This window comes from Sceloporus occidentalis, unplaced genomic scaffold (assembly GCF_023333645.1).
Source record: "Sceloporus occidentalis isolate IW3139 unplaced genomic scaffold, rSceOcc1.0.p SCAF_248, whole genome shotgun sequence".
NCBI classification, from domain to species: Eukaryota; Metazoa; Chordata; class Lepidosauria; order Squamata; family Phrynosomatidae; genus Sceloporus; species Sceloporus occidentalis.
The window spans coordinates 627,018-755,129 of record NW_028317228.1 but is presented as its reverse complement, the minus strand read 5'-3'; the positions used below and the strand labels follow the sequence as shown (position 1 = coordinate 755,129).

The 128,112-nt window shown below is 39.6% G+C and overlaps 3 protein-coding genes across 3 annotated transcripts; 2 read left to right on the top strand and 1 right to left on the bottom strand.

The window, feature by feature from the left end:
- The first annotated feature begins 24,919 nt into the window (after positions 1-24,919).
- LOC149276084 (DNA polymerase kappa-like) lies at positions 24,920-39,293 on the top strand. The gene is made up of 12 exons (XM_089503936.1): positions 24,920-25,057; positions 26,012-26,131; positions 30,235-30,387; positions 30,470-30,601; positions 32,002-32,167; positions 32,747-32,992; positions 33,741-33,865; positions 34,412-34,578; positions 35,050-35,082; positions 35,377-35,473; positions 36,680-36,851; positions 38,323-39,293. Exons 1-12 carry the CDS (start codon positions 24,920-24,922, stop codon positions 39,291-39,293), a joined length of 2,520 nt encoding a protein of 839 aa, XP_089360062.1.
- Positions 39,294-60,291: 20,998 nt separating this feature from the next.
- LOC149276083 (ankyrin repeat and death domain-containing protein 1B-like) lies at positions 60,292-82,458 on the top strand. Its single transcript, XM_089503935.1, has 14 exons — positions 60,292-60,454; positions 64,691-64,794; positions 65,226-65,324; positions 67,146-67,244; positions 67,958-68,062; positions 70,241-70,339; positions 70,727-70,825; positions 72,486-72,584; positions 73,118-73,216; positions 77,641-77,739; positions 78,894-78,992; positions 79,964-80,048; positions 80,352-80,564; positions 82,307-82,458. The coding sequence occupies exons 1-14, from the start codon at positions 60,292-60,294 to the stop codon at positions 82,456-82,458; spliced, it is 1,614 nt and encodes a 537-aa protein (XP_089360061.1).
- Positions 82,459-87,838: 5,380 nt separating this feature from the next.
- LOC149276082 (centrosomal protein POC5-like) lies at positions 87,839-103,153 on the bottom strand. Its single transcript, XM_089503934.1, has 12 exons — positions 103,070-103,153; positions 101,894-102,038; positions 101,099-101,262; positions 98,798-99,022; positions 96,768-96,944; positions 95,545-95,649; positions 94,743-94,922; positions 91,898-92,060; positions 89,821-89,939; positions 89,131-89,244; positions 88,266-88,442; positions 87,839-87,976 (listed from the first exon to the last, which is right to left on the bottom strand). The coding sequence occupies exons 1-12, from the start codon at positions 103,151-103,153 to the stop codon at positions 87,839-87,841; spliced, it is 1,791 nt and encodes a 596-aa protein (XP_089360060.1).
- Positions 103,154-128,112: the final 24,959 nt, after the last annotated feature.

The window sequence follows — 128,112 nt, the reverse complement described above, 5'->3', positions numbered from 1 at the left end:
TAAGAGCTGTCTTGTTGCACAAGGAGGCCATCCTGACTCCTGAGAGTTAACGTTTCCCTGCTCAAATACCACCATACCATGGAATAATTTGAGTTTTGTTCGGGCGATTCCAGTTGAAGTGCTGCTTCTCTGGGTCTCCGGTTCATCATTTAGAAACTCCAATTTGTTGGAGCGCTGTTGCAGCACTCCTCACTTCTCTTCCAGCCACAGCGTCAGTGGCGTAACTACAGCTGTGACAGGGCCCATGCCTCTAGGGAGCCCGGTGCGACCCCTTGTACCGATTCAAAATAGTCAGGAAAGGGCCCTTCCAACCTGGACTGCAACGGTCCAGGTTGGGAGGGCCCTTTCCAAACAATTTTGAACCAGCTGAGGTAGGAACATCTTAGGGTCATGTTACGTCATATGACCCCACGGTAAAGTGAGGTGAGATGGAGTGATTGTTTATGAGCTTGTGTAAGTTGTATGTATGTGTTTACATACATTGTGTGTGCCAGAGTGTATGTTAGAAGACAGGGCAAAGAAAGCACAGACAACTTATTTGGGGGGCAACGATGGCACAGACAAGCTGTTTGAGGGTTAGAATGGCACTGATTAGCTGCTTCGGGCAAAGGTGGCACTGTGGGACATGTTGCTTGGTGAAGTTGGGGGCCCTGTAGTTTCTACACAGCGGTTTCCTGCATGTGTGGCTACCCTGCACACAATGTCAAGGGGACCGTCCAAACACATCAGCGGGACCACCCACTGACATCAGCGGATGTTTACCACATACAGTATGATAAGGAGTCAGGGTACTTGTCTAGTACACTGATGGTGAACCTATGGCACACCAAAGCCTCTGTTGTGGCACATGCCAGGTTGCCAACTGGCTGGGTAATTTTTTAAATCAGCCCAAAATGAAGGGAGCGCTAACTCTGTTCATACAGACTTTTGTTTCAGAGGTATGGTTGTGAAGCGTGCAAGCAGTTGGGAAAATGATGTCATATCTTAAGCTTCAGTACAGATGCCGCACGTACTGTGATGGAGCACTGATTCAGAGCTTGTGCTCCCGCCACAAGAACTAAAAATGGTAAGAGGTGGAGAGAAAGGAGAGATAAAGAGAAAGATATAGAGGGGTGATTATGAGGAGAGAAGGGGAGAGATTGAGAAAGCAAGAGAGGGAGAGAGAGTGGTAGCAGCAGCAATTTTTTTTTCTTATACTGATGGAACTTCATCTTTAACCCCTAAGGACCAGTGACGTGCTTGGCATGTCATGAGGTTAAACGAGCTTAGAATGCGACCAGCAATCAAACAGTGTGTTGCTGCAATACCTCAACATTGAGGCATTCAGGATCACACAAAAAACATTGGGGCCCCTTGCGATCACTCTACTACTGAAAGATGCTATGACTTTAAATATGGCAGCGGCCTTCCGCTGGAAGGAGCATTTAGGAAGCGATCAATTCGTTCTATTGCTTAGCTTGTGTTGTTTAAATGCCTCAATAAACATTTTTTCCAGCAGCAAGGCACAGCCATATTTAAAAGACACAATTGCAAGAGCTTTAGAAGCAGTCAATGATTGCTTTCGTCGCTCAGGGAGCATTGCTGCATCAGCAACATCCAATCGGGAACGTCCAGTGATGCTCTTCGGCATATTCATTGCCATTGAGTACTGGATTGGCAGTGATCTTGCACAGCAGCACTGTGTTTGCTGTCGGTAAATTTTTAGGTTTTTTTTTTAATGTGATTTATTTTTAATTAATCGATTATTAAATTATTACATTTTTTATTAAATGCTTTCTATTATATATATGTGTGTATAATATAGTATTTATATGTATATGTGGTATATATATATATATATTATGCATATGTTAAAAAATAATAATACAATTATTTAAATAAAAAAATCAGTATTTTTTTAAATTCAAATCAATTAAATAACTAATTTCAGGTGCACATTTCAGTTTTTCAACTTGGCATTTTGACATTTTGTTATCCTGTGCCCATGTCATATTTGGGATTACTTTGCAGTCGGCCAGACGTCAAAATTCCAAATTGAAAAAAGTGTCCTTCCCAAACCTGACAAACCTATACATGGGTGGTATCACTATACTAATACTGTTGCTGAACATGTATTTGTTACATCTAAACTCTTAGTAAATGTATACCTTAATTCCAATCTATGTGTAAAACCACCAAACATTTTACCTCTTTCGCAAAGTTTGGAAAAAGATTGGTGGTAAAATGGCTGGATGAAAATTATAGTTTAATACCCTGGGTTGTCGTTGTCTAGTTTTGAAAAATATTTACTGTACATGTGGAGGATTCAGGGATATCACTGTTAAAATGTCAATAATTAAAAAAAAAAAAATATTTTGAAATAGCAATATGCCTAATATTTGTCCTGACTTTAGAAATACTCAAGACAAATATTAAAAAATTTTTAGCAGGTTTTTTCATTTTTTTCGGAAGAGTAAAATATTTTTTAAATAAAAGTCGGAAAATCATGGTTTTTTATTTTTTACTTACATTTTATTATTATTTTTATAGTAAATTAGATGATATGATCAAAATAATGGTATCTAAAGGTATATGAAAAAACACTTATTGCCCTGAAAAAAACCCCATATAATTTGTGTGGATACACTAAACGAGAAAGAAAATTACAGCTAAACACCAGCATCACAAACAGCCATTGTCACGAAGGGTACAAAAATAAAAAAAACTGCGCGGTCCCAAACCGGGACACCGTATTTCACTAGAAACAATAAATCGTTTTTTTTAATTTTTACATGTAGAAGTCATATTGTGAATTTACCCCCCAAGAGATCAGTAGGCTTCAGGACCCCCAGTGAGTCACATGATTTGCTGGCGCCAGAGCCCACTTGTGCTTCAAATATTATTTAATTTTTACATGACAGCCCCTTCTGCTTCCCTCTCAGTGAGCTACCAACCCAAAGTGAAAGGGTTAAAGTTACTAATTAAAGGCATTAAATTAAGCATGTATGCAAATTGCTGTTCTAGAAAATTACTGAGTAATATAGCCTTTTGATAAGCCCTAAAACACCATTCAACACGTCACGGAGCGTAGAGGACTGGTATTTCCCTTAACAAAGATGGCGGCACTGTGCCGGGGCTGGCTTGAGTTTCCTGTGTTTTTTCCAGGAAACGGGTTATATTCATATATTTTGAATGGAGGGGGAGGGAAAGCGAAAGTGAGAGAATTGTGGAACTGGCGATCGCCTATCTGATGGTGACTGGTAGGTGATTATAGTTAATGTGAAACGTAATCTGAGTAAATTCAAGTCCAATCTGGGCAAACCTCAGCAGCCCAAACTATATATAAGTATTAAATATATTAAATGCATGCAAATATATTACACGGGTCTCTCTCTCCGCTGATTGTGTTTTCTGTGGTAAATGGGAATAATGTGGGTCGTAGACAGTCCTTACTATGGGCATTAATCACTTTATGATGGGGTTGCCGAGTGTATGTTTTCTCATAATAGTTTGAAGCAAAGGTTTATGTGTTTGTGGATGAGCTGAGTGTGCTGTGTCCAGACATGTTTCTGTATTGTGCTGTAGCACAGTTGTGTCTGTGCGCCTGGACCATGGATGGTGCCAGCAGTCCACCAAAAGAACGTTCCCAGTTCCAGAAGTCTAGTCCCTGTGTCTAAATGTAAAAATAGAATGTGGGTGCGTCGGGTGACACTTCTCATCTGGGGTGCTATGCGGTCAATGAGCGGCCCTGGTTAACATGTTTGCTCATCTACATTTATTGCCGATTCAAATGTGATCTTGATCTGTTTAGCGATTTGTATTTGTGTTGGGGTTTTTGGGTTGTTTAGTGCGATTCTCAAACACTCCCATGTTTTTTAGCCTTCAGACTACAAAAATGTATTCTACTTACAGGGAAGTTTAGCATTTACAATGTTCCTGGAATCTTTGATGCTATATATATAATAATGTGAATTAAACAAAGCAAGAATTCAGCGCATACCCAGTGAATTATTCAGAAAAACCTGCACGTCACCGAAAATCATGACGATTATGACAATTGACGTGCCAGGACCGGCACGTCTTTAAACGGGTGAAAAAATCGATCCATGATCGATTTTTTTCACTCAAACGGTGTTGCTCTAATGCCTCGACATCGAGGCATTGAGCAACACCAAAAAAAACATTCCCGGCCCCCCCCGATCGCTCCTAGGAGCAAATAAAAAAACATGTTTGAAAGACTGCACGTCTTTCAAACATGGCGGCGCCCGCCGCCGAAAAACGGGTTTAGGAAGCGATCGCGAGTCGCTTCCTTTGCTTAGCTGGTGTTGCTAAGATGCCTCAGTATCGAGGCATCTTTGCAACACCTGTTTAGCAAAGGAAGCGACTCGCGATCGCTTCCTAAATGCTCAACTTACCTTCCCGGTGCCGGCGTCTTCGAAACACATGCGGTGTTTCAAGATGGCGGCGCCCATCAAGCCGGGGGCGGAGCCTGCTGTCATCATCGGGGGGGGTGTTGCTGGATGTCATGGACATCCAGTGAATAACACCCCTAGTGGTCAGATCACTCATAAGAGTGATCATGATTTGATAAATCAAAGGCAATGTTTTCTAAACATTGCCTTTGATCAGTATTGGATCTGCCTCCCTCCTTCACTTGCTTCTAGTGAGGGAGAGAGACAGATCAGTGTGTTTTTAGGTATTCTCAATAATATATATATATATATATTAATCCAAAGGCTCTTATAAGAGCCACCCATTTAATATTAACCCCTTCATTGCCATTGATCACTGCATAAACAGTGATCTTGCATAGTGGCAATTGTTTTTGGGGTTCTTTTTTTTTACATTTTTTTTTACTTTTTTTTTTTGTACTTTTTTTTAAGGGTTTTTTAAAATTTTTTTATTAGAGCCATTAACCCTTTCCTTCCCCACTATTTTTGCTGCAATTGTTGCCATGCAGCGGTATACGGCTGAGGAGGCATGTTCCAAATTTGGCCCTTTTGCCCCCAAACAATCTGACAAACCCATGCATGTGGGGTATCAATGTACTCAGGAGATGTTGCTGAACACATATCGGGGTGTTGTGTGACAGCAACAACATACCAGGAGCTGTAATTTTACACCTGAAGTACAAAGTATGTTTAAAAAACAGCAAAAACAATTACTATCACAAACTTTGACAAGGGTTGGTGGTAGGATTAGTGCATGGAAAGGGTTAAACTATCAGCATCTAAAATACCCTGGGGTGTCTAGTTTTCAAAAATATATGGTTTGGTGGGGTAAATTTAATTTGCTGGCTTCAAAGATGCCCCAAATACCACATGGAGACAGAATTACCAGATTCAGAGAAAAATGGTTTTGAAATAGCAAAACGCTACTTGTACTTATTGCCCCATAACGTGTAGAAGAAAGCAAAAAAACATAAAAACATTGGGTATTTCTAAACTCGGGACAAATAGTAGAATCTATTTAGCAGGTTTTTTCAGTAGTTTTTTATGATGAATAAAAGATTTTTCAAATAAAAGTGAGAAATTTTTTATTTTTTTCAATTTTTCGTCATATTTTATTATTTTTATTATAGAAAATTACATCATATATAAAAAATTATGGTGTCTGAAGAAAGCCCTTCTTGTCCTGAAAAAAACAATATATAACTTGTGTGGGTTTAGTAAATGGGTTAAGAGAAAATTACAGCTAAACACAAACACCGCAGAAACGATAAAACAGCCATTGTCACGAAGGGTACAAAAAATAGAATCAGCCTTTGTCACGAAGGGGTTAGTGCGATTCTCAAACACTCCCATGTTTTTTAGCCTTCAGACTACAAAAATGTATTCTACTTACAGGGAAGTTTAGCATTTACAATGTTCCTGGAATCTTTGATGCTATATATATAATAATGTGAATTAAACAAAGCAAGAATTCAGCGCATACCCAGTGAATTATTCAGAAAAACCTGTCTAAGGTATAAATATTGTGGATTTCGTCACACTATACGGCCATGTGTTTCTTAGGAGTCCAGCAGCCCCTCGTTAATGGTTTCCAATAGAAGGCTTTACATTGGATGAGAGTCTCTTTGGGTTGAAATGCAGTCCCACTGATTCAGCCCCTTGGTAACCAATATAGCCAAGAAAAGTTAGATAGGACTCGCCAGAGCTGGGGTACTGCGACGTAGTGGTGGGCTAAACAATATATAGCCATATAGTGTGACTGAGCCCCCAATACGTTTTTTGAATGATATTCGCTGGGTATGCACTGATTTCATACTTTGTTTTGTGGATTTATTGGTCATTATTTATTCTAGCACCAGCCCGGGAATATGAATTTTTATGCTTTTTTAGGTTGTGCGTGCCTCTCTTTTTTTAAATTAGCCTTGAAGAAAAGTTGGTTTTATTTTTTCTTGTATATTGGGCTGAAATAACACATCTAAAACACATACTAATGGATAACACCATTTGACCGCCATGGATTTTTCTGTTATTTATTAATTAAAGCCATAATTAATTCCCAGATACACATCTAATCTCCACGTCTGGCCACTTTGGGACATTAAGTATATGCCACCACCTTTTGAGGTTTATAATTTTCCTTCAATAGTACCACAATTATTATCATGTGGTTGTGAGGGTATGAGGGTGGGTGATCTAATATGCTTTTGACCAGTTTTGGGAGGGTATGGGCCAATACTTGCCACCCCTGGGGCAAACAATAATATAATTTAGGATCAAGATAAATAGAGCAGCATTTTTTGAGTTGTATGTAAAATACTCAAAAATATAGGTTGTTGTAATATTTATGTATTTAATACATTAAGCTCCCAAAGGCAGTATTACCAGGGACCAGTGAATTAAATTGCATGGGTCTATGTAATCCTACCTTTTGTCACTAAATCAAATAGAACAAATAAAAAAAGAAGTTTTATCCAGGTTGAAGATTTTTTTTCTCCGAACTTCTATTAGTATCCATTGCGTTCGGTTACGTGTTAGACTGATCTTGAATTGGTGATAAACCATTGATTAAAAAAGTGAACCCCTTTGTTGAGTTCTAATGATTTTATGGCACTCTATCAATGGTATTGGATTCATACATATTAAATAATGCTTTTCCAGTAAAAGTTTTATTTTATTCCTCTACTTATGCAAATAATCATGTTTTCTTTTTTTGGTCTTTATTGTGGAAGACCAGGTTCTACAGCAAAATAAAAATGCTTTTTCATATTAAATACAGCGCTGTAGGTAGTAAAATAGTGTATTCACCATTGTAATGGTATACTTTGGTGACTACTCATCAAACACCACATTGGACCGATTCTTTGTGGCGATGCTAATGAAGTCCTCTTTATCTAATGAAGTCTTTTCCTCCATAGACTTTCATGAGCCAGAGAGTCCATTTGGGTAATTAAGACTGATGTATAACATTATCTACCAAAAGCAGCAGCAGGAGGAGGAGTCAGGGAATTTGTCTCGTGAATTGGACTTACATAACCAATGTAGAACACAAACATGTACCTGTCTTAAACATTATATTATATGAAAAATAGATTTTTAGTTTTAAAACAAACCTTTTAAAAATAAAAAAATCTAAAGTGACACTAGTAACATAGTAATTTATTTTTAAAACAAAACCTAATCCATCAAGTTCAACCCTTCAACGTATTCTTCCAGCTTTTGATCCAAAAGAAGGCAAAAAAACCAAACAAATTAAGCGATTTTTGAGATGTTGCACAAGGGAAATAAAGATAAAAAACTTTGGTGGAAATTCCCCTTTAAATATTGTTTTGATGCTTTTGACATGAGCCTATAGTGCGAGCGATATATAGTGTAACAGAGTGAGGGAAGATGGACAGAAGGCAGAGAGACCTAAACTGGTTAATAAGGCATGTCCGTTGAGTGCTTCTACTTTCCAGTCTCCAATCTCTGCTTATATGGAAAAGATGGTTTTGAGAGCAAAATAGTTTTACTTCTTTTATTTACTTGTTACGTCACCCTGTGTCTAGATCTGATCAGGAGTAGTAGTAGGTGAGAATGCATAGAAAATGCCTTAGCTCACATTTCGATGTCATTGGTATAATGTATGGCATCAATGCTGCGATTGGTGTTGCCTGAAAACCTATTACAATGTAGTCCCAGCATGCAATGCTATATCACAACGTCCAGGGCTGCACCCCAGGCAATGCTATGTGTGCATGTCTGCCGTAGGAGACGGGATGAATATGAACGAGAGCGAAGGAGAAGAAAAAAAGCTAAAATGTTTCGGCACGTCATAAGTCAGCTATACGTATAATAGTGTTCTTTTTATTACACAGATAGGAGCCCACATGAACCCCCGCGTTGACTAGCTCAGCATAAGAAAACTATCACTTCCTACATATTGCACAATGCAGCCCCGTATGACGTGAGGACCTCCTAGGTGTGGGTTGATTGACATTTTATCTACTGCAGCATGGAACTAATGGCTTAGAGTAGGAGTAAGAAAACCTATATATTAGCATGGTGGAGAAAAAAAATCAACATTGTTATATTGAATAAAGAATCAAGCTGTGCACATGTGATTCTATTCACTTTGTGATGATTCAGTGCTAGCAAAAGACTAGTCTGTTCTGAAGCATTCTTTAGAAGACTAGTCTTAGAACTCAGAGGGAATCTGGTTATAACTACAGCGAGTCAAAGCCAGGATTATTCTAATACATTAAGCACCCCGTCTGTTACGAAACTGAAATTGCAATAGCGCAGGTTCTTGATGCAATTATAATGACGTTAGTGAGTCGGTTAGGCGTGGGAGATTGAGTCATTATTGAGCCTATAAAAATGGCATATTGGGGGATGTTTAAAATTGTTTATTGGGAATTATAAAGCTGCACCTCTAATATCTGTTTATGCGTCCAAGTGGGTGAAAATTTGTGGCATCATGGTTAATTAGAAATCATTTAGCTCATAGAAATTAGGATAATGTTTTAATAAACTATTATAACTACTGTTATTTGCAGGTCTGTTGGTTGCCATTGTAGGCAATCATGTGATAGTTGGGTGTCATGCGAACACCGCCACAGGTTGATTATGGCAGTGCTAAAGATGTCCTACTTATTTTATAATGTCCTAATACATTTAACTTTTAATTAAGAAGGTCTGACTCGGTGATTAACCCCTTAGGGGAACACGATTTCCCTCTGACTCATTTAGAGCAAATTATATTTCATTTTCTAGGAGAATCGGGGTGTTCATTTGAGACCACAGTCAAACATATACATTAATCTGGTTACGGTCAGTCACTCGCTGCTTCTACAGAGGGTAATGTGATTTTTGCTTAGATTGGTGCAAGGGTCCTTAACTAGATTTTTTTTTTTTTTTTTTTTTTTTTTTTTTTTTTCTTTTTCTTTCCTTCAATGAGTACATTAATGGATGGAAAAGCCTTCCAACAGAAGTGGTAGAGTCTAATACAGTGAGGGAATTTAAACATGCATGGTATACGCCGAAAGATTAAGGTCTGAGTCTTTACGTCAAGGTTATTGGGCATATTAGATGAGCCAAATTATTATCTTCCATCAAATTCTATGTTTACATAAGGTTTGTAAGCCATAATTAGCGATTCTCAACTGTGTAAGAAATGAGAGAAGATGACTTCATCTTTACTGTGCCTCAGCTGATTGGCGGAGACACTCACTGACATCATCAGCAAACATCTATAGCCCATCATCTGTCAGTTGGACAGCCCCAGAAAATGAGGTCTATCTCTGCAGATACTTCTCGCTTTCTTAAAATTACAACAACAACAAGTGAAAAATAACTAGTTTCTGTCAGAAAAGCCAAAGTTATTTTTAAAATGTACTGGCAAACAAAATGTTTAAAGAATGAAACCGATGCTCTTGGTGTTTCACCTGTATATGTTACTAGCATTCATTTGTAGGAGAATAACACCGTTATTGTAGGAGTATGCTATGAACAGGTATGAGTTATTACTCTTTCCCTGAGAACTCGTATGGTGCCAAGTGTGTTGTAATTGCATCTATGTATTACTTAGTAATATGTACTAATTAAATCTTAGCCTCTCCCAAGAATTTGACAGGTTTATTAGGTTGGTGCATATGATGCTAACCTGCTAATTCTGTTGGATTTTAGTTTTATAATTTCCATCCCTTTGACAGAGATTTGGAATTGCGATTTGTTTGTAAATCAGCCCCTAAGAGTCATAAGTTTGTTGCCTTCTTTTAGGTCGACAGATTTGCATTTCAATCCAAGCAACTATGTGACTAGGAATTGTCATCCCAATATCGCTTCAAATGTTATAGAGCTTGGGTAATTTTGGTTTTATTGCTTCATTTTATAGCAGACCATTTATCATAACTTGCTAACATTTATGTCCTGAAACAGAATGTGGTGGAGACAGGGCCGGCCCAAGGCAAAATGCCGCCAAGGGCGAATTTTAAAATGCCACCCCCCCCCCTTATCTACCCTTCCTCTCCCTCCGTCCCTGCTGCCCACCCCCCGAGAGAGAGGGGCACTGAGCGGGTACTGACAGCTTTGTAAGCGAAAACCACTCGGCGCCCCTTTCTCTCTCTTTCGCTTTAAAAAAAAAAAAAAAAAAGGTGCTGCCTGGAGCCGTTGCCCCACTCGGCTCCATTGTCGGGCCGTCCCTGGGTGGAGACATACAGTGCCCTCCACTATTGGAACCTGGGGAAAATATGAGCAAAGAAGGCTGCTATTGTTTAAGCTTTAGATCTTTCTAAACCCATAATAATACACAAGAATACTCTGCTCTCATGGATATCAAACAATTGCAAGCAACACAAAAAAAAGTTAAATATATCTGTGACACGATTATTGGCAGCCGTATGAATTCATATGAGAAAAATCTATTTCAAGTATATTGCCATTGATAGTTTACATTTTCAGTGCTAGGAACAGGAAAATGTTGGCCAAAAAAATCCAAGGATCACAGTTCCAAAAACAAACTCAACCGTCTTCAGTTTGCCAGACGCTACTGGAAATTCAAATGTGATCAGCTTCTATGGTCAGATAAAACCAAAATAGAGCTTTTTGGCAATAAAGACCAGAGGTGTGTTTGGGACACACAGAGAAGGTAGCCTTATGGAAAGGCACCTCATGCCCACGGTTAAATATGCTGGTGGCTCTTTAAAATTTTGGGGCTGTTTTTCTGCCATACGACCTGGATATTTTGTTAGGATACATGACATCATGGTCTCTATCAAATATCAACACATATTAAATGAACACCTGATTACCTCTGCCAGAAAGCTTAAAATGGACCCTGGTTGGATCTTCTAGCAGGACAATGATCAAAAAGATACATCAAAATAAACACAAAAATGGTTTACTGACCATAATATCAAGGTCCTACCATGGCCACCCCAGAACCTAGAACCTCATAGAAAACCTGTGAAGAGGAGAGACCACCTGTGTCAGCCTCAAAATTTGAAGGATCTGTAGAGCTTCTGTATGAATGAATGATCTCAGATCCCTTGCCATGTATTCTCCAATCTCATCAGGCATTATAATGGACTCAGAGTTGTTATCTTGGCAAAAGGAGCAGGGCCGGACTGGCCCACCGGGATACCGGGAAATTTCCCGGTGGGCCGGAAGGTCCGTGGGCTGGGCGGCCGGCAGACTTACCATGAAGACAGCCGCTGAGCGGCTGCAAATGGCAATGAACGCCTCCCTCGGTGCCAGGGGCGGGCTGGGCAGGGGGGCAGTTGCCCCCCAGGCTTCCCGAAATCTAATCAAAGCGGCCGCTGGGTGCTGATGCGGCCGGCCGGCATCAGCACCCAGCAGCCGTGTGCGATGGCCGTCTAGTGATGGGAGCAGTGTGAGGGGTGAAAGCTCCGCCCCCTCGCACTGACCTTTCACCCCTCACGCTGCTCCCATCACTATGCGGCCATCAGATTGCTGGGAATGTAATCTGAACGGCCGGTGCGTGCTGATGCCGCCGGCCGGCTCTGCTTTAATACTTTTTTTTTACTTTATATGGCAAGCCGATCCAGCTTACCATATAAATTAAAAAAAAAAAGTGTTAAAGTAGCTCCGGCCGGCGGCATCAGCACGCACCGGCCGTTTAGATTACATTCCCAGCAGTCTGATGGCTGCATAGTGATGGGAGCAGCGTGAGGTGGAAGCTCCGCCCCCTCGCACTCAGACTGCTGCAGCACCGGATGTCAGGTCAGTGGCATCCTGTCAGCATAGAGGAGAACAGTGTGCAGCTACCAGGAAGTCAAGAGAAGTAGAAGGTGAGTAAAATAATGTATTTTTTGTACTGTATAATGTTTTTTGTATTTGTTAAAAACAAAAAAAATCGGCATGTGTGTGTATGTAAGTGTGTCCCCCTATATGCCACTCTGCCTCCAGAAATGCCTTATACCCCCCTATATGCCACTCTGTCCCATGATATGCCTTTTAACCCCCTATATGCCAGAGTTGCATATAGGGGTATAAGGCATTTCTGGATGCAGAGTGACATATAGGGGGTCAACGGCATATCTGGAGGCAGAGTGGCATAAAGGGAGTTAAAAGGGATGTCATGGGGCAGAGGGGCATATAGGAGGGTATAAAGCATATTGGGGAGGCAGAGTGGCATATAGGGGGCATAAGGCTTTTCTGTAGGCAGAGTGCCCCATGATATGCCTTTTAACCCCCTTTATGCCACTCTGCCTCCAGAAATGCCTTATACCCCCCTATATGCCACTCTGTCCCATGATATGCCTTTTAACCCCCTATATGGCAGAGTGGCATATAGGGGGTTAGAAGGCATATCATGGGACAGAGTGGCATATAGGGGTATAAGGCATTTCTGGATGCAGAGTGAGGGTATAAAGCATATCAGGGAGGCAGAGTGGCATATAGTGGGGCATAAGGCTTTTCTGGAGGCAGAGTGCCCCATGATATGCCTTTTAACCCCCTATATGGCAGAGTGGCATATAGGGGGTTAGAAGGCATATCATGGGACAGAGTGGCATATAGGGGGTATAAGGCATTTCTGGAGGCAGAGTGGCATATAGGGGGTTAGAAGGCATATCAGGGGGGCAGAGTGGCAAGCCTGGGGGCAGAGGTGCATAACTCGGGGGTAGGTTGTCAAATGAAAGGAAATAAAAACCAAATATGTCTCAATCATAGCTTTTAATAAATATGGAAAAAAAATAGTCTACATGAATTAATAAAGAAATAAAAGTTTCTTACCAGAATATCGTGAAGAATAATGTGATCAGTGTTTTGTTCCACTAAATAAAATGGAACTCTTTCATCTAACAATGTTCGCAGTAGTAAATGTTTTGATCCTATTATGTGTAATGTATTTAATTTATTAGGGCCTTTTAACACTTTTGCTTTCTGGCATTTTAATACAAATAATGAGATAAAAAGAATTGCACATAGTGTGTATAAGGGGTGCGTGTGGGTATAAGAGCTTCACCGTGAGATAAACTATATGGGGCTGGTCTCCAAATTTTTCCAGGGCTGCTTTTCAGTCCCAGTCCGGCCCTGAAAAGGAGGTAGTACAAAGTATTGACTAAAAGGGTGCCAATCGTGCAACACATATATTTAACATTTTTACCAAGGGTGTCGCTAATACTGTAGGGCACTGAACAACATTTCTCTCGGCTCATTTAATGCCCAGGAGGGATATATACACAGTATATTTGTTAACAAATAGTGCATATTATGTACTCAGCAAACCCCAGGTCACTTTGCATACCTGAGGCCCTATGCCCGGTACTGCACCAAACATGCTGCTGGTCGATGCTCCCTCGGTTTGAGACACAATAATTTAACTTAACCCATTTTTATGTGTGCCCAATCTGCCATATACTGTATAGTGTCACCTACATGGGCCGTATATGTAAGTTACATATATGTACAATCACGTTTGTTGGATAAATTGAGAAGGATGGGAGATTTTGTTTTGGCTTTTGGAGAAAAATTGCGAAATTATGTTTTGTGATTTTTTTTTATTTTTTTTTTGTATTATATATTATGTGATGCACAGTTTGCTCTAAGCTTGGTGTCTACAAGTAGTGCAATTTGTGAAAAACATATATAGGTTTTCTTAGTTGTGTACGATCTTTCTGTTGCGAAAATATGGAAATTGGCCAAACCTCTCGAAGGCAACAATTTGTCCAGACCTCCAGCACTCAAATGTTTAATAGTTACTAGCACGTAACATAATCACAAAATCTAAAATGCAACTTCAAACAATACGGATTGCAGCACTTATTCTGCAAAAGGGTAAATATTTAACCTGCTGAGATGCTATCCCCTATCGTGACCACAAAAGCTGATCATTTCAGAACAACCCGAGTGAGTCATTAATCCCTTCAAGTGCAAACACTGACCGCTCAGATTCCCTGTTTGTTTTAGAAGCCATTAACTATTACTTAGGGATTGTTCACCTGTTGCTCACCCGTCCATAGTTCAGAGGTTCTCGCTAGCTGTTTTGAATCATTTATTAACTAAGTATACGATAATTTTTTTTTTTTTTTATTTTTTTTTTAATCATTCGGTATAATGAAAAATACACCCGGTATTCTAAAGAGGTGGAAACTGAAATTTTATTTTTTATTTTGGATTTTGCACGTAGTCCCAGTATATGTATTGATTGTTTGAAGTAGCAGGCCAACCATGACTGCATCCTGGGATAGAAGTAAAAACCTTTTAAACTTGTGGCTGAACTCCAGGGGTTCCTTTGGTATAATTTGTGATCGGTATCCAAGGGGAAACAAATGTTTAGTTTGTTTCTTATTAAATCTATTTGAAGGTCAGGGTTTGTTGGAGTCAAGTACTGGGCATGTTTTAGCCATGTCACTTTCCTGGCATTCAGGCATAGGATATGTCTGTTTATGAAACTGCACAGGACAAGCACTTACGCCTGATGGTTTGTTTAAAACTCTACCTAGGGTTGGCTTTTACTCAATTAGATGTTTTATTGCTCTGTTGTTGCTATTGATGGATAGCTTCTATTTTTAAAAGCCATCTTGTGTTCCCATCTGGGTGTTACTGTTTATGATCTTCGTCAATTTTCCCTGTGTGTTTGTAACAATCTTCCACAATTGTTGTAAAATGATATTTTCCACTGTTGACCAAGGACACTCAGCGGGCATGCTCGGGAACAATTGTTTTCAGAGTTATTGCTTACAACCAAATGCAAGCAAACTGCTTTTACAAAATGTAACTCCACTGAAAAAACTTGATTTCTTGCAGGCATTAGATTGTCAGAAGTTTTGCTTTACTATTGTATGCCATGCAAAATCATCACAAATAAATGCGAAAGTGCAAATTTAGGTCAGACCCTAATATTACAAAGTGCCATTGTGATGCAGAATTTTTCTTTGTGTACAAACACACACGCTTTGTTTTTTTGTGATTAGACGGGATTTAAACCCAAATAAATCCTATTGCACAATAGAAATAAACCTCAAAATTTTTTAAAGACTTCTCCAGTAATGTTTTCAGGTGACTCTTAACCCAAACTACTAAACAAACACAGCCACTCCTTATCATACTACCTTGCAGTAAAAAACAAAACAGGATGGCTTTGTCTCAATCACCCTGCTGGACACATTGACTAATGAAGTCTGTAGAAGATAGGCATTCATTAGCATTGCCATAACGAATTATGTCACTGTGGTGTGTGAGTAGGGAAAGTCACCCAAAATATTATGTGACTGACAACAATGGCAGCCTCCATATTAAAAAAAAAAAAAACTTAAAAAAAATTTGCCAACGCCTGCTTACGTCACATGACCCCGGTGCTGTAGAGAGTCGGCGACGGCACTTCAGACGCAGTGAAGACACTTTAGTCCCCCTTATGCGTTTTTACTGTGTTATATAATACTGTATATAAGATCTTTAAATTAGGCATCCAACAAAAGAGAAATCAAATCCTACTCCATTTTGGAGGCTAACTAAACAAACATTTTCCTTTCTAGAACACTGGCCAGCTACTCCCGTTCCCATTTGCAAGAACTGAACAAATATCCCAAACCGGTTTTAACTCGACACTTTCTATAGGGTGTCTGGAGACAAGGCCCACAGCCAGCCACCCAAATGCCTTTAGAGCTGTCTTTTTATACCTTAGCATGTGTGTGTACATGAACATATTGTATTGGCATGTATGACTGTAAGTTGTTAGTGTTTGTGAGCATATGATGTTGGTATGAGTGTGGCTGTTACTGTATGGTGTTACATATTTGTGTGTGTTACAATTTAACAATTTCATATTTATCAATTATTAACTAATAATTTATTGTATATCATATTGTTAAATTGATATTTTTGATAATTTATCAGTTCACTATAATCAATATTACATATTTGCTTAATGTTTAATTATTGATATATACTTACTATTATTTATTACATATATTTGCTAAGATATATTATTTTTAGAATGGGACATATTTTCTAAAGACTATTTTATATAATATTCTATATTACAGGGAACACATAGTGCTGGCGAATCACCTTAGAATGTACCTTAGAAATTTAAATATATGAAAATCAAAACATAATAGGGAACTAAAAAAAATAAAACAAAAAAACCCTGTCTCCTAGATCCAAACCAAATTTGTCAAGCCCTGTGTATATATATATATATATATATATATATATATATATATATATATATATATATATATATATATATATATATCGTATTTGCTCGATTATAAGACGACCCTGATTATAAGACGACCCCCCCAAAATCTGAATATTAACTTAGGAAAAAAGAAAAAGCCTGAATATAAGACGACCCTAAAGGAAAAAAGTTTTACCAGTAAATGTTAATTCATGTAAACTATTTTTTTTAATAAAAGCTATGATTGAGAAAAATATTTTTTTTGTTTTTATTTCTTGTATTTTCCAGCCTGTCCCCCAGTTACGCACATCTGCCCCCAGGCTTGCCACACCAATATGGCACTGTGGCCCATGATATGCCTTTTAACCCTCTATATGCCACTGTGCCCCATGGTATGCCTTTTGACCCCCTATATGCCACTCTGCCTCCAGAAATGCCTTATACCCCTATATCCCATTCTGGCATTTAGGGGGTTAAAATGCATATTATGGGGCAGAGTGGCATATAGGGAGGTATAAGGCATTTCAGGAGGCAGAGTGGCATTAAGGGAGTTAAAAGGCATTGTATAGAGCACTCTGCCTCCAGAAATGCCTTATACCCCTATATGCCACTCTGGCATTTAGGGGGTTAAAAGGCATATTATGGGGCAGAGTGGCATATAGGGAGGTATAAGGCATTTCAGGAGGCAGAGTGCTCTATTAAATGCCCCCTTAACGCCACTCCAGAAATGCCCTATGCCCCCATTTAACTAACACACACACACACACACTCTCTCCCCCCCCCTCCCCTCTCCTCTCTCCTCTCTCCCCTCTCTCCCCTCTCAGCCCTCTCTTACCGGTGCTTCCAGCCGGGGCAGCGGGTTGACGTCGCCTTCTGCTGCAGCCGGAAGGAGGTGGAGTTGGCAGCGGGGGTTTGTATGCGTCCGTCGCGTATACTTTCCCCGGCTGTCAGAGATCAGAGATCTCTGACAGTCGGGGAAGGTCTACGCGACGGACGCAGACAACCCCCGCTGCTAGCCACACCTCCTTCCGGCTGCAGCGGACGTTGTCTACGCGGATCGCGTAGACGTCAACCCGCTGCCCCGGCAATACAGCAGGAAGCACCGGTAAGTGTGTATGATGGGGGGGGGGGGGTGAGACAGGAGGATCCAGGTCCCCTGCAGCGGTGCGGGGGATCTGGATCTTAGTCTCCTAATCAGACTCTATTTGAGGTCTGATTAGAAGACGACCCCGATTAGAAGACGAGGGGTATTTTTCAGAGCATTTGCTCTGAAAAAAACCTCGTCTTATAATCGAGCAAATACGGTGTATATATATGTATATATATATATATATATATATATATATATATATGTGTGTGTGTATATACACTATATGGACAAAAGTATTGGGACACCTGTCCATTACACCAACAGGGACTTTTATGGCATTGCATTAATGGGTAGTTGTCCCCTTTTGCAGCTATAACAGCTTCCACTCTTCTGGGAAGTTTTTCCACAAGAGTTGTTCCCTTCAGCATACCCAGACATTTTGGACAATGCTATGCTTCCAATTTTGCAGAAACAGTTTGGGGAAAGCCTTTTTCTATTCCAGCATTACTGTGCCCCAGTGCACAAGGCAAGGTCCAAAAAGACATTGGTGTGGAAGAACTTGACTGGCCTGCACAGTCCAACATCAGTGCCTGACCTCACAAATGCTCTACTGGAAAATTCCCACAGGAATGCTCCAAAATATTGTGAAAAGGCTTTCAAGAAGAGTGGACGCTGTTACAGCGCAACATACATATTAATGTCTATGTATTCATGTACTTTTTCTCTTGTGTATTTTTCTCTTATAGTAGAGACAATGCTGGAGATTGGTCCATGGAGCTGGTAGTCTTATATGGCTGCTTGCTACCATGATAAAAGTAGAAGTGTTAACATGCTGCCAGATGATCTATTGTGAGATCAGCTGGCAAGAAACAAACTTGCTGAAAGGCAGGGATCAGTGATTCTTGTGTCACAGGCAATCCCTACTCTAAAAACGGCTCTCACCATAAAAAATAAAAACACCAAAAGGCACAAGAATTTATTTAAGAATGTTTGTTTTTTTTCAGGCAAAAAATGGACTGAGGTGCTTTTGTGAACTACGACTCCCAGCACCATCAATCATAATTGACCAGAGGTGGCAAAAAGTTGGAATACTTGCGGGCATACGTACGTATTCTGACCTAGAGCCTGTTTCTTTAGCATGATTACAGATGGACTCACTTCCAACTTCTGCTTTAGTAAATAAAGCCTTATGTATTTGGAGTTTACCAGAGAATGGAATATTACTTTATTCCAGGAATGTACTGAGAAAGCATTTTCATCTCTGCATCATACATGCAGATCCAATGTAATGCAGAGAACAAATGTATGTGCTCAGTACCGAAAAATGAATGAATAAATAAATATATATATATATATATATATATATATATTCTTTTGACAGTAGTACCTGCCTGGTTATAGTGGATCTGTGCTCCTGTAACAGTCTGCTTATAAAATGCACACAATGTCTGGAGGATGAAGCATGTCTCAATTTTTCTGACATATAATTCTGCTTCAAAAACTTGTCTCCCTGCAGTGCATCTACATATTTCCCTTTGAAAGGACAACCAGATTGAATTGTATTTTTGTGTTTTTGGTACAAGAACCCTGCAGAGGTAGGAAGTATGGAACTCAAATTCCATTAAAAAAGATATTGAGATATACATGATAACCCTTATTTAAAGGGCCTCCCTTCATCTCTTGCTTTTAGTGAGGGAGAGAGACAGATCTTGTTCTAAAGCAGTGATATTGCATTTTTTTAATACTTTTATTTTATAATTTTTTTTAGGTGCCATTAACCCCTCCTTTGCTGTAGATCAGTCCTAAGGGATTGATCCCATAGCAGCAGCACCTTTTTGCTTACTGTTTTTTTTTTTTTTTTTGTTCTTTTATAGCCTTTTACCAGCCAAACAATCTGACAAACCCATGCATGTGGGGTATCGCTGTACTCGGGAGATGTTCCTGAACGCATATTGGGGTGTTGTTTGACAGTGACACATACCAGGACCTATATATTTATAACTAAAGTACAATTTGTGTGGTACAAAGTTTGACAAACTGTGGTTGTATAATTAGTGCATGGAAAGGGTTAAAATACCAGCATTTGAAATACCCTGGGGTGTCTAGCTTTCAAAAATATATGGTTTGATGGGGATTAATTGAGTTAACCGACTTCAAAGATGTTCCAAAGAGGAGATGGAGGCAGACTAACCAGATTTGGAAAAAAGGTTTGGAAATCATAAAAAGCTACTTGTACTTATTGCCTTATAACTTACAAAAAAACAAAACATAAAAACATCGGGTATTTCAATACTCAGGACAAATAGTAGGATTTTTTAGCTAGTTTTTTTACTTGCTTTTGTGGGTGAGTAAAAGATTTTTCAAATAAAAGTCATAAAAGCTGGGGTTTTTTTTTTCAAATTTTCACCATGTTTTATTTTTTATTTTTTTTTATAGTAAATAAGATGATATGCTCTGAAAAATACCCCTCGTCTTATAATCGGGGTCGTCTTATAATCAGACCTCAAATAGGTCTGACTATGAGACGACTAAAATCCAGATCCCCCGCAGCTGCAGGGGACCTGGATCCTCCTGTCTCCCCCGCCCCACTTACCGGTGCTTCTGAGCCCCCGGTGTGTAGCCGGCGCAGTGTGTAGATGTCTACGCGATTCGCGTAGACAACTTACGCTGCAGCCGGAAGGAGGTGTGTCCATCGCGCAGACCTTCCCCGGCTGTCAGAGATCAGATGGAAGCAGACAACCCCCGCTGCTAGCCACACCTCCTTCTACACGCTGCCACAGCTGCATGACAGGGGAGTCAGAAGCACCGGTAAGTTTGGGGGGTGGGGGAGTGTTAAATGGGGGGCATAAGGCATTTCTGGAGGCAGTGTTCTATGAAATGCCTTTTTAACCCCCTTAATGCCACCCTGCCTCCAGAAATGCCTTTTTAACTCTCTATATGCCACTCTGCCTCCTGAAATGCCTTAAACCTCCCTTAATGCCACTCTGCCCCATAATATGCCTTTTAACCCCCTTAATGCCAGTGACATATAGGGGTATAAGGCATTTCTGGAGGCAGAGTGGCACATAGGGGGTCAAAAGGCATATCATGGGGCACAGTGGCATATAGGGTTAAAAGGCATATCATGGGGCACAGTGGCATATAGGGGGCATAAGGCATTTCTGGCGCAGATGTGCATAACTGGGGGGGCAGGTTGGAAAATAGAAGGAAATAAAACCAAAATATTTTTCTCAATATCATAGCTTTTATTAACAAAAATAGTTTATATGAATTAACATTTACTGGTAAAACTTTTTTCCTATAGGGTCGTCTTATATTCAGGCTTTTTCTTTTTTTTCCTAAATTAATATTCAGATTTGTGGGTCGTCTTATAATCAGGGTCATCTTATAATCGAGCAAATACGGTAAGCCCGGTCCTTAAGGGTTTAATGTAAGGTAGACTTGATAGAACTAATTTGTTGAATGTTGTGTTTTTTTGTATCCACTGATCTTAAGCCTTCAATTTGCCCTAGGCTTAGGCATGGAGATAAGGACATATTTCTTTTCTTTTGTTTCAATGGATGTAGTAATCACTGTTTGATTGTACCCTCTTTTAAACATTATATTCATATTCCTGCTTGTTTTATGTATCCTGTTTAGCCTTCATCTCTTCTTTGAAGTATCTTTAAGAGTCTTCTTTTGCTTTGAAGTGTCTGGCTTAGAAGAAGAGAGAAAAGAAATGTACAGTTTTATTTTGGTCTGGCACTAATACGGAAAATTCTCTTTTATTTGCAAACAAACTGTGAAACCAAAATGTATTAGAAATAATTGGCCTATGATGGTGCAATACCCAATGTTATTGTGATTTTTTTTTTTTCCCCATTCTTATAAAACAGGTTAAACCAGGTGTTGACAAATCTGCAAATTTGTTTTGGATATAGGAGCCAGTTTTTTTTTTTTTTCTCCCAATCGTTTTTTTTACTTTCAAAATTATCCCCTCTTGGACCGTTTTTATATGTTTTAAGTTTCAGTGGTATCTCCCCTCTCCCTTCTCAGGTAAAAGCTTCAGGTTAATATATTATAATCAAAAATATGTCCCAGTTATCTAACAAATTATATGTAATAATATTTTTTTAATATTGTATTGATCAATAAATTAAATAATTTGCAAATAAATATAAACGATTCATTTAATAAAGTTGATAAATCAGTGAAAGCATTATTCCATTTAAGCTGATAAGTTAATACATATTGGTTAATGACAGATATCAAATCTGTGAATAAATTCATACATTAAATATTTGAAGAAAAATCAGTCCAGTGTTTATTGAAATAAAGTTGAACAAAGAAAGCTCAAACCCACTTACCCAGACACACACACACACATTCTCTAACCTACCTCGACACACATGCGACTCACCTACCCTGTGAAGCCTCAGCCGTACACGGCGCAAGCTACTGTGCTACTCCTGCGGGGTCATACAACGTTACGTGACCCAGTTCAACCCTGTCTCCTCCTTGAAATCCTAGACATAAAGAGGTTAGTCTTAGACTATTCTCGGAGTATGTCCTGCAAAACCCTAGACACCAGGAAGTGATGTTTGTTGCCATGATGACCTGGGGTTTGTCAGTTCCTTGGTTAAGCATGGAAACAAAGGACAAGTTTATATTAAATATAGAATATGGGTATGTTTACTACCCAGAGTTAAAAAGTGAGTTAAACATTTCAACTGTGTATTACATGACGTGGCGGGTGAGCTTAATTATGCTTTGGCCAATTCATATAACCAAAACCTCTCATTTATATTATGTTTATATATTTGTTGCCAACTTTATTAGGGTGAGAAGCGCAGACAGTATTTTGTTTTTTGTGTATTATGAATGTTCAACTCCAGTGAGATTCTCGTGCTAGAATGACTGTGTGGGACCTGTATAGTACATGGTTAAAGGGACAGTCTAATCCCGTTGGGAGCGTAGAGCCTGTTTGTGCCCCCTCACCCCTTATCTTCCCAGCTGCATAAGGGTGTATAATATCTATCAATTAACATTTGAGAACCACGGACCCCTCATGTACCTCACCTTTTGCCTCATGCCATGGACACATGTTCAGCAGGCAGCCACATGCCTGTGATCTATGGACCACTGTCCTTAAAGTGCCAGGGTCCATATCGCCTGCAATAAGGGTGTTTCTTACAACAGTTAACAGAACCTATAGAATGGGAATACCAGAGGCTCCTCAGTCTCTAAATCAATGATTGCAACATTGATTTTAGAAGGAAATAACTCTCAATGTAAGTCCTTAGTTATATTTACTATGCAGAGTGGCCAGACTACCAAATTCCACTTGGGCAGAACAAGATTAGATTAAATGCAATAAACCCATGAGAGCACAAAGGCCCTCAAATCTCCACATTGGCTTTGATAAAGCTACAGCTTCACTTGGTTGATAATTTAGTAGCCCTCTGTAGGCTTAACAGTAGACTCTGCATTACCTAACCAACTGAGATACCTTGCTAAAGTAAGCTAAGTCCTGTATATGATATGCATGTAATTTGTTGCGTTTTTTTATAACAAGTCAAGAGTTGCCTTTTGTACAAACAGTTTCAGCTTAGCTAAGTCATTGCCAATTTTTGGCTGTCAAGGAAAGTACTGTGTATTGTATGTAGTTCACCAATCGCTGGTAGAACTTAGATACTTCCTCGGCAAGGAATATAAACCTGTTGCCTGCACCCTTACAAGTAAATCTCAGTACTACAGGTTCACAGTGAGTAAGCATGGCCCTTTTAATACTTGCAGAGGTCTATGGCATGGTCATACACTTGCTGTGTACCCTAGAAAACTCTCTAGACTGTATTATGGTTAATGTGTCTTTGGCTGCATGATTGTAGTTTTTTGGCTATCTTGAGCATTTTAACCAGTGGTCTTGTGGTCTTTTGGTCCTTGCAATGTTTCAGCAAAATATAAACTTTAGTACAAAACTATGGGAAACACTGCCCAAGCCCAATATAAGCATCTTCCATCAAGTGACCAAGAGCAACCATTTTCACTTATTTTGCCTTAGGACGGGTGATGTGTAGCAAAACTCTCTATTTATTTCCTGACCTTACCTGATACTTGCTAAGGCCAGATTGCCCTTGCTCCAATGGGGTTGGAGAGATTACTGATTATTTGGCAATGTGTTTTTCAAGTCCATCTTGCTGTAGAAACTCACTGACCAATCAAGAGGTCTAAACATTAGAATGGGCCATCAACTTATCACAAAAAAACAGTTCATGGTAGGAATAGTGGAACAATGCAGCCAGACAGAAACCCTGGGTCATACTTGCTTTACATTTATTATTGTAAAAAACGCATTGTGACAAGTTCTAAGTATGTCTTTCTTTCCAGTGCCCAAGGATCTGGCTTCACAATCCTCGTTTCATATGAGACATTATGCCAGACAGATGTAAATCTCCATGGATGTAACTACTTTTTGCCATTCTTGCTTGGACTAAGGCTCCCATGACATTTGTGGTTGTTACAGGTAAAGCATTTTTTTGTTTTTTGTACGTGTGTTTATTCCTCTAAGAATTGGATATTTGTTCTGTGATATTAAAATGTCTTTCGTACAAGTACAATGTTTTTTTTTAAAGGCTTTACTTTTATGCAAACCAGGTTGAGGAGAACATTGCGTGGCAGGTGTGCGTCTATTCCATCAATTTTAATCTCATTCCTTTTTCTACATGGTGGTAGAACATACTACTGGCTTAATGATATGGAGAGATAACTTCTCTTATTGTAGAACAAAGAACAAGTGTAAACATGTTGTCAGTATCTCCTGACTCAGTACCTGTTACCTGTTACTGGCTGAATTGTCTTCTGATTTCCATATCTGGTCTGACTGCCTCATCCACTTACTTACATGGCTGCTTCGAAACCAAACAGGTGGAACATTACCTCTGTCTCTTCCTTTCCGCACTAATCTTTGAGTAGATCATTCTTCTTCTAGTTGTTCTATGGTCTTGCCTTTCGTTTTCCTCTCCAGTTTTTGTGTCCCTCAATCCTTACCACTTCTCTTGCTGCATATTCAGTTATTACAAAACACATTTGCATACTCGGTGTATAAAATTCCTTGAGTATCATTTTGTTAACGCTGTGACCTACTTTTGCGGTTGCAATGTACAGAACTTCAAAAATGCTTCACGTGTATTTTAAGCTGAGATAACAAGTGTCTTCCGTGAAAAAAGGGAAGGCTGTTTAATATATGCATCACCTTTTGATTACAGGCCTGGATCCTACTGTTTCAAAATCTGCAAAATGGATAACACAGAAGAAAAAGAAATTGCTCCTAACAATGATGGGTTTCAATTCCGGATGGGTCTCAATGACAACAAAGCTGGCATGGAAGGTCTGGACAAAGAAAAAATAAATAAGATTATAATGGATGCGACCAAGGTGAGTAAATCCCTGGGCTAGAATTAGTACCATGTCTTGTGACTTAGGAAATATATTATTGATCTGGTCCACAGATTGATAAAGAAAAAAATATAGTTTTTTTGTCATAATACAGTCTTAATACTGTTAAGGTTTTTTAATGTGAAAGTTGACTGTAAAGTGTCCTCTTGTGCAAAGGAAAATGCATGTTAGAGTTTAACCTTTAGGGCACTTAGTCATACAAGGACTATCATATGACATTTCCTGGTGCCATCACGGACAGAGCGTTCCTTGAAAAACAAAAATGGCCAATGTAATCATATTGGGCTCATCTGCTCTCCATGCCAAAGATACACATACAGCATATGAGCAGCATGTAAAGTACTACTCCTTAATATGTGGGATGTACCGGTATTACTGAGCATTTAGTTCCTTTCTGTTACTTAATACCTCTGACACCTTTCAGGGCTGCAGTTTGCATGTGCTAGTCAGGAACATGTGAAATGTATATGTTATATGGAAAAAATTAACAACGTCGTCACCCTAGCTGAGCTGCCTTGGTACTTGGGACTGGGTTAGGACAGTGCTCCAATTAGTTATACAACACATATTGTATTTAAATTATTTTCAGAACTTGCACTTATCATGTATTTTTTTTAAAAAGTGGTTGTGTCAATTGAGTATAAAGTATTGGAAAAAGAAACCAGTAGTTGGAATGGAACAGTGCAGAATCCCCGACCCAAATCCAGATGACAAGACCTCTATTCACAGTTCTGCAGAAAAGCCACCTGCTTGTACTTGAAGTTCTGGGTTTTAATATAGGGCACTTTCTGTGTAGTTTCAAATTATTTCCAGTGTCTATTTTAGGGTTAAAAAATGTAAACAGCCGCAGATGCCTTTTGAAGAAAAGTGATGGTTTCTGGGGAAAAAATGCTCTGGTAATTAAGGCCATGCACTGCCTATATTATATTACAGGGCTCAAGATTTTACGACAATGAACTCAAAAGAGACCAGCAAGTAAATCAGCGGATTGAGAAACTGATGCAGCAAAAAGCTCAACTGACCAGCCAACAGTTAAAAAAAGCTCAGATCCAGGTATTGTACCTTGAACATCGAGCGCTGTATTCACTGAAGTGAGAATGTGTGGAGAGTTCAACTTAACAACTTTACTGTACTTTATAATGGGCGAACCCCAGCATGTTGCTCCCGTGACAAGACGTGGCTGACCCTGCATCATACTTACTAACACTACTAGTAATACATGAAGGGACGCGCATTTCACTAATATACATACATACATACATACATACATAAACCCCAGAAGCCCTAGCTAATGTTGCCATTCGAGTACAATTACTAGCTCAGGAGTAGCTGAGTGATTTATTGAAAATGTTACATTAGTACAGATATACCGTATGTGGCATTCTGCATAATTTGTACACATCTTACACATCTTTATTGTTTTTCCCCCCATTGATCTCTTTGATCTTCCAGTTTCCGTATTGATGCATGGCACTGAAGTTATTTAAAGAAATCATTACATGCACTTTTCAAATCCAGTTCTGGATTAGTTTAAACATGCAATGTGTGTCAATAACTGGTCAATAAACATTTACTGTATTTAGCCTATGAAAACTAAGAGCACATGACCTTGACTGCGAATTCTGATTTGGATGACAAATGTTACTGCCAATTTTTTTTAATTTTTTTTTTACCTATGTTGTCTTTAGTTTGTTGGATTTTTTAGCCCGTTTCTCATATTTTGTTAAAATGTAAGGACACCTTCCAGGTGTGTTGTTAAGTCTTTGATTGTTGGGGGTTGTGATACCTTCTTACCAATGAGAGGCTGGGTTTTTTTGGTATAGATGATGACCTTAGAAACAGTTTACACAAAAATAAAGAAACATTTTTTTTCCAGGAAAGATACCTAGTTTAGGTCCGTGGTATAGGGTAAAAACACAAACCAAAAAACATATATTGTTTTTTTTATTGTCTCCCCCAATGATCCAAACCAAACAGTAAAAAGCTTGAACCCCCCCTTACTATTTGTTTTTCCATTAGATGTGGTTGTGCATAGATGTAGATTCCACATGTAGCCCCATATATCTGACAGTATTCAGTAACCAGGCTAAATGAACGTAGAAAATACCCATGTGCACAAGTATAGCACACATTTTGCACTGCTGGTACACCCTCTTTTTGTGGGCTACAACTCCCATCAGTCAATTTTCTAGTCAAGCGTGATGGTACTTTTCATCCAGAAAGCCCAGAAAGATTAATAAAAAAAAAAAAAAAGAAAATAAATGTATAAAAGTGTCACTTCTTGTCATTATTCTAATTGGTCAGCGGGTATCAGGTTTTCTACCAGTATGCTAACCAGCCAATATTAGATCAGCTTGCTGGCTCGTCAAGATTTATATTTATAAAACACCCAACACGTAGAATGTAACAGCAATTTTTAAGAGTGGGACCATTCTATGGTCCTTTGCTGTCCTTCGATCACTTGTGTTCCACATGAGTAGCAAACACAATATACATTCTCGTGACCGGCACATCAAAAGCATTATGATTTCATTATAAGGCTGGGAAAACCGGCTGTTTCTTTAATAACAAACATTTGTCAATGATCTGTATATTTCAGTCATTCCATCACCATGATATATACCTTATGTACCACACCACAGGGGATCTAGATCACTGTTGAATTAGAAATCTCAGGGCATCGTATCATTTTCAAACCTTTAAACAATTCTTTCACATTCATACAAGGTAATATATGTACCACTGGCTAAGACGTGCTAGATTTGGTTTGTAGTATTGTCCAAACGCAGTGATGTGTTTTCCTAAACTAAGTCCATCATTTTGTGTCAGATGAAGCTAGAAATGAAACAGGACATTTTTATCTAATCTTTCTTGCTGCAATTACGCCTGTGGCTCTTGCCGATGATTGAATGTTTAGCTGACAATAAACAAGTATATATTCATTTTAGTCTATTAACATTGTATGCATAAAATGTTGTTGCGGAAAGATGACGTCATCGATAACATAGAATTTTCTCTAAACTGAAGTGGGGGGATGTAAGCTCATTTGAGCAGGCCCTCCCTCCAATGCTGAAGAACACGTATAATCAGGGGTGGAACTGGAAACCACGGGACCCTGGTGTGAAAAATTGCACACATGCATGCTCAGACACACACAAGTACACAAATAAATATACAGAAATACATATATCCCACCTCCCGCCCCTGCTCACTGCTCCTCTGCAGCTTGCTATCCGGCTGCTCACACACACGATACGCTCCCTGTCTCCCTATACCAGTTAAAAATAGTTTAAAAAGGGCCCCTCCGACCTGGATCGGTGCGTTCCTGGTCAGAAGGGCCCTTTCTAAACTACTTTGAACCGGTACGAGGAGACAGGAAGAAGGGGGTCGCGTGGGTCTCACCGGGCCCCCTAGAGGCACAAGCCTGGTCGCAGCTGGGACCCCTGTAGTTACCCCAGTGCATATAATGTTATTAAGTTTGAGGAGCCCGAATGTACGTCGGTACTATGCAACTTATGCATGTTTTTGTTTTACGCCATGATGTCCTGATGTTATAACTGATGTCTTTATGGAAAATAAGTCTACAACTTGTGTACAATCTCTCCAGCCCTCCTTCAAATTGTTATTTATCCTTCAATACATTTTAACATATGCTAAACATAGAACACAAAATGTTGCATTGTATCTTCCTGATAAAGTTAGTATAGGTATAAAAAATCACAATAAAATACCAGTTTCAAGTGGATTGAAATCTATTAACACCACACAGATTCTAATTTACAGTTCTGTTCTTTTTTTCACTATTGATTAGCTATGTAGGTTTGAGTATTTTTAGTCCTTTCTATGTTTGAGTGATATAGTTAGACATATTTTGAAACACGGGAAGTGTTTTCATGGAAAGCAAATATTCGCATGAACCTCCCGTTGCCAATCTGAGCCTGTATTTCTGAAGCACTTGTTAAAACTGGTCATCTGCTTTGATCATGCTTGTGTCACGAGCCTTATTAGTTTTAAACATGAGATAGTCATATGTCCGACCTTGAATGTATATAATCTTCACTACCAGTTTAATGCTGTATTCTGTTTGGGATATTTCTAGGCTGTTTCAGCCATCCTGCTAGGCATGTATACGTGAAAAGATAGAAAATTCTTTGTAAAAGGCACATTCTTTGTAAACAGGCAAATCTAACTAGTTGTTTAGTGTCAAGCAAAGCAACACAATATTAAAGTCTACTGCTCCAAACAGCCTCACCAACGAATATTTAGTATTTTAATATGCATTTTTTACCTGTAAAATACCATATTGCCTCGATTTATTTTAAAGTAATCGGGGTTTAGATATTCTTAAAGTCTCTCTATCTTATCTGCTGACCACATCTGTGCCTCTGTCTCCTTTCCTGCAGCTCTTCTTCCTCTCTTGCATCTTCAGTCTTTATCCGCTTGTCCGTGTTTCTTCTGTCAAGCCACCCGGCGCACTTCCACAAACGGGCGATGTTTCTGGGCACAACTGCTCCCACGATTGGAGGAAAGGGGAGAGGCTGTCCCTTTGACTATACTCAAAGAAGCCAGAATACTGCTGACAGATTTGCAGAGAAAGTTACGCCCTTTTGCAGCAGTGCGCTGGGTGGCTTAATTGAAGACACTGTGACAAGTCGACCAAGACTGAAGACAGAAGGACAAGAAGATGCAAGAGAAGAAGAAGGGATACATTGAGAGAGCGGGAGAGAACGTGAACCTTCTAGTAATGTAAGTATTTTTATTTTTTTTAATTACATTTTCTTTCCATTAGCACAAAAATATAGCGGTGTGGCCTATAATCAGGAAAATATAACAAATTGTCAAAACCCTACAATTCCAGGACAGTAGTGGAAAGCAAAGGTCCACCAACAGGTAGGTAAACGAGAAAGATCATAAGAGACCCACACAAGGGGCATATGTCAAGCTGAGACCAGAAAGAAAGATCCCCGTAAATGCAAGGTCATTTGGAGGCTGATCCTGTATAGAAGAACATTGCTTCAAGCTGTGTTTTTTGGGGAATTGAAATTGTTTGTATTTGGTAACAGTTTACGGAGGTTGTTCAATGCATAAAGCATGTACATACATCAGATCTTTACTGGGTTCTAAAAACATGATGGCCATTTTTCTGATTGGGACAGGTGGACAGACTGGCTTTGGACCTTGAAAAGAAACGGGATTTAAGATGCGTAATAGTTCATATTGATATGGATGCGTTTTATGCAGCAGTAGAAATGCGAGACAATCCGGAACTGAAGGACAAACCAATGGCTGTGGGTTCAATGAGCATGCTGGTAGGACCAACACTTTTTCTCTCTCAATATTTTCACAGCTTTGTGTATTATAATTAAAATTAATTATCTTGTTTCTGTTTAGTCCACATCAAACTATGCTGCACGAAGGTTTGGGGTACGAGCAGCTATGCCAGGCTTTATTGCCAAGAAACTCTGTCCTGATCTCATCATTGTTCCTTGTAACTATGACAAGTACCGTGCTGTAAGTTCTGAGGTACGTGTGACATTGTCCAACCTTATGAATGGCACTTTACAACGTTTGGAAACTTATGTGTGATGTTCTGATGTAAAATTGTAGAACCTGATAAATAAATAAGAATTATTTGGTCAAACAGTAGATTCCCAGAATTAAGCTTTTCTCAAAATTTTAAAAATATGTACCACTTCCATGTCGAGGTAGAAGTGGGGTACCATCATACATGGCCAATGAGTGTAACAAGGACATCCGGGGTGGAGTACTTCATCATCTTTCCCAAATGAAGTTGTGGTTTTTTTTATGTGGCTGCCAAACTGCCATGAATCCAGTGTAGATGGTGGTTGCGTGTTCATGCTTTGATATCACTACTGAGTCCTGGCATTAAAAGTTTGCAAATGGCCAACTGAGTTTACAGATTCTCACAGTATTGTGTCCCTGTATTTTCTTAATTTATGCAATTTAGTACATCACTGCATAAATCACACATCTGAGTAACAAACATTAGAACCCAACCCAATGAATAAATGCTAGAAAAGGAGAATCTTCACTACAAAAAAATGGTCCTCATAATATGGAAGCTCTCATGTATGCTTGCCTTACATAAGGAAGCTGAGAGTATGCAGAGCTTAGCCTAAGAGATGAGACTAACCAAAAATGGTTTCTAGACAAGCGGACTAGGCAGTTAAATGATTTTAATGTGCGTAGAAACACTGGAAGGTGAAAAGGCTGACTTTATAATCGCCTCATAGGTAGGGAGGTCCTAAAATTCAACATTTTTATCACAGCTTGTGTCCTTACAAAGCATCACATACTTCTCTGCATTGCAAAAGTCTGTAATTTCACTACTACTACTATTTTACTTAATTTTCTTAACTTATTTATTTTACTTTGTAAAAACATACAATATGAGTAATTAAATACAATTGTATTGTAGTAGAGTGGTTGTGCCAGAGGAAAATTAAATGCAGTACAGTATAAACATTTCCATGAAGGTAAAATCAAGCAAAAGTCAAAAGGTTAGCAACAGGGTAGTAGCCCTGTGGAGGAGACAAATAACCATATGCCCCAAATGTTGGGAAAAGATTTTGATGTCATGACCTAAGGCTGTGAGCCGGTACATTTCTACTACTTCAGAGATTCTAGCCTTGACTACCGTTGGGGTCGGGATAATCTGGGTGTTCCAGACTGCCGCAATGGATCGTCGGGTGGCTAAAGCCACTCTTGCTAAAAAAAAAATAAAAAAAAAATTAACTTTGGTAAAATCACGATGGGTATATTTATTTTTAATGTTTTGTTTTTTTTAAATTAATAATTATTTGTATGAAATGTCATTCAAACGATGTAGCTTCTGCTTTCTTTTGTTTAGAATGTATCTCTCCAGAGACTTTGACCACACTTTATTGTTAAAAAATTTTCAGGTTAGAGGAATCCTAGCCGAGTATGATCCTAATTTTCTACCTCTGAGTCTGGATGAAGCTTATTTGGATATTACTGACCATTTAGAAGAAAGACTAAGCTGGCCTGATGAGAAAAGAAAATATATCATTAGAACGAGCAGTGCTGCGGAAGAAGGAGCTCTTCAAGGTAAAAGAAATTTGAAAATGTAATTTTTGCATTCTTTTAAAAACTTGAAACGGATTGTGAATTCAAAACTCAGGAGTTAAAGAATGGTAGTCAATCATTTTTTTTTTATCACGGGTAAACACACATGTATCTTCAAAAGACGCCAGTTATTTTTTAAAGTTTAATGGCGCTGTAAGTATGATACTGTCATTTATTGTTTTTAACTGTGGCCCAAAACATGTACTATGTTAATATAGACTTAATAATAAGTATAATACATATAATATAACTATATACGTATTAATGTGTAGTTTATTTGTACAGCTTGCAGAAGTACAGGGTGCTGTATAATAAAGGCGAGGTATGTAGTCGTATAAAAAGTAAAATAGTCATACGGTCATAATGATCAGGTACCCCAGGTTTACATTATTATTATTATTATTTATTGTTTTATATAGCGCCATCAAATTCCATAGCGCTGTACAATGGGTACATACTTTAGGAAAGGAATGTGAATATGGTCCGTAGTGGATTCATTAACCCTTTTTTTGTGTTTGTACGATTTGTCTTACTAGGTCTGTTTCTATACATTGATTATAGGTGCTGAACCTGACCCATTACCTTGTGATGTTGCTGAACAAGAGCAGTGCACGTCTCCTGTGCTTTTTGACGACAGTCCTCCCTTATTTGTAGACCAAAACATTGCCCTGTGTGCTCAGGACAAAAACGGAGCAAATGGAGAATCCAGGTTGGAAAACATAGTTGTCTTTGGCTTGACGGCTGAGGAAGCTGTGAAAGAAATTCGCTTCCGAATCGAACAAAAGACCACGTTGACTGCGAGCGCAGGTATATCGTTCATCATCTTCCTAATAATTCCAGTCTAGACAAAACCTAGACAAAAAAAATACCATGCCTATCAGATAAATTCTTTAAAAAAAAAAAAAATATTTGTAATTTTACGAAGATATGACTGAGCTGTCAAAATTTTGTATTTATTTATTGCGTGAAAGTAACCTTACTTTAATGTAACGGTAACGAGGGATGAGATAAAACTGATTTTACACAAAGCAATACACTCTTAAATACAAAGTATTTTGGGGAAAATACTTTTCCACCTGTTTGCTTTTGTTTAGAATGTGAAAACCAAGCAATTATTTGGGGTATTTTTAATCCCAAAACACCAATCTCGTAATGCAAGAAATGCATGTGATCCTATGTATGATCTCTTGTATTGTCTTAGTTGGTCTTGATAGTACTAGATGGATGGTGGATTTGCAGTAACTCCTTCAAATGAAGACAAAACTACAAGTAGTCTAATAAACCCCGGTGTCTTTCAAAGCTAAGGTGTTGTGGTTGCGTCCCGTGTTAATATATTATGTTTCCCACTGCCAGCACTTGCTACCACTAGGTGATACATGAAGTGGAGGTTTCATGAGTCCCAAAATTTATTTCATCCATTTATCGACTCTGATTAATGCCTCTGAAATTCTTCCTGGAACTAACTCTGAACCGATAAGTCAATTATAATTAGACACCAAGCCCATGAAAAGTGTATCTGAATCTCATTACATGTTTTCGTTGATTTTGTATGCAGGCATTGCTCCAAATATGATGTTGGCAAAAGTTTGTAGCGACAAGAATAAACCAAACGGGCAGTATATTATTCCACACGACCGGCAGGCTGTAATGGACTTCATTAAAGATTTGCCAATTAGGAAGGTAGGAGACACACATGCTTCCCTATCAAATCAACAGTACCTGCCTTTCCGCTCTAAAATGAATCTGAAATATATATATACATACATGCTCCTTTTTCTATCTCACACATACACATGTTGTTAGAGTCTCCAAAGTTTAGGGTCACTGTTCATGGAGTGAGGAGCGTAATAAGGAGCCTTTGTAGGCCTGTGAAGAAGTTCCGTTAAAATCAGCCATTTCCAGCTGCAATAGTCATTTACAGCATTAATAATTTTCAGCCAATGCTGAGCTGATGCCACTTCTGGACATCTTCCGAATGTGAAGGAGTGTAAGCGTGATGCGTCTTACATCTGCTGACCTAAATTTCCTTGGCCGACCACTGCGTCTATGGTCCTCAAAATTTCCTATTTCTTTGTGCTTCGTCATAAAAGCAGGGATTCTGATTGCATTAGTGACCCCTGAAAACAAGGGGCATTACTGTCCCTTTAGGGGTCCCACAACACAGCAGAATCTCTCACGAGGCATGATGATTGCTGCTGGGTGTGACAGGTCTGTAACTTGTTGTAGGTCCCTGGAGTTGGGAAGGTGACGGAGAAAATGTTAAAAGCTCTGGGAATTACAACATGCACTGACCTCTATCAGCAGAGGGCGCTGCTGTCACTCCTCTTTTCTGAGACCTCCTGGCACAATTTTCTGAATATTTCTATGGGCCTTGGAGCTACACATATAGAAAGGTAAGTAATCATTCCTTTTCATTATATCGCTGTAAATTATGTTCTCTCAAAATAAGAATGTGAGTTAGGTGTCCCTTTAATGAATGGGACATCTGTTAGGGTTTTACAGCTGTGAAGTAATCTATCACAGTTGTATCCCACCTTGTTATCCAAGAAAGCTTTGACCTCTTGGTCTCTAGGCTAAACTAATCATGTTCCATTGGAATACCAGAGCCCAGACTATTTTTTGGATCAAGAAGCTCTAAAATAAATGTTGTTCTATTTATAGCCCTGTATGTCATGCTTTTCTAAAATAATATCCAGACCCCTTTTGAGGGCACCTAATGTATTTGATAACGCCACTTCCCTTGGCAGTGAATTCCGTACCTTTATTGTCCTTACTGTAAAGAAGTTGAACTCTCCTCTGTAAAATGAGTACTGTGCACTGAGAAGTGTTGCAACACTGTTTCTCTTTTTTTCTTATCATTCCAGGGATGGAGAAAGAAAAAGCATGAGCACAGAAAGGTATGTCAAACTGTACCCACCTCCACACTTCATAGCGAAAAAACATCATATTACCCAGTGAAATATATACCCTGGGGTTTACTCACTAAGGTGGGGTTGGCTGGGGAGTTGTGGTTTCAACTTCTTCATGGTTGTGGTAGCACTAAAATGTCCTCTCCTGCCTAATGTTTTCTGTCTCCAATTCTGACAGCACCGACTGGGTTGTACTTATTTGGGTGCAAAGTCTTTCGTATGAGTCCCCTTAAATGTTGCATTTTCTGAGGAATGTACGTTTATCGTGGCTTACACTTTCAGGACCTTCAGTGAGTTGAGTGCCCCAGAAGAACAGCTTGAATTATGCCAGGAGCTTTGCAAGGATCTCGCACAGGACCTTTGCAAAGAGGACCTAAAGGTTTGTGTCTCAGAACTATTGGAGGCCAAGACCACACAGTATGATTAACAAGTAAAAGTGAAGCTTGGTGGGGTGTGAAGCATATGTAGTTGATATAAATTATGGCACTGTTACAAATGAGGGAGTAGCACAGATCAGTTTACTGAAGTAAACAATATTTCTTGAAACTGAATTAAATACAGTTATAATAAAAAGGAAAACAAAAAAAGTACTAAGTAGATAACAATTATATTTGTGCTGAAGGTGATACATCCTTTACCATGTCCTTACATTTGAAATATAAATATGTACTACAGTGATGAAAGTTTTAGGCAGGTGTGAAAAAAATGCTGTAAAGTAAAAATGCTTTCAAAAATAGATGCGATAACAGTTTATTTTTTATCATTTAACAAAATACAAAGTGAGTAAACACAAGAAAACTCTAAATCAAACAAATATTTTGTGTGGCCATAGAGAAATAAAAATAAAATATAAAAAATAAAATGTAAAAATACCCTACCCCAAATGTACTCTGGTACCATGAAAGGGATTGTAAGGTAGGGGGAATAAAGAAAAATCAATAATATGGATTCTAAACAAAAGCACTAAGCCCTAAGGATATATCTCAATGGCCATTTTAAGGATTGATTTCAGTTATGTTTTAGTGGTCACATTTTTGCCTATAATTAACTACACATTATACATGGAGTCCTTACATTGCGGACCTTCAGAACATGGTGGGACACCACTGATCTAGACAGTGATTAATCTAACACTTGTATTTTGATAACAGATAATCACTGGAGTCTGGAGGACATGAAATAGTTCATATAACCCAAAGCATAACAAAACAGAGATCTTTATTTGTATTATATAAGTGCCATTGCATGATCATGTCCAGATGTAGAACCAGGAAAAATAATTTTAGGATTTTTTCCCCCCGTTTCTTTTCCTGTTTTGATTGTTCTAAGTACTTTTGTGTCCACAGTCCTTTCCTGAGTCCCTGGTACTGTGCCTATTAGTGGACAGATCTCCTGAATCGTTTTAGAATTCTGGGTTGAATTCTAGGGTATTTCCTTTTAAATAATGAATTCAGTCACTGGGTGGGACGCATATTAACAACATGTCAGGATTATATTGTCTTGTCTGGCAGCCAAAACCTACACACAGATTCCTCGATAGTATTCAATTTCACAGCGCAGAACTTTTCTTTTACTTTTTTTTTAGGGAAAGACTGTAACACTAAAGCTGAAAAATGTGAACTTTGAGGTAAAGACTCGAGCGTCCACAGTAACATCTGGAGTTTCCACAGAAGAAGAAATATTTTCTGTTGCTAAAGAAATTCTTAAGGCAGAGATCGGTTTGGCTGCACCTGAACCATTACGCCTTAGGCTTATGGGTAATTCATTGTGTTTGTTTTAAGAACAAAAACTAGATGAATATTAATATGTTTTACCTGAAGACACAAAAGGGACTACATCATAGTCAAGCTTTTTGCAGCTCCGCAGAATATGAAGGTGCTATATAATCCAATAAATATCAGTAAACTATTTCACTTAATCCTAGAAGACAATAATCAAAGTGCCTTTTTACCCCCCCACCACCACCACATGGTGTGTGTTCACTAATTATGTTTCTTTTTAAGTAATTAACAGGACAAAACATTGGCAGGAGACTGATCATAAATACATCTCCTGTATAAGGTGGCTGCCAGATCCTACATCTTTGTGGTTTAGTAGATGGCAGCTCTGTTTCTATGATGGCACAGATCTTTATCTGCTTTTTACCCCATATCCCCCAAACAAAAACTGAAGGCGCTAATGACACCTAGGACCCTGTGAAACTCTAAATTTTAGACCCAATTGAGCCATGCATGAAATCAGGGCAACAAATCTCATTGAATCAGCAAAACAGAAGACCAGGCCAGAAAAGTGATGCGAGATTTAAAGCATATAAAAAGCATTGAAATTGTTATCTCAAATAAAAGTGATTAGATTGGGCTCCTGGTGTCCTGAGCATACCTGTGTCCAGTCCCAGCCAGTAGCCCAGTAAGCGTTCTAGATGCTCTGTGACTTAGCTATGCAGCTTGAAGCGATTGGGAGGCTCTACATGGCCCCCATGGCACATAATTTATACCTGTGAAACAGGGTGGCCACATAGTATCATAATCACTAGGCTGCTTTAAAATGCACGACTGATTGAGACCTTCAAAAATGTGATGCTTTTATTATTTCTCATACTGTATTGGAGAAATGTAAGTGGAGAAATGCTTCGACTTGGCTGATTATATTTATCTCTGTGTTACATTCGGCAGTAAAAATGATGGGATAAAGCACTAATTTCCTCTCCCTATACAAACTCAACTCCTACAACAAATATATTATTGATCTTGTCGAGCCCTCAAGATTGCTTCAAATACCCATGTTTACTGCCAGAATATTTTACTAATGGAAATGCATGCATTCAGTTTACTACAGCCAATATTACAATTGGTCAACTGACCTGTAAACATTGCGCAAACACTCAACAGGAGATTGCCCAGGGCCCAGACATCATTATAAAGGCCCGGTTTAAATGGATGTTTCAATATTATTAAATATTTGGAACTTTAATTCCAATTACATGCACCAGATAGTTGATGCTTTTGAAACACATTGTTTTTCTTGTAGTCAATTGTATTACTGAAGGACATGTGCTTTCCTGGGCCACCTGTCTCAAACCCTCTTCTGTAGATTCATGTAGGTAGAGAAACCTACATATTAGTGATGAGCTTTTGATCATTCCCATTTCTTATTTCAACTTTATGGCAAAGCCAGTGTTACTTTGTGATTATATTTCCGCAATAACATTTTAATCATTTTTGGTTATAGGTGTAAGAGTTTCAGGATTTCTGTCAGAAGACGAGAAGAAGAAGAATCAGAAAAGTATCACTAGCTTCCTGTGCCCGGGTAAAGCCGCAGGCAGCAATTGTGTAAAACCACCAAACAAAGCAGATCTGGTAATGGTGAGCCAAAATCCACCAAGAGAAAGCTTCTTTAATCAGAAACGGGCAGCCAGGCAACTCAAAATGCAGGAGCCCCCCGCACCAGAGCCAGGGGTCCCCAACGCAGAGGAGAAAAAGAAACCGGTCTGTTCTGAGACGGAAAGCGAAGGATCTGTTTTACAAACGAAGAGTCAAAAGGCAGATCTTAAATGCCCAATTTGCTTTATAAAACAAAGTAGTTGGGATCTTGAAGGGTTTAATGAGCACATTGACAAGTGTTTAAGTAAGACACCCCTGTCCAATGAAACACTCAATGAAGGTGAAAATGTTGAGGTTTCAAGGAAAGGGGTAAGTGATAGTAAAAATAATGATGACGAAGACTGTGTTAAATACATTGGAAGTAGTGATGTCCATACAAAGAATCTAATAAACAAAATTGTGGCTCCAAAACCATTTGAAGAAAGAAATGGCAGTAAGATTGGCTGTGAACAGGATCTGAAGATTGGATTTGAACAGATGGACCATAACCATTGTGCCTTGAGTATGGAAGATACACAGAGTGGCTACCAGATAGCCCATGAGCATGTTTCATCTGAGATTCCACCAGAAAATAATCAGCAAGGTGATAGTATATGCCTAACAGCATCTGTTTCCATGGAAACAACAATACTCATCTGCCCGGTGTGTAATTCAAAGCAAAATACAACAGACCTGGCGGCGTTTAACAGACACGTGGATGTGTGTCTTAATAAAGGCATTCTAGAAGAGCTCACAGTGGAAACTGGTGTGAGAATAGATCCTACCATCTCAAATCATCAACATACCAGTGAGTATCAATACCTACCAGAATCTTATTAAAAGTGGATTTGTCACTTTCCCAAATACTATGGATCTTTACACTAAAGAAAAGCTGTGTAGCCGTAAAGATACATACATATGCCTGGATGTAGTTATTGTAATGTATTCAAATGTGAATACGTTCTGCAACAGCTCAGGTTGTTTAAAAGGTTATTAAAAACAGATGCCTGCTAGGAAGTGTCGATGTGCAGAGGACAGATTTCACGTCTCGAAATAAGCTTTCTTTTTGCTTTTTGGGCTTTCGTGTCTGATTATGTGACAGTCTCATGACACCATCCCATTGGTATCCAGCCACCCAGCAATATTCACATTAAATCAGGATTGTTTTAATAAACAATATACCGTGTTTCCCCGAAAGTAAGACAGCGTCTTACTTTCTTTTTATCCCTAAAAGCCCCACTATGTCTTACTTTCGGGGTATGTCTTATATTGGGAAAAAATTTTCGAATTTAATGCTTTCCTACCTTTCCTTTCTTCTTTCAGCTTCTTTTCCTCCTCTTCGCCAGTTCTTGTCTCCTTCCGGGTCAGAGGGCACGGACAGCGGTGGGCGCGGCTTCAGTGTTGTGCGCCGGGATCTGACAAGAAACCCCGGCGCACAACAGCTGTTGCCGCGCAGATCACAAGGGAGCGGTATCGGAGGTCATTAACAGACCTCCGGCTCCCTTGAGTGATTTTAAGCCGGGTTGAACCCGGCTTAAAATCACTCAAGGGAGCCGGAGGTCTGTTAAAGACCTCCGATACCGCTCCCTTGCGAGCCTGCTCCTCCAGCGGCGGACATTACTGTCCGTCTCTGGAGGGGTGCCGGGTGCCGCAGGTTGGCACCCCCTGGAGTGTGGCGCCCTGTGCGGTCGCACACCCCAAAGGTCGGCCCTGCTCTAAGGGGCCGGCCTTAGGGGTCTGCGGCCGCACAGGGTTTAAATAAAAACATCGGGGGTTTTTTTCAACTTTATTTAACATCCTCCATGTTAAATAAAGTTAAAAAAACTTTATTTAACATCCTCCATGTTAAATAAAGTTTTTTTTAACTTTATTTAACATGGAGGATGTTAAATAAAGTTAAAAAAAAAACCCCGATGTTTTAATTTAAATCCTGTGCGGCCGCAGACACGTAAGGCCGGCCTTGGTGGGGACTTCCCGGCCCCTTAGAGTGGCGGACCCGGTCGCAGGTGCGGCGGGCCTAAGGGGCAGGCGCCCCTTATGCCCTGCGTTAATGCGGCCGTAGGCCGTAGGCAAATCCCCCGTGTTTCCCCGAAAGTAAGACATATGTCTTACTTTCGGGGTACGGCTTATATTAGCTGACCCCTCTGAAACTCCCGATACGTCTTACTATCGGGGGTGTCTTACTATCGGGGAAACACGGTAATAACAAGAAGATAGAAAACACATTATACCAACTGGGACAATCTGACAAAAGGACACTTTTTTTTTAAAATTGTCCCAAATTATAACGCATACCTTTTCCAGATATGGTTACATGCGATGCATTGCCCAGTGCGCTATATGTGAATGTTCACATTTCCTAGCTCTTTTAAAGAGTGTGTGTTTATATAGACTAAATTGAATACTAATATAGTAATAAAGTGTGATACTCGTGTTTCTTGTATGTACTACATGGACACTCCTTAAACAGGAGACATTTTAAGTATTATACACCATATTTAAAGGTCCAACATGTTACAAGGTAACAGGAGCTTGTGGATTGTGCTTTCCCAAAGCATTTGGCTCTTGTGAGTAGGCCTGCTGTCCATGCTATCTGCACATGAGCCTACCAGACCGGTTAGCCTACTAGACAGGTGCTTTAAAGTAGGAATTGGTTGCTTTAATGTCATTTAAAAATAGACATCAGTATTCTCTTAATCTATGTATTATCAGTTATCAGCTGGTTGACTCACAGCTTCCCTCATTTTTTAAGCCTTTGAGACATCAAAAAGATCACCTTTGTCTCAATTTTCTTTCTTTCTTTCTTGAATGGGAGAGAAGCAAAAGCAGGAGGCTTGGTAGGACACAGTAATTTTACGTGGTTAGAATACAAAGGGGTTTATTCACTAAGGGTATAGTTTTGTTTTTAACGTTTCGTTACTTCTATATTCATTATGAAGGATCAACACTAGCAAGTTTCTCCAGCATAAAGGGTATAGCTGTATAATTCAAAACTCAGTGTATGAATGATTTAACTATACATTATACAGGGCCAGTCAAATTCTTCCTGCAGCAGAAACACACCGTGATTGGCACTTTGCAATGCATTGTGAAGTGAAAGAATGAAACACAGCTGTCCTGCAAAGTCATCCGTTAACTCTTCCTTTAGTGAATAAGCCCCACCATTTGCACTTAAGCCTTTGCAGCCTGAATAAGGTGCTGCATTGGAGACTGTTTTCAGTTCATTGAAGCGTCCTTCCTTCAAGCGCCTTGACGGGTAAAAAGATCAGCCTAGCTGTTCCTCTAAATCCCCTACATATGCTATTGCGTATTTCTTTGCTTCTCTTACAGTGCCCTATATCCAGGTTAGACTTTTAATGTGAGATGAAAACAGGTAATCACATTGTGAATGTCCACCCATGCCAACAGAATCTGGTGTCTCATTACCGTGTTTTCTATATATTGACCAGAAAAGGATAAAGCTGACCCGAGAGCTGCTTTTGTCAGATTTTCTGGGATTGATCATAACATCTTGACAGCGGTTTGATATTTATAAGAGGTTTCATTCCTATGCAAAGAAGCAGCGACAGGCATCTAGTTTCAATCCAAGGAGGAAAAAAATAACCTGCAGTAATAGTCAAGCTGTGAACGTTTTGATATTGGATGGATGCATCCAAACCCATAACACTGTAATGATGAGAGCTGCCCCAGGCGTTCTTCAAGGTTCTCTGATTAAATCTCTCCACAAAATGAACAAGAAAGTATTTCATCTGGAGAACGGTCAGGGAGCATTGGTGATTAAATAACATGCTTAGATCTTTGTGTTTCCTAAAGCACCTTAAAGGGGAATCGTACCCACAAAGCAAGCAGGTAATAAGAAGCATAGCTGCTTCTATAAAATGTATTTTTTTCCCACAAAATGTAAACCTTATGACAGCATTCTGCAATTATTATTTTTGTGTTTATAATTATTTCCATTGAATTAACTGTTTATTGTCTCAGACAGCCCTACCAAAGAAAATACTTATTTTTTGGTCTTTTGTGCATAACGACTCGCATCACAGATTGGCTGCATTAAGCAGCCAATCAGTGGCTGGAAAGCACGTTTTATACAACTGAATGGAGACACTTTTGCACATAGGCGCTGCAGCGATTGGTGGTAGGTATACCACATGTCAGGAGTTATGTTTAGCCAAATACATATCCTGCGGGGCCGGATAGCTGGGGGAACCAGAAAAAAGGGCAAATGCATATTCTGCAGAATGGGGAACATAAATTTAACATAAATTTAAAGGGACCGTTCAATTATATCACTGTACAATGAGTAAACAGGACATAACAAATAACGCATAGCATAAACATTTTGATTTACAGAAACAAAAGGTAGGAGGACATCATTAAAGTGCATACGATTGGCAGTGTCCCTTTAAATGTTAATTTCCCATAGCTATAAACTATAGATTACATACAACTGTGTTTAAGCATATACCCAGTAAGGTCCCTTTAAATCTCTTTATGAAATGCATGTTTTCAAACTTTTGCAGGGCAGGAGGGGGAAAACTGGGGACAAAACTAAATTTAAAGCAAATATCACTGCAAACGTTAGCTGGTTTGCCCCAGAACGGCACCAGTTTTTACTTGATAAATATGGTCTATTTTGAAGGAACTGAACACGCAGAGCAAAGCATGTAAGATTCTACATTTTATAATTCAGAGAACAATAAAATATAAAGGTACAGATCCTCTGAGCTTTATCATGTAATTCTTGTTGACCCTAATTACATTCCTTGGGCGGTCTGCCTAGGACATACAGCATCCAATGGAAAAAAGATGTAAACCGGCCAAGAGTTCTTTGCTGTGTTTAATTGGAACCTTGTAAAATGTTAATGGATGTTTCCAGTGTTTAGTGATTTGCGACTATGTATTCATGCACTTGGGCAAGGCTTTCTTTTCGAGGGTTTCTTGACAGTATTAAGAGCAGATACATTAAAAAAAATAAGTATTACAGTTAGTCAAGTCTTGGAACTGTTCCTTTCCCCGTGCTCTTGTCCATTTGGACCCCTTCTGTCCCATGTGTCCACTTTCCTGTGCACAACACAAGTCTATTTTGTCCCGGTAAAGAATGCCAGTCGATCTCTTTCTGTTCCTTTTGCACTCCATACTCTGTCTCCTCTTTCCCCAGCATGCCCGTACCTTTGTGAAAGTACAACACTTCGGATGTGTAGCTGCCTAGTCTAGCAGCAGGTAGCTTGGCTGTAATGCGTCAGGGATAGGCAATTCTTCATCATCACAACTGTGCTCACCATAAGGCTTTTGGGGTTTGTGGTGTCCCCCTTCATAACAAGTATGATGATTCAGTGGGTTTCATGAAGTCATAACGACCAAACCTCCCTGATGGTGAGTAAGGTAGAACAATTTGTTAATTTAGCCCTAACAATGGTTTGTATGACATCTGCCGATTCCTTGTGTGTCCTTGCCATACTAATTGCTGAAAAAAATTAATATAGTCACATCTCACACAACCAAACTATGAGTGATTGATAATATAATACATGTGTTTAGGGCTGAAACAACGAATCAATAAAATCGATAATAATCGATAACGGAAATCGTCGACAACTATTTCTGTTATCGATTAATCGAGTGATCGATTAGTTGTTTGAGAACTCGGCTTGTTTTACCTCCTCCGCGAGCGTTTCCCGGATTCTGCTACGCGCGCTGCAGTCTCCGCCTTCTTTGAGCTACGTGACGCGCTTCAATGTTGGTCTGCCGTTCGAATAAAGTTTTCGACTTCTTGGAGATTGGAAGTGGAACGAGTCCATAGCTGAGGTAAGTGATTCTCTATGTGTGAGAGTGTAAGAGTGGGAGACTGGGTGCAGGGCTGGGTGTGAGTGGGGATGCAGGGCAGAGTGTGAGTGTGAGTGTGGGTGCAGGGCAGAGTGTGGGTTCAGGGCAGAGTGGGAGACTGGGTTCAGGGCAGAGTGGTAGACTGGGTGCAGGGCAGGGTGCAGAGCAGAGTGGGAGACGGTGCAGAGCAGAGTGGGAGACTGGGTGCAGGGCAGGGTGTGAGTGGGGGTGGAGGGCAGAGTGGGAGTGTGGGTGCAGGGCAGAGTGGGAGACTGGGTGCAGGGCAGGGTGCAGAGCAGAGTGGGAGACGGTGCAGAGCAGAGTGGGAGACTGGGTGCAGGGCAGGGTGTGAGTGGGGGTGGAGGGCAGAGTGGGAGTGTGGGTGCAGGGCAGAGTGGGAGACTGGGTGCAGGGTGCAAAGTGCTGGGTGCAAAGTGTTGGGTGGAGGGTGCTAAGTGCCGGGGCAAAGTGAGTGGTTTAGGTATTAAAACTAGTTTGATAAAAACATCCAGTTCATTAAATTTTAAATAAACGAAAAGTTTGCATATTGGTTTTTTTTTATCCGATTAATCGAAAAAATAATCGGCCAACTAATCGATTATTAAAATAATCTTTAGTTGCAGCCCTACATGTGTTTAAGTTTAATTTGCATTAAATTGCATTTGTGCAATACTCCCAATTGGTGCTTTTGCTGCCAGTATGTTATAGTTGCTATCCCTGCTTAAATGCAATTTGGTGTATTTTTAAAATTAGTCAGTATTACCACGAGTTCCCCAACTAGAGCCACTTGGTCACTAAGTAGAATCTTTATGAGTTTATACAGTGTCAGGGTCAGCTTATTTAGAAACTGCCCAAGAATGCTCATAAGACATTAATTGAACAAAAGCCCTTTTGCGTACTTTCTGATGCTCACTTCCTCCTGCGTACCTTTTACAGACTCGCATTTCAGACCCCGTGGAGATCCCGTTTATTTATGCATTTCCAAAAATGTAAAATGTCTGTGTTTTATGTATTCTCAGAGGAACTCCCAAGGAAAAAAATATTCTCCTTGAGCATAAAACCCAGTGCTTTATGTACATGTCAGTTGGCATTGATAAAACCTGGTTTATTCTCATTTTGTTCCAATAAACTTCCTTCATCTGCAGACCTGGACTCTGCCATCACCATCAGTCGTGGCATTTTGGGTGACTTCTGAGTAGATTCTTTTATAGCAATTTTAATCCAGTCTGTTCCTCCGCAGACTTTTTTAGTCAAAGCTTTCATCTGGCTGAGCCATTCTCTTCCTTCCCACAGGCAGTATGATAAGAAGTCGGGGGTTTGCCTAGTTGATTAGGCTAATAAAAAAACAAAACAAAAAAAAAACATTTGTATCGGCTACTAGTAATAAAAAATAAAATAAAAAATAATGCGAGTTTCCCTTTAACAGTGAATTTTATGGGCAATGATGCCAATGCCGGCTAGCTTACAACTGATTACTGAATGTAGAGTAAGGGGGTGGTTTTGTTTATAGTGGGGTTTTTTTTAAATATGGCCATATTTATTGCCTTTTTTACTTAATGCTTACTTTTTAGCTCATTTATGTTTAAAGTAATTATTAAGCGTTTTAAAGTGGTTATTAGCCATTTTAGGTAGCAATGATTACTTAGTGGTTGTAACTTCCTTATGTGGCAGAAATGCCAGTCGCCGGCCTGAGCGGCTTAATGGATTCAGACCGCCGGGGTGTGTTCAGCGCAATAGGATTATTTTAGCTATGTAGTTTTTCTCATGCATCATAAAGCCAATGAATAACAAATCCACATAGAAAATTGTAAGAAATGTTTATGCTTTAGGAAATACACAAATTGTGATGTCTGGATAATGGTATTTTCTAAAGAACTGTTGTTTTGATTTTGAGTGCTGTGTGCAGGACTCCTGCCTAATGACTTGTTGGTGTGATCAATCCTGATCTTCCAGGAAATATAATATATGAGATGTGCCAAACTCCATACTTACACAAACACCATATTCCCACATGTTTCTGAATTGCTAACTTGGATATTTGGGGATTTAACCATTGCGATGCGTTTCCTCATTTGTAAAAGAGAGCTATGCTTAATGTGTAGCTGTCACTTTCCCCAGATCTTACATTAAAATGACAATAAGACTAAGAAACCCATGGAGTAAATCTGTGAATGATGTTTCTGGATTTATAGATTAGAAACCCACCTAACGTGTATACTACCTCTTAATTTCCTTATCTCGGGATCTACATGATTATTCTTTCCTATTACGATATCCCCCATGTAGTTGAATGCTGATTGTGGTTGGCTGAGGCACCCCTTCTAAGAGCGAGTTGGAGAAGGAGAACTTCAAGGCAGGAAATTTTTCATTGTATATTCACCACAAAGCTTTTGTGAAGTAGAGTGGTTCCTAATTATTATTGCTCTGATTAAAGAGGAAAACCTGCAAGCCATAGCAAAGCTGTCAATAACCTGACGACCAGTAAAAGTCCTACTTATCCAGACTCCCTACATCTTAGCATGCACAGAGCCCAGTTATAGAATGTGACATTTTGAAGTTGGTAAATATGCTATCGGGAGTTATAATGGATGAGAAGGGTTATTATCATCATCTTTACTATAGCATTACCTTCATAACGATCTACTTTGGAGATATAGCCAGGGTCTGTGAAGCCAACATTACACCCCCCAGCTGTTACAGAGAGGAGCGAGTGGAGCAATAAGAACAAAACAGGAGAACTTAGATGTCTAGAACAAGGCATTAAGGGTATATTCACATAAGGTGGGCTTCTTATTAATTATTTTAAAGTGACAAATCCACTATAATTCTTTCAAATCCATACGATGTTAATATATCATTATTCTTATTATTCCCACTTGTCTTTATTTTTAAGACTCATAATTATTCCTTCCTTTGCTACGATAATTATACTTCAAGCATCCGTTTTGTATTACCAATATCTTTTTTTTATATATTTTTACACTCTAGGCGTTATGGGAAAAGGGAATCAAAGTAATACCACCTTACGGAGGAAAAGGTAAGATGTGGAATGAATAGCCGTGAGATTTAATTTAGAAAACCGATCCGAATGCATAGCAAATGATGGCTTTATTTCTGCTTGTAGAATAGGAGATAGTACAGGGGATATTATTGTAAGAACATTGCTAAAGAAAACACTATTTTGAGCAAGGTGGTATACTCAAGGAACAGTTAATGGTCCCTGACAGCCCTACTAGGGTAGAATGCATATTAAAGTACTCTTTGAAGCATCTGTATATAATACACAATTTTTCCCTAAATTCTTAGGAAATCATGTACATGTAGGCTCAGCATACGCCTTCCTTCCGTCCATCAGGTGGTGAGATGTTTGGTCTCCTGCTTCCTTCATTAGCTGGAAAAACTGCATGAGTTAACCCATACATCTTTCTTTTTTTTTTGTTTGCAGGCCAAGTGTGACTGACCAGAATCCAGTATCTAAAAAATCCAAACCAACCAGTTCCACAAAGACCATTGACAGATTTTTTAAATAGTTCTTTAAGTGTGTATGTAATTTTCAGAAGGTACTTCAGTGCATTAGATCCAGCAGTGATGATAATATCACCAGCCAAACAATCAGGGAAATTTTTTATAGTTTATATCTTGGACTTCTGCGACTAAATTAGTATTTTGTTTTTTATATTGTTAAAAAATATTTACATTTTGCTGTTATTTGTGAAACCAATGTGTTGCTTGGTTATAGATGTGTGTATTTTTTCTCCTTATGAATTGGAGAGAACAAAAAAAATGTTTTTACCAACAAAATATCATAAAACCAGTGACTGTTGACCATTGGTTGGCCATCAGTGTATATGCTCACGTATGCAGGATGCCTAGTCCCTGGGTTGAGTATACTTACAGCCTCTGATATATGGTAGAGAGTACCCATCATGGCATCCTCTAAATCCCTTAAAGCAATTTGCACAGTAATTCCTCTTGAAGGAGAATGAAGAAGATGATCTAAAATTTCCTGGAATTCACAATGTACAAAGTAATATACACAGCCCGTGCCAGTAGATGTAGTAATTACTTGATCATCATTTTAAAGGCTTCAGTGTAATCTGCAATAATGCACAGAAAAATATATTTTATTGTTATTGTACCTTGTAAATGAATTGTAAACTGGTACCTTACTATGTGCACTGTAGCTTCAGAAGATAATTCTGGGAAATATTTATTATAAATTATTGTAGAACTTGTTTTAAGCCATTTTGACCCATAGCTTACTTCCTCTGGCACTGTAGTGATGCTTTGGCAAATTTCCTCTACGATGATTTGTCTAGTTTGGTGTATTTATCTTTTAAACACTTAATAAATATGAAGAAATAAATGCAAACTGTATGCAGAGATGTAAACCAATGTGCAATATATGACATTGGTGGAGATGTTTTTTCAACAACTAAATTAATAATGTTTAACATATGATCTATTTAATCTTTACTTGATGCAATAAAGCTCTTATGAAAATACTTACGTTGTGCTACTTTTATGTGTACAGTAGAAGTGATTTCTGTTTTGATGTCTTTGGTTGGAGTGTAATAAGCCACAGAATGTGGGGGAATCGTGATAACTGCAAATTAAAATTCATGACGGCATGAAACTCTTAAATTTTACATTCTGATATATTCAATATATTGCTTTCATTTTTGCACAAGCAAAACTATTTTAGAATGTTTACCTTTTGTTTTTTTGATCATTAGGGGGCATGGATGCCAGTACACTCTACGTGATTGAGATCATTGCCTCACTTTGCCGTGTATCTCATATGTGGTTGGCACCTAAAGGTGTTAAATGTATCAGTAGAAGGGATTCTGGTCACGCCAGCCACCATGTCTCCACTGCTCCGGTCCCACTTGCCAGAGTACCGGCAGTGGGTACCTCAGGGGCAGGATCCTGATGTTGCTGCCATTACCCAATGCACAGCAAGACTGTTAGTACCTTGCTACACAGTGCTGCAGATGAGTGGCGGGGAATCCTCTTCTCCTGTGGAAGTCATGGGTGACCTCCATCGCCATGTAGTTTCTTAGCACAAATAAGGAAAGGAAAATTAGCACAAGGAAAGGCAACACTTGCCCATGCAAGAGCTGTCTTTAGTCTCTGGGTGTTATTCTCTCGTCCTTAGTCATGCACCAGTTTCCAGTTCCTTGCCTTGACTACATGTTTGTACCATCGCCATTGGATTCTGAACCGTGTGCCAGACATCTGCCTTGACTTTTGTTCTTTATGCCTTTGTACTGCTCCGGTGTACCCCACCTTGGCCTGCCTTGACTAAGATTCTGCCTTGCCCTTCTGCACTGCCTTCCAGAACTGTGTACCAGTCTTCGGCCCGTCTTGACAATTCTCCTGAGCCCTGCTGTTCTGCCTGGAGGCCCTGCTCCAGTTGTTACCGCCTCTCTGCGTTCCTGTGCCGTGTTTTGCCCATCAGGTAATTCCACTCTGCAGGTAAGTCCTGGCAACCATCTTGAACCATGAGGCTCAGCCTTTGGGGGGCCACCGTGGCTGTCTAGGGACAACCAGCTCTGAATTGCAGACCCTGGCACCTGTACCTGGTGTGACACAAAGGTTGTTCTCCTGTACCAACCAATGTAATCATTGGTGCTGATTGGGCAACTCCATTGCTTGCTTTAAGACCACATTTGTACCAGAATAACATTTCTACATAACCTCTTGGCTTGCCATTTTAATGGAGGGAAATAATAGTAAAACAAATGGGGTGGGGATATCACTTTTAATTAATTCTGGCAAAAAGTAAGGCCTCTTGGTTCTCTGACCCTTTTTTTGCCTCTAGAAAAATATTTTCAAATTCATTACTTTTCAGGGAGGAATTTAATTTCCTAGATTTTTTTTTTAAACTCTTCTGCAAAAAATTGTTGTATTCCATTTCTGCCCACCTAGGGAATACATACTTTATTTGAACTGTCAGGAAATGTCTCACCCCATATAAAGGAGTATCCAGTATCCACAATAGAAAATAAATATTAGCTCTGAGTAAAGTAGGAAATCTGCCATTCATCTCAGGACGATCAAAGGACAGGAAAAGATTAAACAACATCAATGAACTAGGTTGCCTTATTTTAGCACGTATTAATGGTACATATTCATCGGTTTCAGAGAACAGCAGTCCCTGCAGGACACATGAGTTTCAGCATGAGTGGTTTATTAACATGGAAAGTAAGGGTGTCCTGCCAGGCTCTCATGTGGCTGTTAAGGCACCAAAACATTTTGCAACAAAGAGCTCTTACTACTTTTAATATGTTACTGCGGCTTGGGGCTATTGCTGTAACTGATTACTCTCTTGCAGGTTAAAGGGACATCCTTTCTTTAAAATGGAAAAAAAGGTGAAAAATACTGCAAAATTGTATTGACTTATTTTTTTTTATTTTTTTTTAATTATTAGCTGCAGGCACCCAATAGGCTTGCCTAATAGGCTTTCATGTTTTAAGTGCTAGGCTTCAACACCGAAAAGGATTGCACAGAGATGCCTAAGGGCCGGACTGGGTTAGTTTGATTCAATGACCCATCTACACTTTAACTGGTGTCTGCTGTGGTGAAAAATATGTGTTTGACTCCAACTCTCTGGCAAAACACCAAATAATAATCATGGAGTCAATGGGATACAGTCTCTTCCAAGTGATTCAGTGGGATGTGCAGGATATTTTCACATCAAAAACAGACACAAGCATCAACAGCTACATCCACATTACTGTTTGCACCACATTGGCTGTGATGAGCTCCAGCCGTGGCATCAATCTGCACTTACATTTTATTTAATGTTATCAAGCGCACAGTGGTTTAGAAGTGTGATTAGCAGACAGGCGCAGAACATGTATGTGCACTTAAGCAGCGATTCTCCTGCGGTTTATTTCTCTGAGCTTTTTTGACAAACTGGCTTGACATATTAAACGTTGGCAAAACTATTATATGGCAGGCCTTTGTGTTAATAAGTTATAAACAAGATTCAGGTAAGCGCAATATTTAGTTTGGACAGACTTTATGGGAAAAGAATGTTTATCAAAACGTAAAACATAATACGATCATAAGATAAGAAGCAACCAGACCATCCAGTTTGTCCACGTTTGATACATTTTTCCCTCAGTGTTCTACAGCACATTTTGTAAAGTGATCATTTTCTATTTTTTTCTTCCTCATGTTCCAGTATTTCCATTTTTCTTATAAATGCTGCCCTTTTAAACTATAAAACAACTGTATTTTCCTGCTTGTCAGTTTGTTCAATTTCAGTGGTATTGCAGGACTCCTGCAAAGACTACCATTAAAAATTAAAACATGCAGTTTTATTTGTTGTTCTCATGGTGTTTTGCTGCTGAATGTTGGTAAAATATTTTAAACAATATCTGGTTTAAAGATGTGCTTCTTTGGAGTTCCAACGCAATAGGAGATAGTTTTGGTGGAATGATTTTGTTGCCTCCTCTGATTTTACGAGACTCCTTGGCACTTCTCTCTGTGTTTCTCCCACTACTCTGTAAGATCTCCAGATAGCTAAGGTTCACCTCATCCATTCAACTTTGTACTAAGATGATTCTAAAGATTATGTGGTATTACCTCTCTGCTTAACCAAAGTTTAATATACCGTATTTGCTCGATTATAAGACAAGGTTTTTTTCAGAGCAAATGCTCTGTAAATTACCCCTCGTCTTCTAATCGAGGACGTCTTATAATCAGACCTCAAATAGAGGTCTGACTATGAGACTAAGATCCAGATCCCCTGCAGGGGACCTGGATCCTCCTGTCTGGTAACCTCAGCTGCTGCCGGCACTTCCACCAGGCTTCTATCACCGAGCGTCTGCGAAAGTGCGGGCAGCAGCGGAGGTTGCATACGCGCGTACCTTCTCACTGCTGGAATAGCCCGCCGACTGCCGGGAAGCAGAGCCGGTTGGGGGGATTGCTCCAGAAGAAAGACCGGGACCCCGGCGGCACTGTGCCGCCCCAAAGTGGATCCGGTAGACTCACCTCTTCAATTATCTGGAGGAGGCGGGACCTAGCGGGGTCACACAGCGTCATTGCCTAATCTCGTGGAAGCTGCAGTAAGCGCCTGCTGAGGCATCGCAGTGAGTGAAGTGCCTTAATTGCTTGAGTGCGTGTCTTGGTTTGGAAGTGTGTCTGAGTGAGTATATTAGTGTCTGGGTATGTAAGTGTCAGAGTGGGTATGTTAATGAATGGGTAGGTAAGTGTATGTAAGTGTCTGGGTATGTAAGTGGGTATATTAGTCTCTGGGTCTGTATGTGTCCCCCTATATGCCACTCTGTCCCATGATGTCTTTTAACCCCTGTATGCCAGACTGGCATATATGGGTATAAGGCATTTCTGGAGGCAGAGTGGCATATATGGGGTTAAAAGGCATAACATGGGGCAGAGTGGCATATAGGAGGGTAAAAGGCATATCAGGGAGCAGAGTGGCATATAGGGGGTAAAAGGCATATCAGGGAGGCAGAGTGGCATATAGGGGGTATAAGGCATTTCTGGGAGCAGAGTGGCAAGCCTGGGGGCAGATGTGCATAACTGGGGGCAGTTTGGTAAAAAAAGGAAATGAAAAAAAATAGTTTACATGAATTAACATTTACTGGTAAAACTTTTTTCCTATAGGGTCGTCTTATAATCAGGCTTTTTCTTTTTTCCTAAATTAATATTCAGATTTTGGGGGGTCGTCTTATAATCAGGGTCATCTTATAATCGAACAAATACGGTACTCCTCCTCCACTCTTATATACATGACGGCAAGGCATCTTTTCTTTTTTTTTCCTTTTTCAGTTTCTTTTATTTGTTTTCCTTATTTTTTTCGCTTGACGAGAATTGCTTCACTGGAATTTATCCTTTAACAAACTTATGTTGTACTTACTCCGTTTACCATTATAACAGCCGATGATTCCTTTTTACACATGTTTAACATAGGAGATTCTCCTTTCAGAGAATTGACTGTTCTGTTCTACTTAGGGATTCATGTACTCTTGCTATATAATATTGCCCTTGTTCACACCTTTTGATGTGATTATACATTATATATGTTCTCTGTGATTTTCCTTTTCGAATAAACGGAGATGTAATATAAAGATATGCTTCTACAATTTTCTATTCTCCACTTTCTCTATAACATCCCAAACACACACAACCCTCTCTAAACATTTCATTTTTTCATCCTGGACTCGTTTTTTATTGTGATTCTGTTGTAGAATTTTAGGCTCGTTCCAGCAAGTTCCACTTTACCTTTTGCTTTTAAAAGTAAAAATGGTTATGTACTATTTGTTATGTACCATTTACCCATTGTACAGTGCTTCAGGATATGATGGCGCTTTATAAATCCATAACTAATGATAATATAGAACTGTCAAACCCTATCTGCTAATTCAAACATTTCTGATGATGTCAGATACTTTTGAGAATGCATTACTGCTTTATAGACAAAGGAGCCTTGGATGGACTTACTCTCCTTTCTGAGATATAAAAAACTATGTTTGAATTTGTTGTAGTACAAAGAACCACGTATAAGGGTTATGCTGAGCATCTGGTGTTCTATTTATTCTGCCTTGAAATTTAGTTAGATTCTCTGTTAATGGAGTTAAAAATCTATTTCTGGTTTTAATGTAATTTTTGTTTTCATCTATGAGTGGAGTTGTATTCAACGGGTATCTACATTAAATAAATTTGTTTGTGATAATAAATTACATCCCCTAGACCGATTGGGCCCTGGTAACTTCTACCCAACTAAGCATCAGCTGGATAATGCTGATACTGATAGGGGTGTATCAGCTTATTGCGTTTACTCATTGGCTCATTTGTTGTCTTTCCGTTATGTGTTTTGTGTATTCCCTTTCTGTTATTGTGTTTTGAAGATTGGATAGTACACATTAGGCATGTTGCCTATTGCTAGGCCATAGTCCTCTGTGGTCATGTTGCATAGAAATGATCATAGTGGGCACACAATGGCCATCAAAAGCAGATTTAAAGTGCATGCCTTTCCTCGACCTGTATTCTGTCGACCTCTAAATTAAAAAAAAATCCATGTAAAAGTAAAATCAGGGTCTAACCATCCCACTGTGCTCTGTCTAAGCCCCAATAACCCAATACTCAAGTAAATGTGCTTAAAAACCTAAACTCATTCAGTGCAATGGGTGAGGTCAGTTACACTCTGCTGTCCAATGTGACTCTGGAATGGATAGCCAATGATGAGAAATACATTGAGTAAATAATAAAACTGAGGGAGTCGGTGTATGCTTCACCGATTATCCTAATCCAGGTTCCCGCCTAGAAAGTTCCACCTTGTGCCAAGTTCCAGAATTCTATCTTACCTGCCAAAATAACTTTATCATCCATCAGAACTGCTTGAAGTTCACCGGAGAGTACAGAATAGTAAATCACTGAGACCAGCACATTGCAGTCACTTTTGTGCCAGAGGCGTGAGCAACTTGTTGTTCCCTCTTTGAAGTTAAAAGGATTACCTTGTGTATATTTGCAGACGCTGCAAGTGAAAAGCTGCCAGCGGCTAGAATTAAGGTTTTTCTTGTGAATTTTTCAGTGTGAATGCTATTAAAATAAAAGGTTTTATTGTATTTTGTATGTTTAATTTAAGGGGTGGTCTACTGCTCAAAAATCTTTGTTTAACCCGTTCAGTGTCAACCGGGTGTGTAAAACATGGTTGGCAAACGACCACATCTCATACATGGTGGCACACAGTGAGGTAACCTGACCTTGGCCGAGTAAGGCTAGGCCTAGGGAGGCTGGTTTCCCTAACCAGCCCATTTACCAGCCTGTGCCAGCTCAGCCTCTATAGACTGCATTAAGAGGCACTGCCATATCCTGGGCTCCCTGTCTTAAAGGCACAGCACACCTTTTAATGCAGTGATCATTCTGGCAGGGGAGGGGGTGGCTGGGGGTGCTGCCCTAGGTTGAGCGTAGGGTAACTGGAGGCAGATCAGGCTCCCCGCTCCATCAGGGCCGGCCCAAGGCATAATGCTCCCTTCCTCTCCCTCCCTCCCTATTATCTACCCTATCCCCCCCTTTGTACTTACCTTTCAGCAGTCCTGCGGCGAGTCTCCCTGCTCGGTCTCAGTGCCGGGTTGTAATGCTGAGTGCCGGAAATGACGTCATCTTCCAGCGCTCAGCATTACAAGCCGGCACCGAGACTGGGCTAGAGGGCTTACAGAGGAGAGAGAGTAGCGCCGAGCGGGTGATGACAACTTGGTAAGCGAAAACCACTCAGCGCCCCCTCTCTCTTCCGCTTAAAAAAAAAAAAAGGGCTTGGGGCGGCAAGTGCCGCCTGGAGCAATTGCCCCACTCTGCTCCATGGTAGGGCCGGCCCTGCGCTCCATGATTCCTTTTCATAGAATGTAACTATACAAAAAATGCAACGTTAAAGTCCAATATGTCTGCCTTCTACCTATGATGCAAAAACAAAGAATGAAGTTAGTGACAGCATGCTGCTAGTGGATCTTTTGTGTTGAGCTAAAATGGCTAGCGTCTACGAAAAAAAACATATCCTTGCTTAGATGCAGGGATCAATGACTGATCTTACATGTACCCCGCTATAAAATCCCCTTTCCCCCCCAACAGAAAATGTGAAATAAAAGCAAATAGACATATACATTTATTTAAATAAATGTGTCTCTTCTGTTGTCACTGATAGGACAGCACCACCAACGTTATATGCAAGTGCATTTTTTTACATTTATCAACATTAAACTGCCTCTGTCACATTTTGAGCATTCTTCTAATCTACGTAACTCAGTTGCCATTTGGCTTGTTCCACCAGGAATGTCTACCCTGTTGGAGACCTTTGTATCACCTGCAAAATATATACTTTACTATTAAGATCTTTTTTTGTAATATTGCTAATAAAGCTATTAAAAATGATGGGTCCTAATGCTGATCCCAGGGGTACCCGACTAAGAATAAGACCCTCCTCTAAATATATACCATTAACTATAGCCTTCTGTCTCCTATCGCTCAACAATTGCCTTATCTATATAATTATGTTAATAGCCAAACGAAAACACTGCAATTTATGTCTTCTACAAGAAACCATGTCAAACGCCTTACTGAAATCTAAATAGGTTATATCTACTGCTCATCCCTGGTCTATTATTTTAATTACCCAGTTAGTTTGACAAGACTCAAAAGAAGGCTAATCTTCCTTATTAAGCTGGATACAGCAGTTGGTTTAGTAAAAGATAAATCCAGATAATGTTTTCTTATCGTATAGCAGTACTGTAGTATATATACAGTTTTGGTTATGTAAGTGTTATTTCTCTTAAACCTTCCCCTATGTTTCTGCATCACGACTGCAGTACATTTAGGACATCCTGATATTCCTGACATTCTACTATTCACCAGAATAAGGCGTCTCTTCGCTCTCTCTATGAGATCAGGTCAAACAAGTTTTAAAGGAGCCAGATCTATAAGAGTTTTAAACCTAGTTTAAATAAACCACATTTAATAAGGCAATGAAGAGCCACGAATATTATTTAATGCAATGTCATAGTTTTAGTTCTAATAACAGTTGTGTGTGATTGTTATACAGGACAATATTATCATGTATTGTGTTAATGGCATGGTGTCATTGTATATAAAAACCTAAATTATTTTTATTCTATAAGCAAAATATTTTTTGAATTTCTTGAAATTAATTTGACCCTTTTTAGATGTAATCCGTAATAAGGGCATAGGCAGCCAAATTAATTGGTGTCCTTGCAGTGGCGGAACTACCGGGGTCGCGACTGCGACCGGGCCCCGGCGGCAGGGGGGCCCAAGCCAAGGGGCCGCCCGAAATCTTTTTTCCTTTTTTTTTTTTTTAAATAAGGCAGGGGCGTTCAACATGCGGTTGACCTCGAGGTGCGGCCCGCGTAAGATCGACAGCCAGGGCAACCGATCTTACACGAGCCGCACCTCAAGCCCTGCTACTTACTTGTGGGAGGGTCTTCTGGACTGCACAGAGGAAGCGGAGTTCACGTGACATCCTACTTCCTCTGTGCTTTAGCAGAGAAGGCAGAGGGAGGCCGCGCCCCCTGCTGAAGTCTGTGAGCGGCATCGAGGAGCTGCAGTGCAGGTAAGGGGGTGGGGAGGGTGTTTGAATGAGTGTGTGTGATTGAGGGAATGAATCTGTGAATGAATGATTATATGAATAAATGAGTGTGTGTGTGTGTGTGTGTGATAGCATGGATGTGTAAGTGCTGGAACCTAGGCATGATGGGACTGTGACTACTGTTAGCAATCACACTCCTATCATGCCAAGTCATATTGCTAATTTTGTCCAATTGTGTGTTACCTACTTTTATTAAACATGTGAGTTTTTATTATTATTTTTAAAGGTGGGGGTCATTTTCTGTTTTGGCTAAGTGAACCCTGAATGTTTTGGTCCAGAATTTTCATTTTAGTTCATCCCTAGAATAAATCTAGGGAATCCTGAATTTGTAGTCGCAAAACTTTCAAGGCCCAGAAATCAGTGAGAGGAAGAGTAAAGGTTTTGTGTCATTTTACTTTATTTTAATCTGCATATTTTATTAAAGGACATATTTTTTGTCACAGTGAAAAATGAGTGCGGCCCGCGCACGTATACAATTCTGATGAAGTGGCCCACTGCAGAAAAAACTTGGACACCCCTGGATTATGCCCTTTGAACATGCGCCCCTTTTTCTTTGATTTTTTTACAGATATGATTCAATATGTAAATTGAATTTGTTGAATTTGTTGAAAAAAAATTGTTGGGTAAAAATCATGTTTTTTTCTCGCACCCGGGCCCTGAGGCGTCTAGTTACGCCCCTGTAATATTTATTATAGTATAAATTTGTATAACTCCTAACATTTCAAATAGCCAAAGATGGATACTTTTATTCTACGGGGTGGAAATTTTTTTTTTTTTACATGAGTTATGTGACTTTGTTCTTATTTTTGTAGCTGAGTAAGGAATTTAGAAGTAAAACACATTTTATTTATATAATTGAATTTCTGAACACATTCTCTGCTGTTATTATTTTATACAAGATATTTCAGGGCTGTAGAATAGGGAAAAGTGACATTGGGGGAGAAAAAGAGGCATCGAGGGATTTTGGAGGAACTGTACCTCCTCAGGAAAGCAGGCGAAGTTAAGATATAATTATGATAATCATTTTCCAAGTTAACAACACATTATTTAGTGTTAGTTTTACATTTTGATAATCATCTGTTTAATGTATGTTTAACCCTTTGAGTTACAATTATGTACATGGTATGGCACAAATTAGAAGGGGGCACCCATTCCTATATGTGCCTACCCTGGGCTGGGTGGGCGCTTTTAAGAAAATGAGTCAGTTTGTGTCACTTTTACTATTTAGCTTGGAATTTATGAGGAAATAAATAGCAAAAACTGGTTTTTTTTATACTTGTACCAATATATAATTAAAATATATCACAATTACAGTTATTGTTATAGGATGTACTGTTTACACTAACATATGAATAGTAGACCTGTGTACACGGACTCCCTTTCCTCAACTTCTCTTCTTGCTCTTCTTTCTTGGTCCACTTCTCCCAGCTATCCGCTCTGTTAACCTAAAAGTGTTTCTGCACTTCTGCACATTGAAAGAAAGAGCATGGGTAAAAGTGAGTGGGGGGAAAACAACAAAGAGCAAATTAAAATTCAGAGCTCTCTGCTTCGTTTTCATGTTTTAAAGGAAGGGCTTTACTCTGCGACTTTGTCCCAAAATTCAGGCAGTTGATGCTGGAGGATGTAGTACCACATCCTGGTCCTTTAAGCATCAACAGGGCCAAATCCTTGCTGGTGCACATATGATCAGGCTGTCAATTAACATCCTGGTCTCTTTCTCGTTATCTTGGGCAAGCACGAACCCCCAAATTCTCTTCAGGCATTCACTTTCCAGTGACTTCATCGCTGAAGTGGTTTGTAGAGATTCCTAGCAGGTTCCCCTTGCTGCTGATCACACTCTCCTGTGTAATCAGGAGAGAAGAACCGCACAGCTCTGACTCCTGGTCACAGTGTAGTCTACCTGCCTTAGGGAACACTTGGAAATAAGTCCCTTCACACAGTTTTGCTGTGTTGTAATGTGCCCAATGCCCACAAAAATATAGAAAGAAATGAAAGAATAAAGTGTTTTACGAACAAAGCATTCATTTTACACCATGCCACATCATGTTTAATAAATGGAGAAGTGCCAAAATACAGCATGATTTAAAGTTGAAGGGTAATGCTACTTTAAAGAAAGCATAGTAGATACACTTCCAACACTGTGCACATGTTTATAGAAGCCTGGATTTTTGTGGTTTAGTTGCACTCGTAAGCCTCCTATAGTTAAGTATTTAAGCCTTAAAACATATGGGGTAATTGCTTAAGGAACAGGATCTTCAATGGTTCAGAGTGATAAATCAGTTTTTCTGACAAGCAGTTTTTGTGCGTTTTATATTATTTTGCTTCCCGTTATCTTGTGCATAGCTAGAGGCTAAAGATTCCCCCTTTACACTAAAATAGTTAAACAGCATTAGACACACATATACTCTATTTACAGAGCGAATGGTAATAAGTCACCCAATGCTCATTGATTTTACAGGTTGAACATGCACACGTAACCAAGCACCTGCGAAGCACATCCTATGACACTGAACGATTAAATGAAGTTTGAAAATGTTACACAGTATAAAAGTAAAAATGAGTCACCAAGGCGGCCTAAACCTGCAGGGGACACCCATCCCTTAAGCACACAGCTATGCATATGCACCTTCAGCTATATAGCCCTGGGTAGGAGGGAGAGTCCTGATCAGCAGCCCAGCCCTTTTCTTTGACCGAATGCGTACAAGTGTCAGGAAGAGATCACTGTGGAGAGGAGAAAACACAAATAGAGACTGACAAAAAATATAGGTGGAGGAATAGAAAAAAGATTTGACGGAAGGCGGAAAAAAGGTTATTTAAAAATAGAAGGTAAACTATATCGAGAGGAAACCTGGGAGTCAAATAGAAGCTAGGATTTTGCATGGAAAAATGGGAAAAGACAAGATTACAGAAAGCCCTGAGACCCCTAAGGAGGAAGGAGAGGTATCAATGAACAGTGCACAGAAAGTGCTGAATACAGTGACTGGGATGGTACAATCGGTGAGACACAGGAATACTCAGAACCAAAACACTGAAAGCAACCATGAGATATGTAAGTGACAAAACAGTGTGCATGGAGAGCCAGGTAATGGCTAAGAATGTGTGTGTGGAGAGTTACGGGATGCTCGTGAGGAGTGTGGTCCATGAGATGGGATGTGAGTGTGTGTGTATAAATGAGGTTTATAGAATTGAAGTATGTGAGACGTGAGATTTATAATGTGCAACGTGCGTGACGAGAATAAGGGCATGGAAATGTGCAGAATAAACATGGAATGGAAGCACACCATTTTCAAGATTTTTTTCTATATGGTTTAGCTTTGATTTTATTTTTTAAAGAGTTGCACAAAACTGAAAGTGGAAGTCCAATGCAAAAACAAACATTTTTCTTTGAGCTGTGTTGTGTAGTGTTGGAGGAAAAAAATTATTTAATTTTATTTAAATAAATGTTTTTTATTTGCAGACCTAAGAGCTGCCATTTTAGGCACAGTATGCAGGAAATGGTTGCCACTTTGTACCCCCCAGCCCCTGTACATCCCCATAACATACACAAACACACACTCGTTTTTAAACACACAATTACCTTGATTGGAGCTCGTCTTCAGAGCTGCCTGTACATGGTCAATTTCACATACGACTACTGTGAGGTCACATGACGGCAGATGTCCTGACTAAGAAGAAAGTTCCACTTTATGAAAAGAAGACAGAGAGAAAGGAAACACCAAGTCAACATAAGCATCAGAAGCAGAAAAAGGTTTATTTATTTTCCTCATACCCAAGGACCTGCCAAGTTAAAAGCTGGAATTCGATGGAATAGCAGCACAGGTCACAGAAATTGTCGGAGACTATTTTTCTTGAAAAAAATATACAAGAGCCAATTTTTATGTAAAAAATGTGTCTTGGTGTTGGAAACAGAATATGACGCCAGATAAGAACATTTTGGCCTATCTAGTCTATCCATCTTTCCTGGTGCAAAGACTCAAACCTTAATCAGTCCTTACTCTTACTCCTTACCCATGCATGTTAAAATTTCTTCACTATATTAGCTTCTATCACTTCTTCTGTGAGGCTGTTGCATTTATCTACACCCTCTAAAAAAACTAAATATGGAGCTTGCAAAATTTGACCAGTCTCAGAGGATGACCTCTTGTTCTTGCACATTTGTGTTAATAAACAGGTCACTGGATGTCACGTTTTCACCCTTCCCTGGCTGGACTTGTTCATACTTTGTGTGGCTCATTCCCGTTTTCAACCACTAGTGGCCGCCCTTGCCACTCAGGACCACTCTGGCTGATTATCATGTCCAGGTGCACCTTGCTACCTAATTATCTCAGCCTTTATAAGCCTGCCTAGCCCTGCAGTCAGGGCCTTTGCATTGTAGTGTGATGACCACTCTGCTTTGGCCTTGTACCTGAACCCGTGTACTGTACCCGAGCTACCTGCCTGTACCTGCCGTCAGCCCTGCCAGTGGGCCTCCGTACCCGTCAGCCCTGCCAGTGGGCTTCCTGCCGCCAGCCCTGCCAGTGGGCCTCCATACCCGTCAACCCGGCCAGTGGGCTTCCTGCCATCAGCCCATCCAGTGGGCCTCTGTATCCGTCAGCCCTGCCAGTGGGCATCCTGCCTAGAGACTTTCTGCCTTTACTTGCTGGTCATATCACCTATATCAATACAGTACCTTTCCACGTATTCTGTTTGTACTGTGTTTTATTGCGCCTGTCCGTACCACCCCACTTACCGTCATGCATCGTGGGGTACAAACGGAACCCTTTGTATCCCCTGCTACTGGGCTCCTGCTTACCTGGGTCTTGACACTGGAGAACTCCTCATAATGACCCTGCACATATTTATACAATGTTATAATATGTCTAAGAGGCAGTTTTTCTAGCATATGAAGATGTAACTTTTTAGTGTAAGATCCTGCAGTCCCCTTATTCATTTTGTGGCCCTTCTTTGTACCTTTCTTAGTTCCATAATGCCCAGAATTGCACCACGTATTTAAGATGAGGTTTTACCATTGACTTATAAAGAGACAAGATGATATCCTCCTGCTGTGAATCCATACCTTGTTCTATACATGCTGATATACTGTATTATTGGCCTTTGTCGCTGCTGACTGGCATTGCACACTGTTGATGTCAGTTGTCTACAATTATTCTTAAATCCTTCCTCTTAGTAGCCTTTGTCAGGTTGATACTATTTAAAGTATATGTTGCATTGTGCAACCTCTGCCCCTTAACCAGGCTGCCTGTGACATCTCTTTCACTCAAACAGCTTGCACCTCTGTCTCCTAAACAGCCTACCTATGCCAACTCTGCCCATTAAACAACCTGTCCGTGCCACCCCTGGCTCCTAAACACTCTGCCTGTGCCATATTTGTCCCCTAAACAACCTGCCTGTGCTACCTCTGTAACACTCTGCCTGTGCTATCTCTGTCCCCTACACAGCCTGCCTGTGCCACCTCTGTAACACCCTACCTGTGGCATCTCGGCCCCATAAACAGCCTACCTCTGTCATCTCGACCCCCAAACACGTATACATTAATTCACTCACTACATTAATTCATTCAAGCGAGGCTAACCCTACAGTGGATATAAAAAGTCTACACACCCCTGTTAAAATGCCAGGTTTTTGTGATGTTAAAGAATGAGACAAAGATAAATCTTGTCAGAACTTTTTCCACCTTTAATGTGACCTACAACGTGAACAATTCAATTGCAAAACAAGCTGAAATCTTTGAGGGGAAAAAACCCCCCACAATAACCTGGTTGTGCACAGCCCCCTTTAATTGGGCTGTGGCTGTGTTCAGAATTAACCAATCACATTCAGACTCATGTTAAATAGAAGTCATTACACACCTGCCATCATTTAAAGTGACTGATTATTAACAAATAAAGTTTAGCTGTTCTAATAGGATTTACTTGACATTTGCTTAGTTGCATCTCAGAGCAAAAGCCATGGTCCGCAGAGAGCTTCCGAAGCATCAGAGGGATCTCATTGTGGAAAGATATCAGTCGGGAGAAGGGTACAAAAGAATTTCCAAAGCATTAGATTTACTATGGAACACAGTGAAGACAGTCATCATCAAGTGGAGAAAATATGGCACAACAGAGACATTACCAAGAACTGGACATCCCTCCAAAATTGATGAAAAGACAAGAAGAACATTAAAGAAACTGCAGGAATTTTTGGCAAGTACTGGTTGTGTGCTGCATGTGACAACAATCTCCTGTATTCTTCATATGACTGGGGTATGGGGTAGGGTGGCAAAACAGAAGCCTTTTCTTACAAAGGAAAACATCCAAGCCCGGCTGAAATTTGCAAAAACAAACATCAAGTCCCCCAAAAGCATGTGGGAAAATGTGTTCTGGTCTGATGAAACCAAGGTTGAACTTTTTGTCCATGATTCCAAAAGTTACATTGCACATGACTCAAAGAACACCATACCCACAGTGAAGCATACTGGTGGCGGCATCATGCTTTGGGGCTGTTTTTCTTCAGCTGGAACCAGGGCCTTAGTCAGGGTGGAGGGAATTATGAACAGTTCCAAAAACCAGGCAATTTTGGCACAAAACCTTCAGGCATCCGTTAGGAAGCAGAAGATGAAGAGGAAGTTCACCTTTCAGCAAGACAACGAACCAAAGCACACATCCAAATCAACAAAAGCATGGCTTCACCAGAAGAAGATTAATGTTTTGGAATGGCCCAGCCAGAGCCCAGACCTCAATCCAATTGAACATCTGCGGGGTGATCTGAAGAGGGCTGTGCACAGGAGATGTCCTTGCAATCTAACAGACTTGGAGCGCTTTTGCAAAGAAGAGTGGGCATATATTGCCACGTCAAGATGTGCCATGCTAATAGACTCCTACCCAAAAAGACTGATTGCTGTAATAAAATCAAAAAGGTGATTCAACAAAGTATTAGTTTAAGGGTGTGCACACTTATGCAACCAGTTTATTTAGTTTTTTTTATCCCCCCCTCAAAGATTTCAGCTTGTTTTTGAATTGAATTGTTCATGTTATAGGTCACATTAAAGGTGGAAAAAGTTCTGACATGATTTATCTTTGTCTCATTCTTTAAAATCACAAGAACCTGGCATTTTAACAGGGGTGTGTAGACTTTTTATATCCACTGTAGGTTAGTCTTCACAAAGGGCATCAGATGGCCCTGCCAGCACTGCAGCATCCCCTATTTCCCACTTATGACTCAAGGGGATATTACTACCTTCACCTGAAATTAATGTACTCATGTTTGTAAATAATCCCCTAATACATTATTATTCTATGTATTGCAGTGCTGCAAAAAGAAATGGAATTCCATCAAGCTGCTAAGAAAAATGATGTGCCAACTATGACCAAGCTCAAGGAACAAAAAGTTAACATTAACGCCAGAAATAACGTGAGTTTCATTGTACATAAAAGTTAATTTCTTGATAACAGTCAGGTGTTAAATGAAAATTAACTATAACATTAACATTGACAATATCCAATTTGATAAAAAGGTAAACACATAAAAATACATAATAGTACAGAGAGAGAAGAGGGTAATGCTCTTGCAAGTTTACAATCTTGTACACATACGTAAATTTTTTTAACATAAATGCATCTTGTGACTACATTTTTCACAGTGGTTAACAGTAATAAAAATTAATAACCCACTAAAAACTTGTTTACTACCATTCAGGAAACTCAGGTTAAATTGTATCAGGACACATTAGATCAAGTATTTTTAGTAGTCCAATTTAGTGTGAGGTCACCAATCATAACCATGTAACTTTCCTGTATAAATCTATTTTTGTAAATATGTAATACTGAGTATTGTCTGTATAGCTGAATCGCACAGCTCTTCACTTTGCCGTGGCAGGGAATCATCTACAAGCAGTGTCATTTCTCCTGGGACATAAAGCCAGAGTAGATATGACGGATAAGGTACGTACCTCATTCAGTATTATTCCAAATGGACAAAGATGCACATTGTTTAGTGCAAATATACACATACCCAGCACCAATAACGATGTTACACTACTAACATGTTAATCATGGAGCTAATTGAATGAATACTATATCATAATAATGAGCTCATAGTGTTCATAGAGCACTTAGGGTCAAATTCTCTTTACTCTTTGCCTTCAGATTCTGATAGATTTAGCAACAGTGCAATGTAATGGGGGTCTCCTGCTGCTTTTAAGGAGTCATATCTAATCACTTAAGGGAAGGGTTCTCAACCTATTTTTACACTGGGTTCCATAAAGGGAGACACGTGTGTCTGAGGATGTAATATGTGTAAGGAGAGTGTGTGCAGAGCATGGGTAACATAGAAACAGAGAATTTGAGTCAGACGTTAATCAGTCATTAGTCATAGGCTGAGAATAGTGTTATGTCTATCCCATCCATGTTTAAATTTCTTAATTGTATTAGCTTCTACCAACATGTAATGGGTCTATTATCCATATCAAGTATGAGCATAGCAGAACCAATAAAAAAAGTTAAGGATTGCTTGGTAAACTCCCATCACTTGTCCTACGTGTTAAAATGCTATTCTACAGGTGCATTCCTAAAGAGCTTGTAAAATTACCCACAAGTCATTACCCACAAGTGACCAGTTCAGAATTTGGTTAGCAAATTTGTACCCTGTAGGTATCTTAAGAATTCATGTTATACTCAGGACTTGAGGAAAGGTATTTCTAAACTCATTAGTTTCATCATGTGATATAGTCCATTCTGGGAATGTACATTCCTTTCTTTTTAGATGCTATACAATGATGAGCTCCACAGGTGACATGGTGTGGCCTAGGGTTAGGTAGGTGTTCCTGTACATAGGTACTGTCCTTGCTATCTGCATCAAACGAACCACTTTGGGCTGTTGGTGCACAAGATCACCCAGATGCAACCAGAGGCCATTTCAGAATCTACTGGCGTTGAGCATGGAGAGGATTTGTTTATTTTTTTATGTCAGTCATTTTTTTAAATTTATTTTCATTGATGTATATCAGAAGAGGGGAGAGACATCCTTAGAGCCTTGTTAACCTTCCAACTGATTCCCCCTCAGGTTAACCCTTTGGCATCTCCTTCGATCTGGTAGTTGGATAACAGTATAATAATATGTTGAGCCAAAAGGTCATGTTAGGAGAAATTATATAATTAAATGCCAAGGCCAAGGTTAAGATGCCAGAAATCAGATAATGGAATGCCAGGTTAAGGTCAAGTTGGCCACTGAAAACAAGCAAGGTCACAACAGAAACTAGATAAACAGCAAAGCTTTGGTTCTAGACGCAGACAGGACCATCCAAGGACAGAGGCTGGCTGTTTGTGCTGGCTTTTTAAGGGCCTAAAATGATTATAAAATGATGGAGCTAATACCTCGATCCTCTACAAGTGCAAAATCTCTTAGCTATAGTTCAACAAGTCTCTTGAACTGAAAAGTCAAAAACAAAGGCCTCTTGTGGTGAAGGTCTGGGGTTCCACCCTGAGAAGGAACTGTGATACACTAGGCATTGTTTGAGTGTGCTAGATGTCCCCATAAAAAGTAACTGCTACACGTAATGTATTGTTCTTTTAAGAATATTTATTTTAATTTTTTTCAATATTTTTTATGCGGGAGTAGCACTCACAACACAACAAAATGAAACCCATGAGCAACTTGCAGATTAATGAACCAGTGAAACCAATCATATGTCACATTTTTCAGTCAAAATCTGATTTCTCTATTAACTGATTTGCTGTGACACCATCGATCTCTGTTTCTTTAAGCATGGCCTGAGTGTGCTTCATCTGGCTGCCTGGTCTGCTGATCTCACTGTCTTCCAAATGTTAATAAAGGCAGGTGCCAATCAGAAGTCTACAAATGAGGTTTGTGTCCTTTATAAATCAGTTTTCATTTACTTGCAGAATATATTTACGAATAATTTGAATTTTGATTCATATAAACACCTACTTTCCAAGATTAAAATATCCACATATTGAATTATATATACATTATTTATACAGTAGAGTAAATAAAGTTAGGAAGTGCACTATTTTCTACGGCAGTAAATAACCATAATTATATTATTGCTTCCATACTGAGCACATTGCACATTCGACTCTATAAGTGCCACTCTGTAGGTCCTGAACCCTCATGTTCCTCTTCTCTAGAAATGTAGAATATTTGCCGTGTATGAGTGTATATCATTTTCTGTGGACATAGCTTAGAGCCAACTTCCGCCAAAATGACGTTTTTTCCAGTTACGTCCTCTCCCCAGATCCTCCAATTGGAAAAGAGGACGTCACCCAAAAAAGCCGAAAGTTCACCTTGGGGCAAAATGGTGGCGCTTTCGGTGAGGATCTGGGGAGAGGATGTCACCGGAAGTTCCGCCATTTGAACCTAACAGTAACTATGTATGAGCATAGTAATTTATCATTTCACTTGTATATAACCTATATATTAGGCAAGTTTTATATACTCACCCCATATTTGCAAATAACAGCAGAACTGCTAACAGTGGTGAAAGCCTGTAGTATGGTGCCTTTAGTGGTAAAAGTATAACACATATTTAATTACTTAACCCGTTTATACTTTGTAGAATGGAATGAATATCCTCCATTTTGCTGCTGAGAACAATAAGAATGACATTGTGGATTATCTTCTTAAGGAGCTGCAGCTGAATGACCTGAATGTAGAGGATGAGGTATACAGCTAACCTAATCATAAGATGTCTAAAATACAGTGCCGAGAGGTATCATTAAAGTTGCAGGCCGCACAATTAATAACGAAACATAATAAATACTAAAATTGAAAAAAAACCTGATACAAATCGAAAAACCCAAACATACATATAAAAAACTTATATAGATTCTCCAGTTAATGTATTCCAGGGGAAATCTTACCTCCCTCTGTAAAGGAGACAAAAATGTGAAGAGAGGGCAGGAGGTTCTTCGTAGCATGATTTCCTGCTGATTGAAAAGCCTTCACGCTGCGCAAAAATTGTAACCCCATAATCTGCCTAAAATAATGTATTTGTGTACCTTAACCTACCTGATCAATCGCCACTAGCCCTACCTGCCTCGTGGTATATTTAACTGTTTGAGTGCTGCACCCAATATACATTCTATATTGACTGGGTAGTTAGGTTTTTAAGCATCCAGGCCATAAGGATACCTCTACCTATGCACAAACATTATGTGACTATTTAAATGTTCTTCCCTCTAAAAACTGTACTACAAATCTTTGAGATTATATTTTTAATATTTCTGTATTTTATGCTTTTATTTACAAAACCAGTAACCAGTCAAGTTGCACAATAGAACAAAAACATTGCATACCTTAGGACAACACACTGCACTGCTGTGCTAAATAAATGAGAGAACAAAGAGTGCAGGTGTACATATCAATTCTATGTGTCATTTCAATAGAACAGAACATTGAAAGTTGTTACTCCTTGGATAATTGATTAGAATGTAAACCAAGGATTGTTTGAAGTTACTTTTACTGATCAGCAGCCAGTTCCTTATGCATCAAATGGATTACTTGGAACATATGGGCAATAGAAAAATAATCCTTCCAATCACATAACAAAATAAATAGCCTTAACGGGTTTTGGATTTTTTGTCTTCCCATCACTGGCTTTAACTAGGTGTAGCTATGATTTTAGCGTCAGTTATTTACAAAAAAGTAAATAGTGAGACAACAAAGTTATGTGTTGAGAGGTTTTATTATATGGCCCTATCTTGAACTCATGGGGCTCCATATGTTTCCATATGTGATCTAAATACAAGCATCACTGAATGCCACTTAAAATAATGCAGTTCTGTTTTCTTGAAATGTACAATAGGTTTTGCAATAAATTGCTTAGTGTAGCCTACATTGAGAAAGCTTTAACACAACAAAAATGTCCCATGAAAATTACAACATCCCAAGGATAATTGTGTTCTTACATGAAAGTGTTCTTGTGTTATTGTCAAAACAGATTTTATAGTCTTGTATTATAGACAAGAGAGACTATGGCTAGTTTTGGTGTACATTTCAAAATATAGTGCATAATTAGAGAAAAACAAAAGATATTAAATCTGTTAACCATATGCAATCTCATTATAATTATATCATGCAATAAGTTGTATACTTTAAAAATACAGAAACCTCCATATAAGTCAGATATATTATATTTTATTATATTTAAAGGTTTATAATTTAAACTTCTAGCTTTAGCATTGAATTCAGACCACCTAATTTAAGTCACTTATGTTATAATTTTATCATATTTAAAGCTGGATAACATTACTTAAAAGTTCTACCTTTAGTCTTAAATGCAATCCGCCTCATCTAAGTCACATCTATTTGACAAATTCTCCTGGCACATACTTTTGACACTTGGAGCATTAGGATCTTGCCGGCCTTGGCTGAATGCTGCTGCATCTCGGCCAGTAGACCATGGAAATCTTATTCTTTACTATAGGGCAACTTTACTATAGATCCAGAGCAGAGTCTTACATATTGTAGGGCAGTCCATGGACCCCACCTTCTATGGCTTTCCGAATGTGAAAATGAGCAATTTAAGAATAATTTCTGGGTTTCTGGGAACAATATAACCCTTTCCGGTAAATGGCTCAGGTTAGAATAAATACATGACAGACTACATTTGCAAGTGTGCTAAGTAAACGATATATAATTTGCTACTCACTGTCTGTGGAAGAGGCTAAGGAAAAGTGGCGTACAACTTGGCTTTTTTGCATTTTGAACTGCACACATACATGCCAGATATGTGAATTTCTCCAATTAATCTGCTATCAGAGTTATTTGAATTTTTCTAACTAAAAAACGCATTTCAGTTTATATGCTTCTTTAAAGTATTTTCTGTTTCATGTTGCAGAAAGGTAGGAAACCTTTTCACCTGGCAGCAAACAGTGGACATGTGCAAATGATCAATAATCTTCTGTCTTTCCAGCTGTTTACTTCTGAGAAAGACAAGGTATGTTCTCAGGTGAATGCCTCCTGCCCCCATCACAGTTAAAGATTGTGAATGTATATAATGTAATATGTAGGTTTAATTAATGGTCTCCTCAATGTTGATAAGTACAGGCAGATCCATCATGCAGTTTTTGTTGTTTTTGATACATAGGTTATATAAGCCTTCAAGACCTCAGAGGTCCTCTCTTCAGTCAGATTTAGGACTAAGGAGTGGGAATAGTATTAATTTAAGATTGCTATTACATGAAGGGACTGAGGCCTTGAAAGCTTAAGTGACTATAAACTATAAACTAAGTGACTATAAACATTGGCCACTAAAAAGCCCAATCTTCTCAATACAATACAGCAGTAACCATTGTGCGTGTTAAACACTTGTTGTCTCCCACAGGAAGGTAACACAGCCCTTCATCTGGCTGCCAGCAATGGACACAATGATGTGGTAGAAGTTTTAATAAACCTTTGGGAAAATAATGATGACCCAAATGAGGTAAAAATTCAATGGATTTCCTGAATTGAAAGCCCCTCTGGCTCTGTATATACATGTAAACTTAGTCCAAACTAACATTGTAGACTCAATACTAAATAAAATTAAATATTACAATACTGAATGATTTTTTTATTTTTTTTTATTTTTTTTTACATCACCCCTGTTAAGAGTTAAAGAACAAATTATTTAATTCTAAACAACAAAAACACACGAAGTTCACTTACACAGACCTAACCCTCATTAGAGGGAAATCCAGCCCTCATTCCAAAAATATTTTTATATGAAGGTTTTTAAATATTATTTTAATTGCTCTGTGAAATATTCATGAACATTTTGCGCCACCACCTTACTTGTGACGAACCCACATTTTTAGGTATAGAGTACTGGGTCAGAGGCATGATTTTGGAATTAAACGTTTTGGTTTCTAAAGTCCTATATAATCCCCAGCTATCTGAAGGAACATCTGGTTCCCACCTCTTTCATTTGCACTCTTAAAATTAGAGTTCCCACAGTCTGCGTTGGACCAGAGTCATGCTGCACCTCTTTCTGGAATTTTACTCCTCCAAATTCCTCACTCCAAATATTTACACAGTTTGGCAGTCTAGCTGTTTACCCAAGTATCTACTTAAGAGTATTCGTTCCAGAAAAGGTGTCTGTTGAGGGGTGAATACATGTCAAGCAGTTGAGTTGGGCCTCTAACGGCTCTTCAGCTGTCAGACTGTAGCTGCCAGCGATATGTTTTGCGAGCTTTCAGCTGGCCTCTCTACTATATACCAGGTTACTTACATTATTATCTCCTCTACATTAAATCTACCTTAATCTGGTTTGTAAACTGTTTACAATATAAAATGCTGCAGTCTGTGTAATATAAATTTGCTTTTACACAATGCCGCAGAGCTAAAATAAATATCTGAGGTTAAAACATCTTATTTCATTAATAACCAAGGCTTATGTCATTTTGTAAGTTTATTTTGTGACGTATATAATCAATAACATATATATTGCTTTCCTAAACAAAAACGCTTAGGATAGCCATACCCAGCTCATAATACACTCATGGGAAGAGCAAGTTTATGAACAAAAACAAAAAACTGAAGCGCTCCCTAAAAAGCATATAAATTCATTTTTAGGGTGATGATGAAATGACCAATGTACTGTATACATACAACAAAGCAAGTTTATTAAGATAAAGGTAAAGATCACATCTTTATGTGAAATTGTCAGTAAGCTCCCAAAACTATTATTTTTCTAGATTTCCAATATATTTGACATATTTTGAAGAAGAAAACATGCCAAGATTTTTTCCCCAGGAAGCAGTGAAATTACATTTGACTTTTGATCCCTGTCATACCTTCTACCATCTAGTTTTCATGCTTTATGAGTGGGCGCTAAGTTTGGCGTGGAACGCACGCAATACCCCCAGTGTTGTGTGCTATGTGGTGGATCATGAATGCTCAATAAAACAAATATTTTTGCAGGGCTCAAGTAACTCTACAGAATGTTCCTCAACAAAAACACTCTACAAAGCATTGGAGGCTAGGGATACTTTATTGAAAAATAGTAATAAGTATAAAGGGGTTTCCTTGTATAAATGTATGTGTGCTGGATAACATTATATTCATACCACAGTTCTCTAACCCCCTGTGTCATTTTTAATCAGAGTAGTGCCACTCCATTTTACTTGGCTGTTGAAGGAGGACATGAAGTTTGTGCTGATCTTCTACTGAAGGCAGGAAGTGATATCAACATCAGAACCAAGGTTTGCATAAAGTATTGTAGAGCTAACCACCTGGTATTATGCATGCTGTAAATAGCCTTAGCTGCATTTGTCTATAGAATTAAGTGTATATCATACTCACGGCTGAAGGAATAAAGGGCACCTTATGCCATTTCATTAAAGGATGCAAAACAGGAAGAAAAAAACAAACATAAAACAAAATGCAGTAATGTGCTGATGATTCTGGGTGGCACTGAAATTTCTAGGGCAGTACTAATGTATTTTAATTGAGTGATGATCACTAATACATTTCCTGTTAATTTTATTTACATACTTAAACATATATGAATATTTTTAAAATAATATATTATTTATAATTGCTTGTAGGACAAGGCTAGTAATTATTTTCAGCTTCAAGATGCTAACAAGAGCCTCTTCGATAACCCCCAATAACATTTTGATGGAATATTAAAGGGACTTACGGTATTTGTTGTAGAGGTTTGGGATATCAAGTTATGTGTGTTTTGCTTATGTATTCATACTAAAACTCTTTCCTAAATTCCATTTTTGTTTAGGATGATTACAGTGCATTACACATAGCAGCACAGAATGGACACAAAAATCTGATTCACTTCCTCCTTGCTAGAAATGTTGACCTCACTCCTAAACTTAATGTAAGTAATAAAACAAATTCTTTTACAGTGCATGGTTTGTAATTATTTTAATGCTTAAATACAGATAATGTTCCTTTACATTAAGTGTTCTCTCCAACATTGTTCCCAAAATATTAATAATAATGATGACTTTAACACATTCCTTTTGTCATTTTTGACAAAGACAATTACAGTCTTCTACCCGGAAGGAGGAATTACTATATTAAGTCTGCAGAAAGCAGAGATCAAAACCAGTTATAGTCTCCATGCCACCACGTATGATATACATAGTTGGCCTTCTGGGCACATCCCATATGAGGATGCCACAGAAAGGTTAAAGGTATGTACGCCGTTCCAAAGCTCCCTTCGTTAAAAAGTGCTCCTGTCACTAGGTACTTCTAGCAGCTGCCTAAGGCTTTCTTACAGACCTGCCAGCCTTGTACGTGATACAGAAGGTGTTCATTTGAATTTTGAATGAAAAATGGACTGCTAGACTTCCTAAAACAGGACTTGAATGCCCTTGTAAAATAACAGTTACCCTCACTTAATCAACAAGGTAAAGCTATCTCAGTTTCACAGTGTTCCTAGGGGAAATCTAGCATACGTTAGAATATAGTGGTCATCAACCCTAAAACCATATACACTAGCGTTCAAAAGTTTGGGGTCACGTAGCTGTTTTCATGGAAAAGAAAGACATTAGAACACAACAGTGGTGGATGCTGATAAAGGGTCTACGCAGATATTCCAATAAAAATCAGCCGTTACCAGGTACAATGTTCATTTACAACATTAAGAAGGTCTACACTATATTTCTGATCCATTTATCTTATTTTAATGGACAAAATTTTCTTTTAAAAATTATGACATTTCTAAGTGACCCCAAAAAATTTGAATGGTAGTATGTATGTTTCACAATTTTACCTGCATCAGCCAGTTCTCTTTTGTATATTAAATGTTGCAGCACAGTAAGGAAGTGCAGCTTAATTCTGTGAAATGTCCCGTGGAATATGAAAATGGAAATACCCATAGTATATTCAGTGGGAATATGTGCTTGGCAGATATTACCGTATTTGCTCGATTATAAGAGGAGGTTTTTTTCAGAGCAAATTCTCTGAAAAATACCCCTCGTCTTGTAATCGAGGTCGTCTTCTAATCAGACCTCAAATGAGGTCTGACTATTAGACTAAGATCCAGATCCCCCGCATCGCTGCAGGGGACCTGGATCCTCCTGTATGGTAACCTCAGCTGCTGCTGGCGTCTATCACCGAGCGCCGGCGAAAGTGCCGGCAGCAGCCGAGGTTGCATACGTGCGTACCTTCCTACTCCCGGGATAGCCCGCCCACTGCGGGGAAGCAGAGCCGGTTGGGGAGATTGCTCCAGAAGCAGGACCGGGACCTCAGCGGCACTGTGCCGTCCCAAGGCGGATCCGGTAGACTCACCTCTTCAATTTTCTGGAGGAGGCGGGGCCTAGCGGGGTCACACAGAGTCATGCCCTAATCCTGTGGGAGCTGCAGCAAGCGCCTGCTGAGGCATCGCGGTGACGCCGGTGAGTGAAGTGCCTGAGTGGGTATATTAGTGTCTGGGTATCTAAGTGTCAGAGTGGGTAGGTACGTGTCTCAGTGGGTGGTACGTGTCTCAGTGGGTAGGTACGTGTCTGGGTGGGTATATTAGTGTCTGCGTATGTAAGTGTCCCCCTATATGCCACTCTGTCCCATGATATGCTTTTTAACCCCTTATATGGCATATAGGGGTATAAGGCATTTCTGGAGGCAGAGTGGCATATAGGGGGTTAAAAGGCATAACATGGGGCAGAGTGGCATATAGGAGGTTAAAAGGCATGCCTGGGGGCAGATGTGCATTACTGGTGGCAGATATGCATAATTGGGGGCAGATGAGCATTACCTGGGGCAGATGTGTATAACTGGGGGCAAATGAGCATAACTGGGCGCAGGTTGGTAAATAAAAGGAAATTAAAAACAAAAAAATAGTTTACATGAATTAATGAACTTTTTTCCTATAGGGTCGTCTTATAATCAGGCTTTTTCTTTTTTTCCTAAATTAATATTCAGATTTTGGGGGGTCGTCTTATAATCGAGCAAATACGGTATTTATTAATTTTGTATGTATTTTTTTCTTCTTTCTTTTCTTCGTTTCTTTGTATAATTGCAATCATTTCATCTTATTTTCCTTGTGGTCTTTACCATAGCTGTGAAAAGTAAATTTTTTCTCTGCAATGTAACTGTAAATGTAAATGTTAAAAAAAAAAAAAAAAAGTTAAAGAAATATATTTATATATAATGGTCCTAATTTAAAATTTTTAAAATGGATTTGCAACTGAAACGATCTAACACCTGAAAGGATCAGGGTGGCAAATAACAGAAGAGAAGTGTTATATTGTTATTGCTACTTATTGTTATATAAATGTATCTTTGTAAAAGATGATAAAATATGCTTCCATGAAAAACTATTGGCTAGTATATAGTAGTGATAAATCTGTAATTTTCCCAGGCAGGAAGGGGAGTCCAAGTTCATGGGAAAAAAGCTTGAGCTATCTCTTACACCAGACTCCGAGCTTAATAGGCTCTGCCAGTGATCATCTACTTATACTGATCCACAGCGAGAGTCTTTGATTTTTTTTATAGTTGGACTGTCTGCCTCCTCCAGTACTCCTCCTTGGGATTGCAGTTTAATTATAGAACTATCAGAAATATTTTAGAAATAGATGAATGGTTTAAAAAAAAAAATAACGCAACACACAGGGCTCTTCATATGCTTCAAAAAACTCACAGTACAACTACAGTATAGGGATGGACAGACAGACAGACAGACAGACAGATAGATAGAAGACAGATAGTGTAAATAACAAATTGACCTAATGAATCTGCCCTTTTTTAACTTCTTTACTTTTTACTTTCCTTAGATTAGCTCTGTGCAAATCCTGAGCAGGTTTCTGGAATTCCTGTGCTTTGTTTGCCTTTATTATATCCACTGGAAGTTTATTTACCCCTCAGGTTTCTACTCCCTACCTTTAAATTATTCTCTCGCTCTTCTAAGATTTTATTGTTGAATATTAAAACAAATGTATCTACTTATTAGCATATTCATGTTGGGGGGGGGGGGTGATTTAACCACAGTGTCCTTTACTTTATGTAGTGTATCTTTTATTGGGCCAACAAACAAAAATAAAATCAGAAATGTGACTTTACTTCGTTTTCTATGTTGGCCCAATAAAAGGCATCCACTTTGTCTAAAAACTCCCATGTTGTAATGGATGACTACAGCTATATCCGGCTTTCTTCTTAATCTTTTAGTACAGTATTTCTTACTGTATGATATGGTATCATCTATCAGACTTCCCACTTATCACTCTCAGCCAGTGCTTTCCATCCATTGATACAGGAAATAGAGAGAATAATCTCTTTGATGCAAACATATTAAAATAAAGGGCAAAAGACATCAATGTCCGTGGTAAAAATAACTCTGATATTTCACATTTTTTCCATCCTCAATACTGGATAATAGAAACTCCCGTGTCTTCTGGCTCGCCTACTTTTCCGGTAAGTCTTGTGACAGCACTACACGTGTCAGGTGCAAAAATAATCCATCATGTATTAATATTAACCCACTAACTCTTAAAGTTAGTTGGCGACAATAGAAATTTAGTAAGCTCCCTGGCAGTGTTATCCGTTACTGAGGATGGGGGGAAAATGTGTAATATATGCGGGCGTTGTTGCTTTTAGCGTTTTATTTTAATAAATAGCAATAGCTTTGTATCAAAAAGATTATTCTCTCTCTTCTTCCAGTGATGATTCCTTATTACTAGCGGAAGAAAAGCCCTGCCTGAGAGTGATAATCGAGGGTGGCTGTGACCTCTCCCTGAAAGCTGAATGATTGAACAGTGTGTCTGCTCAAAACCATGCGAGTGGACACAATCTACTTTTACAGTATTTAATATTATTGAAAGCTTTTGCACCATTTTATGTGTTATACTTTATTGTAACCCTGTTGTGAGCGTAAACAAAGATTACGTGTGGATCTTGCGCAGACACTTTTTCTATATATGTGTGTTGTATGTTGTTTGAGTGACAAATAATTGGGTGTTTTGCTGTCTCGTTTTTTGCGCCTGAAGGTATATGCACCCTTTTTACTAATAAGTTTGTATTAAGGGTTTGTGTTTTTGTAAAGTTCTTACTATTTTTATTGATCTATATTGTCTATGTTTAGTGGGCCTGTGATTGATGGGTAAAGGGTGACAGATAAATAAATAAATAAAAAGAAATTCCTACAAGAATATGGAACTCTGTGAATATTTAAATGTATTAAAGATTTCAGTGCCAGAATTTAAGCTATGTGAATGTTATACAGGATTATGTTAATCAGAAGAAAAGGAGATTGGATATTTGCTTTTAGCCTCATTTGACATTTTATATTTATTTTCTATGCAGGATAAAAACCCTCCATTACATTTGGCTATCCTAAATAATCAGATGGAAATAGTGGATGTTCTTCTGGAAGGTGGATATGATATAAATGCCATCAACACTGTAAGTAAGCACCCATTTTAACTTTAAAATATAAATTAAATTGGCAGTTTAATATCAGAAAAAAACATATACAATGCATCCTTGTGTTTAATTATACCCTTGTAATAGTGAGCTGAACAGCAATAATCATAAAAATTCCAATATGAATCATGTCCACAAGTCCATATCATTGGATTGGTTCAAATATCTTCAGATTCTGAGGATTAGCCTTATAGCCAGAAACAATAAGGCTTTATTATATATGTCTTATGGGCGTATTTGTTTTAAAATGTCCTGTGCTTTCTCTGCTGTGCCATCCGCATTATAAAATCTTAACGTATGCTAAACAAAGAGTATGTTTCTTATGCTACTGGACCTCTGTTCTATGCTTCCATCCGATCATGCCATATGCAATTGTGCGGGTTGCGCATCCAGCCTCACCTCAACATGTTTCATCAGCAAATGGCTTTTTCAAGATGTAATTAGATCAACATCAGGCAAAACGGCAAGAAAAAAACACAAAACTAAATACTACTTTCGAGAAGTATCTGTCCTTCTACAGCTGCTAGCTCCATTAAAATAATCTAATATAATTACCTATACTTTGTGCTTTTAATTTTTTTTGTTGTTATTGTCTTGAAAATATTTGGTTAAAAGCTAGAGGACTATTTTACTTTAATGATGTTCTAAGTGAATTCCATAGAAGATGATGGCAAAAAGCTCATTCTACTGACCTGACCTTACCACATTCTCCTTTCTTCCCATTCTAAGGCTTTCAAAGCTTCTGTCAAATGAAAGGAGTAATCATGAAATCCTTAGAGCAAGGTGTTTAAGATTGCTGCCCCAAATACCCTTTTGTTGTTGTTAACAATTGTAAATTGTTCAAATAGAACAGTATTCGTCTGTGAAAAATTACTTCTCGGTATCTATCAGGTTAGATGAGGTACATTTGTAGCACATACCAGTTTCTTCACTGACAGTAATGAGATTGTAGCCATTGTGTATATTTTGAAGTGATGGAGTAGTAGTAGAGATGTAATTTATCATAGTCCAACCTTAAACTGTAGGATACCTGATACAGGATTTATTATATAAATGCCCCACTTAGCTATAAACATTTTATACGTTATTCTAGTCCCTTTAAGAATATTTTTCATTGTATTTTTTTTCTCCAGAGACAACAAACTTCACTGCATCTAGCAGCTGAACTCAAGATCACAGATCTGGTGGAGAAGCTCCTTAAAGCTGGATGTGACCTTAGAATGGCAGACAAGGTAATGACATGTGGATAATGGTTTACATCATTCTTGCGTGTAATTGTCAGGTGGCAAAAAATCAGGTTACCTGTGTGATAAAGATGTATATACTGCGCCATAATTGGTCTAAAATGGAAGCAGCTAATTCTAATTTTAGTTAATTTGCCATGAAGCTGTGGGGTTGAGAAAGAAGGCATGGGGTTATTTTGATCATTTTCTCCATGCATTTTCAAGGGGAAATGTTAATTTAAAGGGGGCACTCAGTTAGCGCATATGACATCTGGAGTGTCTCTTTAAGAATAAGTATTTAAATAAAGGATAAGATGCCGTATCTTTGTGCCCACAAAGTTGTTACAAACAATAGCAATATCTTAAAACTCTATGACCGTAATCAGATTTATTAGTGGTACAGGTCTTATTTACTGTAAAACCATGCTATTTAAAGCACACAATCTATATTGTCTGGGACATCCCAGCAGCTAAATCAATGAAAAGCAAAACCAAGTTGTCCCAATAATTAGGGCATGTAAATCAATCATTGTATTAAAATGAGCATCAGAATCCATTTAACCACATGGCAGCCAGATGATAAGATTAACCCATGAATTATATATATATATATATATATATATATATATATATATATATATATATATATATATATATATATATATATAACCCATTACTCAACTTACATGAGTACTATACCAGCCGACACATGGGCAAGTCAGGAGATGATACATCATTTCTTGACGTTTGAGTCCCGCCTGGGGACTTTTATCACATGGGGACTTATTAACACATTATTACCTGAGTTGTCAGGCCAGGAATTAAGGATATGCTCATGCGAACAAATGAAAGCAATCCAAAATAACCTGATCAGGATGTCAAATAAGCAGGGCATCCACTGATATTAAGACTTTTTTCTATTCCTGACATAATGTACTTTAAGCTTTCAAACTAAATGACAATGTTCCTTTTTTTGACAGAAAGGAAAAACAGCTCTTGGTGTGGCAGCAAGAAGCAATCATACCCTCATTGTGGATATGATTATTAAAGCAGAAAGATACTATGAATGGAAAAAGGTAAATCGTGTGTCCTTCCAGTGAGCTGTAATGGGGCACAACAATTATTCAACCCAACAAAGCCAGCTGCACCCCCCCACTTTAAGTCTTTAAAGTGGGGGTGCGGCCTATAATCGGGGTTAAGGCAGGGATGAGCAATTCGTATCGCCTGACACTCAGGACATCGGACACCTGAAAAGCATGTTGTTACAAAATACTGCTAGTCCAATAAACAGGTATTACAAGATTCTGCAACATTCTTTTACTTTGCAGGAAAACTATAAATATCATGATTTTTATGTCACAATATCTTGTGTTTTGCAGGGAATTAAAGACATTAACCAAGAGGAACGTGAAGATGTTTGTCTAACATTTAAGCAAGATCATAGTTCAAAAACCAGTCAGTTGAGATCAGCTATGTGGAAGCTCGCTTACAATGAGTTTAAGCCTCACGAGTGGAAGAAGCTGGCTCAGTTTTGGAAGTTCACAGAGCCTCAGATCAAAGCTATTGAACAGCAGTGGACAGGCAAGATAATTAGTGGGGACATCATAGCGTTAACACATACCCCCCAACATTTCAAAATGCGCACTCACCAATACAAGCAATTGCACTTTACAATGTCGCGCTTACATCGCCACTTAAAACACGCTTCATTTTTGTCAGCACAGTCATCCATATTAAAAATAACCAACACATTGGATTGAATTCCTACGAGGCTCAGCCAGATATACTACTTCCATAATGCTGGCTGAGCATCATGGGAAGTGCAGTTAACAGTAGATAAAGCTGCATATGTTAGCTGTGAACTACAATCCACCATGATGCTGTCTGAGCATTATTGGAAAAGTAGTCCACAGCAGCAGAGATTTTTTTTTCTGATTTAAAAAAAAAAAAGGCTTATATTAGCCTCCCTCTCATGACCCTTACAGACTGCCTTTACACACACCTGCCCATAAACACACATATACACATACACTACCCTGACACATGAATGCCCATACCTCATACCTGCCCATTAACACGCATAGACACGTACACTGCCCAGACACACATATACACACACCTGTCCATATAGACATACACTGCCCATTTACACACACATACAGATACACTCCCCTAACACATGACTGCCTTTACACACACCTGCCCATAAACACACGTATACACATACACACACCTGCCCATTAACACGCATATACACATACACTGCCCAGACACGACTGCCCAGACACATGACTGCCCAGATACACATATACACACCTGCCCATACAGACATACACTGCCCATATACACACATATACACATACACACACCTGTCCATAAACACACGTATACACATACACACACCTACTCATTAACATGCATATACACACACACTGCCCTGACACATGATTGCCCATACACACATATACACATACACTGCCCATACACACTGCCTTTACACACACATACACATAAACACACCAGCTTACAAATACCTACACTGCTCTAACACACAGTTGGCCATACAAACACAATCTTACAAACACACAATCTTACAAACACACACATACACTGCCCTTACACCTCTTTCTCCTCATCATTTACCTTTCTCATTGTCATCCTCCATCCTGTCGTGGGAGTGCGGTGTCCCTCATTTCAGACCTCTGCTTTAGTGCTCCCTCGTCACTGTTAGAGGGGGATTGTGATATCCCCAATCAGTCCTGCGGGCTGCAGCTGCTGATCGGGCAGCTGTGCGCCCCCTGGCAGCTGCATCCGGGGAGAGCTCCTCTCTCACCTCACCCTTCCTACGACCCTAACAAAGCGAGACAGAGGTAGGGATAGGCAGGACAGAGTCCCAAAATCGGGACTGTTCCGCCCAAATTGGGACAGTTGGGGGGCACGTATAACAGCTACTTAATGTCCTCATCTGCCTATACGGCTAATAAAAGGGGATGCAATGTACACTTACTAAACCTAGTGTTGTTAGTGTGACTTTCATCATCAGACCCTTATTCAGTTTCTTTCCTACATGCAGAGTATTATGTTGTCAGTACTCTGAAAGGTCTGCGTTAACATGAAAGCATACAATTTAAGTGCAGAATACTATGCATTGAGATCATTATAAGGTACACATGTTTAATTAAGTTCTGGCCAAAAACTCTTGTCTTAAAGTGAAACCTTTCTGTTAGTATTCCAAGAGCCACCATCAAAGGTGATAATTTATTTGGAAATGAGAGGACACTGAAATTAATTTAACATTTTCTGTTTTGTTTTTCTGTCAACAGGAAAAACAAGTTACAAGGAACATGGTCATAGAATGCTACTCATCTGGTTACATGGTGTTTTACTAACAGAAAAAAATCCAATTAAGTCACTTTATGAAGATCTGGTAGAAACAGGACATCACCAACTAGCTGGTAATCTTTATAAGAACTGAACTATAAAAAGCAGAGTTTTTTTAGTTATTCTAATCATTACATAAAATCCCATGATCAGTGTACCTTGCATGGAGCTGTTGCTGTTTCAGCTGTTAACTTCATTGAATTATTTAAATATATTTATTAAAATGATCTATAGCTTGCGGTTTTGCTTGTCAAGTGCAGTTGTTCTGGAAATATTTATTTTAAAATTTTACCTGGTAGCTGCGGTCTCAGTACCAGATGGCGCAGGCATCATGGGTGCGCCACTGCACCAAGGCACCCCTTTAAGCAGCCAAACTACTCCTGGAGTCAGAGCTCAAAGGGTCACGCAGCATAATGTTACGCAACCCAATAGTGAAAGTGCAGCAGCTCATAGGAACTGCTTTGAAGAAAGGCTCAACACACTGTAGATAAGTAGCAGGGAAGGGGATTATCTGTCACCATGTCAGCTCTCTGCGCGCCGCTGGAGGAGCAGGCTCAGTTTGGGAGATCTTCCTGTAACCGCCCCAAAATAGAGGGCATGCAAGGCTTGTTCCTACTTACCTCTGATTATGTCAGTTGTCAATGCAAAAAAACTATTCTGCAAGACTGGAAATGTTTACATGGGTGTGTCACTTTTATATTCTATGTTCTAAACATAGAATATGTATATAGTGCTGAAAACATACATGATGTTCCAAAACAGGTTAAAAACTAGACTTGGACGCCAGAGGAAAATTTGCGTTAGCTTTCGGGGAAAATGTTTTCTTCTTAAAAAATTAATCCAACATTTTCCTTTTCGGAAATCCTGTGAGTCCATCAGGTTGCCATGGAAACAAGAACTAAAGGCGTAGAAAATAAAATGGAGATTCTCCTCCTCTTAGTGTAGTTAGAATGGCGGCCACGGCAACGAACAAATGAACAAAGATTTTCGTATTGTGCACAATCCTTTTAAGTTTCTTTAGTCCAAAGAGAGAGTGGATAGATGGAACCACTTCACATCAGAAGTGGTAGAGGTTAATACAATGAGGAATTTAAACATGCATGTGGTAGGCATAAAGCTATACTGGAACCAGGACCGGTTAAAATCTGGAAAAATTTGCAGACTAGACGGAGCGCAAAAATTCCGAAAAATAAAAATTGTCTGAAATTTAAATGTAACTACATTTAATTTTTTTGTACATATAAACAACTTTTTTTGTTCCCCTCCAGAAAACGTCAGAATGCAAAGTACAAATACCGCGGAGCCCAAAAAATGCATCATTTCATGACATGAAATCTTTGGAAAATAACATCCACAAGATGGCACCAGGAGCTATTCCTCCCGAGGAACATTAACATTCAAAGTACATAATATATTGAACAGCGATCCATAATACTGCAAGGCCTCCAATCTATCACTAAAGTGTGTGTGCAAGAGACGGCTTTCAGAAACAAACCCAAGAATGGTTCAGATTTTTGTAAAGGATGCAAGCTTTGTATTTATGCATATTGTGCTTTTTGTTAATGATCACTGGAGGGGGTCATTTAAACTCATTATTCCCCAATACACAGTATTATAAAAAAGGAACACTAGATTTCAGCCCTATAGAGATAACTAGCCATGGATTTGCAGCAATATAATATGCAGTATTGCTAGCTCTGTTTACCTACCAATTATCAATTATGGGCCTAACCCTATATTACCCACAGGTATAAAAATACACTGTTCTATCTAATGTGTATAATATGTTTCGACCCTGGTTATAAATATATAAATATTCATAACCTCAGATGGCTTACCATAGAATGGATTCAGCCACCATGTATTTCATTTTTATTGAAAATAAAGATCACAAGATCCACAATTTATAGCGGTGAGGACATTCTTTTTCTATACCTGGATTACTTTGTTTTCCTTTTCTCCACCTTTTAACCATCCATCCTGTTCTTGGACCTGACCAATGATTCCTGTTCGCATTGTTTCATCATTATCTTTCCATGTGATGCATGGTTTTCACCATCTGCTTGACTTCCTTTTCAGCAGATCAGATGAGAACTTTTCTCCTTTATTGACCACTATAACTAGCCTTGTGAAAACACGCAGTTTTACAAATTTGATGCAAATTATTTTGCAAATAAACTTTCATATTTGTACTTCTGTTTTTATGACTTATTTAAACTTTTGTCGCAGAGATTACAGATATATCATTTATTCTGTGGTTTGCATGTTATATGAATATACGGTCCTTCATTTTTACTTTAACCTATCAAGGACAGTGCTGTTTTTGTTTTATTTTTTGGACCCTTTGTGACCAAGAGTGTATACACTTTTGCGGTGCTCGTGTTTAGCTGTAATTTTCTCCTCTCCCATTTTGTGTACCCACGCAAGTTTTATATTGTTTTTTTTTCCCAGTTAGTAAATTAGATGATATAACCCAAAAAATTGTATAAAAAAATACTATGATAAAAAATTGAAAAAAATAAATAAATCACTTTTATTTGAAAAATATTTTACTCATGGAAAAAGCTAATGAAAAAACCTGCTACATAGATTCTATTTGTCCTGAGTTTAGAAATACCCGATTATTTTTTAACTCGGAACTTTGACACGTGGCCCTTCTGCCACTATGCCCTATTTGGGACATCAGTTCAATTTATCCTATCAAATCATATATTTTTGAAAACTAGACACCCCAGGGTATTTCAAGCCCTTTCCATGCACTAATTTTACCACCAGCCTTTGTCAAAAATTGTGGAAAAGGTAAACATTTACATGAGTAAAGGACTATTCTTTTAGGAAGTGTATGGGCATTCGACAATACTGTTTGTTAATGCTTTTTCTAATGAATATTCAGCAGAATAGGTGGAACAGCACCTTTAAGGTCTGTGAGGTACTTTGTACAAAGTACATTCCAAGCATTGAATCCAGAGGTAAGATCCAAAGTCCAATACTTAGCTGCCAGGCTTTGATTATGCAATGTAACATTAATCCACATTATATATAATATTTATTAAAAAACAAAACCATCAGCCATGTACAAATCAATAATCAACTAATCGGATTATGCAAAAAAAAAAAAACCAAAAGGTCATCCATTCAGACTTTAAAAGAGGAATTTCGATTTGAGGCAGCAAAAGTTTTTTACAGCAAGAACAATAAAGATATGAAATTCAATGCACACAGCGGTAGTGCGATCAAATTCATTAGAAGACTTTAAATTAGTCAGGATTAGTTATAGTGTGTTGATCCGGTTATCACATTGCCATTTAGTATCAAGAATAATTTTTTTCCCCTGTCTGAGGCTTACTTGGAAATAGCTTCGATGAAGGGTTTTATTCTGGATCAACAGCAATTTTGTTTTTTTCAAACCTAAATTACTTTGTAACTGCAGTTTTATGGCTTCCCCATGTACATTAACCTGAGGATTTGAGAGTGTGTTCTACAAACCAGGTTAATGAGTCTACTAACGCACCAATTCCTTTTTTAGATTTTGTATTTAGTTTATGACACTATTTGATAACTTAGGTATGTGGTACCAAGTTTATTGATTTGGAACCAGTTTGAGCAATACCACATTTTAGTGTTGCTGGATTAAATCCTTAATGTATAGATAAATTGAGTTTTGAGAAATCTTCAACGTTGCCCATGCATTATCCAAAGCTCACTTGGTTTGATAAAGTATAGTAATATCAGGGAGTTAAAATGTGAAATGCTCTTGCAAACAGGCTGTTCAGCAAATAGACCTCCATGAAGTTCACCTGTCTAAGTTTGGTTATATTGGCTACTTGTACAAACAGCAGTTTGCTGCATTTCTTAAAGACAGCCACGATGAGTTTCTTCTGAGTTGAGGCCTTGTCTCACCACCGGTATACATTATCAGACTCACAGAAAGGCATCTTTGTAGCACTTATGTTTATAACTGTATTTGCTCATTTATAAGACGACCCCCAAGACTACCCTATAGGGAAAAAGTTTTACTAGTAAATATTAATTCACATGTAAACTATTTTTTCATATTTAATAAAAAGTATGATTGAGAAATTGTTTTTATTTCCTTTTATTTGCCAAAGTGCCTTATACCCCCTCTATGCCACTCTGCCCCCAGATATGTCTTATACCCCCTATATGCCACTCTGCCCCCCCCCCCCAACATACCGATGCATCCCCAGACTTTTCCTCCGTGTTTGACTCCCTGGTGTCTAGTAGAGGCAGCTGGTTGACGTCTGCACGTAGACAACCTCCACTTCTGCCCGGCACTTCTATGACTGAGCACCAGAAGGTCATGTCCTGCCGGCGCTCCGAGCGCCGGCGTGACATGAACTTCTCGTGCTCCATCATAGAAGCCCCAGCGGAAGTGCCGGCAGAACCAGGTACCCTGCAGCGCTGGGGGGAATCCTCCTCTCTGGCAGCTGGTGAACGTCTACGCAATGCGCACAGACAGCCTCCGCTTCTGCCCGGTACTTCCGCTGGGGCTTCTATGATGGCGCACCAGAAGGTCATGTCACGCCGGCGCTCGGAGGTTGCCAGAGAGGAGGATCCAGGTCCCCTGCAGCGCTGCGGGGATCTGGAACTTAGTCTTATAGTCAAACATCTATTTGAGGTCCGAATATAAGAGGGGTACTTTTCAGAGCATTTTCTCTGGGAAAAAAACGGTCTTATGTTCAAGCAAATACGGTATTTCTCCTTGGAGATTGAGGACAAAGGGGCTAAGTTCAAATGTCTCCTCAGTATCAGAGAGGTCTGTCAAATTTACATAATATGGCATTGGTTCCTTTATCCTTGAAGGAGTATTGTTGCAGTCAAACTGCACATGTAGTTATCGGAAAGTCGGTGCACAACCAGGCTGTGGCTAAATATTATTAGAGCTGTACTGTACCAAAATGTGCATAGCTTACTGTCAGCACAGCTCAGAGTGAAGAAGAATGAACCAAAAAAGTTCTCTGTAAAATTGTGAGATATAAGGCCACTTTATGTGTATATGTAATGCTGTTTTAATCAACACTGAATACGGAGATGTTGTCAGGTCCTCTCTGAAAAGCGGTGATTTTGAAATTGTAGCTATAAAGATAATATATATTTATATAAACAAATGCAACAGGTTTAATTGTCTTATTAAAAATCGTATAAAAACAATAAAACAAGTTTAAATATTAAAAAATAGTTACAAAATATTTATATAAAAGCCTCAAGGAATGCATTTATAAATAGTGAACAGTTACAACACAGCAATGATCATTGCACACACAGCTCACTCTGGTTCTGCACCACCCAATGCACTGCTTAGTCCAGACGGTTTCACAGCATTACATGTTACAAATCTATAATTCATGTGTCTCATAAAAATTACTAGAATCATTGCAAAGCTAGGTTCATGGATAAATTTGTGGGGCTGTTACAGAAGAGGCTGCATTTACCACACTAGCCATGACGACATATCAATCAACGACCTTTATTGAATAGACGCTGGGGTGAGCTGTTCTTCCACTCTGGCTGGTGCTCCTGCCACTCATTGAACTTGCACTTTGAAGTGAGGTCCGAGGGTACTTTGCAGCAGTGGCTTGGGAGATCGTTTGCTTTAAGGAAAAAAACAAAGTAGCTTTAAATTTAAAGCGATCAAAATCACACAGACTCACACATACGTGCTGTAACTTTCCTGCTGCTGCATGAAAGTTAAGGGACATCTGGCCAAAGGCCTAATATATGGCAAGAAAAGCACATTAGGGTTGGCCCTCCATACATTAAACATATAGTGAAGGGGGCATGATGGACCAGCCACTCTCCTGCAAACTTCTAGATTCGTTAATAAACCCTTGTGCATAATACTTTGGCCAAAATGCAGAGCCTAACAAATAATAAACTAACCTGAGTTACAGGATGGTGTTTTTCAACTACAACAGAACTCATGGGTGGTGAAACAGCCATCGAAGCTACACTGCTCCCAACTTTATTCATCTTCTGCGTCAGATCTGACCGAGCTGTGATCCGAGCGGTTATAGTCCTTCCGGCCTTCTGCTGACCTGATGTAACAATCCTTGAAGGCTAAGAAGCAGTAAGACATGTCTAAATAGATGCATATTAAAATAACACAATCAAGTTTTTGCCAGATTGTTTTCCATTCTAGTGACTAACGATCAAATAACACCTCATTCACCAACATACTGAATAATCATTTATGTTTAAATGAATTATATAAAGCAAAACATAAAATTATACATTCAGACATTTACATTAATAACAGGCGTTTTTTAGATGCAAAGTATAGTCCCCTCTCTAAAATTCATCTTGTACTGGAAATGTGCAGATAATTACCTGATAACTTCAATATAAACAATGAATAAAGCCGCAATAGCTTAAAGAAATCACTTAAGTTATGCAGGGCAAGCTTCTTCTAGGCAAACTCATGGGGTTTGATCTTTTAGAATATGTATAATGAAGGGAATATGTGCAGCTTTGTTGCCAACCCCCAGGTTAGTGTAGCACCCCAGAGAGAGGAACTTACCCCTAGAACTTTATACTAATCGATGGGGGGGGTCTACATCTAAATACAATTTAAAACTTAATTTATTTCCTGTTATATATGCAAATTCATAATAAAGGAATAACTTAGTTTTATAAAATGAGGGGAGGTACTATATATATATATATATATAAACATGCAAAAGAAACAGGATTGTTACATGTGGAGGGGAGGTACATATTACAAAGATGCGTTGCAGTGAATACATACAAGCTTTTGTGCTGGAATTGCACCTGATCCTGGAGCAGTAACAGAGAAGATGACGGGAGTGTTCGCACTTTCCTTAGATTGGGAGGAACATGGGGCACCAAAAGGTGGCCTATACTAAAAAGGAAAAAAAAAAAAAAAAAAGGCATTATGAAAACCATATATTCAGGGGTCACCTATGTTTCTACTGGTTGCTTTTGTACGCAGATTTACATTTTATAAACATAACGCCCCCATTCTAAGGATCATATAATATACTAATAATATAACGTTCTGATCACACTATATTTCTGTGCTAATCTTTGTTGCAGATTTTATTCCCTATTACAACTGTTATCCCTATAGCTGGATTCTTGAACAAACACAACCATTGGGCTGAAGGTTAGCCGTGGCAGCTCTGGATTCAAGGTAAAGACTGCAGATGATCTTGTTTGTGGGGAGCTTCTGGCGCACTGGGCTAAAGTAAAGGAGCAGTGAGTAACTGCTAACAACTGGAACGTCAGTGCCATCAGTTGGGTAAAGAAAACATGTAATTTCAAAAAGTATATCCTACTCTCTCGAAATACCAAGAGAACTTAAAGACTGGAACATTATTACTTAGTGTTGGTAGGAACTTTAATAAACGTACTGTATTGTGTGAAATATATTTTCATTAATTCTTTATAATATAAAATCACATAAAAGAAAACTCACAGTTGGCTCTGATGAGGCAGGATGGAATCTTGAAGGAAGGTCATGGTCGGATGAGGTCATAGGATGCTGAAATGTAACAGAAGGATTTGAGCCAAGCTCTTCTCTTCTGTGTGCTGGATCTGTTATTTAAAATGGGATTAGTGTCACTTGGAAACCCGAGGACCTCATATGTAATAACAATACTATAAAATGCATCTTGGGTAGAAAAAAAATGCAGAAAATGTAAAGTGCAGCCGACAATTTTCAAGGAATATTACGCTTGAACAGTTTAATGGGCATCTTTATGCAACCGGTCATTCTGTATAACACAAAAGGTGCATTAAGACTTTATGACCTCTGTATTACAGTGACATCTTGTGGTCTGTTTAAACTTGCAATTATTTTAGGTCTGTAATCTTTGTAAGATGAGAAAAAATAATCAGTGCTGTAAAGTGCTGATATATTGAAAAAAGTCTTCACAAGCTAGAGAGCAAAGTCTATAGTGTCTGTAGCGTTTTTTGCATGTAAACCAGGGCTCAACAAATACCACATCCTGGCGCCCAGGTTTTTGCAAATCATGAATCTGGCACTGTATGCTTTCCTGTGTGTGTGTGTGTGGGGGGGGGGTAGCGGGTGCCGTGAGGCTTGCAATGCATGTTAAGTGACCCAGGTGGGAGCCTCACGGCACTTGCCATCCCACGCAAGAAGGCATAGGGTGTCAGATTCACAATGGCAGAAGACAGGCAGCGGCGTGGCAGGTCTACACGAGGTGAGATGGGGAAGGGAGTAAAGTATATGAGTGTGTGTCTGTGTGTGTTTAGATATAGTGCTAGAGTCAGTGTATGTGTGTAAATGTATAGTGCTGGAGTCAGTGTGTGTATGTGTATAGTGCAGTGTCAAAGTGTATATGTATGGTATGTATAGTCTGTAAGTGTGTGTACAGTATATACCATACTGTAGTATCAGTGTATAAGCGTATAGTGCCAGAGTTGGTATGTCTACTGTGTACTAGTGTTCATAGTGTTAGAATGAATATATATATATATATATATATATATATATATATATATATATATATATAGTAGTGTTAGCCAGTGTGTGTGTTTGTGTGCGCACATGTATAAGAGAGTGGTGCTAGCGTTTATGGTGTTTATGTTGCCGTATGGCATTAGCATCGGTGTGTATGTCAGCATACAGTGTTAGCATGTGTGTACATGAATGTTGGCATGTGTCTGTTACTGTATGGTGTTTGAGTGTGTAAATGTATGTCATTGTATGGCAAGGTTTGACAAACCACGGCGCCGGGAAAATAAAAACATGATTGGGGTGAAAAAAAAAAAAAAAAGCTGTCTCCTAACTTTTTTGGCTGGCTCCTACATGCAAACCAAATCTATCAACCCCTGATGTAAACCAAGGACCAAAAGTATGCAACTTTTTTTTTTTGTATAAATAAGACATGGAAAAAGGTCTATTTCCCTTTACCACCATTCATTATATTTAAATGGTGGAGCAGGGCAAACAAATCCTTTCCTTTAGACTATTAACTTGAACCGTAGCTTTCATGGGACAGGGACCTCTGTTTCCTAATGTATTCGTTTGTATTGTGCCTCAGTTAAAAAGGTCTGTGTGTATTTTATGTATCTAATGTACATTTATTACAGCATACAGCACATTTGTTAGTACTAAATATACATACAAACTATGCCTACAATTAACTACTCTAATTTATTTAGTTACCATCACATATTTCAGAGGTGATCGATAAGCCCAGCTGTATGCATATTAAGACCATTACCATTTGTAAACAGGTGATAGTCCAGAGATAGTCGCAGCAGTGACTTTGAATTAAGAGCTCTTAAAACTAGTGCAAAACATTAGCATTTAGAAGCAAGAAGTTAAACAATGCTTGAGATAACTACATGCTGTACTGAGCTAACAGGAAAATCAAGAAAAGGTTATCGGCCTTTAATAAGAAACTGCACAGCTGAACCGACCTATGGGATTCTATTTTTGTCACATTTAAATGAAAACATCCGTCAACATGGCTTGAGTTTGTAAGTTAATTATGCTTAAACAAAAATAATGCTGGATTACAAACCATTATCCATACGACTTTCTCTTCCCTGAAACATTGACATTGCTTCCATATTTAATGCACAGACACCACGCATGAACGCTTTCTTCATGGAACCCTCAAACTGTCCTCTTTCTGCATGAAGTCGCTGTACTTCTGCTCTGGCTTCTTCTAAGGCTCCAGACAACTAGAATTGGAGAGTGTGCAAGCAAAAAAAAACAAAAATCAATCAGCACATTTCTTCCCTTAAGTCCACATGGGAGCGAAACTATGAGTTATTATTCTCATGCTTTAAAAAGGGCAGCTGTTGGGGGGAAAAAAACCCTATAAAACCTATAAAAGAAGACACTATCTTTGTGAAGAAAAGTAACTGCGCAAATATATGAATTGGGGGAAATATAATGTATCAGTTTAGGGACCCAAAACAGACTAGCTTTATATTTTCTCTTGTTGCCGTAAGGTCTATACAAGGAGTCCTAATCCCTTGTATTAGCTGTTGAAATACCTCTGGATTCAACGTTCATTCTTCTTGCAGAGCCTTTGATCGGCCTGGATATTGTCTTTTCTATTGATGTGTATGACCTAACAAATATTTCATCCAGGTCAATCATTTTGTGGTGAGGCTACGACGCCATAAGAAACATCTCTCCACCTAATGTATCAGGTTGTCTTAGTCTGTCAATTCTTGTCTTGTCATACCCCTTGAATTTATGTATTGTATTAAGTGCTGCGTAAATTGTTGGCGCTATATAAAAAAAAAAAAGATAATAATAATAATGTGTATGTTGCTTGTTGATATAAGCTACTGTAGTAGCGTTGCCTGACTGAATTTGCACCACTTATCCTTTTAGGAAGTCTGCAAAATTAATGAGAGCCATCCATACTGTTTTCATCGGTCTATAAATTGGATCAATGGGACCCCAAGTGCCGAATGTCTCTTGCTGACCCACATATGCTCCTAAGCCCAGAGTGAATGCATCTGTATTGACCGTTGCCCACTTTGCAGTTTTTGACCCCTATTTTTGAATTTGACCCCTCTCCCTCATCTTACGTTCCAGCATGGGTCACTTCCGGTTCGGGTCCCAAACTTCTGCTTATGCTCTGTGCGGTAAGAGGAGCTTGCTGCACTATCCCTCCAACAGCCCCAAACCAGGAAGACCGTAAAAACCACAAAGGTACTGGGGGCACCTGTCCTACTTAAAGCACAAGGATGATTACCCATTGTTTGTCTGCCCCATACTACAAAAATAAACAGAAATTACATATAACAACGGGCAACACATGCATAGCTTCATGGTTCACTGCTCCTGTATTGGTCTGAATATAACATCCAGCTGTTTATCAAGCAAAAATGTATATACTTTATATTAGGGCTGCAACTAACGATTATTTTAATAATCAATTAGTTGGCCAATTATTTTTTCGATTAATCGGATAAAAAAATTCAATTTTTTTTCAATTTAAAATAATGTAATAAAAAAACGTACAATTTACACTTTCATCTCTTTATTGCAATGGCCTTTCTCTATTCACCTTCTTATTTTACTGACATAATAATAAAAGCTACAAGAACCCAAACACAGTGTTTCTCAAACTAGGTTTTAATACAAAGTTATTAGTAAATATTAATTCATATGTTAACTATTTTTCATATTTAATAAAAACTATGAGAAAAAAGGCTTGTTTAAATTTTTTTTATTTACCAAACTACCCCCGGTTATGCACATCTGACCCCCAGCTTGCCACTCTGCCCCCATATATGCCTTATACCTCTTATATGCCAGATTCCACTGTGCCCCCTGATATGCCTTATACTCCTTATATGCCAGTGATATGCAACTGAGCCCCCTGATATACCTTTTACCCCCAGATATGTTTTATGCCCCCCTGATATGCCTTATACCCCCTATATGCCCTGAAATTCATAATACCCCCCCATACACCACTATAACTCACCCATACACCACACTGGCTCCTCCCCCTTCCATACACCACTCTGGCTCCTCCCCTCCCATACATCACTTTGGCTCCTCCCCCTCCCATACATCACTTTGCCTCCTCCCCCTCCCATATACCACTTTGCCTCCTCCCCCTCCCATCTCCCCCCTCCCATACTCCACTCTGCCTCCTCCCCCCTCCCATACTCCACTCTGCCTCCTCCCCCCTCCCATACTCCACTCTGCCTCCTCCACCTTCCCATACTCCACTCTGCCTCCTGTCAGAAACGGAGGTTCACAAGACACCAGGGAGCCGGGTAGAGAGGCAGAGTGCCGTATGGGAGGGGTAGGAGGAGGCAGAGTGGTGTATGGGAGGGTGGCTCCCATACACCCCTCTGACTCCTCCCCCGTCCCATACACCGCTCTGCCTCTCTACCCGGCTCCGTTACTGACAGGCACTTTCACTGCAGCTTCATAGAAGCCTCAGCGTAAGTGAAGGTGAGTAACGGAGGCTGTCTGTGTGATGCAGACCCCCACCGGCTGACAGAGAATCATCCTCTCTGTCAGCCGGTGGGGGTCTGCAGTAACGGAGTCGGGAGAGAGGCAGAGTGATGTATGGGAGGGGGGAAGAGTCAGAAGGGTGTATGGGAGGGGGAGAGAGACGGAAGAGAGATACGGAAGTGAGAGACCGGCCGACAGTGAGGGGAATCCAGGTCCCCTGCAGCGTTGCGGGGGATCTGGATTCTAGTGTTATAATCCGATCTCTGTTTGAGGTCGGATTATATAAGGAGAGGAGTTTTTCAGAGCATTTGAAAAGTGTATAAGGCCAGGGTCAGACTGGATGGTATACAAGGCTACTGCAATTCATAGTAGTGGAAGTGGGAGGTTAAAAGCTAGCCAAGCTTTATAGAAAAGCTACATCTGTACATTACCTGTGTAATCTGGGACTCATAACCGTTGGACAGCTCCACACAAACTTCTTCGGCTCTTGTCCGACAAGCCTGTTCAACTTTCTCCTTCCAGTCTGACTCAATAGCTGAATGCCAAGCCCGCCACACATTCTTCATTAATGTTTTCTGATAGTGTTTATCAGCCATACTAGATGCGTAGTCCTAAATGAAGAATGATACTTCATTAAGTTTGCAAAAAAAAATTACTGCACTACATAAGGATTTTTACACATTGACAACACAAAATGGAATTCTTCAAAAAACAATGTTTCTCAGTTTGTTTATATCGATGATAGCAGCCAGAGTTGTCAGTTCTTGCATTTTTATTTTAACCCGTTAATGACAAAGCCCGCACATGTACAGGCACAAAATGCATTGTTTTCAATGGGTTTTGGAACCGCCCATTTTCCTTAAGGAAAGAAATGCAGCAACGCTGTTTTTATTACTACGTGGCCTGTCTGATTGATTTAGGCACACAGTCCCAGCCTTACATTACTTACAATTTACAATGGCCATGGAAGCAAATGCCTCCTAAATAAAGGTGTTATATTAGAAGGTAAAATCCTCCCCACTATGAGGAAACATTTGAAAGATAATTATCTAACTATCCCTGTCCAGGCTGCTCTTTACTTTGCCAGTGGCTTGGCACTTTCTGGTGTCAGTGATGACAAGTCACAAGAACACAACTGATTAAGAACAAGCGGTAATGTGCTGTAATGTACCCTATATAACATGACACACTTGAAAAAGACACACTTTGCCTTGACCTGGTGACAGCATTTACCTCTTGTCTGGCTTCTAAATGTTGGAGGCGCCAGTGTGTAAAGGTTCTTATTAGCTCAGTTTTCTCTTTTTGTTTCTCTAGAGCGTGAGTCAAGTTAGAAATCACCTGAAAAATAATGCAATTCAGTTTCAACATGCAGGGAATCAAAATATATACTTGGGAATGCTTGAAAATCCTCTCTTACTAAATGTAGTGTCCCTTTAAACAAACTTGATTATTTTCAATAATATTTATGATGATAAAGAAAAAAAGCATAATTACAGGCTGCATGAAAATTGCTCAGAAACCCTCATCATTAGCTTTAATCAATTACCCATGGAGCTCTCCCTCTGAACAGTTTTCACTGCGCCCACGCAGCCAGCGGGAGGAATATGGAAATTAAACTAATCTTTTCTGTACATTTTTCATAATACATACATTTAATGTATTACATGTAACCAAAAGATCATACTGTGTACAGTTAATGAATGACGGTAGTGTAAACTGGCTGTCAATTCAGTGGATTTATGCAAGTCTTTGGCTGGTTGACAAATCATATTGTTGTTAACCAATTTAAATTTGTACTTTTTACCTAGGAGAGATTTTATTTTTGTGTCGTTTCTTCTGCCAGGAGAGAGAAATTAATGCTGGAGAGAAATGCATATTCCTGACCGAAGGGTCGCTACAGACTATGTATGCTCTTATGCATTACAATTTGAATTTAAATATAGGTTTTTTTATTTTTCAATTACACTTTATTCACATTGGTGTTACATTGAAACAATATATATATATATATATATATATATATATATATATATATATATATTCTTTTTTTTGAAGAATGCACAGCATTTCATTTATTCACTTTTACGATATATTTGTTATAAATTATTGAACGCTGCACTTTATCTTCTTAATAACGACATCAGTAAGAGGACATGGACAAATACGAACGTGATACGAACAAAGTGACGGCCATTGGTAATTTGCAAAGAGCTACATTAAAAATATTGTTATTCCCAATATTTTTTTTTATTTTTTATGTTTAAAGGAAAAGCTACTCATTAATAAAACAGGCAATGTAAGCAGGTTGTTAGGTAGTACTGTCAGATTTTCATTTTATATTAGTAATTTTATTGATTTTTTTTTTTATTTTTTTTTTACATGCTCTCTCGGTTACAAATGTGTGGGGGCAATAAAATGTAGTTTGAAAGGTAGAACATTCTGCACACATACATTACCTCATCTTTTCTTTGTATAGAAGTTGTATATGTCTCTAGTAACTCCTGAAGGTTATCTACTTGGCTGCTCAGCTTGGTAATGTGTTCAGTGTGCTTCTCATCCTGCTTCTTCATCTCCTGTTTATGCTGCTCAATTATGGTCAGTCTCCATTTGCTTAATTCTGCCAGGACATTTGTCTGTAGAAAACAGAAGAATACATCATTGTGTATTAATTCTATTTAAAAGTACTAGCAATTTGTAAAGTCTGTGCATAGTGTAGGTCCTTCTGAAAATGCAACGGCATTTCTAAGTATTGCTAGAAACAAAGCTCACGTTGACTGAAACTCTTGGCTTCTAGAAAGATTGATGCATCGAACAACAAGGTTGATTAAGCATGATCATCTACTCTGCTCACATGCTTAGGAGTTTCTTGCACAGAGATGGATCCTTGTGTTTCCCAATCTCCTTTGGAATGAATATTGATTTTGTGACATGGTTATTTTATCTTGATAGATTTCCACAGTGCTAACAGCTGGTGTATCATAGTGTTATCCTTGAATTTTAAGGGGCAAACAAATTGCACAGTAAAGTACAAATAAGTACTTCAAGTAAGATAAACACCCCATGTAGAAGGGTGAAAGTACCGTATTTGCTCGATTATAAGACGACCCTGATTATAAGACGACTCCCCCAAAATCTAAATATTAATTCAGGGAAAAAACAAAAAGCCTGAATATAAGACTACCCTATAGGAAAAAAAGTTTTACTAGTAAATATTAATTCATGTAAACAATTTTTTCATATTTAATAAAAGCTATGATTGAGAAAAAAAAATATATTTTTTTATTTCCTTTTATTTGCCAATCTGCCCCCCCGTTATGCACATCTGCCCCCAGGGTTGCCCCTCTGCCCCCAGAAATGCCTTATACCCCCCCTATTTGCCAGTCTGCCCCATGATGTGCCTTTTAACCCTCTATATGCCACTCTGCCTCCAGAAATGTCTTATACCCTCCTATATGCCCTTCTGCCCCATGATATGCCTTTTAACCCCCTATATGCCAGAGTGGCATATAGGGGGTTAAAAGGCATATCATGGGGCATAGTGGCATATAGGGGGTTAAAAGGCATTTCTGGAGGTATATATATATATATATATATATATCTGCTAACAGCAATCACACTCCTATCAAGCCAAGGCAGCCAGTACATGCTGGAACCTGGGGATGATAGGACTGTGAGTACAGCCTCCCTATGCCATGCTACCACCACCACCCCCCTTACACATCCATGCTATCACACACTCATTCACAAACATTTAAATACTCATTCATTCCATTCAAAAACCCTCCCCCACCCCCTTACCCGAACTGCAGATCTCTCACTCAGACTTCTGCAGGGGCCGGCTGTGCGAGCAACTTCTCTGGCCCCGCCCCCAGAGGAAGGAGGGGGGAGGCAGAGTTATGTGACACTCTTCTAGCTTCCTGTTCTCCTGCCGCTGGTAGAAGAGAAGCTGCTCGCGACCAAAGCACCGGTAAGCAGCCTGGCCCCAGCGAAGGTCTGATTAGAAGACGACCTCGATTATAATCGGGCAAATACGGTACATAAATCACATTTTCAAGTAGACCTAAAATTGGCTGAATGGTTTTATAGTACTCTCAACATCACAGATACAACACACTATACCGGGTCTCCTTAGATACGATCTGTCTTTATGTCCACGATCACGCCTTCAGTGCAATCAATCCTAACACTGAAACACACTTGCAACATGTGAAGTAGATGATGATTGAGGGTTACATCAGATGGCAGCATAATAGTTTAGGTTGAAAATGTCAACCTAATTCTTGACTTCTCTCACATTTGTAATTTATTTTTTATATTATTTAGCTACAAATAGAGCTCTAACACCTTTGCACTTGTTCAGGTCAATGCAGATATGATGTGAACACGTCATAACTAGTTTATCACACGTATGACCTCCCTAATGAAAATTCACCATTGGTTTTTCTTGTAATAAGGACTAATAACTCAATTTAAGTTGTTCCCGTACCTTAAGGTTTCCACTCCAAAAATCAAGCACATTTTCCACATGGTTCATGTTTTCAGGGGACACAGGGAGCTCCGTCACTCTTATCTGTTCAGTGCGAAAATCAGCGGAAGATGCGGAGCCTTGAAGAGAAAGCCCTTCGGAACGAACAGGAGAAAATCCCTCCACGCCTGACAGAAGAGAGTATTTTACATTATGTGGCATTGACATTCTAATATAACAGCATACCTAAAAATCAAATTTTATCTTTAAAAAAAAAAAGATTATTATTTGTGGGCATGGTAAAAGACACTCAACATAAGAAAGTTACATAATGTTAACCAGACTGAGTACTATGGAATATCTGCTTGGTTATTTCCATTAATATGCATGTGGTTCTCTTAATTGTACTCGCAGGGCCGGCCGAAGACTTAACGCCGCCTGGGGCGAAGTTTAAAATGCCGCCCCCCGCCGACACCGGGGGGGGGGCGGCATTATCTACCCCCCCCCCCACCGGTACTTACCCTTAAACAGTCCTGCGGCGAGTCTCCCTGTGATGCCACGGTGCCGGCTTGTAATGCTGAGCGCGGGAAAGTCACGTCACCGAGACCGAACAGGGAAACTCGCCGCAGAGGAGAGAGAGAGGGGCGCCGAGCGGGTAAGCGAAGACCACTCGGTGCCCCTCTCTCTCTCCTCCGCTTAAAAAAAAAACAAAAAAAAAAACGCTTGGGGCGGCAAAGTGCCGCCCCTTCTGAAGTGCCGCCTGGGGCAATTGCCCCAGTCGGCTCCATGGTAGGGCCGGCCCTGTGTACTCGCCACAGATACACAGTAAATCAACTATATAAATAATATTACACCCATGAATATTTTAGCTAAGTTTCACAAGTTTGTGTAATGACGAGAACTACTGAATTAAAGGCCAGCACTTCTCTTAGACCTATCAATATTTTCTGGTTAGGCAAGGTTAAAAAGAAGCTGTGAGGTGTATAGTATACAATATTTTAAGATCCAGGTTCCATAACACACTGGCAAAAACACCAGAGGGAGTCAGAGGCTTAAACGTTAAGTAAGAAAACATAACTTTGCTGAGTTACTGAAGTGATAATTGTAATGGTGTTCTAGCAGATGCCGTAGAACTGTGGGAATGCATGGATATGTATAATGATACACTAAATATGAGTTCATTTTTTTTTTTGCAGCAACAGATAGAAAGAAATGGATAGACTAGATTGTCCAAACGCCACCGTACTGTATGTTTCTATATGGATCATCATGTTCATTTACAGATGGGACAAATATATTTGCAGCCCCACAACACAGCAGAAATATCATGTATGTACCTTCTGCACATAAACATTAAGATTGATGCGAAGCTGTGGGCGAATAGATTAGCTTTTACATCCTTGCATAAGTCTTTTCTAAGTGCAGTCCTTTAAATAGTTGGTTTGGCACAATTATGGATGTGAAATTCCAATCAGCCCGCTATGCTCTTCCTACAATACCTCTTTCTCTGTCTGTGTGAGACAAGGTAGCGAAAAGGATCCCTGAACTTTATCAAAGGCAACACAACCTGTTAAGTTCTTATTAAAGACATGCAGCTACACCCATGGACAGACTACGGTTTGTGCAACCTTTTTCCTGTCAATATTCCGTCATCTTGGAGTAAACGTACTATATATTTGTTTCTTGCGGTTAAGTTGAAAGCGTGAAATCTGTTTCCTCATTTCTTCAGATCATTTCAGTAGTAGAAATTCAGAGGCGTATGGGAGAAAAGAATCATACCCTGAGCCACACTATAAGACTTGAAGAGTCTTGTTTGTGCAATATGGAGTTCTCGACACAATAATTAAAACAAACCTACCTATGCGTGTGCATAATCTCGCTCTGTATTTGCTGGTCACATTATGTATGTACATATATATATAAATTCCAATAATAGTTACTGGCACTCCTGGGACTTCTATAAATGATCACACGAAAACTCCAATTTTCTGGTCAACGTTTCAGTCTTTTTTATTTGTAGACTTCTTCAAAGACTGAAACGTTGACCAGAAAATGTATATTTATGCAGGGTAATGCATATTCATAACAACGTACCTTATACATTTATTTCTTAACCTCTCTGCTTTGCCATTTTGTGTTTTTGGGAAATACAATTTTTTTTCGATTCCTTGTAATTTTATTATTGTTTAGAATAACAAAAACGTGGAAAATATATATATATATAAAAAAAAACAAAAATCTTTGGTTAAGACTACAATTACATTGGTGCCTGTTGGTACTGAGCATTGTGGATGTTGTGGCACGGTTTCATTATTTTACTACTTTAACTACATTAAATGACACAAAGCTCTTACTTTTCCGAATGTCCGGTGCTGGAAAACCAGGTTTGGGAACAGCAGACCCCGAAACAGTTGTTTTAAGATCACTTGTTAAAGACTTGTTAAAGCTCTCTTTAGAAGATTCTGTTGAAACAGTGGTTTGCCTTGCTACATGGGAAATCAAAACAGATTAACAGGAATTACAGATGACAAATTCATATATATTTCACATATCTTCACGAAAAATAATAGCAATCAAGGACAGCAATGGACTCACTTTTTCCAAATCAACCAACGGACAACAGAAAACAAGCAAGTTATTCACGCGACCAATAAAACCAATGAAGCTTTATGTAGAGAGATAGCCAAGGTAGTGTTTGCTTTTTTTCTTTCAGCAGTTTTGTTACAGTAAAACGTTAAAATATTTAATGAAAAGTTAAAACTGAAATAGAAGATGCACTCTATAACAGTCATAAATATATGTGTATATTTAAATAATTTAATAGAAGTTAAAGTATTAATGCTAATCGGACATGCTGTAGAATATATTTTCGGTATTTTATCTCCTTTTACATTGTAATGTCAAAAGGAAAATAAAAACTTCTGCTATGGAAGGAGTCATAGTTTTCCTGCATGTTTCTAAGATTTCCTTAAGGCAAATTTTAAAAAGCATTATTATAGTTATGAATCATAGGACAGTGAACTCAAATACGCCGGTATGTCATCTGCCTAGACGTACGGGCTCTGGTTTCAGCAATGCATTTATACCGCAACGCTCTCAAGCGTGGTTACACATTACCTGGAATTTGCTCTCGTCCAGTTTCCGTTAGACCTGAAAACCTGTCACTTGAGGTTTGCTCTCCAGCGGGTTGATGTTGCCTGAGGAGATGAGGCCCAAACTTTGGAGTTACCACCGCGTAACGGAGAAGTTCATCATATTCATCCTGTCATGGGGGGGGGGGGGGGGGACAGAAACTACTCAGCTGCGTATTGTCAAAAGAAAATCCTTCTGGACCAGAAGGTTAGAATAAAACTTTCATTCCAAAAATTTACTCAGAAGGCAAACAACATCAATAAAATGCTCAGTGCCACATGCTAAAACGGACACTCAATCTCCAGATGCAGGGTTTATTGAGCTGGACAACATACGTGTTGCATGTTACTTTGCAAAATATTACTGTACACAGAGGTGGCTAGCAATGACTGTGAGATCACACAGAACCTATCTCACCCTTAGCACTACAATATAATTGCGGGTTTATCATTTAATAATAGATGTAGAAAACGTATGTGCCAAAACACAAACCTGTCGCGTGTTCTCTGGCCGTAACGATAGTTGGACTAAAATATATGAAACTAAATTTTCAATTATATGAAGGTTAGGCCATGTTTGGGGTCATAAATGAAACAAACAAGCTATTAAGATATAACTCAGAATATGCTGATATAATAGAGGAAGTCAAATATAGGAGTTAAAAACTGAGAAATTAACTTTAATACTGCTCTAAAAGGGGGCTCATACCAAAAAGTAGTAGTTTGATTGTTTAATTTTATTCTTTGCTATTCTATTTTATTAGTATTGTTTCTGATATTGTCTGTATTTTTGTATATTCTATATATATTGGCGATATATATTTTTTATTGACATTATTTATTAAACTGTTGTATGTATGTTTTCTTCTTCTAGACAACCACTTGAATCAAACTAAAATATTGCTGGCCAAAATATTACAATACTATTAGTGGAATATGTTTTAGGTTTTAGTAAATCTTATGGGGGGGGCTGTCTGAAATTGTTTGTTGGGAGATCTGTTTATATTCCAATTGAAAGGTGGGGGGTCCAGTACAATGTGATGAAGCTGTGCAGTATTTGCATATTTCTCATGGCACTCAATACATTTATCAAACATTGTTTGGTATCACTGCAAACTCTGTTATTGTTGAAAGCCATGTAATTGATTGCTTTGGTTCATACCTGAAAGTCTGATGATACTGAACTGCCATGGTCTGAATCTTTTGGGATGATAGGACTTGCACTGCTCTCCTCATCTGAAGACATCTGCACAAAAATATTGTACTTGATAACGTTGTATCTCCTCTTACAGATAAAGAAGTCTACTCCGGCCCAATTATTTGTAGTTGGAAAAAGGATTTCTTTATTTATATTTTTTTGTCTGGTATTCAGGGCATCATTTTACTAAATGTCTTTTCCATTTTTGTTTTTCTTCCAGTTAAGTTACCATATTTACCTGTTACTCCAAATCTGAACTTTCACCTAAAAAGGTAAATGGAACTATAGAAATGATCAATTTTAAAATATTGACGCCTAACATTTCTGTATAGATCACGCCGCATATATAGCATACATCAGCAATCCTGTAGAGCAGAGTTGAAGATACAGAGATTATGTGTTTGTGGAGACGGATGATTAGGGGCATAAGGCAAAAAATAAATAAAAAAAGGGAGCGCTAACGAAGAAACCAAGTGCTTATGTCTCAGGTTGATATTGGCGCACAAAGATGTATGCTTGAAATACTGAATTGTTGTGTTAATCCATGTTCATTGCATTGTAAAGTTTAAGGCAGACTCTAATAGTATACAACATGAACAGGGTTAGCCAGTAGGCAGCTCTCTATCTCCATCTGCCCTAGGGTCGGTCAGCATCAGGATGAATTCACTTCAACATCAGCTAAGCAACTACTTATTGGTTAGTCCTAGACTGGGAAGAGCCATTTTAACTCCATTTCCACAGAATTTTGATTTTAATCCCTTCATATTTGCCATACACCCGTATTAATCTGTTCCCCATAACCCCACTATCTTAATCGCTACAGAAATAAAGCAGGCAATGACAGCATTAAGAAGAAACCGAGATGTAACTTCATGCCTGGAAGCACCCTGGTTGAAGGCACTATTTTGCTGCCGAACCGCCTTTAACTGCATTTACTTTTGTTGTTGGGTTAGTGTGCAATGTCAGCTGTTTTGCTAAAGCAACACCGGCGGAAGTAAAATTAGTTAAAACAACTGGTCGACAACCAAAGGTAAGAGAGTTCTAGGGACCTCATAGTTATGGGAATTTTGCTACTTTAGCTCCTTAGGTTCCATATCCAGAGAATATGGGGAAACATATTAAAGAGTCAGAATGCATGGCAGATCTACTTTAAGAACCCCCCCTTGGTGGTTGAGAGTTTGCTCTGACTACTACTGCACAATGTCATATTACCCCTAATAAAGTGAGCGCGCTCCCAGGAAACACGTAGGGTGAGACACATCCAAATACCGGACTGCTAAATCTCACACACGGGAACCGCAGGAGTACCACCATTTGTCTCCAGCCGGCAGTATGCTATTTTAACAATTTTATCTTGTAATTTATTTATTAAAGAGAGCGCTGGAAACAGAGTGTTTTTATGGAATACACTATAGTCCTCTTTCTTTAGACTTGATGTCATCCATTGGTGCCATTTAAATCTGAAGTGTCTGGAGGCAATTTATGAAATATTGAACTTTTTTTTTAATTATTATTATTGCATATAGCATTTGGTTTTACTTATGTATTCATTGATTGTTTTACTGATTCTAATCCATATCTATGTATCCAGTTATTATACTTCTACACATTGTCTACATAATGTATTTTAATTGATTGATTTAAAAAGGTACGTATCATCTCTTTAGTTATTTAATACTATCAATAAGACCTGATCCTCAGTCTGCGCAGGTGTCCCTTTCTGTAGGGTCTCATGCCACCCAATTACTACTAAGATAAAATCAAGACAGTGGATCCAGGAGTATAGTAGATCTACTTCGGTGGCAGCTGATTTCTTCTGGCTGCTGTTGTAAGCATAGGAAGATAATATCAGGGAAAGAAATTCCCGTATATGTTACTTCTGCAATCTCTTTCTACAAACCTCAGCTTCCAGGAGGTCAAACTGTAATCTAAAAAAAAATAAACATCCCAAATTAATTAAACTGATCAATAAATAAAAACACAAGTAACACCCTTAATGACAAAGCACGTACATGTAAGGGCTCAAAATGCATTGTTTTCAATGGGTTTAGGGACAGCCCATTGTCCTTAAGGGGTTACGATACAAGTTACGATTTTTGTTTCAAGTCTGCGTCATTGATAAAGCGTACAGAAATGGCAAGTTACATTCATTTTTAGCAACACAACTAAAGGCTTTTTTATCCAACTTCATTATCTACGGATTCCAGTAACTCATTTTAAACCAGCACAAGGGAATTACAATTATAAATGTACTTTCTACAGCTTAAGCACTTATTGTTTCTCAGGAACCCTTTTATACCCATTTTGAGAACCTACAAATTACATCAGGATAGGAAACCCGTAGATCTGAATGTGTGCCTATGATTATATATATATATATAAATTAATTACAAGTAGAGTATCATGTATCACTGCTGACTTATGGTGTTTATAACCTCACTGAACAATAAACCGCCACCCTCATACTGCTTCTACAATCATACATGCAGCGCTGGTTCATTTAGCATTTATCTGAAGTATACCTTGTCACACGGGTTTAAATAAATCTTTCGGACTGCTGCACCGTTTTAGTCGCTTCTGCACACTTTTTCGGCCTCTTCACTTCCTTATGACAGGAACACAGCTGACCACAAACAGATTCAAACTGCGGGAGCAAGAACAAACTGCTTCCGGATTGGCCGAACACCCGTGCAAGCTAAACAGAGATTGGCGGAATCCTTCCGTGACGACATTCGATTTCCCAAAGATGCAGCGCGCATGGACGCCGGTCCTCTGGTTTCCATAGTAACGACTCCAAATGTAGTTTCCGACTGAAACGGCTTTGGTGATAGCTATTAGCTACGCGCTTGGGTAAGGTGCGAAGGCGGGAATATAGTGGTATTTAGTATGAACGTAGCTTATGTATACATCTATTTTCGTTGCAATTTGTATTGTAAGTATATGCAGTTATTAATATTGGAGACAAAACAAAATGCATGTAATATGATGATATATTATTTTAGCATGAGATACTAGAGAATAAAATGATTGATTTTTATTTTATTGGGTCTTAGTGTTATTTACAGAAGCTGAAGGTGTTGAGGTTGTAAATTGAGCCAGGCTATAAAAAATAAGCAATATATTGCTTATTATTTAAAGTATTTTTTTTCCCACTCAAATTAGGGCATTCTAATTCTAGCGACATGGAGGCATTCAGCAATACCAAAACATGTAGGGGCCCCGTTTGGCGGCTCCTAGGAGCGATCCTGTTTATCATATTGAACGGCTGTATGCCTTTCAAAATATGGTAGATAAAAAAGTGCACAAACATATCAGGAGAAGCAGGGAAAAAATAAATGGTTAAATTGGTAGCCCAGTGATGTCACCATGACATCACTGGTGTGAAAATGTATTAATGATCTCCAAAGGGATCTGGAGGCACTTGGAACAGTGCAAAAACCTAAAATAAATAAATAAAAATTATACCCCCCACAAAAAAACAGTGCCCCTTCCTCTAAAAGTAATAATAAAAAAAAATCATGACCCCCATGGGCTGTAACTCTCTCTGCACACAGTGGTTGGGAGGCGTTCTCTTCACCACTCTTCTGTTTTGTGTACATGAATGTGTCCTTACAAGAGCTTTATTAGTATTATTTATTGTTTTATAATGCGCCATCATATTCTGCAGCGCTGTACAATGGGAAATAATACGTAGTGGATAACCTAGCAATTTGACTTACAGAAACAATCGGTTAAGGGGCTCTTCTCAAACAAGCTTACATTCCTGAAGGAGTTAGATAAAAGTGCCACTGTTAGGGAAGGACCAGCCACAGTAATATATGTATTTTTCGAAGGAAGGTAAGGGACTAGGAAAGGTGAGCTAAAGGAAGATGGGAGGATATGCGTTAACATATAAGTTTGTAGGCGTCCCTAAAGAAGTGGGTCTTGAGGGATTTTTTGAACTGGTGGATTGTAGATGGGTGAGAAGGGTATGAGGGTAATCTGCTAAAACAAGGTTACAATAATTACAAGGCAGAAGATAATAAGAGCACGGACAAGAGCCTCAGTGGCATTTTGAGTTAGGAAGGGACGAACGTAGGCAATGTTTTTAAAATGGAGAAGGCACAATTTTGAGAGAGACTGGATGTGTGTGGGGGTGAATGAGAGGTTAGAATCAAGTGTGACACCAAGGAAGTGAGCCTAAGGGGATGATGAGATGATTACACAATTGACTTTGGAGGGAGGGAAGATAAGAAGTTCAGTTTAAGGAATCACGAAGACTTCCAGTTACAGACAGAAAAGACAGGTAGTTACACAATCTAAGAGGGAGGGAGATCAAGAGAGGATAAGCAGATCTGGGTGTCATTGGCATACAGGTGGTATTGAAAGTCAAAGATTAGTTTGCCTAGTGAGTAGTGCAAAGTGAGAACAGAAGGGTCCCTAGAACCGAGCCTTTGGCAACACCAACTGAGAGGGGAAGGAAAGAGTGTTACTGGAAAGTGAACAGCTGAAGGAATCATCAAGACGACCATGATCGTGAAGTTTGAAGGAGAAGACAGTGGTACAATAGCAGCAGAAAGATTCAGTTAGATTAGCATAGTGTAGTCGCCCTTGGATTTAGCAGTGATTAGGTAACTTAGTAAGGGCGATGTCAGTAGGATGTTGAGAGCAGAATCCAGATTGAAGAGGGTCAAGTAAGGAGTTAAGAAACATAGTTATTTGATTATGTACAATTTTTTCAAGAAGCTTGAAGGCAGGAGGTAGAGAGATGGGAGAGTAGTTGGATAGATCAGTCTTGTCTAGGTAGGACTTTTTTAAGATTGGAGTTATGGTAGCTTAAAAGATAATGGGGCAGATCCCAGTACACAGAGAGAAGCTGAAGTTATGAGCTAATGTAGGGAGAGAGTCTGAGTGAGATGAAGGGATAGGATTAAGCAGAGGTGGTTGGACAAGGGGAACGAGGAAGGAATCACATCTTCAGTGATGAGAGGATTGCTTTAATGTAGAAGAAGTGCTTAATGTTTGAGTGGATGCAGAGTGAAAGGGAGGACAAGGGCAGCAGATTAACTGTGCAGATATTTCACATCAATTTCAGTTTAAATTTTATTATTCAAGTGGCAAAGTCAGAGGCAGTAAGGTTAGTTGAAGGGGTAGTTATTATAAGGAGAAGAATATTGAAAGTATTGAAGAGGAATTTGTGGTTTTGAGATAGGGAAGCGATAAAGTAGGTTTCCTTAGAAAGAGTGAGAAGAAGAGTAGCAGGAATGAAGCATACATTTATAGTTCAGGAAATCAGACAGTATGAGACTTCAACCAACTACGTTCAGCAGTGCGGGAACAACATCGAAGGTGTCAGGTTAGTGTTGTGTGCCAGGGTTGGAAACTTGAGCATAGTGAAGAGTGAGTTGTAGTAGGGGCTACATCCTTAAGAGCGGATGCAAATTGATAAAAGGAAAAGATGTACACTGTCTTACTTTCACAAAGCTTGTACAGTTTAACCTCATACTTTTCCCTCTTAGAAGGTATATATTGTTTAGATTGTAAGCTCGTTTGAGCAGGACCCTCATCACCTGTTGTCTCTGTAACTCAGATTGTTATGTTACATATGTACAGCGCTACGGAATTTGATGGCGCTATATAAAGCAATAAATAATAATAATAAATATCAGCCTTCCTCTAAATATGTTAGATAGGCTTTTTACGATCAGTCTTATTTTATAAAGCCTGTCATACGATGGGTCAGTTATAGGAGGGCACATGGTGATTTAAATTAGAAAGCTATTACTGGTTATCGCTGCTGGAAAAATAGAGGGAGCTAGGTCAAGGATTTTGCTCCAATAGGAAGGAATTTACTTTCTTCCAAAAAAAATGTGTCTCACAAACCGCATTCGTGACAACATGGCTACTTATGCCAGGTGTTTCTATAAAAGGGAAGTCACCAAAATCAGGAATCTGCACACACTCCCCACAGGAACTCAGGTGCTTAGCTGTGCCAGGAAGGGCCAGCTCCCCAGTAAATCAAAATAGAAAAAGGCTCCAGGCACTCAAGGGTTCCATCAGGCAGATTTATTGAAGGAGAAAGACAACAACGTTTCGACGATGAGGTCTTTATCAAGTTGGTAAAGACCTCATTGTGAGGTCGAAACGTTGTTGTCTTTCTCCTTCAAAAAATCTGCCTGATGGAACCCTTGAGTGCCTGGAGCCTTTTTCTATTTTGATTTTCTATAAAAGGGGACACATTGGGTACAATAATGTTGGCAGGCACCCAGGTCTGCTGTGATAGACTGAAAGTGACCCTAAAGTTTTATTTTTAGGTTCAGAGTGTCATTGGACAGAGGACATGCCAAAGTTTATGCCTGCTCGGCTATATACAATTTAAATGTTTTACAAAAAAAATAATTTAAGAGCTCTTAACTTACAAACTAAACCACCTCCCTGTTCATCAAAAAAAAATTCACGATAGTTTTATTTTTTTCCTCCCTACCTACTAACAAAATGAATTGAAGAAAAAGATGGACAGCAATGCACTTGAATACAATGTATCACTTACCGAACATTAAAGATTTAGGCAGAGCCACAACTTGCGTGTGCCATGTAGTAGCTGTGATGGGTTAATGTAGGTGGTTGGTAATTCTCTCCTGCGGACTGCCTCCATTTCAGGCAGTCCCGTGGAACTGGTTGGTAGCAGTGTGCGCAGGAACGCAGATCGCTACTAAATACATGATGTTCTGTGCTGTCAACATAGATTTTTTTGGGCATAGTTTTTTATTATGTTAATACTTGTTTCAGAGTTAGAGCCGGAGAAAGGTAGCTGGCGTTTTTGCTAAGACAATCTGTATGTTATAAAAGGGTTAACTATGATTCAACATTGAAGATATATACTTCAGCTACATTTGAGCTATGCAGGAAAGTACACAGCAGTGAAAAAAAAATGCTTTACATCTTTGTCATTGAAAGGGGTAGCCCAGTGGAACTACAGGCTAGACCAATGACTACCTGGACCCAGAAACTAAAAGTGAGGAAATACAATATAAATGTGAATTCCAAAATCATTAATTTGTTTATTGTGATGTTTTCTTTCCATGTGTGCCATATGTGAAATATCTTATGTAGTTGTAAATTAATAGATAGTATCCTTTTGCTTGCAGTTAAATCCATTATCTTCCCTTCATTTGAATTCACTTCACATCAGCTTCTCGTAGACTATAAAGAGCTTCAGTCAGTTCCAGAACAGTAATCACAATCCATTAAACTCTATTCCCTGTAGCCTTTGTTCCAAGTTACATGTAATACTGTAATTCTGAGAAAAAGGGAAAAAGTGATATACATTTAGAACATATTAACTCCTTAGCCTTCGTAACATAATTGTAGAACATAAGTATTTTTGCATGGGAATAATGAGCAGTAGTTTGTGTATCACTTTGGTCTTCATACACGTTTAGAGGCTAATTTATTTTAAACCATCATGTATCCAGTCCTATAGTGTCTGCACATGTCCTAGTTATATGGATGTGTGCTTTGCATATTTTAGTATATCTCTCTATGTATAACATAGGGCAAAACTAGCTTAATCATGAATGGCTAGTGCTTAAATAACTTGCCCTATGGTGAGTCCCCACTCAGAAGATTCACCACATTTTTAAGTGATGGGTGTTATTAAATAAGAAAAATAGCTCATCTGCTATATATGAAGTGGCAAAAACCCTTTGGAATTATGAGAATTTATGTTTACATTTGTTTTAAAATATGATATGATCTTCATTTAATTTAGAATAATCACTTCAACAAAAGCTAATTGAAGTCAGGAGTTAGCAAACCTGAAGTCCAATCAATGAAACTGGATTGGAGGTGCGTTTTACAGCTACTTTGACATTACAAAAAAAACTCAGAATTTGAGTTATTCTCAAGAAGCATCTCACAAAAATTGAATCTCAGAAGACCTATAATAAAGACTTGTTTATTTGCGTAAAGTTGAAAAGGTTACAAAGTGATCTCAAAGAGGTTACATATTCCATTGGTCCACAGTAAGACAAATTGTTCATAAATTTAGTTCTGTGGCTACTCTCCCTAGAAGTGGGCGCCCAGCCTGGACAGCATGCCATCATCGAGGGAACAATGAGTTTATTAAGATATCATAAAGAATGATGTCACGGTGGCTGTCCGCCAGCTGCATCTTAAATTTTAATGTCTTTATGTATGTAATAGATATGTCAAATGTATGTTAATCAACGTACAAGGACATTTGGTGAATATTTCACCACACAGAGAGAGACTTTATGCATTTCCCAATCACTCATCTTTTTTAAGAACTGGTATAATTTTGGGGGATGCCTTCCTTTAATGGATTAAAAAATAACATGGTCTGACCATAGCCTGCTATTTTTTTGTTTTTATGATACTTTTTCAAGGTACCTTTTACTACATTGCGACTAGATGGCTTTCTTATATGTAAGCCAGAGAATAGAAAACATAGAAATATTATTTCCACTGCTGACAGCGACCGGAAGGTAAGCAGAGAACAGGATATCCCCTGCAGGGTCTGTCCCCTGCTTACCCTACTGGCTGATGGAGCACATTGCAATCCCCAATGCAAGTCTATGGAGACTTTCTTTGTGGACACGTTACTGAGTGTATTCCACCTATCCTAGGGGTGACCCCCTTTTTTCAGCGCATCCTGCCTTATTGGGTGAACCCCAGTTTTGCTGCCGGTATCCGAACCTTTGCGTTTACTCACTCCTGTTATTTTTGTGTTCCCATAGACACATTTGGAGTGCAATGGCCGAAGAATCCCAAAATCAAATTCCTGCCGCCGGTCAGGCCTGGCTCCGCTCTGCCCTGGCTGCGTCTCTCCCTGCTGCGCTCGAGGAGCTCCATTCTGCTCGCCCTACTCCGCCTCTTGCTTCCCCTACAGGGGTGGAGGATTCAGACGCTGGCGGCTCGTCTTCTCCTGCGGCCACGGCAGCCTCCCTTAAGCGCACCTGGGGCGAATTGCCCTCCACATCTGGGAAGGGAAAAGCTCCACTAAAAAAGGCCCGCAGTTCAGTCCTTTCCTTGGTTTCCCTTACTGAGGACCTCACCGACTACGAGGTTTTAGACGAATACTGCGCTGGCTCCTCCGGTCCGGCCTCCCCCACACGGAACCAGGACTTCGCTCCCGATCCTCCCAAGATCCCTCTCAACCCGTCTAACGCTCCCGATCAACATTTTGAGTCTGGAGCTCATCGCTGGCTCGTAGTTTCCTGAAGGGCGTCACTCACTGTTCCTTAGTGCTGCGCATGGACAACGTCTCTGCCGTCCGCTACATCAACAAGCTGGGGGGCTCGAGATCCAGGCTTCTCACAGAGCTCACCAAGGAGCTTTATCAGTTCTGCCTGGACAACCACTTGTCCATTTGCGCGGAGTATCTGCCGGGCAAGGAGAATCTCGTGGCCGACTGGTTCTCCTGGCATTGGAGAGACGTGAGCGACTGGCATCTTCTTGCGAGCGTGTTCCACTCTCACCTTTGTCGCGGTTCTCTCCATCTGGATCTGTTCGCGTCCAGGGCGAATCGTCAGACGGACACGTTCTTCAGTTGGCTCCCTGATCCGCTATCCTCGGCGGTGGATGCCTTCCTGCAACCGTGGCCACTTCGGGGAGCTTATGCTTTTCCCCCATTCAACATGATCCTCCAGACTCTCCATTCCGTCAGTCGTCAGGGCGTTTCGATCCTCTTGATAGCGCCCCTATGGAGGACTCAGCCGTGGTTCCCATTGCTTCTGGAGCTGTCGTGCGCGGATCCCCTGATCCTTTCCTCGACCTGGGATCTGCTTCGGGATCCGGAGGGGAACCCTCACCCTCTCATCCTTCAGGATCGTTTGATTCTAGTGGCCTGGTCGGTTTCCGGGGATCCTGGCATGTGCCGAGCTTATCGGAGTCGGCTCGAGATCTGCTCTGGGGATCCTGGGCCCCGGGCACCAGACTGTCTTGGCACGCCTGGAGTCGCTGGTGTCTGGTTCGACACCTTGATCCCCTTACGGCACCTGTGATGGCGGTTCTTAATTTTTTGGCCCATCTTTTTTCTCTGGGTCGGTCCTATAGAACTATTAATTTGTTCCGCTCTGCCATTTCGGCTGCTCACGTTCCGGTGCGGGGCCTGGGTGTCGGTAAGGACCCGGCGGTCTGCCGTCTCCTCAGGGGTGTTCGTCTTTCCAGGCCCCCGAGACCTCGTTATCAGTCCTTTTGGGATGTCTCCCCGGTGCTCCGTTTTTTTGGAGGATTGGCCGGACAACGACGGCTTGTCCTTCCGCCAGCTCTCCGCCAAGACTGTTCTTCTTTTGTGCCTTGTCTCTTTCCGACGGGTGTCTGATGTTCGTGCTTTTGATGTATCCTCTTTTACTTTTTCTCCCGAGGGCGTCTCGGTCTCTGTCTTTCGTAGAACTAAATCCAATTCTACATCTGTTTCTTATCCTTATTTCCCCGACCGGCCACGCCTTTGCGTGGCTCGTTGTGTCCAGACTTATTTAGCCAGGTCGGCTCAGTTTTGGTCTTCCCCTTCAGGTCCACTCTTCATCTCCTACGTGCGTCCTTTTCAGCCTGTCTCTGTTCCTACGCTCTCCAGGTGGATTCGTTGGATTCTCTTTTTGGCCAGCATTCCTTTGGGGTTTCTTTGGGGCGCATTCGGTCCACGGCGCAGCCGCCTCCGCGGCGTTATCCGCGGGCTCTTCCCTTTCAGACCTTTTATCGGCGGCGGATTGGTCCAGGGAATCTACTTTCCGGACTTTTTATTTTCGTGCCCCGGCTCACGCCGCTTTAGCGTTAGTTTAGGGGTGTCAAAACTGCAAAATACGAAGCCTCCTGTCTTGCTATAAAATTAGGGATTAATCTAGCCTTGGTGCAGTATTAATCTAAATTTTATTAAAGACAGGAGGCGAGTATTTTCCCTCCCTTTCTGTTCTTCTTTTTACCTCCCTTCTTTGATTGGGATTCAGTTCTGTTTGTTTTGGGGGGTCCGTAGTTGGTTTATTGTCCCTGTTACTGTACCTGTTGATTTTAATTCTGTTTTGCTCGGCATATGGTTGCATGGTACTGTCACGTTCTTTGTCTTTCCAGGTCGTCCTCTGGTTGTTTGAGGTGTTGATGTTGCGGTGGTCCATTTCCGCGTTGTTCTTGAGTTTCTGAGTTTTTCTTCCGGGATGTTGTTGCTGTCGTTTCAGCTTCTGCGCAAAGAAAAAGGAGGAGTGCCAAGATGTGCAGACTTTTATAGACTGTTCCTGTGTTCCTATTGGTTGTTTTTATTGTTTTTCTGTTAACTGTTTTGCTGCTAGAGGTTAACAGTAAAGAAGGTTTAATGCAAAATACTCGCCTCCTGTCTTTAATAAAATTTAGATTAATACTGCACCAAGGCTAGATTAATCCCTAATTATACACAAAATAATGAACACAATTCAAACTTTCAATATTTTATATTTAAACATTATAGACGTTATTAGTGAGAGATAATCTGTAGAGGGTTGATAATAGATTAATGAGGGTACCTGGTGGAGCTGCTTAAATAGTAACTCAGCAGCTACCTATTGTCTATACATAACACAGGCTTGTGTACCATACTGGTGCTGTATGAGAATGAAGAATACGTGTTAATAGAATACCATACATGTTTATTTCTCCACACTCATTTTTATGTAATGTATATTTTTGAACATCGTGTAGCATGCCCATTTGTTTAAAGTATTCAAAGCACATTCTGTGTAATGAGGGTAAAAGATGATCCAGGTCCGGAAATAGACATTCACACACATCAAGGGAAGACATTCTGTCTTTAGAAAAAGATTAAGCAAGAAACTGTCAGCTTAATGCTGAATCAGTCTTATCTGCAATTTGACAGAATCAGTCTTATTCCTTGTCTGTAATTTATTTCTAAATTACAGGCAGTGGTATGTGGCACAACAGATGGATGTATTAAGTTAACCAGCACCAGTTCAGAAAATAGAACATGAATACATTTTCTGTATTCCTTTTTATCTTCCACACATATGTGGAATCTATCTGAAATGAGAGGAAAATAAAGCTTACATCTTCTTTGATGTTCTTCGAAAGGTCACAGAAGAGATGTCACTAATATGATCTCATGAAATGTAAGCTATTAAACACATCAATATGTTTTACAGCATTAAAACACCCACATCATGTTTTGATTTAATAGCAAGTTATTTAGCTTCCCAACTCAGTTGTTGATAACCTTGAAATCTATTCCTCTATGATCTATCTCGGTCATAGTAAATGGCCTTTGAATATAAATACTTTGTAATTTTAAATGGATGCATAGGTTTAACACTGCTAAATAAAGCATACAGTATCTGTCAGCCTTAAAAATGTTCCTCTAGTTCATGCCCACTGTAGTTGTCATTGATAATTTAGGGTACAAATGACAAAAGAACATACAAGCTGAAGATGCAGTTATAACATGAAAGAACAACATGAAGAGACCTATAATTAAAATCTGTATAAAAAAATATTTAGCATTTTAAAATCGGGTAAAAGGTCTTTTCATAGGCAGCACACACAAAATATACTATATAAAGTATACTAATACTAAACTATACTAATAGATCAACACATTATCACATTTCGTTGGAGGACCTATTTTTGAGATGGTGTATGCATCAGCGATGTCATATACAGCCACATGCATTAGCAGCACGTTCTCATTTGATGGTGGTGTTTACTATTTAAACCTGATACACTGTTCAGTCAGTGCTTGGCTATTCTGTCCTTTGTGGTGGCTGTCTGGCATTACTTAAATCTGCCTGACTTCTGTCCTTGAGTCTGGCTTGTTCTTCTGGATTCTGTCCTTGTTGCCTGTAACCCTAACCTTTGGCTTGTGTACTGGACTATGATGAGGACTGCCACCTGCCGCAACCTTTGATTGCACCTGCTGCAACAAAATCAGTGTACATTGGTTAAGGGTTGGTCAGTCACACCGCTCTCATTGGATCTGGTTTTTAGCAGTGGTCCTGTATGCAGGAGATGGAAGACTGCTAGTGAAAGGACATTATTGTGAATGTAAAGGCTTGTGGGTCTGCATTGTTGCATTAGGAAGCTAGGAGACATACTATTGCCCAGCAAGTATGTAGGTCAGTATTAAGCATTAACAAATGCAAACGCCACAGGAAACAATCAAGGATAGGGTGCAAAAGGTTACCTACTGCAAAAGAAAACAAAGGTTATAGTTAACCATTGCAATGCCAATGTCAAGCAAAACACCAGCTTATATACCGTATTGGCTTGATTAGAGGCCGCACCCGAGTATAGGCCGCACCCTAAAAGTTAGTTGCTTTTTTAAAGAAAAATTGTAATTCTAATAGATATGCTGCCACTCTGCCCTCCCCCGAGATATGCTGCCACTCTGTCCCCCCCGAGATATGCTGCCACTCTGTCCCCCCCGAGATATGCTGCCACTCTGTCCCCCCAAGATATGCTGCCACTCAGTCCCCCCCGAGATATGCTGCCACTCTGTCCCCCCGAGATATGCTGCCACTCTGTGTCCCCCCGAGATATGCTGCCACTCTGTGTCCCACCCGAGATATGCTGCCACTCTGTGTCCCCCCCGAGATATCCTGCCACTCTGTCCCCCCCGAGATATGCTGCCACTCTGTGTCCCCCCCGAGATATGCTGCCACTCTGTGTCCCCCCCGAGATATGCTGCCACTCTGTCCCCCCCGAGATATGCTGCCACTCTGTGTCCCCCCCCGATATGTGCCCCCCTCCCCTAGACTTACCAGTGCAGACTCCCGGAGTCCCGGGTGTCTTGCGGGGCCGGCGTAGGATGCAGGTCCTCTGCAGTGCTGCAGGGGATCTGTATCCTAACCCTGCTGCCTGCCCAGCGCCCGGAACTGCATGTCCCGGACTATAAAAATTGCGCATTCCTGCGCTAAACCTCGAATATAGGCAGCACCCCCATCCAAATACGGTATATAGAGAGGTGCAAAGATGAGGAAAAGGAAAATAAAAATCTCAGGGATTTTGTGGACCTTAAATTACTTCTGCTGGGATGTATCAACCTCTCATTTATTTCATTAAATACAAGTAAAAATGTCAGGAGGAGCATAAACAATATACATTGCAGGAAAGCTGTGCATTAATTTACCTCTACAGACAAGCAGGCACTGTGTGTGTGCACTACATACCCCTCCCCTTTCTCCTGTGTTTTTTCCTGTTTCACATACTGACCTCCCACTCCTCCTTGTCAGCATGGTCTCTGCATCTGCTGAGAAATCAGAGAAGATAGGAAAATTACTGGAGAAGGTGAATGAGCAGGTGGAGGGGTAGATACAAGGCAGGGGGAGGCTGCAGGGGGGCAAAGACAGGATTGGGGGACATAGAGGAAGATGTGGTTTTTGACAACAAATTCTGTTTTGCCCCCAAATTTTATCCAAAATGAAGGGACAAGAAGCGAACTTCATTGTCCGAAAAAGTTAAAAACAAAACTAAAAATTTATCTGAAATGCTTTTGGATCTCGTGCACAAGTCTACATCCAAGAGAAAAAGTTAATGCCAATATTTTCCTTAGCTCTGGTGCACTCCTAAAAGTCTAGGATCAAACTATATCTTCTTGCACATTTTTCAAACATGATGCTTGGTCACCGTCTTGGACCAGTCTCTTTGATGTGAGTGGTCAAATTGATCTACAGACATCTTCAGGAGGTATAAATGATAATCCGTGAAGGACCCAATGGAGTGAGTAAAATAAAAAAGAGGTTGCCACAGATATCCTAAAGGACACTAGGATGAAAACCTGCGTAGCCAGGATAGCAAAAGAAAATACTCTACAAACCAGAAGAGGACCTTAACAAAAAAAACCCTCTTCCTACCTTAAGGAACGGCTGCATATGCCCTTACCTTTTGAAGACAGAGCTTAAAAGACACAATAAAAAATAAAAGTGATTAATATTGAATTCTTTGGTGCTGTATTCTATGTAAGGCGAAGCATGAAAATAGTTACCTTGCCACTAAATTAGAATTTAAGATACCCCTGTTGGCCACTAAGCAACAATGTGGTTGTTAGCTTCAGGCCCTATTTGATCTAGGCTGTTGAAGCCAATCTCCCTGATTTTTCCCTATGCTATTCTAAGCTATTCTAGATCTGTTTTTTTATTACTTTGTTTCTTCCTGCCCCTGACAAAATTCCTGATAAAAGTGGCCTAAAAGGGCCTCTGCTAAAACAAAGCACCTTGTGTGCTCAGGATATGATAGATCTCTGATACATCTTAGGAAGAAGAAGTGTCCTGTCTCAAGTCTATGGCAGATCAAGAGACTTCCGGTTCTAAAGCTTTTCTTTCATGGCTTTGGTCAGAGATACAGTCCACCTTTTATATAATCAAGTCCCAGCCTGCAATGCCTGTCAAACCATATCCGTGGGTGTCTGGAGGGGTGCAAGACCCCCTTGGAAATTCAGAGAGACCCACTAGAGCTGCAGCAGGGAGGGAGAAACAGTAGCCTATTTAGAGTAGGTTAACTAGATACAAAGTGCAGAAAAAATACCTAGTAGTCAGGAGAGTGCAGCAAAAAACCTTTATTTAATTCTGTACACCCCCTGCTGCCAGAGTGGTTTTGGTGTGCTCTCTTCCTCTCCCTCTAGCTGGTCTACACCCTTCTGTCTGGCAGCTGCTCCTTCACAGTAGTGATGGGAAGTTCGGATCATTAAAGTGAATCGGATCATTTCGATTTGTTCACTGAAATGATCCGATTCATGATCCGAATCTTCGGATCACTCAGTGTGCCTGCACGGAGTTACTGTTTTCCAGTAACTCCGTGCAGGCACACTAACGATTGGCCCCGCCCCTTTCATTATGAATCCTCCCCCCTGCCTCCAGTGATGTCAATGAAGGCAGAGAGTCGTTCAAAGATTCGGATCTTACAGGGATCCAAATCTTACAGTGATCCAGATCACTGTAAGATCCGGATCATTGTAAGATCCGGATCATTGTAAGATCCGGATCATTGTAAGATCCGGATCATTGTAAGATCCGGATCTTTGAACGACTCTCTGCCTTCATTGGCATTCTAATCATTCAGAGAATATCACCATACTGTTATAAATAATACATTAATAATCACTGCCCCCAGGATTTACATTCCCCTTTACCTGCAACTGCACCTTAAGCTAACTTTATTAAATTAATTAAATTAACCCTCACCATTAAATTAACCCTAAACACCCCATCAACCATGACTGCCCCTAAAATTAACCCTTAACACCCCATCAACCATGACTGCCCCTAAAATTAACCCTTAACACCCCATTAACCATAACTGCCCCCAAATTAACCCTAAACACCCCATTAAGCATAACTGCCCCCAAATTAACCCTAAACACCCCGTTAAGCATAACTGCCCCCAAATTAACCCTAAACACCCCATTAAGCATAACTGCCCCTAAATTATCCCTAAACACCCCATTAAGCATAACTGCCCCTAAATTAACACTAAAGACCCCATCAACCATACCAATTTATTAGGTAATTTATCTGGAGTACATGCAATTAATTTAGGGGCAGTTATGGTTAATGGAGTATTTAGGGTTAATTTCAGGGGCCGTTATGGTTAATGGGGTCTTTAGGGTTAATTTCAGGGGCCGTTATGGTCAATGGGATCTTTACGGTTAATTTCAGGGGCAGTTATGGTTGATGGAGTATAAGGGTTAATTTTATGCTGATGACTGAGGGTTAATTTAATAAAGTTAACTGTAGGTGCAGTTATAGGTAAAGGGGGGCCAAGTCAGGGGAATCTAAATCCTGGGGCAGTGTGAACATTATTAATGTATTTATTTATAAAAGTATGGTATCAGTAATATTCTCTGAATGATTCGAATCTCTGTAAGATTTGGATCCTTGTAAGATCCGGATCCCTGTAAGATTCGAATCATTCGACTCTTCGGATCGTTCGACTCTTCGGATCATTCGACTCTTCGAACGACTCTCTGACTCTATGAGTCATCGTTCCTGTGTGAATTAATGAGCTGTAACCTGACCCCAGAGTCTGTGTCTGAGTGCTCTGCAGATGACTCACAGCTCTAGGATCATGTTACAGCAGCATGATTCACAGACTGAACCGCTACAAATGAATCGTTCAGTCTAGTGAACCGATTCATCCGGATCACTAAAAAGAACCGGATCAAATGAACGATTCGTTCATGATCCGGACATCACTACTTCACAGGCACGGAGTTCAAGCCTGAGCAGAGACTCGTGCTGAAGACAAAAAGGTATTCCAGCTTGGGGTAGTTAATACTCCAGTTGATGAGGAATGGTACTGTAACTGCTGTGGAATACACATGTCATGATTCTAGGCCATCCGTTTGCAATGTATTAACAGCACATTGGGTGCCAAATGTTAGGTACAACTGCTGCCCCTCTTTTATGTAATACCTCATAATGTTTTATGTGCATCAGAGAACTACACTACATTGTAGTGAATTGCAGTTATAGACTGGGTTGTGGACATATACACTGCAACATTTTTTGTTGTTGGGTAACTAACATTTGCCTCCCTTAAAATAAACTTTCTCCTAAACCAACAATGGGGATGAGGTTAAAGAGGCATTGGCGTTGGAGAGGGTAAATGTGGGTAGGATATTTTACCCCCCCCCCGGAAAAAAACTTATGTGGATGCCCACAACCATATCCTGAAGCTCCTGTTTCTCTGGAGCTGCATTTGTACCTGCTGGTCCACCTCAGCCTTTCTCTGATTCAAAACATGAACCTTTTGACTATGGGAAAATTTCTTATGACAAGGAAGGCCATGTTGAGGAGTCCTACCTATTTCCAGTTGAGAAAATGGACAAGTTAATTTATGCTGCTTACGCAGTCTTAGATATTTAAGAGACTCCTGAGGTAAAGGGCAGTAACAACCCATTTGCAGGCCTCAACAAAAAGACTATGAATTTCCTGATCATAAGGCCTTGGATGATATCATTTTGGAAGAATAGGCTCATCCTAAAAAAGAAGTAATTCCAGAAGCAACAGATTACTTTTCCCTATGGAAACTTCAAAATCTTAAGTTTCGGGAAGTTTCCAAGGTGGATGCTGCAGTAGCAAGGTTACCAGAAAGACTAGCTGAATTAAAGCAGCCAGGGCCGGACTGGGACTGAAAAGCAGCCCTGGAAAAATTTGGAGACCAGCCCCATATAGTTTATCTCACGGTGAAGCTCTTATACCCACACGCACCCCTTATACACACCCGAGTCACACTATGTGCAATTCTTTTTATCTCATTATTTGTATTAAAATGCCAGAAAGCAAAAGTGTTAAAAGGCCCTAATAAATTAAATACATTACACATAATAGGATCAAAACATGTACTACTGCGAACATTGTTAGATGAAAGAGTTCAATTTTATTTAGTGGAACAAAACACTGATCACATTATTCTTCACGATATTCTGGTAAGAAACTTTTATTTCTTTATTAATTCATGTAGACTATTTTTTTCCATATTTAATAAAAGCTATGATTGAGACATATTTGGTTTTTATTTCCTTTCATTTGACAACCTACCCCCGAGTTATGCACCTCTGCCCCCAGGCTTGCCACTCTGCCCCCCTGATATGCCTTCTAACCCCCTATATGCCACTCTGCCTCCAGAAATGCCTTATACCCCCTATATGCCACTCTGTCCCATGATATGCCTTCTAACCCCCTATATGCCACTCTGCCATATAGGGGGTTAAAAGGCATATCATGGGGCACTCTGCCTCCAGAAAAGCCTTATGCCCCACTATATGCCACTCTGCCTCCCTGATATGCTTTATACCCTCTCTTTATACCCTCACTCTGCATCCAGAAATGCCTTATACCCCTATATGCCACTCTGTCCCATGATATGCCTTCTAACCCCCTATATGCCACTCTGCCATATAGGGGGTTAAAAGGCATATCATGGGACAGAGTGGCATATAGGGGGGTATAAGGCATTTCTGGAGGCAGAGTGGCATAAAGACGGTTAAAAGGCATATCATGGGGCACTCTGCCTACAGAAAAGCCTTATGCCCCCTATATGCCACTCTGCCTCCCCAATATGCTTTATACCCTCCTATATGCCCCTCTGCCCCATGACATCCCTTTTAACTCCCTTTATGCCACTCTGCCTCCAGATATGCCGTTGACCCCCTATATGTCACTCTGCATCCAAAAATGCCTTATACCCCTATATGCCACTCTGGCATATAGGGGGTTAAAAGGCATATCATGGGACAGAGTGGCATATAGGGGGGTATAAGGCATTTCTGGAGGCAGAGTTGCATAAAGGGGGTTAAAAGGAATATCATGGGGCACTCTGCCTACAGAAAAGCCTTATACCCCCCTATATGCCACTCTGCCTCCCTGATATGCCTCAACCCTCCTATATGCCACTCTGTCCCATGATATGCCTTCTAACCCCCTATATGCCACTCTGCCATATAGGAGGTTAAAAGGCATATCATGGGACATTTTTGTTTACTTTATATGGCAAGCCGATCCAGCTTGCCATATTAAATAAAAAATAATATATGCCACTCTGTCCCATGATATGCCTTCTAACCCCCTATATGCCACTCTGCCATATAGGGGGTTAAAAGGCATATCATGGGACAGAGTGGCATATAGGGGGTATAAGGCATTTCTGGAGGCAGAGTGGCATGAAGGGGGTTAAAAGGCATATCATGGGGCACTCTGCCTACAGAAAAGCCTTATGCCCCCTATATGCCACTCTGCCTCCCCGATATGCTTTATACCCTCCTAAATGCTCCTCTGCCCCATGATATACCTTTTAACCCCCTTTATGCCACTCTGCCTCCAGATATGCCTTTTGACCCCCTATATGTCACTCTGCATCCAGAAATGCCTTATACCCCTATATGCAACTCTGGCATATAGGGGGTTAAAAGGCATATCATGGGACAGAGTGGCATATAGGGGGGTATAAGGCATTTCTGGAGGCAGAGTGGCATATAGGGGGACACACATACACACACATGCCGATTTTTTTTGTTTTTAACAAATACAAAAAACATTATACAGTACAAAAAATACATTATTTTACTCATCTTCTACTTCTCTTGACTTCCTGGTAGCTGCACACTGTTCTCCTCTATGCTGACAGGATGCCACTGACCTGACATCCGGTGCTGCAGCAGTCTGAGTGCGAGGGGGCGGAGCTTCCACCTCACGCTGCTCCCATCACTTTGCAGCCATCAGACTGCTGGGAATGTAATCTAAACGGCCGGTGCGTGCTGATGCCGCCGGCCGGAGCTACTTTAACACTTTTTTTTTAATTTATATGGTAAGCTGGATCGGCTTGCCATATAAAGTAAAAAAAAAGTATTAAAGCAGAGCCGGCCGGCGGCATCAGCACGCACCGGCCGTTCAGATTACATTCCCAGCAATCTGATGGCCGCATAGTGATGGGAGCAGCGTGAGGGGTGAAAGGTCAGTGCGAGGGGGCGGAGCTTTCACCCCTCACACTGCTCCCATCACTAGACGGCCATCGCACAAGGCTGCTGGGTGCTGATGCCGGCCGGCCGCATCAGCACCCAGCGGCCGCTTTGATTAGATTTCGGGAAGCCTGGGGGGCAATTGCCCCCCTGCCCAGCCCGCCCCTGGCACCGAGGGAGGCGTTCATTGCCATTTGCAGCCGCTCAGCGGCTGTCTTCATGGTAAGTCTGCCGGCCGCCCAGCCCACGGACCTTCCGGCCCACCGGGAAATTTCCCGGTATCCCGGTGGGCCAGTCCGGCCCTGAAAGCAGCCCACAAATTAATGCTAGATCATTGGGATCTATGTAATAATGTCCAATCAGAGATAGACTGGGGTTAACCTGTATACGTATCAGAACAAGCAACAAAAATCGATTAGAATCCTAGCAAAAATAGTAAATATTAGCATTTGGATTTGCTCAAATTGCAATTTTACGGAATTCTGGTAAATTCGGCAATTCGTACGAAGCCCCGAAAATGAAGCCAGACACCTTACAAATCAGATGAAAAGATGCAAACAGCTCGAAACTTTCGTTATCTTACAGCATCACTCATTTATTATTTTTTTTTTCTCTTTAATGATTGTGCCCCACTAACAATATAAAATGGCATCTTAAGAAACATTATATAGCTATTTTTATGTACTTAATAAAAAAATAGACAAGTCAGCACTTTTTTTATTCTGGTTGCTTTTTTGCAGCTCCTACACTTTAAAAATAACCATCCGCAAAATATCAAATTTTGGCAGCTGGTACTGAAATGCATATTTTTTCTGTAATTTCCTAAAAACAAACATGCAGATCAATGTAAATGTGAACAGTTTCAATTTTATTTCTAAAAGAATCAAATCAAAGTTAATTATCTTGCTAAGATCAATATTTTTTCAACTGCATACATACAATTTTCATAGTCTGATTAGAGATAATAACCTGCAAAACAAAGAAGGTCCATCTGCATTTAACTAATGTATTGAAAACTTGATATATCTGGCTTAAGAAATAAGCTAGCAGTTGGTTAATTTGTGCCGCTGTCAGTTTCTTCAACCAGTAGGTATGGACCATGTCTGGGCCAGGTGCTGTCCAGCTCTTCATGTTTTTGACTCGCTGTTGGATGTCTGCTACTGTGATGGTGACTGGTTTATTGGGCAAACATTTTTATGTACATTTATGGCTCCTTATGTGTCAGATCTCCTCCTTTGTGATCAGCTGCCATCTTGATACACACAGCCACTATAACTGTTCCTTCGTGTAATGGACAGTCATGCAAGTATATTCATCTTAGTGTAAAAGACACTATTACACTAATGAAAATGTATTCCCATGCTCTCAAGGGGGTGTTAGGGCTGTTACGGATGATATCTTGTCTGTTTTGGCATTGAACGAGTTAAATGTATAGGCTTTTTTAAAATTGATATTACAAGATTGGCTGACTAAGATGTTCAACATCATTCCAGAATTTATTCCTTTTCAATGCAACCAACCTTTTTTTAATAGACATTTCAACTGCTTTAAATGATCAAGGCTTTTCATGAACACAATTATATATATAGTAAGGTATTCAGTGGTAATAATATGTTCTTGGCTTTCTAAAATGTAGTAATTTCTTAAATAAATGGAGGCTACAACAAAGCTACATTGATATGTAGTGTGATTGCCTTTATGTCATTGATATCTAACTGTGCATGATGAAAGGCTTTTTAATTCTCACAACAAAGAAACATTTCTGGACAACTAAAAGGACACTGTAAAGAGTATAATTGTTCTGTTGAATAAATCACCATAAAGCAACTTAACATAGCGTCTAGTGTTTCTACATTTTAATGTTTTTTTTGGTACTTTGGACCAGGAATAAAGCTGCCCCACTGATTAAGCCCCTTGGTAATATATATATATATATATATATATATATATATATATATATATAATATATATATATATATTAATAGCAAGTTAAAGATATGCTCAAAATAATGGTATGTCTAAAAAAATATCAATATATAACACTAAATGAGAGAGAACTAAGTCATATATAGCAATCAAAGATAACACTTTTGGTGGCTAAGAACGTATTACCATATTTGCTCGATAAGACAAGGTTTCTTTGAGAAAAATAACCCTCGTCTTATAATCTAGGTCATCTTATAATCAGACCTCAAATAGAGGTCTGACTATGAGACTAAGATCCAAATTCTCCGCAGTGCTGCAGGGGATCTGGATCCTCCTGTCTGGTAACCTCCGCTGCTGCACTTCCAAAAGCGCAGGCAGCAGCGGAGGTTGTCTACGCGCATCGCGCAGACCTTCCCCGGCTGCCACAGAGGAGAAGTCCCCATAGTGTTGCGGCAAACGTCTGCATGATGAACGCAGACAACCCCCGCTACTGCTGGCACTTCCGCCGGGCTTCTATGACGGAGCACCGGCGTCACATGACCTTCCGGTGTTCAGTCATAGAAGCCCCGGCGGAACTAACGTCTGCCTCCACCCGCTGCGCCCACTAGACACAAGGGAGTCAGAAGCACTAGTAAGTCGAGGTGGTGTTATATGGGGGGGGCATGAGGCTTTTCTGGAGGCAGAGTGCCCCATGATATGCCTTTTAACCCCCTTTATGGCACTTTGCCTTCCTTGATATGCCTTTTAACCCCCTAAATGCCACTCTGTATAAGGCAGAGTGACATATAGGGGGTATAAGGCATTTCTTGGGGCAGAGTAGCAAGCCTGGGGCAGATGTGCATAACCGGGGGGGGGGGGGGTGTTGGCAAATAAAAAAATAGTTTACATGTGAATTAATATTTACTAGTAAAACTTTTTTCCTATAGGGTCGTCTTATATTTAGGCTTTTTCTTTTTTCCTAAATTAATATTCAAATTTTGGAGGGTCGTCTTATAATCGAGCAAATACGGTACTTAACAAAAGGAGAGATATTGATCATTTTCTGTGTATAGTGGAAATCTAATCTAGATTGCTTCTAATGACTTTAATTGTAGGAAGTAATGAAATATTCTCTCTTAGAGTACCAGTACTAGAGGATTAACCAAATCCAGCTGCCTTCACTTGTCAACTATCTCTCAAATCACCCCTTTCTTCACACAAGACCTAGGTAAAATACTAATTAACTCCCTTGTGATAAACCATCTGGATTCTTACTACTCCTTGTTAACTGACTACCCCATACCCCCCAAATCGGGACACCTGTGTTGAGATAGGTGACAAGAGGCAGGGAGGAATGGGGGCCATCTCCATTAGTGGGTGCGACCCACAATCTTAGCCCCAATAGCCATCTTGCGACAGCATTGTAAGGAGGAAAAGTAAGTGCTGCAATAAAGGCCGTGCTAAAATAGCACAGACCCCCATTCGGGGACAGGCTGGGCTGCGGGCATGGGGCAATTGCCCCCCAGGCCGCCCTAAATCTAAACAAAACAAGAGTGCGAACAACACAGAGGGGAGCAGTGGCCCCTGTGGAAGTCTGCGAGCAATAGATCTGCAGTTCAGGTAAGGGTGTGGGGGAGGGTGTATGAACGAGTATGCATGATTGAGGGAATGGATGAGTATCTGTTAAAGAATGAGTGAATAAATGAGTATCTGAATGAGTATATGAATGAGTAAATGAATGTTTGTGAATGAGTAAATTAATGAATATGTGTGTGATAGTATGGATGTGTAAGTGAGGGGGCATGACACAAGGAGGCTGTTTGAGGCTAGGTAGCAACAGGCAGGTTGCTTGCAGGCAAAGGTGGCAAGTTCTATGCTTCCAATCTGGGTGTTGGGCAGATCCTGTGGATGCAATCAGGGTGCCAGGGCTGACATGATACTAAAGAGGGGGCATTAATTCACAAGGGGATGCTGGCTGGGAGGATTAATTCACAAGGAGGGGCTGGGTGGTTGGATACATATACAATGTTGGGCTAGCTGGGGGCAATACAGAAGGGTATGGGGGCATTAGGGTGACCACATTGGCCATATTTTCCAGAACACATATAGCCCAGATAAAATGCAGCCCTGCAGTATGGGGGATGTATAGACTCATGGAAGGGAACCAGTCAGATATACATCCCCCATACTACAGGGCAGCATTTTACCTGTGCTGGAGGCATTAATACACAAGGGGGCAGCCAGGGCCATTATATAAATCAATACTTAAGCTAGTGGCAGGTTGGGGGCATAAATACACATAGTGCTGATTGGGGGAGATACACAAGGGGGCAAAAACACAAAGGGGGGTCAATGACAAAGCAGTGTGGACAATACTTTCTTTTTTTATTGTTGTAGCCTAGCCTGTCCGGATGTGGGTGTCCGTGTGGCAAAGCCTGTCCTGCTGTATTTTTGGTCATCTGTTCTACAGATTTTTACTTACTGTAGGAATAAACTGAACTATTTAATTTTTACTTATTATTATTTTACTATTAATTGTAGTTACTTCAGGGCCCAGAAATTAGTGAGCAGAAAAGTTTTTGTGTTATTTACTCATTATTTCAATCTGCATATTTTAATAAAAATTGTGGCTTTGGGCGTCCCGTGTATGATGACTATTTTTTTAGTGTACTGA

Excerpts from the sequence above, each read along its gene's own strand:
- LOC149276084 (XM_089503936.1), top strand. The coding sequence starts at position 24,920 with ATGGATAACACAGAAGAAAAAGAAATTGCTCCTAACAATGATGGGTTT. Across the intron at positions 30,388-30,469 it reads TGGGTTCAATGAGCATGCTG|TCCACATCAAACTATGCTGC; the intron begins GTAGGACCAACA and ends GTTTCTGTTTAG. Across the intron at positions 32,168-32,746 it reads GGAAGAAGGAGCTCTTCAAG|GTGCTGAACCTGACCCATTA; the intron begins GTAAAAGAAATT and ends CATTGATTATAG.
- LOC149276083 (XM_089503935.1), top strand. The coding sequence starts at position 60,292 with ATGGGAAAAGACAAGATTACAGAAAGCCCTGAGACCCCTAAGGAGGAA. Across the intron at positions 60,455-64,690 it reads TGAAAGCAACCATGAGATAT|TGCTGCAAAAAGAAATGGAA; the intron begins GTAAGTGACAAA and ends TATGTATTGCAG. Across the intron at positions 72,585-73,117 it reads ATATCAACATCAGAACCAAG|GATGATTACAGTGCATTACA; the intron begins GTTTGCATAAAG and ends ATTTTTGTTTAG.
- LOC149276082 (XM_089503934.1), bottom strand. The coding sequence starts at position 103,153 with ATGTCTTCAGATGAGGAGAGCAGTGCAAGTCCTATCATCCCAAAAGAT. Across the intron at positions 89,940-91,897 it reads AGAAAGTCGTATGGATAATG|ATCCAGCACACAGAAGAGAA; the intron begins GTTTGTAATCCA and ends TTTAAATAACAG. Across the intron at positions 87,977-88,265 it reads AACACCATCCTGTAACTCAG|CAAACGATCTCCCAAGCCAC; the intron begins GTTAGTTTATTA and ends TTTTCCTTAAAG.